The sequence below is a fragment of the Stegodyphus dumicola genome, chromosome 5 (genome assembly GCF_044657685.1).
Source record: "Stegodyphus dumicola isolate Sdum_Otavi_A_Nest chromosome 5, ASM4465768v1".
Classification (NCBI taxonomy): domain Eukaryota; kingdom Metazoa; phylum Arthropoda; class Arachnida; order Araneae; family Eresidae; genus Stegodyphus; species Stegodyphus dumicola.
Genome location: NC_140772.1, coordinates 28,379,129 through 28,496,433, shown reverse-complemented (window position 1 = coordinate 28,496,433; position 117,305 = coordinate 28,379,129). Strand labels below are relative to the sequence as shown.

The window sequence follows — 117,305 nt, the reverse complement described above, 5'->3', positions numbered from 1 at the left end:
TGTGGAAATTTAATTAAAGGTTGCTTGTTCGCATAGTGCAAAGCCGTCCTATTTTTTATATTTTATATCTGTAAGTGGAGATCATGAAATGTTAAGTGGAGATTATGAAATGTTAAACTTGTAAAAATATGAAAACTGTAGTTAATTTATATCAAGCCTGTAAATATTATCATTCGAATTGTAAAACTTGTGACTTTATAATTATATACGTAAAACCTGAATGTGAATAAAGGAAAAATATTTCTTATATACACAAAGACATTTTAGAAGCAGTTGCCAGTTAAGGAATTTACGCTCTGAAAAATATATAAATGGAGTTCAAAAATAAGATAGTGAAACAACTCCCCCATGTTTATTGTACAGCTAAAGATATCCATAATTATTCAAAGCTTAAAAAAGCTAATTTTATTTATCATATAATTAAAATGAAAAGATCTTTTGAAGACACATTAAAATCAAAAACGGTAATACGTAATTATTGTATAGAGCATTCTGTAGATGATTATGTAAGGCTTATAGGAGTTGATTTGATTAATCATATAACTGATCAAATTCAAAAACGAGAGTTAAATGAAATGTTTCCTTTTCACAAAAAAATTATTAAAACACAAATTAAATGTGATCAATATGGTAAATATTATAAAAAATCACATGAAAGTTATCATCAGCGAAGTCTAAGTCACAGATATAGCATTCATACTGATGAAAAAATTGAACTAATTGAAACCGCTTATAAATCAAAATTAGAAACATGGGAATTAAAAAGAAAAATAACATTATGACCCCTCTTTAATATTTAGAAAGTAAAAGAAGTATTGTGATTGGAAAAATTTCAGATAGTGTAAAAGATAAAGAAGTAAATGTAAACTAACAACGGTTTTGTATGTATAAAATATTAGAGATGAATTTTAAGAACATTCGTTTAAAACAACCAATGAAATAATGCTGAAATCAAAAGATGTTAACGCCTTTTTATGACTACGCTATTGATAAACTGATTGATGAATCAGATGAATTTATTTCAAAAGGATCAGAATGGACACTTACAGAAATTGAATACTTAGACTTAAGAATTAAAAAATAGATCCCCTTTATCGATTATCTTATATTGATTTACCAGAAATAATTAAGAGCAAATAATAATGAAATGAGCAAATAATAAATGAAAGATTTCAGATTTTATATTACACTCAAAGAAGCTTTTATTTAACGTTTTGTGTGTTACATTTATTTATTAAATATCAAGTTCTTCGCATTTAAACCATAAAACTGAATTCAACAGCAATATCACAAAATTTTAAAAAATAAAAAGCATATCTTTAGAATTTCCGATACACAGTCTCGCGCGCTGGAGATAACTTTTTTTTTCCGTACAGTGTTGACATTGTTCACTTTGAAATTGTTAGCTATTTATTTCCATTATTTGTTACCTATTTATGGATTGACATTTACCGAATCAAATTTTTTAGTTTATTACATATAGGCCCATCTACCTACACTCAATATTCAACACACAGCTGTATTTCAGAAGAGAAGGAGAGTTCATCTAAATTCTCATCCGAATTTAGTATTTAATTTGATGTCATCTGTTTACGTAGCGTTTTCCGAACAAAATGTTGCAGAATATTTTTTTTTGCTTGAAAAAGCGGCTAAATTCATATCCTCATATAATAAAAACATAGAGCTCTCCAACAAAATCACTGCCAATATGTTAAATTTTATCCAATTTTAAAAGCAGGAAAGAATAAATTAATTGTGAGAATATTATTCTCGACAGAGCGGGAAGCGCCTTCTTGTTCTATTCGAACGCATGCGTGATTTTAAATATTACGGATTAACTTTTATCGTTCGTAGATCAAAATGATAAAACTCGTAAAATAAGAAGAAGTTAATCTTCCGTAAACTTAGAACAAATTTACGCATCACAACAATGTGACATAGAGAGAAAGTATTTATAAGGGCACTAGGAAGAGAAATATTTTATGCTAGCTTTGTTCCTCACTTGTTTTTTCTGTAGTCGTCAACTTAGACCCTGTATTTCACAGTTACGGATTAAATGTTCGCAAACGCAGATTGCCAGAATTATAAAACATCTGTTGAACTCTTATCTGATGCACCAGTTGTATTTGCGAATAGATTAAAAAGTCAAAGCCTTAGGGCAAACCGATTTGGCTTCATATCCCTTTTCTCCCATCTCATCAGATAACTTTGTTCACACCCTTTCTTAACCCTTTAAGCGTGTAGCGTTTGCTCCTGCGCGTGCACTGCAGTGGGGACGATGACGAGGTGAGATCGTCAAGCACGCTTAAAGGGTTAACCGAAAAGGTTTAAATGAGCATTACTTCTTTCTTACAGATGTCAAGAAATAATGGATATTTATATTCATGATAAGTCTATGGCTTATTACGAAATCTATACGGGACTTAAATTCAGCCAAAGCTTACCGCAACCTAGACCATCAGATTGCCACAGTGCGAACTTCGAGCATCTGATGTAACATTCAAGCTTTCGTACACCATTTGCATTCATGTCCAATAAATGTTTCAAATTAACCACTCTTGCTTCTTTTCCATTGTTCTACCTCTGCTACCAGCTACCCCGGACATTTCCGGGTATACGTTCCTATGCAATTCTTAATCCTTATGATGTGCTCTACCTCTCCTAGAAGTTTGTCGCAACATTTATGGTACACCCTGTATATTTATTTATTTCATCTTCTGCAAGTATAACGTTATTTCAATGTGATAAATATATGCTTACTATGATAAATAAATATATGGATATGATATGAATAATATGTGATAAATATATGCATTACATAAATGAGCTATTACATTTTGAGCAATTATACCATTGAATAAATTATTAGCGGGAACGGTGAGTATATTTTTTATTACACTGTCTTCCGAAAGCTTGGACTCAAATTGAATATAACAGTCTCATTTTCTGTTCCATTCTGATTTTTCTCAGTATAATTGATTTTAACACATTAAACGCCAAAAGCCCCACTTTGACAGTCATGATCTCAGGCATCCACTAAGAAGCAATAATGGTTCGACAGTCGAATAAGATTTCCTTCTACAAAGAAGAAATTCAGAGCCTTGAATACACACTATCTTGAATATATGGGAATTTACCAACAGTGCAGTCCTGAAAATAATTTTAAACACTTAACCATCTGGATGCCTGATCTTTAGAAATAATGATTTTTACAGTGTCTATTACAGTATTACAAGTACATCGATGACCCTATTTTAGAAGTACTTAAAAAGAACATGAAATAACTATATATTTCTTAAAAAATATCGTAAAATTTCCAGGTAATTCTAACAAGTAACTGAAGACGCATACTTCTAGAAGCATTGATTTAACACAACATACATTTTACAATAATATCAGGGTTTAGAGTGACTCCCATTTGTCTTCGGACGCTTGTATTTTTGAAATTATTTTACATAGATTCTGTATGTTGGGGTTTAACAAAATTATCGTCTGCATTAATAATTATTACTTGATTTCCAAAATATATTAAAAATAATTTTGAAAACAGCTCATTTGATGAACATGCATTTCATGCCCCCCAAAAAATCTGAAAGCTTTCAGATTTTATATTACTCTCAAACGGGCGTTTTTTTTTTTCGGGCTTCCAGATGCACATGTTCGGGTGGAGGACTATGTTATTCAAATTTTGATGACGCTAGGTACAGTTGTTTTTTTTTACAATGCGAGAAATATTCATACATTCATGCAAATTCTTCATTATTTAGTTTCTTTAAGTATAATACAGGGCCAAAATATTTGGTGGCAATAATTTGAATAGTGATTCGGACATTTAAAGCGATTCGGCGGAAACTGGGCTAACAATTCTAGTTTTGAATATAGACTGATATGGGCTAACACCAATTTGGGCTAACAGTTCTATATTTGAAACAAAGATGGCAGGATGCTACAAATCAATGGCAATTTTTCTTAGAAATTTAACCTTTTATCATTAAGACAATAAAATTATTTGAAATATCCCCAAAAATAATCTTTGATTTACAGCATTAGAATATTTTTTATTTTATTTTTTTAATGGGGGGATAGCTATTTTAGGCTTTCGCCACTACTAAGACCAGAAGCGGTTATTATGGAGGCGCCTAATAGGTGACCATCGTTACCTGCTATGAAGAGACAAACAATTTACATCCATGCCTTCTCTGGGATTCAAACTGGGGCCTTTCAGGAAAGCAGTCAGAGTCATTAACCACTTTCCCATCTGGGTGACTCTTTGAATTTATAAAACTATGGAAATTGCGTTGTTGAAAAACTGTTGAAAATGCACTTAAATCTGGACCATAGTCCAAGATAACACCAAAGAATCGAGAAAAGATTTATTCTATGAAAAATCAAACAAGGCCCGAAAATTATCGCCGTAAAACTTACGGCAAATTAAAAAGAATGGTTTACGATAAAATTTAATACAGGAACTATTGAACAACCTAGCACGTGAATACACTGGGTAATCAGCAGAAAGAAAAATCCTTCGTAGGCAAGGAAAAAAAAAAAAAAAATGTTTGAAGTTCGCAAAATCTATCGTAAGCATATATTTATCACATTAAAATAATGTTATATTTGTAGAAGAGAAAACATTTAATATATTTAGGCACGACCGACGAATTGCTGTATGGCGAAACTCACATGAAGTTTTGAATTCGAAAAGCCAATTGTCTATTGTTCAGCACGGTGGGGCGGGGGAATAAGCATAATGATTTGAGGATGCTTCGCTATAGTTTATGTATGTATATTTAAGGCATTTTATGTAATTATTCCTGAATTTGGAATTCGCATTTTATTTATTAGTCCAAAGGCGCTTTGTCCCTGAAGGACTATTGTTTTCGTTTTGCGATTTTGCGTCGAATCACTATAAATGTCCGTTTCACTTTTCAAACTGTTGCCACCAAATGTTAGAGTCCTGCATTATATTTGAAGAAATTAAATAATGAAAAATCTGCATAAATGTATGTATATTTCTCGCATTGTAATAAAGCAACGGAACATAGAGCCATCGAATTATGAATGACGTAATCCTCCAACGAATATAGGCATGTGGAAGACGGAATTTGTTTTTATTATCGATTTCATATTTTGTAAAACTTTAACGAATTTTTAATTAACAAACTCAAGCATTTCAAAGCGAGCAATAGCAACACTCTACGGGAAAAAAAAAAAAAAAAAAAAAAAAAACACCTTTTTTTAATTTCCAGCGGGCGCGGAACTGTGTATCGGAAATTCTAAAGATTTTTTTAAATTATTTTTTAAAATTATTAAAGCTCATTTTAAAATTATTTTGCGACATTTATGTCTATCGACTGAAATTTATGATTTAAGTGCAAATAACATGATATTTAATAAATAAAGGTAACACACAAAACGTTAAAAAAATACCCCTTTCAGATTTAAATTTTTTTTTTTTTTTTTTTTTTTTATTACTTTTTTTTTTTTTTTTTTAATTAACCAGTTTAACCGCATCAGCTGTGCTAAGTAAGCTATGACTTCGAGACCAGAGAAAAAGTTCTCATAAACTAAGAGTGCTGCGAACAGAAAATATTTGAGAACCATTGTATTAAAAGATGATGTGTAACTGCAGACTAATGACAGATTACCTGAGCGTATTAAAAGAAGCTAGACTAGAGACTAAATGCATATTTAAGATAAGCTAGACTAGAAATTAAATATGTAGCTCGTCGATCCCTTCTTAAAAGTCTAAAATCCTTGAGTCATGATAAATGGAAAACTACAGTGCACCCTCTCTAAGACGACCACTCATGGTTCCAGATCCTTTTGAATCTTTTATGAAGATGATCATTTTAGAGAAGTGATGTTCAAGACCGGTGTTTGCTTATAAATACTGGTCACTTTCAGAAGTAATCCACATGAATGGGTTTGTGTGTCATTTGCGAAGAGCATTACAAACATCAACGAAATCAAATCTCCGATGGTAAATTTTTTCTGGTGTGTTTCTGATAAGAACTGAGATATGAAAACTTACTAACTTTCTTCGCACGGTAACATAACTGAACATTCTGGGAGCAGAAGCTGTTAATGATTTTATCACTTCATGCTTCGTGAACTGGGTAATTGGTTAAAAAGAAAGGTTTGGAAGAATTACTTTGTTAACATAAATATCATTGAAAAAAAAAAAAAAAAAAGAAAGAAAAGAAAGAAAGAAAGAAAGGAAATAAACCCTATTTATCTTTCTTTTTTACAGCTTCAGAATATTAAAACCTCATTCCCGATTCACTTCTCGAGCTGATAATATTTCAGTTTTGTGGGAATGAGGATTATTCTCATTATTTATTCCCGAGATATTCTTTGCAGTGATTGTTTTTATGACAAGTGTTAGTTCCGATTTGTAGTAAAAAAAAGCTCCATACGCATATTAAAATATCCGCGATTTATTCTCCATTTCTAGAAATCGAAAGATAAATGAAAATATTTTTATTGCAGAAAAACTCTTCGCTATAAAAAACCCAGTTTATAACGAATAATTAGATATAAAAAAGGAACTCTCTTGTACCGCTAATTTCCCATACATTCAGTGTTATTTAAATGGCTATAATGAGCAACCAATTATATAAAAATCGGATGTAGAGATTTTTATGGATACTTTTGTTTGAAATTCTTCGTATTTTTAAATTCCTACTATTAGCTCACATTCTCCCTATATCGTGTTCAAATTTTCAGTCGTTAATAAAATACTTTTTACTCATTTTTAAACTTGTAGTGGATGACACTTGATGTCAATACAGTTTTTTCACATATTAAAATTTTTTGAAATTTTTTAATTTTTTTTATTATTTTAAAAAATTTTCTTTTTTGACCTAATTAGATATTTACTTTTAATTTTTTTATTTAATTAATTATTAATTAATTAATTTTCAATCGTTAATAAAAGACTTTTTGTTCAGCCAATACAGTTCAAATACATTTTTTAAACTTGTAGTGGATGACACTTGATGCTAATACAGTCTTTTCACATATGAAATTTTTTTAAAATTTTTAATTTTTTAATTTTTTTTTTTTTTTTTTTTTTTTTTTTTTTTTTACTTAAGTAGGAATTGACTTTTTTTATATATATTACTTGTTCATGATTTTTTTCAGGAATTTCTACAAGTTTTAACTGGAAAATAACTAACTTTGAAATTCTATATTAATATAATTATAATATAATTAGTTAATATTTAGGCTATTTAGGTAGTGGAAAACATCTTAACATTACTTTTCTTTTGCATAACGCCACTCCTCAAACCATTCTCTCTTCTCTAACAAAAGGCTGTTTAAGGTAGTTGTAGCACTCATTTCTTCAAAAGTGAAGACTCGCAACAAGCATATCTTGAAATTATATTATACTATGAAAAATATTATTAGTAGTAATAAATGTGCATTCTAGGAGGACATATGTACAGGGTGACTAAAAAGCCCGTTAACATTTGAAAATAAATAAATAAATAAATAAACTGAAAGCTTTTAGATTTTACATTACGCCCAAAGGGGCGTTTCCTTTTAACGTTTTGTGTGTTACCTTTATTTATTGAATATCATGTTCTCACTTAAACATTAAAATTCAATTCAACAGCAATATCACAAAATATTTATAAATTGCATATCTTTAGAATTTTCTGATATGCAGTCTCGCGCGCTGTAGATAATGTTTTTCCCCGTACAGTGTTCCCACTGCTCACTTTGAAATTGTTCTGTTAACCAAAAATTCCTTAAAATTTTATAAAATATGAAATAGATAATAAAACAAATATATTATAAATGTGGGTTTTCAGATGCACATATTCGAGTGGAGGACAACGTTATTCAAAATTTGATGTCTCTAGGTACCTCTGTTTTTTCATAATGCGAGAAACATGCATACATTCATGCAAACTTTTCATTATTTAATATTTATAAAGAGCATGGGCATTCATTATTTAATATTTATAAAGAGCATTTAATATTTACAAAGAGCATGAGCATAATGCAGGGCTCTTATATTTGGTGGCAACAATTTGAAAAGTGAAATGCTGTTTTATAGTGGGCGATGCAAAGTGCCAAAACGAAATTAACAGCCCTTCTGAGCAGATTGCCTCTGTGGGCTAATAATTCATTAAATAGTAGTGTAGGTAGAGAGGTAAAAACTGACACACATGCTTGAAATGCCATGGGGTATTATTGAAAGCAAAAAAGAAAAAGTGCTTAAAACGGCCGACAGATGGGGCTTCATATGATAACAAAAGCAATAATTAGCATAACAATTGATTTTTAGGAAGGACTGAAAGTGTTCAACACGCCGGCCGTTATTCATCAACAATACGTATAGTCGAGGGACAATGCTGCATACATACGTATAGTCGAAGGACAGCATGGTTCAGCATATCTGTAGGTATGGTGAAAAACTGCAGTCGGATGTTGTCTTTTAGCATTCCTAATAAGGTCGGACGATGGCGGTAGACTTGCGATTTCAGGTAACCCACAACCAATAATCACACGGATTTAAATCTGGGGACCTGACAGGCCAAGCATAACGGATGTGGAAACTCAGCACGCGATCCAAACCAAACGATGTGTGAAAGAGATCTTTCACACGTTAGTAATTTCAAGGGAAGAGTCCGATTATAACTTTTCTACTAAATAATTTACTGAGAGAAATTGTTAACGTATGATGAAAAAGAAAAGGAACGAAAACAGATTTAGTAGCTGTCTGTATATTGTTTTTTAAATTATTGCTCATTTCCTTTCGTAAATGTAACCTTTTTCTTATAGCCCAAAAGGAGTTAGCCCAGATGGGCTATTAATTTCGTTTTCGCATTTTGCGTCGAAAACTTTAAATGTCCGTTTCACGTCTCAAAATGTTGCCACCAAATATTATTGCCCTGTGTTATATTTAAAGAGATTAAATAAGGAAGAATCTGCATAAACGTATGCATATTTAATTCAGAAGTCAAACAACAAAAATCAGCGTTATATTTTCAAATTTTCACAGGACTAGTTTCGAATGGTTTTACCGAACCATCATCCTCAGCTGCAAAAGCGAAAATGGAATGGTATGCATATTCCTCGCTTTGTGATAAAGTAAAGGTACTTAGAGCCATCAAATTTTGAATAACGTAATTCTCCACCGAATATGGGCATGTGAAAGTCATAATTTGGAATTTGTTTTATTATCGATTTCATATTTTATAAAACTTAAATTTAATGAATTTTTTATTAAAAAAACTCAACAATTTCAAAGCGAACAAGGGCAACACTGTACGGGGGGGGGAATTATCTCCAGCGCGGGAGACTGTGTAACGGAAATTCTAAAGATATGCTATTTTTAAAACTATTTTGCGATATTGCTGTTGAATTGAATTTTATGGTGAAGTGCGAAAAACATGATTTGTAATAAATAAAGGTAACATACAAAATGTTTAATAAAAACCATTTGAGGCTAATGTAAAATCTGAAAGCTTTCGGATTCTTTTTTTAGCCCAAAGGGCGTTAACCCAGAAGGCTATTAATCTCGTTCTGGCATTTTGCGTTGATTCTCTATAAATGTCGGTTCACTTTTCGTTGCCGCCAAATATTAGAGTCCTGTGATATATTTAAAGAAATTAAGTAATGAAGAATCCGCATAAATGTATGTATTTTTCTCGCACTATGATAAAACAACGGTACCTAGAGCCATCCAATTTTGAATGATGTAATCTTCCACTGAATATGAGCGTTTGGAAGCCCGAATTTGGAATTTGAAATTTATTTCATTATCGATTTCATATTGTGTAACACTAACGAATTTTTTATTAATAAACTGAACGATTTCTAAGCGAGCAATGTTAATACTGTACGGGAAAAAAAAAAAAAAAATTATCTCTAGCCGTGCTAGACTGTGTATGGGAAATTCTAAAGATATGCTCATGCGCTATTGCTGTTGAATTTATGGTTTAAGTGCGAAGAACGTGATATTTAATAAATAAAGGTAGCACACAAAACGTTAAAAAAAGCGCACCTTTGAGCGTAATCTAAAATCAGATTTTATTTTTCTTATTTTATTTATTTATTTATTTTGATTCATCAGTCAGTTTTTACACTTTTTTTGTGAAATAATGCATTTTTCTGATTTGATCGGATATAACCAACCAACCTTTGGGTTCCTTAAATTTGCTATAGCGAGGTTTACCTCTATTTCGGTTTGAGAAGGATATGAAAACAATCGCCAAATTCTTACAAATTAATAACTTTTTAAATTATAAAACCAGTGCTAAAAGTAAATTAATGATATTACTGCATTCTCAGGGAATCCTCTAGATGTGGATGAAACATCCAGCAGCAGCAAAATCATGACTTGTATTACATCTACAAACAAACACCTGATGCAATCAGTGCATAACTACACAAAAAAATATCTGAATATATTTCGTTTCAAATACAGCTCTTTTTGATATAGTACGACATAGTAGTACAGTCAAAAGTCGTTAATTCGGACACCCATAATCCGAAATAATCTATAATCCAGACCTCAAAGCTACAAACTTTCTGCGCATGCGTCGCATTGACGCATGCGCGTAAGACCTTTACGGCTGCGAATTTGTGTGTGCGCGTGCGCAAAATACGTTTACGAATGCGCGTTTATTTTATAACGGGGGGTATAAGCTAAGCTAAAATTATCTAATCTATTTCAGTTAATGTTGCAGATTGCGTTGTACCTTAATCTTCGAATTGGATCCGGCTTATTATTTTTTGCAGACTGTTAGAGCAATTTTATAAAAGTAAGCTTGAACTTTCGATTATGTCAAATAGAACTTCCGATTTATATTTACTAATATGTAACGGATCTACAAAGCGAAAGTATGTTTCAGAGTCCATTAAACAAAAAGTGGAATTGCTGCAAAAAATGGATAAAGGCATATCCTTTGTTTATCTAAACTTGAACGTTTGTTTATCTAAACTTTGTTTATGTTTAATGCTGCGGCGCGCAATGAATTGGAAGTTGATCTGTCAGCACTATCCTTATCTTCAGGGCAGATGTTTTTATTTGGCTTATAATTGCTTACTAAATGTAGTATTTCATTTCGATGTACTCCGTCTTCGATATGATTTAAATCAAATGCCTCGTCATTATAATTCGCTTCTGATAGCGAAGAAAGTGACAGAGGTTATTGAAAACGAAAAATAAAGAGAATGTATTATCACATAAAAAAACGAAGCAACTTAAACAACTTACATTGAAAGAAATGTTTAATAAAGTAAACAAATAAATATTAAGCTTTTTTTTTTTTGTAAATTTTGATACACTTTAGATCATAATTGTTCTTTATTTCGTAAATTACGGTTTCATATTTTTAATTTTAGAATTTCTGCATGCCATGTTACCAGATTTAAACTGATGATCTATAATCCGGAAAAATCGATAATCCGGAATCGCCGAAGTCCCGACGAGTCCGGATTAACGACTTTTGACCGTATTGATATATTTTAATACTTGAGGCAAACTGAAAAGTGCCCCTCTTAAGCATTTTCATATAAATATTTAATTATATTACTATTTAGTTTTTATACCCTGCTCGTTTTTACTTCCTTGTAGGAAGTAAAGGAAATACGGTAAATGCAAAAAATTTCGGGTATCTTATTTCAAAGGATATACACATTTTGACCGCTTCCCCAACCCATTTTGAGTATTTTCTTGCGTCACGTCTGTACAACGGACAAAATAAAGGACGGATTGTAAAAGGGATTAGAAAGAGATTTTTTTTCGTGACGTCTGTATGTAGTACATGCGCTCGCATGTATCTAGCGTAATTCCAAAACATTTAGCCGCAGAATGTTGAAATTTTGTACATGGGACTGATGTAGCATCTAGTTGTGCACCTTCCTTTTTTATTGAATTTGGCAGGACCAAAGTGTGTATATTTATATATATACTATATATATATGTCCGTGTGTGTGTGTATGTCAGCGCTGGATTTCCAGGTTCGGAGTGCCTCTTCAGTTACATTCCGATCAGGGAAGTAATTTTACCTCGTCTGTAATCAAAGAATTCTACAAGCACTAACTACTTTAATCACTAACTACTCGTCATTAACAAAACCCAAACGACGCCTTTACATCCCCAGTCAGACGGCATGGTAGAGAGGTTCAATCGAACCATCCTTAATAACCTCTCGTTAGTGGTTTCCAGAAATCAACAGGACTGGTGCAGGCAGTTACCTCTCTTTTTATTGGTCTGTCGCAGTGCTGTCCACGAGACTACCGGCTAATCCCCATCTCATATGCTTTACGGTCGTGACATTCGTCTGCAGGGCTGGATTTACGTATAACTTACAAAAGGTATAGCTTAGGCCCACCACTTTCTTGGCCCTTCCCCCCAAAAAATATATTAAAATATAATATAAATTGTATTAGAATATATTATAACAGCCTTATATAGGACCCAGATGCGTAGCTAGAACTTCCAGCGCCCGGGGACAACTGAAGAATTAGCGCCCCTTTCTGTGTGCCAAGAATGGAAAACATTTCATTAAAAAATTTCGTAGCATCAGTTTGGCGCCCCTTGGATGATGCGCCCGGGGACAGATGTCCCCTCTTGCCCCACCCTAGATACGCCACTGATAGGGCCCATTATTTCAAATAGCTTAGGGCCTTATCAAGTCAAAATCTGGCTCTGTTCGTCTGCCTTGTGATCTCTTGTTTGGTCGCCCTCCGGATGCGCCTTCATCACCTGAGGAGTACATCCAAGATGTCCAGGCCCGGTTTGATAATGCGCAATTTCACATTAGAGCGAGTCAACTTGGCGACGGAGAAGATGAAGACCTAATACGACACAAGAGCTACAGGACATCGATTTAACGAAGGAAGCAAGGTGTGGTTGTGGAATCTAACTCGACGGAAAAGACTCTGTCCTAAATTACAGTCACCTTGGGATGGTCCGTACACAATCCTAAACAGGCTGAACGACGTCGTAGTTCAGATCCGTAAGTCATCGAATTCTAAGAACAAGTCGTTCGTTACGACAGGCTAGCTCCTTACTATGGCCATAGTACGTAGTGTATATAATGTAAATAGTGCAAGATCATGGTCTTTTTTTTTTTTTTTTTTTTTTTTTTTTCTAAATTTGTAAATTTGTGCACTCATTTATTGATTTAGTATTTGATTTGTTTTATGTTGCTTATTGCAATTATTTTTTATGTTGTTTGTTTTTGTAAAGTAATGTGCATTATTGCATTGATGCTTTAGTAGTAAGTACGGCTTCCTGTCTAGGGATTGTACTGCGCGGGACTTGCAGTTCTTTGGAAGGGGGAAGGGTTACAAATTTTGGTATTTAGATGACTAATTTTAGTAGAATTATAATTAAAATTGTTTTATTTCTCCGTGGAATGCAGCACAAGACATATTTTAAGAGAAAGCTACGCCGGAAAATTAAAAATACAGGAACAAGTGCATTTAATATCTAATACATATAGATCTCGTAATTTATATTTAAATTGAATAAATGGAATTGACTACCGTGTTAGCTATAATCGTCATTTCATCGTCTTGTTGGTTTCCAGAAATCTCGAGAAGAAAAGAAATTACTAGAACGCTCTCGCGACTGATTGAACGCTTTAAAATGCCGGAGAGAGACATCTCAACTCAGTTGTTTAGTTAACTGCTGTTGTTATTGTTGATCGGATTAGCTTTCTCTGTTCTTTACGTTCAATTTAACGGTTTTAGTAGTTTGAAGAATAACTATACTGATTATTACTACGTGTTATTTTGAAAACTTGTACGAATATCTCTGAGGAAAACACCATTTTGTTTCATTTCTTTTGATAAGAATAAATCAAATAATTTATTTTTATTATTTGATAAGAATAAATTTTATCGGACTTGTGCATTAAATTTTTTACAAACCCGTACGCACGCAACAATATCTTATATGCTTCCCCTTATAAAGGGCAACTGAGGATGAGGGTACCCATTCACCAAATCCTGTTGGTGACGAATTATCGTCCACCGCCTTTTAGTTCGGGAGCCACTGTAGAGTAATTAGGATTTTCAATGCTGACGACGTGAAAAATATGCAGTGCCCTCGCCGGGATTCGAATTCCGGATCTCCCGAATACGCGCCGAGTGTGCTTCCAGTTACACACGAAGGCATGATGAAAGGAGGAAGAAAATACCTTATAAGCTGTCCAAAATGCGCCTCCTTAGAAGAAAAGTCACCAAACATCTTTTGTAATGAATACCAATCAGGACTTTACCACCTTCCTTTCGATAGTTTCAAGATTTTCCCAGAATCTGACAACCCATCCTTTCTCCTGCTTTTAAGCTTCAGATCTTTTTATCCATTTTTTACACTATCACACAAATCGCAAACGTAGGTACTTTAAATTCTTTTTCCTGTTCATAATTTCGGTATCTTCATTATTCCAGGAAAAACAGGAAAATCTCCGACATTTAAGCTTCAGATCTTTTTATCCATTTTTTACACTATCACACAAATCGCAAACGTAGGTACTTTAAATTCTTTTTCCTGTTCATAATTTCAGTATCTTCATTATTCCAGGAAAAATAGGTTTTTTTAGTGTCCAAACACCAGCAGGAATGGCAATTTTATTTTAGTTATCTTTTTTTTCCGAATTTGCTTACTTTTTAACAAGTTAAAATTCAGTAGTCTTTATAATTAAGCTTCATTTTTAGTATTTTTTTTTAATTTGTTTTTTTTAGACTAATTCGTACGTTTTCATAATTTAGTAAATAAAATAATGTTTCCGAATATTTTGTGTACAGTTTTTCTAGGTTTACATCTTTCGATGAAATTTGCTTTTGTATAATGCATTTCAGTTTAGTTTATTTATGAAATGACTTCTATTTTTTCTTATAACTAGTAGGATGCCAAAGACACATCAGAGTGATCTTTGTCATTATAAGCTTATTAAAAATACTATTTAGTATTTTTGAGATTTGGATAGCGGCGAATTGAGTCTTATAATGGTAGGAAGAACGGAACGTGTGTTCAGCCACTCATAAAATCATCCTGGTTTAATGTTTTGAATACTAACACCTTGAAAGTTCTATTTGAAGCATTAAGCAAAGGGTGGTTAATAGTTTTTATTTGTTTCTCTCATATATATATTTGTAATAATAAATTTCCATAGTCAAGAATACACTTAAAATTCTAACTGTATGTTCTTTTCATTTTTAATGGCGACGTTCTCTTATTTGAAAGTACGTGGAATTAAATCCGCAGCCCCGTAGTCAAGTTGTTTTTCCCGCCTTTTCTACACGTGCAGTTATAGAATATTCTGGAAATATTTAAAGCGAACTGGATTGGCTGACGAGGCTGACGTCATTTCTTGGAAACTCCGCCTTTCCAGAGGCTATAAAAGACTCGCAAAAGAATATCGGGGGCTTTTCTTTAATGCAACGATGCAGTAAACTTCATACAAAAAGTTATTAGTAATTCTTTTTATTTACTCCGGATATCTCATTTTGTAACTGCTATTTCTCCTGAATAATAATAAATGGATCCTGTTTTTTAAACTTATCGTCTGATAATTTAAGCTACGACTACATCTATATTTCTTCAACGATCTATTTATTCTGGACAGAAGCTGATACATCACACACACACACACACATATATATATACTAAAGTAATATTGATTATATTATCTCCTAATATAAAGTTAGTAGAATATATCTGAATGAAGTAACCCAAAAGCACTGGAATTTAATCCCGAAAATAATATTTTTAAAGGAACTTGATTTTAAATCATATAAATATAGAAATGGAAGCGTTTTAAATGAGAATTAATAAACCAAGTAATTATCGTCATTGATCGGAAATTGGTTGACTTTTCAAGGGGAACAAACCAACACCTGTTCAATTAACAATAATTAAGAAATGGGAAGGTGTTTCGTCTTTTATTCAAGTAAGAAGTAAAGTGCTATAAAGAATCCAGCACTTTCGTTAAGTTAAATGAAATTTTTAGAAATCTCGAGATATTATTGTCAAATTGAGTAGGAGTAAATAAATTTTTACTGCTGGATAAAGTAGTAGTAAAATTTTTTATCATTTACACTAGTGTAAAGTGTCCGCACTAATATTTTAGGTGCTGCAGGTAAGCATGTAAATACACTTATAAACTGTTGTTTGGTGTTGCCTATAGTAGACATGGCATTAAATTTACATGTCTGTCATCTAGGGGAATGACATTTAATAAATTCATTTAATAAATACGAGCAATAATTAAAAGTAAGCAGGCTGCTAACCTTCAGTACAGTAATGTTCCTTTAAAAATATTATTTTCGGGATTAAATTTCAATGCTTCTGAGTTACTTCCTTCAGATACATTCCACTATATATTAGGAGATAATATAATCAATATTACTTTAGTAAATAAATTATTATTATCTTACTTCGCAGCTTTTGCTCAAGTATTAGGAAATTTATTTCGATATCAATTAATTTCGATTAATTAATTCAATCTTTGATATCAATTAAATAGCAGCTATTAGCGCTATTTATCTAATTTTATGAATTCCACCAATATATTATCTTCACTTCTTATTTTTAAGTTAAAAAAGTTTTTCTACTAAAACTTTACTGTATTGAAGGTTAGCAGCCTCCTTACTTTTAACTATTGCTCGTATCTCTCAAGCTGAATTTATTAAATGTCATTCTACTAGATGACAGATTTGTAAATTTAACGCCATGCCTACTACAGGCAGCACCAAACAACAGTTTTTATAAAAAATATATAACTGTATTTACATGCTTACCTTCAACACTTGAAATATTAAAGGGGAACACTTTACTCAAGTAAATGATAAAAAAATTTTACTACTATTTTTATCCAGCAGAGAAATTTATTTACTCCTACTCAATTTGAAAATAATATCTCGAGATTTCTAAAAAATTCATTGACTTAACGAAACTGCCCCATTCAAAATGAATTCTTTATAGTACTTTAATTCATCTCACTTTAATCTCACTAACTAGATTAAAACTCGACTTAGAAGTTTGGCTTTAACTCAGACTGCCAGTTTGGCATCATACTTCTTACTTGAGTAAAAAACGAAACACCTTCGCATTTCTTAATTATTGTTAATTGAACGGGGGTTTGTTTGTTCCCCTTGAAAAGTCAACCACTTTCCGATCAATGACGATAATTACTTAGTTTATTAATTTTCATTTTAAAAGATTCCATTCCTATTCTTCATGATTCGAGTTTAAAGATCATTCAGACGGATCATTCTAACTTAAACGGGAGAATTCGTCATTTAAACTACTTTTCATGAACCATCGCACTGTTAATTAGCTCTGTTCAACAGAAGTTGGATTAGATTATTCGTTTATAGCAATGTTTCCCAACTTTTCAGCCTCATGACCAACATGTACATACTGCTCAGGCAAAAAAAAAAAAAAAAAAAAAAATCCTAGACGAAGATAATGTAATAATGAAATTTTAATAAACAAGTTGATATAATCAATAAAATCATCTAATAATTATAATTTAATTCTCAATTATAATTATATATATGTTATTAATAATCCAAAAAAGTAATAATATTATTAGACTGTTTAGCAAACAAAACTTTTCTCTGCCTTTATATTTTGTCTCCATTTTGGTACTACGTACATCTATGCACTCATTTTGGTAACTACTGACTTACAATACAGAAAAGATGGGAATCCCTCTCTACCCCATTCTGGTTTTTATTGAAAGCACCTCTGGTGCTAAAACCTCTGTGAAATTAAGAAGAAAAGGTGTCAGGCAAGATTTTTTTTTTTTTTTTTCATTTCTTTCTTTATATGTTGCCATCCAACGAGACCTAAAAACAACTTTATCTTAAAAAAAATATCTTCCCTTACGATTTCTAGCACACCCTTTTACTTTTCCTTTCGTAATTAACGTCATTCTCCTCTTCTTAACCGCCACAAGACACCACTGGCATGCATGGAACTTATTTGGCGAGATATTACTTCCATTTAGCTTGCATATCATAATAGCCGAGGTTTATTTTTGGTTCTTACGTAATATCCCGTTGACCGTTGGAAGGAATTTCGGCAAAGGTGGCCAGTCGTCAGTCATTACTGTGTAATACTAAACGACACGGTCGTCTAAATTGACGCTAAATCGCACTATTTGGCTGGTCGACGAGATAATACGTAAGTATGTTATATTTCACTAGGTAATAAAGAAGTGCAATCTCGAAACTTTAGCTTACAATCTAATACCTCTAAAAAGAATTCATCATTAAAGTTTCATTCAGAGTTCATTTCAAAAATTAGCCATGCTATTTACATAACATAAGATATATTAAGAGTTATTTTATTAATTGTAACAAAACTGCAAATTTTCATAAAAATTTTTATTTCTTAAATTTAAATTATGTATAATAAATTAAATGTATTTTAATATATAACAATTAGGCGTTTTATTAAAAAATAAAATAAATATTTAAATCATTATCACGCGCATTTATTAATTTTAAATTGGTCAGTTTGTCAATCAGCAACAGAATGATTAAATTTTAAAGGTGAATTAAATATTTTATGGCTAAGATTCTTAGAATCATCTATACGCGTAGGTGTGCGGAACAAAAATTAAAGGTCTAATGGTCTAATTAAAAGTTTAGTGGTGAGCTATGAAAAATTTTAAAAATCGCTCGTACTTTTTATCTTAATAGGATATTAAATTAAATGTATTACTTTTTACAAAAACAAAAACTACAAATAATTGTGGATGACCAAGAAAACATTTTAAATTAAAATATTTTCCAATGTTTTCTAAAACAAAATTAAAATGTAATTTTTAAACTAATATTAAAAACTGAAATGTTTTAGATTTACATAAGTTTAATTTTTGATTATTTTATTTTTAAATTTCTATTTAAATGGATAAATTTTAATTAAATAAGTTAACAAAGAACTTGTGAGAGCCAACTTTAGCTCATCACTGGTTTTATGTTTTCTGTTGTTTTCATCTACCTGCTTTCGAAGCATAACCATGTCTATGAATTTCAATTTGCTAGGGCAGAATTTTATACATAAAATAGAAACAATTCACCTCCTTTGAGAAGTAAAAAAAAATAGGGCGTGAAAAAAATCCGTTTAAATAGTAAAGAGGGCAAAGCAATATTATTTTTAACACGAAATATCATTCCCCCCAAAAAACACAAATTTAACAATGAGAGAAGCGATTTTTATTAAATAATACATTTTGAAGCAATATTTATTAAATAAATAATTCAAATAAATTTAAAGATTTTTTATTTTTTTATAATTTAGTAAATAATTATCGCCGTGTTAATTATTATTCTGTGTTAACCCGTGTCATAACCCTTGATATCATGACAAAATTTGACAGTACGGAGTGAAAAAATGAACATTATTACAGAATATTATATGTATTACAGAATATATTATATATATTATAGAATATAAAACGTATTACAGAATATTTTCCAGCAATTTGAGTATAAATTAGTATATTAAAATTTTTGGGTGGTAGAAGCTAGAAAAATAATTCAATTTAACAGATGTTATTCGTTACCACGCTTTTATACGCGATTTCAAACGCCGCGGTTCCGTGCGCCAAAATCAAAACAGACTTTCCTACCACGTGAGAAAGACGATTACTTCCGGTAGAAGGTCGTAGGATGTACACTGAATTTCACAATCAGGCGCCATATTGATCGTTGTGTTACGTGAAAATTGGTACAATTTGTTGCTGAATTGGTTTCCGTTTACTTATATTTGTCCTCTCTGTTCTCCCATTTATGTTGTTAATGAATCAACATGGAGAATATAACTGAGGCAGATTAGGTAATGGTGGATTCGATGGAGATCGGGTTGACCGACGAAGAGCTCCCGAATGAGCGTTCGGACGATGTCGAGAACGCCATATCCGGGATTTCCGACGAAGCCGACCGACAGCAAATAGTGACAGTTAGCGGAATGCCACCGAATGTGTTAGTGACCACTACCTCAGCAAATTTATTCAATGATCAAGAAACCTTAAAAGCAACTCGCATAATCATCCATGATCCGTCCTCTTTAGATGTTCTGAAGAGTGCTCAGCAGACTATAACTTTTAACCCTCTTAATCGTAGTTTGTCTGTACCAGAAAAGAATTTCAATTGGGATCCATCCGTTTATGATCCCGTCCTCCCTGTTCGCTGTAGAAATATTCGAGGAGAATTGCATAAAAACAGATTTGGTTCAGGTATGGATAATATATGGTCTGTATTTGATTCAAAATCAAAGGTTTTTAAATCCCATGATATAGTATATTTGCAGCATAATTATATGTGTGTATTAAAGATTCATTTAGAATTGTTTGCATGCTTTTAAGAATCATTTAGAAAATTATTAAAAATGTGCAGAAAATCGTAGATTCTATAGCTTATTCATAATGGACATTTTGTTATTATTAACGTCAATTTTTGAATTTAACTGAGACTGACTGAGAACTCCTGGATTAGATTCAAAAGTCCCAGACTTTCTTTCATGTGTTGTTTAAGAATGAGAAAGAAAAAAAAAAAAAAGGATGTAGAATACTATTTTCCTTATGCATTGGACGTCAGATTAAGACTGTTCATGATTTTCAATAACATATATTTGGGCAAAGTATCTTGCATAACATTAACATAATTTCTGGCTTGTGTTAATTTTTGTGTCCAAATTTTACATCTTGATTTATTTCTTCTTCTTTAACTGAATACTCATGCACTGCAACAACATAAATATTCATTGTGATTAACTGAATTAAATGTGCCCACCAGCGGATGAGTGGTAAAGTTGCTGAACTCTGGTAGTTTGTTTTAGTTTGAATACCGACAAATGGGCTGGCTGCATGTCTATTTCCATGGTTTTCCCCATGTGTAACATGTATCCGAGCCAGGTTCTCGTAGAAAGTTCTTCAGGGAGGCATCCCTCCCCTTAAGCAGATAGCCTGTGAGTGCTTTGCTGTATTCAAATAAATGAGACCGAAACCAACATAATTAGATAAAATATATCTCATATTATTACAACATGAAAAATTTGCATATATAAGTTGAATACATATGTTTTTAATGATGTGATCGATCAGAGTTTTACTATCATTGCATACAGCATGCCAAGTTTCAATAAAATATGTCAACCAGAATGGGCTATACACGGATGTGAGTAGAATTATAACCATATATACCATAGTACCATTTTATAATTATGTTATGTATTGCTATCTTATTGTGAATAATTAATGAATTAAACTTTATTGTATTTATGTATGCAGCAGACCCTCTCGCAAATAGTTACTCAAGCTTACAAATTCCCCTCTCTCTTAGAGGTGATCTTTTGCACTGGTAGACCTAAGAATTTATTCTTCCTAAGCAACTAAAATGTCTGATTGAAGAAAATTCTATTTGAAAGAGATCCCTTCTCCTTCTAAGTAATTTATCAGAAAATTAATAAGTGTTTCCGTAAGTCAAATGATTGCTTTACATTAGTTCCTTTGTTTTGTGTTATGAAATTCATTCGTGGTTGGACTGCAGTGTTGGATGTTAGTAGCAATAAGATTGTGATGCAGAATTACAAGAATAATAGAAGTCCTAATACTAAACAAAACACAATCAGTCAGTCAGTCAACCCACAGAGGAGATCATACTCGGGTCATTCCCTTACATACCATTTGCTATTTAATACTCCTCGGCGGAGCCAACCCAATGGTCCCCTATTGGATAAGCCAAGTCAATGGGTAGGCTCAGTAATTCGGATTCCACATCCTGATCCATGGAGGAAACGAAGAAGAATCTGCCATTAACGGAGGCCTCAACTCCAGACACAGAACAAAATACGTAGAAGATCACAGGTCAGACAAACTGGCTGCCAAGACTAAGTCAATGTAACATCCAGATACTCCCAGGGGGCATCAAGGAAGGGAATGAACAATACAGTATCGATGCACCAGGCACCCGCTGCCCCTCCCGCAAGCAATCTTCAAGGCCTGTCAGATTTACCAACTCCATAAATGAGGTGTTTCCCCGTGGACAGCTGTAAAAATCAAACCATAAACTATAGCTCCACCACAACCTAAGAACAGACAAGATAGTACCATATGCTCCCTACCGAGCCAGAACCAACCTATGAATAATCGGGCTCTAGTCCTGTGAAGACTGATTTTATGTCCCTATGATAGAGACTGGCGAAGTACAACTCCTATATAGTAACTTCACAGGTTTATGTACCCCTGGGGGCCATAAACAAAATACAGTCAAAAGTCGTTAATCCGGACTCGTCGGGACTTCGGCGATTCCGGATTATCGATTTTTCCGGATTATAGATCATCACTTTAAATCTCGTAAGATGGCATGCAGAAATTCTAAAATTAAAAATATGAAACCGTAATGTATCAAATAAAGAACAATTATGATCTAAAGGGTATCAAAATTTACAAAAAAAAAAAAAAAAAAAAGCATAATATATATTTGCTTACTTTATTAAGCATTTCTTTCAATGTAAGTTGTTTAAGTTGCTTCATTTTATGTGATAATACTTTCTCTTTAATTCTATAAACAGACATAATTTCTTGTTCAGTTACAAAGTCCCGCTGTTCAAGTCCCGTTAATTGCTGTGCCGAGAATACCGACTAACTTGTCAATCGAAAATTTTTCGTTTTTACTAACCTCTCTGTCACATTCTTCATGTCTTTATCCATTTTTGCAGCAATTCCACTTTTTGTTTGTTGGACATCGAAACATACTTTCGTTTTGTAGATCCTTTGGAAGTTCCAGCATCGGAAATTCTATTTGACATAATCGAAAGTTCAAGTTTACTTTTATAAAATTGCTCTTACAGTCTGCAAAAAATAATAAGCGGGATCCAATTCGAAGATTAAGGAACAACGCAATCATTGACATTAACTGAAATAGATAATTAGATAATTTTAGCTTACGCCGTCCGTTATACATTAAAAGCGCAGGCGAAAACGTACTCTGCACTTGCGCACACGCATATACGCAGTAGTCAAGGTCTTACGCGCACGCGTAAAACGCCTGTGCGCATGTGCCAACGAGGCACGTTTTTAGCTTTGAGGTCCGGATTATGGGTGTCCGAATTAACAAGAAAATATCTACTAAGGTAAAGAAAATACTCAAGGCACAAAAGAGTGATAACTCTTTCAGCAAGTCTAGGAAATCAATGAGCCACACTTTGGTGGTTGTGTGATTAAGCAGTTCTTTCTTCCTAAATACCTGTTCATATCTTGTGATTTACTGGTCACATTTAGGTGGTTTCCTTCTCCAACACTTTTAATGCTGTAGATAATCAGTATAATTGGCATCTCATGTAAATTTAATGTATTAACAACTCCAAGTAAAATATATCTTTATTTAATTACAGTCAAAAGTCGTTAATCCGGACTCGTCGGGACTTCAGCGATTCCGGATTATCGATTTTTCTGGATTATAGATCATCAGTTTAAATCGCGTAAGATGGCATGCAGAAATTCAAAAATTAAAAATATGAAACCGTAATTTATGAAATAAAGGACAATTATGATCTAAAGGGTATCAAAATTTACAAAAAAAAAACTTAATATTTATTTGTTTACTTTATTAAACATTTCTTTCAATGTAAGTTGTTTAAGTTGCTTCGTTTTATGTGATACAGTCAAAAGTCGTTAATCCGGACTCGTCGGGACTTCAGCGATTCCGGATTATAGATCATCATTTCAAATCTCGTAAGATGGCATGCAGAAATTCTAAAATTAAAAATATGAAACCTTAATTTATGAAATAAAGAACAATTATAATCTAAAAAGTATCAAAATTTACAAAAAAAAAAAAAAAAAAAAAAAAAAAAAGCTTAATATTTATTTGTTTATTTTATTAAACATTTCTTTCAATGTAAGTTGTTTTAAGTTGCTTCGTTTTATGTGATAATACTTTCTCTTTAATTATATAAACAGACACAATTTCTTCTTCAGTTACAAAGTTCCGCTGTTCAAGTCCCGTTAATTGTTGTGCCGAGAATACCGACTAACTTGTCAATCGAAATTTTTTCGTTTTCACTAACCTCTCTGTAACATTCTTTATGTCTTTATCCATTTTTTGCAGCAATTCCACTTTTTGTTTGATGGACATCGAAACATACTTTCGTTTTGTACGATCCTTTGGGAGCTCCAGAATCGGAAATTCTATTTGACATAATCGAAAGTTCAAGTTTACTTTTATAAAATTGCTTTTACAGTCTGCAAAAAATAATAAGCCGGATCCAATTCGAAGATTAAGGAACAACGCAATCATCAACATTAACTGAAATAGATAATTTTATAATTTGAAATAGATAATTAATTAATTTTAGATTATACCGTCCGTTATACATAAAACGCGCACGCGAAAACGTATTCTGTGCTTGCGCACACGCATATGCGCAGTGGTAAATGGTCTTACGCGCACGCGTAAACGCCTATGCGCATGTGTCAACGCGGCACATGCGCAGAAAGTTTTTGGCTTTGAAGTCCGTATTATAGATCATTCCGGATTATGGGTGTCCGAATTAACGACTTTTGACTGTAATACTTTCTCTTTAATTCTATAAACAGACATAATTTTTTGTTCAGTTACAAAGTTCCGCCGTTCAAGTCCCGTTAATTGCTGTGCCGAGAATACCGACTAACTTGTCAATCGAAATTTTTTCGTTTTCACTAACCTCTCTGTCACATTCTTCATGTCTTTATCCATTTCTTGCAGCAGTTCCACTTTTTGTTTGATGGACATCGAAACATACTTTCGTTTTGTACGATACTTTGGGAGCTCCAGATTCGGAAATTCTATTTGACATAATCGAAAGTTCAAGTTTACTTTTATAAAATTGCTCTTACAGTCTGCAAAAAATAATAAGCCGGATCCATTTCGAAGATTAAGGAACAACGCAATCATCAACATTAACTGAAATAGATAATTAGATAATTTTAGATTATACTGTCCGTTATACATAAAACGCGGACGTGAAAACGTATTCTGCGCTTGCGCACACGCAAATGCGCAGTCGTAAGAGGTCCTACGCGCACGCGTAAATGCCTATGCGCATGTGTCAATGCGGCGCATGCGCAGAAAGTTTTTAACTTTGGGGTCCGGATTATAGATCATTCCGGATTATGGGTGTCTGAATTAACGACTTTTGAGTGTATTGCTTTTGAGGACAACTTATCTGGGAACATCTAAAAATTATTTCCCTAGGTGACTATCTATGTTATTTATACTTGGAGTCTCTCTTAGTTACCACAAGATTGTTCATTGTCTAATTCATGGTTTCCTGCACATATTGCATAAGAATGAGGAGGCATTACCTACCCAGATGGTATAGTGGTTAGGGGAACTGACTGCAATATCAAAAGTTCCGGGTTTGAATTCTGGAGAAGGCATAATTGTAACTGTCTGTCCTTTCATAGGAGGGAAAGGTGGCCCACCTATTAGGTTCCTACATAATAAATTGACCACCTCTTCTGGCCTTAGTAGTGGCCAAGCCAAAATCGGCTGAGGGCCAGCCATCGAAAAAAAAATACTTATATATATTTCATTTCCAGTTTTATTCCTGGAGATAAACTGAGCTGTGTGAAGTTACAACCATTTCATGAAAGGGTTCTTTATAAATATACTAAGTTTATGTTAATTTGGCCATATGTAGGAAAATGAACTTTTATAACAGTTCCTCATCATTAAGTTACCCATATCCTTATGAAAATTAATTTTTAAGTTATAAAAAAGCAATCTTCATGAAGGTATGTGCACCTTTATGCCTCCACACCCTTGTGAAGATTCATTTCTATCTTCTAAAAAAGCAATCTTCATAAAGATGTATACATCCTTATGCCATAGCATCATTGTGAAGGAATCTGTCTTTTTGAAAAATAAACAAAAATGTGCTGGTATATTTTATGATAGAGTAATTTATAAAGTCATCCCATGATGTTACTCTGATTTTCCTGAAGTGTGACATGGATACCTGTCAGTTGTTTACAGAAAATCTGCAAAGACACTCTTCCATATTGATGGATTGTCCTAGTGTGCTATTCCATAATCAAATGAATGATTTAAATATATGACAATAATTTCTTGTATATTATTTTTTGGTAAATTTGCTCCTCATATGGCAGTTTAATTTTGAAACATCATTTGAGATATGTGATGCAGGGTACTGTTCTGTTATCAGGACCAAATTCAGAAATGTATGTATGTATGTGTTCATGTATGCATGTATACATGTACTAAGTACAAATGTGTATGTGTGTATACACATACATACACATGTGTGTATACACATACATGCATATACATACACATATGCATACATTCATACACTTCTGAATCTGGTCCCGATAACAAAATAGTACTGAAATTTTACCTATGTAAACTATACTAAAATTTCCATATGAACATAAATTTTTTTTGTTGCCATTAAAAAATTGTGATGCAGATATTGTCTTTTATCTCTGAAATATGTGTATAGCTCAACTAGTAACAAAGAGAAAATGCTATTTTTAACACTTGCTCTTCTGTTACTAGATTTGTCAGGTCAAACATTCTACAGTCAAAAGTCGTTAATTCGGACACCCATAATTCGGAATAATCTATAATCCGGACCTCAAAACTAAAAACTTTCTGCGCATGCGCCGCGTTCACACATGCGCATAGGCGTTTAAGCGTGCGCGTAAGACCTTTTACGACTGCACATATGAGTGTGCGCAAGTGCAGAATACGTTTTCGCGTGCGCGTTTTATGTATAATGGACGTATAAGCTAAAATTATCTAATTATCTATTTCAGTTAATGTTGATGATTGCGTTGTTCCTTAATTTTCGAATTGGATCCGGCTTATTATTTTTTGCAGACTGTAAGAGCAATTTTATAAAAGTAAGCTTAAACTTTCGATTATATCAAATAGAATTTCCGATATATATTTGTTAATATGTAAAGGATCTAAAGCGAAAGTATGTTTTGAAATTCGAAATCTGTTTATCAATTTCACGCTGCTCGGCGGGGGGAACGCGCCGGCGGGCACGTAATGAATTGGAAGTTGATCTGTCAACACTATCCTTATCTTCAGCGCAGATGTTTTTATTTTATTTGGCTTATAATTGAAGATCAGATGTTTTTATTTTTTTTGGCTTATAATTCCTTACCAAATGTAGTATTTCATCTCGATATGCTCTGAATTTTGATATGATTTAAAACAAGTTCCTCCTCATTATAATTCGCTTCCGATAGCGAAGAAAAGTGTCAGAGGTTATTGAAAACGAAAAAATTCCGAAGTCGGTGTTCTTGACACAGCAATTATAGGACTTGAACAGCGGAACTTTGTAACTGAACAAGAAATTATGTCTGTTTAATAGAATTAAAGAGAAAGTATTATCACATGAAACGAAGCAAAACTTAAACAACTTACATTGAAAGAAATGTTTATTTAAGTAAACAAATAAATATTAAGCTTCTTCTTTTTGCAAATTTTGATACCCTTTAGATCATAACTGTTCTTTATTTCATAAATTAGGGTTTCATATTTTTAATTTTAGAATTTCTGCATGCCATCTTACGAGATTTAAACTGATGATCTATAATCCGTAAAAATCGATAATCCGGAATCGCCGAAGTCCCGACGAGTCCGGAATAACGACTTTTGACTGTATAAATATTCTAAGGTAGTATTTATTGTATCATTTATATCAATAATTTGAAAAGTGAAAAATTATGTGAATTTCTTGTATTTAGACATATACTATTTGGGAACGTTAGTATTATGACTAATTGTTATAACGATTAAAATGCCCAGCATATAACTGTCTGGTACCATTTATTTAGGTAGTCGAGGTCGCAGCATCCTCGTTGATGGTATGTGGTATACCCCATCAGAATTTGAAGCATTGTGTGGTCGTGGAAACAGCAAAGATTGGAAACGGAGTATACGATATGCCGGTCGTACATTAATGTGCCTTATTGAGGAAGGCATTCTTCGGCCTCATGCTACATCTTGTACTTGTGGAGCTTGTTGTGAAGATAATGTTGCTGATGGAGATGGTACTCCCGATGCCACGGTTTGTTATTGTTTTATATCAATCTTTAAGATCTATAATATAAGAAAATGTTGTTACGTTCTAATTATCCATACTATCACCTCATGAAAAGCTATCATTTTATTGGCTGCAGTATGTTGCTTCTTGACAGCTTTGAGGATTTTGCTGTAATTCCTTCGCCCGAGAATAAAGAAAGAAATATCTGTCATGAAAGAGTCATAAAAAAAAATGGAACTACTCTGATATGCGCCCTCACGTCGGCAAATTTCTTGCCAAACATTTTTGGCGAGAAACTCCACGCTGTCATATTGCTATTTAAATTTTTTGTCTACATTTTGAACTTTAAGCCTAAAATGTCTCCAAAAACACAGTTTTCGCGAATGCAAAAACCAGGTTTTGAACACACAATTTAAGCTAAAAATCCAAAACAAAAATTTAGATAGCAAAATCGTTAAGTTTCTAACCAAAATTATTTGACAAGAGTCCATGTGCACAGCGATAACTTAAAAAAACATCTACGAATGGCACAATCTAGGCAATGAACGAATCTATAAACTACGCACACCTCGCTTTAATAAATTAATATAACAACAATAAATTTCAAAGAATACCTTGTAAAAAGCATCCTGTTTAAACTTAAAAAAAACATCTACGAATTGCACAATTTAGGCAACAAATGAATGTACAAACTACGCACACCTCACTTTAATAAATTAACATAACAACAATGAATTTCAAAGAATACCATGTATACAGCATTCTGTTTCAACTTTAAAAAACATCTACGAATTGTACAATTTAGACAGTACACACTAATCAACAAAATAACTCAAATAAATTTCAAACAATTCAGGAAAAAAAAAAAAAAAAAACAATAACGACAGAAATTGATACTAAAAAACAAGGAACATAACATTCTACAGAAAATTCATACTATGGTTCACAAATAAATAAAATAACAAATAATTACAAATCCCTACTTCTATCATGCACTGTCACAAAAAATAATCTTCCACACCTCCAAATACCCACTGCTTCTCAACAGGATGGCCACGACGATATTTCCTTTTGCCGAACTTCAATTCAACAACTTCCACCATTTTATCTTTCTCCCCTAGCTTCTCAGATACAAAGCATGATGCGAACCAACGGACTCCAGCGAAAGATTTTTCAACGTCAACAGGGTTGCCGTACAACACGCAGTTGCACCAAAAACCAGCGCAGAACACATATCACCACATTTGGTGAAATTAGGGCGTATATCAGAGTTGTACCAAAAAAATCTGTCTTCAAATCATTTTCTGACCTGCATTTTGTCACTTTGTTTTCAATTTTTTATATTACATTTCTACAAAATTCAGTAGTTTAGAAAGTACAGCTTCATAGAATGCAAATTTTTAAAATTATCAGTCATCAAAATCACAGTTAAATATAAATCATGGTTGATCTTTACATTATGGTAACTTGGCGATTTTTTGGCGAAAATTTGGCGACCAACTCTCCTACAGCAACCCTCTATTTTTTTTTCCCCGCCGCCATTTTGTCTTCACGAAGTAAAGACATGTTTCTTTTCTTTTTATCTCCTGAACACTTCTTCCAACAATCTACTAGCCGAATTACACTTATGCTAGAAATTTTATCAAACAAAACTGCTTAATCATGACAAATATTCACTGCAAAATTAGGAAAAACTGCACAATACCATTCTCCTTACGCATTTTTCAAAATAACACATACACATAAACCATGTACACGCCGACTTATTTTTACTTAAAAAAACATCCCAGAATTGCACAAAAATGGCATTGCGCACACTCTTCACTATATCCATGTACACTGCTTTTTTCTCATAAATTAAAAAAATTTCACGAAAATACATGACAATTTTCTCAATCTTTAAACCCGGTAAAAAGAACATATATGAAATTACATGATCGCGAAAAAGTATTTACCCTTTACAAATATCAACATTTCCACATATAAAATAAATAGAATATCCAAAAACTTTTATCTCTAAATCATCTATTACATTATACACGTCACCAACGAATTCGTACCACAAGCATTACAAATACTTAATATCAAATATTTAAATTATTTCCATGCACGTTTATTTCAACTTAAATGTATACCAAATTCCTACAAACATAAAATTCACAAAATAACTATCATTTCATTAAAATATAATTAAATTCAAAAACACTACTTAAAATATAAATGAGCACATACATTAAATTAATAAAAATTACCTTACAATCCTAATTACTTTAAACTAAATCATTGCTAATAACAATTTTCCCAATAATACCAAATTCCTTTCCACCTTACATTTACAACAATGCATAAAAATAATATCCTCAAATAATTAAAAATACTAACTTACCTAATCTTCTTCAGAATCTTGATTACGTGGCGGATACACTTTTCTTACTTCTGTTTCAGAATCTTTAAAATCATACTTATCTTTCAAAGCAAGATACCAGGTAAAATAAATAACATAATAAAACATCTTTATTTCTCTCTCGCACAACCTTAAAAAATATTTATTACTATCCTTTTCAATACCACTAAATACCCATTTCGAATTCACTTTAGTTACGGCCATGGGATCCAAAAATTCACAAACACTATTTCACACAACACAGAATAAAGCCAAATACAAAATTGCCAGATTTTTTCCTGATTAAAGAACAGTAATTCGTCCATTAATATCACATAACATATCCCATGATCTCTCATTTCCCTCACACAAAATAATGTGTAATCAGAACTGAATACTACTCACATTCTTAACAAAGTCTAACTAACCTAATCTTTTTCCGAATCTTCCTTACATGGTGGATACACTTTTATTATGGATTCAATAAAATTACTGAACGATTTTTTTTTCCGAATTTGATAGAATTTGATAAAAAAAAATTTTTCTTTATCACATCTACAATTCACTTTAGACAGCGCCATACAATCCCAAAATTATTCAACCCTACTTCACACAACACACAATGAAGCTTAATACAAAATAATATACACCCACAGATACTTGTCCAAATTCCCCCCTTTTCCGATTAAAGAACCGTAATTCGTCCATTAATATCACATGACATATCCCATGATCTCTCATTTCCCCCACACAAAATAATGTGTAATCGGAACTGAGTACTGCTCACATTATTACCAAAGTCCCAGGTAGTAACCTTTATCGCCTCCAAAATGTCGCCAAACTACCAGTTACCATATTGTAAAGATCAACCTAAATCATATATTGTAGTTTCATGTGTGTAAGCTATATCCTTAGTTTTCACCTCTAATTTTGAAAAAAAAAAAAAAAAAAGAAAGAAAAAGAAAAAAAATTTCTTGAGTATAAGCTGCAAAAAGCCTGTCTACCATCTGCAATATATTTTTGTTTGTCATGAAAGCAGCTAAAATGAAAATAGTACTTAGTACATACTGAGATGAAATTTTTATTATTGGTCAAAAGGAACATGTGTGTGTGTTTAGCACCTTTTAGTCACTGTCATTATTAGTCTACTAAAGTAGTTGCTTGCACTATCAGTGTCGTTACCGCTGGTACTGATATCCCATCGCATGTCACTAAGACCTTCAACCACTTGCCACTTGTTTGTATGCACCTATTTCTAATCATTCTTGTGTATAAGTAGCACCACTGATTTTTTTTTTTTTTAATGAAAATTCGTTTTACAATCGAGACAATACATTATTTGGTACTGATCAAAATACATTTCTGTTTTTTCAACATACCTGAAACTTTAATAATTTCTTTTTTCTGTCATAAGGACTTTGCAAAATAAACTGAGTTATATTACCTTTTATTCTTGTTACAGTTTCCAAGATCAGCAGTATATTTTATATTTTTTGCTATCTTTTAAACTTTTTTATCCATTTAAATAAGCATTATGTTTATGTTTATGATGCTATGTCACTGCTCATTTGGCATATTGTTCATTATTTCTTAAGAATTGTATTTATTGTTCCTGTTATTTTGTTTATTTATTTGCAAATTCGTTATTTTTATATTAGAGATGCATGTCAGTTTAAAACTGACCTTTTTGTTTGATTTATAGAAAAAGAAGTTTGGTGCATTTCAAGAGATGCTAGAATGAGTTTTCTTAAATCAGATAATTTTTGTAATGGTTAATTAAGCATTATGATAAATAGAGACTTGAACCAGTTTCTCTTAAAATTTTATTCTGCTTAATGCCAAAAATTAAATTTTGCCAGTTATTAACTCTGTTCATTAATTTTTTAATTTTTATTTTTGTAATCTCTATATATTTACTTAGTTTTTTTTTTTTTTTTTTTTTAAATTTTTTTTTAACCCTTTCTCATTCAGAGTGGTCCAGTAAGGCTTTTTACACCCTATAAAAGGAGGAAACGACAGAATCATCCCAAACTCAAAGTAACTACAAATGTAAATATCTCTACAAATGACAGTAAGTTCAGATTTCCTTTAATACTTTTAAAATTTTATCTGAGCATTTTTATTTATTTAAATACAAGCACATAAATGATTTTTGCAGTATTACAATCTGCATTTATTTAAGAATTAGGTCAATGTAAATTAACTGCATATAGCACATTTACTTATCAAATACTTTGCACTCCATGTAATATCAAATATTGGGCACATTAGAAATATTTATTCCTTAAATTTTTGGCTTGCCATAGACGATTTCAGCATTTGCTCTATTTTATTGCATAGGAGATTGGAACTTCCAAATTATTTGGAAATTTCAAATTTCCAATCATTTTATTGTACAGCAGATCTTGGAAATTCATCCAATATCTGCTGAATATGGATTTATGGCTAACTGTGACGGCCTTTGCGATTGGTGGTGTTCTTTGTGAACCTGTTTTTAGAAAGAAAACTGTTTATGCCTATTTATAACCCCCCCCAAAAAAGACAATATCCTTTGAAACTGTTCATTAGTGCTGGGCAAAACAGTGTCTTCTCATTATGATTAGTGTGTATTCACAGTTAGTTGGCTGACATTTGTAGGATTGACACTGCACAATATCAACAGTGTGGGTGATCAATAATGTATAGCATTTACGTAGGGTAGAATTGAGACTGACATCAACATGTGAACATTAGGGTAGAATTGAGACTGTCAGTGTTTTATTGTCATTTAATCCACATGATAAAATAGAAATTTTGATAACAGTAATAATAATGAGCAAGAGATTAAACCACATTTGTCCTGTCTCTCACTGTTATTACAGGTATCAGATCTCTGTTTCATAGGGTCGAATCCAGCATAAACCTAGCACTCCATAGAGTTGTTATTGGCATAGAATCAGTACTGACATACATTTGACATCAGTATCGCTTAGACAAAGCTTATAATAGTCAAGAGAGTCAAGAAATACATAGTCAAGAGAGAAAGAATTTGGATTCAATTGTAAATTTTGTTTAAGATGCCTGAATGGGAACAGTTTACTTTTCTGTGAAAGCTATATACTGCATGGCACTTTTTTTATTTTTCTAAATTACCTCAATGCCAGGCAGGCCATTTAGGTTTCTTTCCTGGAAATAATTGCCATCCTAAAAAAAAAAAAAAAAAAAAAAAAAAAAAAAAAAAACGCAATGGGGTTTTATGACTTGGGATTTGCCAAGAGATTAACAAGCACTGTTTCTGTGATAAAGAGTTAGTCATCATCATCATCATCATCTAAAAAAAAAAAAAAAAAAAAAAAAAAAAAAAAAAAAAGATTTTGTTTAAATAACCTCAAGAAATTTCAGTGTGATACAAGCTGAAATGGCTGTTCAGCCTTGTTTATGCCAGGATAAAAAAAGATGTCCAAATACAAATCATTGTTGAATGATGCATTCATTTCAATGATGATATTTGAGTAGTCACTTCCTCAAGTTATAAAGTGATGCAAAAGTAAAATGGCCATGCAGGGAAGGAAAAGGTGTTCAAACACAAAATGGTTTGTGGATTAGTGGATTATGCATCCTTTCGTTACTGCGAATGAATTTATTTATGGTATCAAATGTTAATGTCTGTTGAATTTTCGCAAACTAAATCCTTCTTCAGATTAATCTAAACACAACTGTTGACTGGAATAGTTACATGTAAAAGATATCTGTCAGTATATCCTAAAAATTTATAAAAATGCATAAGTGAATAATTGTTGAGCAGGCAGGAGACATACTCATCAAGGGGAAGTTGCCTCCAAACCTAACTCTTCAATTATTCATTTTGTGTTTCATCATCCATGTAGGCAAGGGTAAAAGGAAAATTCAAAACCAAAAGTAAAACCAAATGTTGTGAACTGCTAAAAAGAAATTTAAACATGTGGGATTTAGAGAAATTAGCAAGTAAAGACTAGAATAATTAAAGTCAGTTAAGAGTAGAAAACCAAAGTAATTTAGAAACTTTTGCCTACAAAAAACTTCCCTGACACGAATTATGCAAATAAATCAAAAAGAAACTAGATACTATTTATAAAAATACATAAATAATACTAAAAAGGCAAGTAAAAACTAAGTTTTAATTTAACTTACCAACTATATATGTATTTGGACAGGAGAGCAGCATGCCAAACTAAGTGATGTTAAGTAGTGTGTTTCTTCTAACGATATAAATAGAGGCCACTAATGTAAGGTAAATTTGAGTGTTAAGCTGGTATCTGTTAGATCTATTTTAAAAACCTATTCTGTAAACTTTTAGTAATGTAAAAGGTGTGTACTGTTGCAAAAATGTTTTTGCTAACTGTGAAGTATTGTAAAAATGTGTAAAAAATTGTAGAAATGCTAATTGAAAATGTTAACTGTAACATAATGTGAAAAAATGGTTGCAAATTATTAAGGATTGTACAAAATTGAAAATGTTTTGGAAAAAATTAATTTTAATTTTGAAAAATTGAAAAAAAATTGTTTTAATGTTTTTAATTAAAGTAAAAAATTTATTGCAATAGTCTTAATTTATTAAAACTGAATTTCAACATGTTTAATCAAAACTTACTCTAAATACTGACCAAAAAGTAAGGAAAATTAGAAAAAGTTAAAAATCTCCACTCAGTTCGGGCTACAATTGAGACTTTTGAAAAGTTATTATTAGTTATTAGTTAAAGGAAAGGAACCATTATTAGTTAAAGGAAAGAATCCAATATTAATTATATACATTTCTACAAATACAGTCAAAAGTCGTTAATCCGGACACCCATAATCCGGAATGATCTATAATCCGGACCTCAAAGCTACAAACTTTCTGCGCATGCGTCAAGGCATAATGCGTTGACGCATGCGCATTTAATGTATAACGGACGGTATAAGCTAAGCTAAAATTATCTAATTATCTATTTCAGTTAATGTTGCAGATTGCGTTGTTCCTTAATCTTCGAATTGGATCTGGCTTATTACTTTTTGCAGACTGTTAGAGCAATTTTATAAAAGTAAGTTGAAACTTTCGATTATGTCAAATAGAATTTCTGATGCTGGATCTACAAAGGGAAAGCATGTTTCGATGTCCATCAAACAAAAAGTGGAATTGCTGCAAAAAATGGATAAAGGCTCGTTTGTTTCTCTAACCATTCCGAAATCTGTTAATCAGTTTCATGCTGCTCTGCGAGGGGGGGGGGGAAGTTGCGGCTCGCAATGAACTGGAAGTTGATCTGTCAGCACTATCCTTATCTTCAGGGCAGATGTTTTTATTTTATTCAGCTTATAATTCCTTACTAAATGTAGTATTTCATCTTGATGTGCTCCGTCTTTGATATGATTTAAATCAAATTCCTCATCATTATAAATATCATGAATACAAATCAAATAGTTTTCTGGTTGCAATTTTCTAATTTCGACTATGCATAATATATGCTTTACGCATGCGCGCGTTGAAAGAAATTTTCAATAAAGTAAACAAATAAATATTAAGCTTTTTTTTTTGTAAATTTTGATATCCTTTAGATCATAATTGTTCTTTATTTCATAAATTATGGTTTCATATTTTTAATTTTATAATTTCTGCATGCCATCTTACCAGATTTAAACTGATGATCTATAATCCGGAAAAATCGATAATCCGGAATCGCCGAAGTCCCGACGAGTCCGGATTAAAGACTTTTGACTGTATTTACAATAAATATTTACAAGATAATCCCTTAACTCTTCAATATCCTCCACTACCCTTCAGTTAAGGTTTAAGGTAATGTTATCATACCATTAAGAGTAAAAAAATTATAAAGAAAAGTAAATGCCTGCCTTTTTAATATATAAATTAATAAGTTGTGCTGGGACTTGGTTATTACCTTGAACATTAATTAGCTTTATTATTTCTTCCTTTAAATCTTCTATTTCAGTACATATATTTTTTATTCTGATTATTTGGCTATAAAAAGTGTTACCTATTACTTTTCTAGAGATAGTATGACATTATGAGTAGGTCTAAGTATTCAATAGTATCTTGATTAGTATTAGTTTTATTAAGTGGTAAACTATTTGGGTAAATTTTGAATTGTTCAAAAGCAGAATTATTATTGAAAGTTGTTATATCATCAATGTATCTGGATGTATTTGCAAATAACTTTAATTCATTCTTATTCAAACTTAGTTGGAATTTATATTCATAAGCAAAAGGAAATAGGTTACATATTTGTGTAGAACTGTTTGCTCCCATTGGTATTCCTCTCACCTGCTGAAAGATCTTATTATTGAATTTAATGTAGTTATTAAATAATGCACAATTCAGGTTAAGTTTTCCATCTTTCAATTCAAAGGGTGTTAAGCATGTCAGGAAAAGGTTGTGGGAGTTGCATTAAACTTGTAAACATTTCTTTTAATGGTAGAGAAGTATAAAGGTTTTCAATGTCATAGCAGTTAATGTTCTTGATTTCGAAACTTTTAAATTTGTTGAGAACTGGAGCATTATTACAAATAATCAAACTATAGTTGTGTTGTTTGTTAATTAGTTGATGAATTAAAATACAGATTTTTTTCAGTTTAATTCCAAATATGTAATCTATATTCTTTTTGTAATTATTTGTACCATTTGTTGTAAATCTAAATTTGAGTGATGATTAATGGAATTTAGGAAGAGCATATAGATTTGCTAATCTATTGTAGTTAGATGGTTGTGAAATTTGTAGTTTCTTATGAATTGCTTTAGCTTTTTCGCAATGACATTTTCTTGTGAATTGGTAAGTTTGTAAGTAATTGCATTATTCAGTTCAGTAATAATTAGAGAGACATAAAAAATTTCAAATCATCAGATCTAGATCATTGTGGTTAATTAGCAATTTGCTAAGATGTTTTTGATACTTGAAAGCTGGTGAGATTTGTACTTTAGTAGCTGGAAATCGTTGACATTTTCTGAAAATCTTGCTGAAAGGAATATTGTCATAGTTTGGATGTAGGAAGTTTTGCAGTAATATTTATTGTACTTGTTATTGGTAGAGAATTAAAAATTTCAAAAATCTATAACAAGGTCTTTGATAATATTGTGTCCAGTAAAATGCTGTTTAATAAATTTTATAAGTATCATTAAGAATTTGTGCTTACAAGTATGCAAACAAGTAATTATATTTTTGGTAAAATTTTCAATAAGAAAGTAGTTATTAATATTATTGTTCAACTTTACTGTATCTATTGTAGAAAAAAAATTATTTTTACCTGCTCTGGTTTCTCGTAATAATTTTTTACTGAATAATTTAAAATGTCTCTAAGTTGGAATTTCAGAAGTTAATTTAATGTATTGGTTGAATGTATTTACTAGTCCATATGGGTAAAGTGTTTTGAATTTAAGCATGTAGAGTGACTCTTGAAATAATCTTTCTTTGTATTCAGGTACAATGTCCAAAATTTGAATACTAATTTTGCTGAAATATGTATTTGAAAATGTTCTAATTCTGCTGTATTAAGCGAGTTAAAATTAGTAGTAGCGAATTTTTTAATATGTGCTCTGTGGTTGTTAATTCTAATATTAAGACTATATTTGGTTTGTCCTACATATTTAAGGTTACAGGTGTTACAAGAGATAAGATAAATGTAATTATATGTTTTTCAAAGGGGGAGTTTTTTTGTGGCTGTAATATTAAAAGGCATAATGCTAACTTTACAAGTAAGTCATTTGCTAGAATGACATTTATAGAAATTTATGTGATTGAGACGAGCCATTATAAAAGTAAAGAGGGAGCTAACCTACAATACACTGAATTTTTAAAGTAAAAATTCTTAATTTTGGACAAGAAAATTTTAAAAAACTGGGAATTTAAATGGTATTGCTAATATTTACATATGCTGTCAGAATTTAAATTATATTGTACATTACTTCGCAGCAATAATTAATCATTTATTTGTAATTCAATTTCATTTAAAATTTAATTAACTTTAAATTTACTTTTTACGAATAGAGAATGTTTGTTAAATTTAAAGTAAAACATATTTAGTATTCTCGCTACAAGTGGCCTGCTGGACGACATCTGTAACAACAGGTGACCTACCCTGCGTTTGCCTTTGTTTATGGGTATGAATCACATGATATGACAACCTGATGGTAAATACAGATGAATTTTGATGATCTTGCTGTGATGCCAACACTCAGGTGATAGAACGTGTATGAGGGCATCTTAAACAAATAATTTTATGAAACATTAACTTGCTGTTGAATGTAATAAAAATATGAAAACAAAATTTGCTCCTGAAATTTTCTCAAACCATAAAAATGATGATTTTTTTGAATGAACAATTTCAGAGCTGTGACTCATAAAATAAAAGTTTTGTCAATGCATAACCTTTTTTAGATGTTGTATCTGCTCCTGTTGAATTAAGATCTGAAGACATTTCTACAAATGGTGCTTCATCAGACTCTATTAGTGGCTTAACAGGTATATTGATAAATACTCAATTTTAAAAATAGAAAATTTATTGTTTTGAAATAAAAACTAATATGAAATGTATGAAATTTTACCCTCAAACCTAAAATTTGTATTTTATTTAGTCCCCTTGGTTACAAGAGACAGTGGGAATACAATTTGCCCAGGTAAGTGAATACACATTTGTGTTGTGCTGGTATTCATTGTGTATTTTTGGACTCATTTTTATATTTAGTGTATATATAATTGTCTTAGATTTTAGTATCTTTTATAAATTTCAGAATCTGTGATTGTTACACCAGCTGCAACTCCTCAAACACCGCGGTGTGCTCCTACTGCACTAGATTTCAGTGAACAAAAGCAGTGGTGGCAACTAGAAGAGGTAAACTCTGAATACTGATTTTCCAAACATGTATAAATTGATTGTATATGAGTTTTTTTGTTTCGGGTATTTGTTTCATTTCAGCATGAAGTCATTTTTAGTCAGAATTTTGTAACTTTCTCCAGTCGTTTTGTAAAGTGAATTTTTTCATTATATAATATAAAATAATATGTAAATCAACTTTATAATTGAATTTAATAATAGCCTCTTAATTCCTCATTTTTAATCTGAGTATTTTCTCTTCATTCTAAATAAATTATAATAGTTCTGGACTGTGTCATTTCTAGATAAATCTGTGTCAGAGCTTGCATAATGCTGATAACGTAGTTATTACGGAACCTAAATCCTGAGAACTGAAACCTTTCTAATGTAAACCAAAACCTTCTTCTTTGGTGAACTGCCATATTGGATAAATGCATACTTCGCTTGTATCTCTGTTGCTCTTGGATGGCATTTCATTTCGCTGTGTTCTCTTCCTATCTCAATGGTTTTAAAAAATTTAAATTTTCTGGAAATAGACACGATTAAAGTGCCAAGTGAATTGTTACCACAAAAGTTGATTTATATAAAAATGGAATGTAATCTGCCTTGGCTGTTAAGTTTCTTTTTTGAACTCAACATATTAGCATACTACACAATCAGAATTGTTCCTCTTCAGTATGGATCCTCTTCAATATGCCATCTACATGCTTCAGCAGTTCTACGTCTCAGTGTACCTACATCAGTGCTTCTAAATTTGTTAAGTGCTTTGCTGTATTCAAGTAAAACAAACCAAACCATTAGAAAAAAAAATTAAGATAAATTTATGGATTAAATGATGGATATAGTTGAGCATGCTAATACATAATACCATTATTTCATTGTATTTTGTAATAAATGTCTAAGAGTATTTAGTTACTCATGATTAACTAGGTAGCTAAAGAAAGAACATTATGGTTGGCCAAATAATTTTTTTTGTTTGATCATGAAAAGTAAGGCAAGCTAATAGTTGAATTTCAGTGTGAACCCTATTATGATTACATTAGGAAGAATGATAAGCAAAGAGATCACAAATTTTGCAGCGACTGATTCTGCACTGTATATGTTTTTTTGGCAGTCATTCTGAAAAAGAACTTTCTGTTTTAATAATTTCCCATGATTTAAAATTCTTCTTGTATAGGGGACAATCAGTGGCCGAGTGGTAAAATCGCTGAACACTGGTAATTCTAACCTGGGTTCAATTCCAGGCAAATGGGCTGACTGCAGTGGGCATTTTCGTGGCTTTCCCTATGTGTTATATGAGCAAATTTTCTTTAGAAGATCCTCCATTAGAGGCATTAGAGGTACTTTGCCGTAATCTACTAAACCAAAACTTCCTGTAATGAAGAAAATTAATCATAGTGCCAGAAATGTGTCAGTAAGATGCTTTTCTGATATGAAAACACATTTCTGTATTCTGTTTAAATATTTATGTTTCAGGATTTGACGTGTAAGATTTTGTAAGAAGTTATTGAGCAGGCATAGTCAAGCTACAGCTCTTTGGCCTCTTATACATGACTTGTATTCTATAAACAGCAGGTTTGTTTCTGAAACAGAACTTGTGCTAAATATATATTTTTTTTAATCAGAAATTTAATTTTTTAAATGCAACATACTGCATGGATGATATACCTAAAATCTTACTGAAGGGCATAAAAGCTATTTATAGCTTTCACTTGCTCTGAACAAAAGTGTACCTAATAAATTAATTATTTAAAGCTGGTTTTGGATCTCTGTATATACTAGTCCTAATATTAGTTACTATTTATTTAATGCTAAGTTTCAAATTCAGATACCTAAGTTACAAGGTACATCCTGAAGAGATGGGGACTTGTTTAATCAAGATTAAGGTTTCAAGTAGTCACGTAGCACTGAGGAATTGATTTTCAAGGTAGAGGCAGTCAATAGCTACAACCTATTTTTCAAACTCTGAATACATCTCAGCCATCTTTTATGTTAATTTGTATACTTTGTAGAATGAAAGTTGTAAATGCAGAAAAGACATGAATTACATGAAATTTTAGTTACAGAATTAATCTAATATGTAAGCGTTACAAAATTATTTTATATATGAATGCATTATTTATTTCTGGACAGAGTATGGGATTTTTGTTAAATATTTAAAGTGTGGAATAAACATTGTAACTGATGCATAAATTTGTAAACTTTATTATTATGCCTCAAAAAATTTACCTAAATAATAATGTATATGTGATTATAATTTGTTTCTAATATAGATGGTAAAGAATGCAGTACGGCAAGTACTGGAACTTCAGAAACAAGTTGAAGCTGTAAAGAATGAAAGTGCTGCAGCTAGAGAAGCAGCTTTGCAACAACTCAGGATTCAAATGGAAATTGAGAAAAAAGAAGTTAGTATATTAATATGTACATGTAATGGAGTCATTATTGACTCTATAATGAAATAATTTATTGATGTGTATGTTAACAATGAAAACTTATACATGACAAGATAGCTGCAATCATGACTAATTGAATATGTATTATTTCTCGACATACCATATTTTCTGAACCATAAGATGCACTTTTTTCCCTCCAGAATGTGCCCTAAAATCAGCGTGCACTTTACAGGCTGAAGAAGCAACTTCATCCTCTAAGACTCAAGCTGATTCACCAGGAAAAATACTATTAAATATTCTTTCCCACATCAGGCATAGAAAATTGTCTTCAAGTCAAATTGGTCCAAGTCACACTGTGGACAAATGGTAGACAGTGCATATGTATTTATAGTTAATGTTATGTAAGAATCCTCCTTTGAGGCTTGTCATATAAGACACTGGCTTTGTCTTATATTCTGGCAGTTTCAACTCTGGAGGACATGCATGGACCTGGTTCCTACTATCTGAAAGGGTTGGGTATGTGTCCCCAGAGGGTAGTGATGCGAGCCATCTAAATGAGTAGTGAGCAGTTTTGAATGATTTCAATATATGCTATGTGTGGTCTCCATGCTCCTTGGAGTGGTGACCATGGGAAGGATGGAGTATTTTAAGGCCTGTTTACGTGAGGAGATAAAGTTGCTCAACGACACAGCAGTCTCCATGGCAGACATGTTGCCTAACAGCATTTCAACTACACAAAGAGATTTTGTAATTAAGTTGCTGTGAGCTACTAAGCTAGTCAAAGCAGATGATGTAATTAGTTCCAATAGGAGATCTCCATTGGTCTTGCAACAAGTCTAATAGTTTCCAAAGTTTCAATACCTTTATTTTTCAGGGCTTAATTTTTAAAATAAGTTGTGATAATAATAATTATGATGATAAATAATAGCAGGCAGAAAGTAACACTTATAAACATGCACAATGAAATAATAATAATAATGAAATGGGAAAGGAAAGCAATTAATTGTGAAATATAATGCATATGTATATATTTTCATTCATATGTAAAAAGAAAATAAATCAATTACTTCATATATAACATACATTGCTGATAATTAGATTCTTAGTGAAGCATTATTTTAATGTACATGAAAGAAGAAAAAAAAGAATTATCACTTTATAAATATTGTAAAAATTTAATAATTAATTTTGAATTATCATATAGATAATTGAAATAAAATTTTATGTACGCTGCGTGAAAAAAAGAAGGGACAATTCTATATATCCCGTTCTACTGGGCCGACTGACAAAATTCAAATTGTGTTTCTCATGTCTCGAAAGTGAGACTTAGGATATATATTAGATTTATGTATAGCATTGTTCTAATATAGGTATTTTAACACAAAATTGGACTTTTTCTGAAATGACATGCCAAATTTTTTCCTTATTTCGATTCTACAACTCAAATTATGCCTAAATATTAAATTTCGTAATTTTTGGTGAGAAATTTAAAATTTATCTTTAATTTACTTGATGGGCTTCTTAATTTATAGCAACCTATTTTCCTTTCCTTTTTTTCATTGTACATGAGAGGGAAAAAAGTCATCGTTCATTACTTTCACATAATTTTAATAATAATCATTCAATAATAGTGTAAACCTTATTTGCCGTTTTTATTGCTTATAATAAATATGCCAAATTCCAGAATGCACCAATATGTAAATTCATGTATAGCTTACAATATTTTGAATACAAAAAAGTCTAATTTTTTATAGATGTGCCTAGAAATACATCTACTTTGAGATGATGTTAAAAATTTTGTAGGTTACAATATAAAAATATTTTCAAAAAATGTATAAAATTATTTAAAAATAAATTTTAAAAAATGTGCGAATTATATTTGGATTAAGCCTAAATTTCAAATTCTGGAAGGAAGAATCAAGTAAGTTTAATAAAAAAAGAGATATTAATAAATATTTATCAAATTCAATTAACATTGAAAAGCTAAAATTTTAAGAGCTAATTTTTTAAAAACTTCTCATGTGATTTTTACAAAACTTTGCAGTTTGGCATAATTTGAGTCATAGAATTGAAATATGGAAAAAAATTGGCATGTCATGTCATAAAGGACTCTGGTTTTGTGTCAAAATACCTATATTAGAACAATGCTATATATAAATCTAATACATATTCCAAGTCGCGTTTTCGAGACATGAAAAACGCAAGTTGAATTTCGTCAATCTGCCTGGTAGAACGGGAGCTACAGAACTGTTCCCCCCTTTTTTTGTGCAGTGTACAGTGATAAGATAATGAAATAATAACACTTTCTCTATAATAATAAAAAAGGTAAAATTATTATATGTTACATGTAAAAATTTGAACAATTTTTTACTAATTTTATCTGTTAATTACACAATAACAAAAACAATAAAAACATTTATTCAGTGGAAAGAATCAGAAAATAGCTCAGCTGATTTGAAACTCGCCATCTGCTAGTTCATAAAAAATTTAAATGTTTCAGTAAATACACCAAGTGATCCAGCTAGCTAGATCTAGTTCAAAAGTTGAAATATCATTAGCAATAGAAAAATTGGAAGTACAATCAAATACCTAAAATCCTCTTACCTGAAATCCGCCAACTCCTGAAATCCGTACTGCCTCTCAAAATATAAATATTCAGTTTATAGGTTCCAGAAACTGCAACGTTGAGTACAAAAAATCAAAAAAAAAAAAAAAAAAAAAAAACTTACCAAATAATGATGTCATAATTACCGAATAATAATGAGTCATAACGGAAATACCAAATTATTGACATCATGATAAAAGTTTTTTGCCCCTCTAATCTGCATCGAGGTAAGAAAGCGGATATTTTGTTGATAAATAAAGAATATTTTAAATTTCAGCCCTTTTTAATACAATTACAGATAAGAAACACACTCATGATTTTAGTGCTTGCAACATTGAAAAATGTAAACAATGTTATATTGACGGTAATGCAAAAAGTGCAAATTCTGCAAAAGATGGAGACAGGTGCATTTTACAGCAGAAATGTATCGAATTACGATATGATTGTGTATACAGCAACAGTGATTCTAACACTGGAATCCGAAACCGGAAATCTTTGCATGAGGCAAAATCGGCAAATCTCGATGCTGTGTATATATAATACAATTAATAATATAATCAATTTACATATGTAATAATAACTTAATGCATATACAGTCAAAAGTCGTTAATTCGGACACCCATAATCCGGAATGATCTATAATCCGGACCTCAGAGCTACAAACTTTCCGCACATGCGTCGCATTGACGCATGCGCGTAAGACCTTCACCGCTACGAATTTGCGTGTGCGCATGCGCAAAATACGTTTACGAATGCGCGTTTAATGTATAACGGACGTGATAAGCTAAGCTAAAATTATCTAATTATCTATTTCAGTTAATGTTGCAGATTGCGTTGTTCCTTAATCTTTGAATTGGATCCGGATTATTATTTTTTGCAGACTGTTAGAGCAATTTTATAAAAGTAAGCTTGAACTTTCGATTATGTCAAATAGAATTTCCGATATATATTTACTAATATGTAAAGGATATACAAAGCGAAAGTATGTTTCAGAGTCCATTAAACAAAAAGTGGAATTGCTGCAAAAAATGGATAAAGGCATATCCTTTGCTTATCTAAACTTTAACGTTTGTTTATCTAAACTTTAACGTTTGTTTATCTTTAACGCGGCAGTGGCGTGCAATGAATTGGAAGTTGATCTATCAGCACTAACCTTGTCTTATGGGCAGATGTTTTTATTTTATTTGACTTATAATTGCTTACTCAATGTAGTATTTCATCTCGATGTACTCCGTCTTTGATATGATTTAAATCAAATGCCTCGTCATTATAATTCGCTTCTCCGATAGCGAAGAAAGTGACAGAGGTTATTGAAAACGAAAAAATTTCGATTGACAAATTAGTCGGTATTCTCGACACAGCAATTATAAACAGCGGAACTTTGTAACTGAACAAGAAATTATGTCTGTTTATAGAATTAAAGAGAATGTATTATCACATAAAAAACGAAGCAACTTTAGTGGTCATCTTGTTTCATTGAAAGAAATGTTTAATAAAGTAAACAAATAAATATTAAGCTTTTTTTTTGTAAATTTTGATACCCTTTAGATCATAATTGTTCTTTATTTCATAAATTACGGTTTCATATTTTTAATTTTATAATTTCTGCATGCCATTTTACCAGATTTAAACTGATGATCTATAATCCGGAAAAATCGATAATCCGGAATTGCCGAAGTCCCGACGAGTCCAGATTAACGACTTTTGACTGTAATAAGTTATTGCAATAACGTATATAATAATTTGATTAAATGTATCTAATACGCCTTACTTATTTTGCACTTTTAGTCTGAATATTATGATTTATCTTTTCTGTCTTGAAATCTGCACAACGTCTGGTCCCAAGCTTTGTGGATTTCTGGACTTCTACTGTGTAATCAAATATAAACATAGGATAAATTAAGTTTTTCTTGTTTGTCAGACATCTGTGAACAGAAGAATATAGTATTCCCTTAAACAGGAAAAATATTCTTGCAGATTTAGTTAATGCTAACAAGCGAGATAAAAATACACAAGTCTATAGCTTACTGTGACAAGGTGTATCAAGATGAAAAATATATTCTGTTCATAAAGAGATCAATCAATTATAATCCAAAATAAATATCACATCATAAATTTAAGTTTGTTAAAATAATAACAGCTTCAGATCCAAACAATTCATGGCATATGTTACTCCATAAGCTAAATGCTATTTCAGTAGTTGCCATTGCTATAATTTCCATATATAATTTTTACTGGCTGTCACGAAATGTATCTCCAACGATAGTATATCCTGTCATGCGCAGTGATTACGACTCCCAGTTTGAGTGCTGCAGATATGTATCTGCTGTGCCGGAGATATGTTTTTATGGATAGACAGACTGGCACAGGCATCCAGATACCTGTTCAGAAATATGTTCCCTCTCATGGTAATAAGCCTTTAGAAAGAATTCATTTTGAAAGTTTGCTGTTCTATGGATTGGGGACCCCAAGACTATAAGACGTTCTGATACTTCTTTTGAGAAAGCTTATGAGATGAGCCGTACACCTACCTAATATGGAGGTAAAGGATTAAGCATGTGTAGTGCCTAAAATTGTGCCAGAACATATATGATACTATTATTATTATGTAATGATAATGATGCAGGTACTTAACATAGGGCTGCAATATTACTTCATACATGCACATACACATACATTTCAACTATTATCTGTTTTAGGCATTAACTGCATGTCGAACTGAGGCACAAATGGCACTTTCTCGAGCCATTTTGGAAGCAAAAGCAGAAAAAGAAGCAGCAGTTGAGCAAGCATTGCAACAAGCACGATTAGAAATGCAAGAGAAACTTCATGCAATTGTAACTGATAAGTCTGATTCTCTGAAGGTAAGGAGGTATTCTTTTGAATAGATTTGAATGATTTTTTCCTTATGAAGATTTCAGCGAGTGTAATATTACTTTTGGGAAAATTAGAGTTTATTTATATTAAAATAAGATTTTTTTTCACCTTCTTTTCTTTTCTTCTTCTTTTTTTTTTTTTTTTTTTTTAAATATTTTAAATGCACTGTGTAGTCTCAACCCTTCAAGCCAGATTTGAAGCTCCACACTGAGTAACTCTGCAAGCATACTCCCATCCCATTTATTGAAGAACTCTGAAAGGGACTAGCAATATTGGGATTTTATTTATTTATTTATTTATTTATTTTTATTTTTAAGGCTGTGGGGGTTGTAAAAAGTAATACTTCATTTTTTTTTTAAATATAAGAATTCATTAAAAGTTTTGTTTGAATGTGAAGCATATGAAGAAATGGTACTTATTAGCTAAACCAACTCGCACTTTCTTGGCAACAAAACATCACCAGTGAGATTTTAGTTACTATTATCTGTTTATATCTAGTTATCATAGTTTCTGCAAACTGTGTAAACTGCACTTTTTTGTTAAAAAAATTGAGATAAGAAATGGATTTTTCTTTTATGAAAACGCATAGTTTTATGATCTTAAAATGAATTTTTTACAGTTTTTTATAAAAGAGCTAAAATTTGATCCAGTTTGGCAATTTGTTGCCAGATCTATATTTTAAAGGCATATTTTTGGCATCAGTTTGCATTACTGCATTTCAATTCATCATTCTCTTTATTATGTAAAAAACAAGTTCTTTGCTTTTGACAGAGGAATTCTTCTTGGGTCCCTTTCTCTATTGCTAAGTTAGGTGATTTATTAATATTTTGGCAATTTGAAGACCAGTTTCTGTAAAAAAAAAATTTAATGGTTTTGGGAATTTTCTGATGAATTTTTAAACAAATATTGCACATTTTACATTATTAAAATGACAATGTATTAAATTAACAGTTTTTTTTAATAAACATAACATTGAAATGAAACATTCTGTTGTGTTTAAAAATATCTTTACCTTTCACTTTTAGAGACTTTTGAATCATTAAAATGATCCTGAATTTTATCAAATAGATCTTAAAATTTTGAATCACTTTTTAGTGAAAATTGACTTTTTAAAACCACTTTTTAGTGAAAGCGAGGAAACTGCTGTAAATACTTTTAAATTAAATTGTCTAATTTCCAATTTTTTATGCTAAGCTTTGTTTCGATGTCTTTTTTCAAAATATTCTCATAATCTGTCGGTTTTCTCTATTTCACATTATGCTTTTTCTTGAGTAATTTTTTTTTCCTTTTATTTCAGCGATGTGCCAACTGTGATAGAGAAGCATTTTCAGAATGTACTGGCTGCCATCGTGTAAGTTACTGTAGTGCCTTTTGCCAACGCAAAGACTGGCAGACTCACAGGGATGACTGTGGAGAGAATATTCTTTCCGCAGAAGACTGTTCTGAACTCGTTGATTGTGAAGATCCTACCAGTTGAGATATTTGAGTTCCTAATTATTGATTGATTACCTGAAAAATTGAGATACTGTTTTGAGTAAAATTGTTATTGTGAATACTTTTAAAGCATCGTTGCAAGAAAAAGATTTTAGTATTTTTGAACTTGGATCTCAAATTTATATTTTGGCATAGGTGATGTTGAGGCCAGTCTGTGATTATAAATGAAATTTTGCTTTGCATGTTTTTAGATATTTGTGTTACATTTTCAGATTTTTCTGTGTAATTATAGGAACTTATGAAGACAAATCTATATCTGTAGAGTATATAACTTATTACCAGAGTTAATTATTTTTTCTTTTTAGCTTTAAATGAAATATATTTATTTTTGTTGCGTTTCTATATATTTTGCACATTTCTGTTTCAAAACAAAATTGTTTTCGATGTTGATAAATATAATTTGTTCAAACCAATTTTTTTTCTTTATTGTATTGTCATCAGCTCATTTCAGTAAATTCATTGTGTAAGAATCATCTAGCATTCTATTTTAATTGCACAGTAATTATAAATGATGGATGAATTATATGAGGTTATCTGATTTAGTACAAACAACATTAAATATGACTTAAAAAGGAAATTCTGTTCATTTTTCTGATTGTTAAGATTCATTCTGTTTAGCAAAAACTTATAGCATGTAAAAATAATTTTGAACTGAAAACAAATAAATTTCATGCAGTTTTTAACATGCTTTATATCAGATGACATTTGTTTCTTATATAATTATTTTATAGTGAACTGTTATTTGTTTTTCATTTAAATAAATTTTTAAGTTCAAGTCAGTTTATCAACAAATTTGTGTAATTTGCTCATTATGTCAGTCTTTTACTGCAATAAAAAAGCATGTTATCATATTTAATTACTCTCTGACATTTCATCTACAGCGTGTAAAATAAATTGACAAAAATTTGGTTTGGAAAACTTTTTTTTTTAACCTACATTAATTTAGTATTTTTGTGGCTATGTAGTAATTGCTTTCTCTAAATTTCAAGTCTCTGGAAAACAAATTATTTAATATTAAATTATCTTGATATTTTATTTCTGTTTTATTTCTTAAATAAATGTTGAGCATTATGTGTAAAATAATATTAATTTCATAATTTTGTAATCCATGCAGTTTTTTAATATTATTGTATAAAACCAAGTTGTATAAAATTTAATAATTATTTGTTTTTTTGTTTTATTATTAATTTTATAAAAATCATATTAATTGAAAAAGATACTTCATAATATTTATTTTGTAAAATGATAGCTATATAATAAGTGATATTGAAAATATCATTTATTCCTCCTTAATTAGAAGCCTTACATATGAAAAGAATTTCTTAAAAATCTGAATGTCAGTTTTGAAACTGCATGTATTTGTCTAATTTAAATTCCCTGTTTTCATTTAAATACAAATCATTTCATGCATAGGATGTTTCTTCTAGGAATTGAGCTGTACTTCACCTACTAGAAAATTTAAGCAATGCTATCAGTCAGAGATAAATATTGACATAGTTATGCTGCCCCTGCAATATTGTTTTGTCCGATTTAGTTGTTTGACTGATACAGGCACATTTTTGTACCACTGTTTTTGAAAAAATTTCAAAAAGTGTTCAACATCCTTGAGGAGTATTTTATTCCCACATTGGAAGAGAAAAAAAAAAAAAAAAAAAACCTTTATCTGGTGTTCAGTTTGAGAATTTAACCATACCAAAGGAGAGAGAGAGAAGACACGAAAAGCATTCTTGAAGAATAGCTTTAAAAAAAATTACTTTTTTTGGGATAACTAACTATTGGGTTGAACTAAATGGAGATTATATCAAAAAACTCCATTGATATATTATTGAAAATTGACGTACTAAAACAATTACACCCAAATTCCTAAAATTTTCGTAACATCCTACATATATTAGATAGCAAATTAACCTTCCTGAAATTTTATTGTTATTGAATTTTTTCATTAGTTCTGAGTATTGTCCAAAATAAATGTTCTCTAAGTTTTTTTCTATAGTGAAGTCTTGTAAGATATGTATATTATTAATGTTATATAAATGTTAATTTGTTACTCTGTAAAAATTTTTTAAAACTATCTTTTTGGTGCCACTTTGCATTCTGACTGAATGCCTTTAGTGCCTGTAATAATGAAATAAGTCTAGTTTTCTTACACTGCAGCACTTACCTGTGAAATACTTTTATCCTGCATATCAGCTGGAAATATTTGCATATTGAAATTTTTATTATAAAATAAAAATAATTTTTTATATAAATTGTCATTTTTTTTCCTATCTTTATCCTTGCACAAATAAAATTACAATTATTAGCCATCACGCTTAATTCTGACTATTTCACAAATAATTAATAATTTCATGTTATAAAAATATGGTACAAAATATTACTTTCAGTTAGTAATTTGCTTCCTGTTAATACTGATCACTACATAAATATATCAGCATGTAAAAGTGTACTAACTTGAAAAATATAACATTATTCTATATTTTGCAGCTTGGCTTTCGGATAATGTTTTAAAATCTTTTCAGTATGTAAACAATCAATATCTAAAATGATGTAACAGGAATAAATTTCACTAGAGGATTAAAGCAAGTTTTTCTTGCTTCCCCTGAAATTCTATATTAGTTTAGTAGTTAAAATGCAAAAGGCATTTACCTGATAATTACTGTATTGATTAGTTGTCACTTGTAATTAAAAGCACTGTTCAATTGATGATGTATCCTACCATTTATCAGTAACATGTGAACAGTAGCCATTTATCCTAACACAGGAAGAATAACGTGTTATCTGGGCTCATAAATTAACAGCTCTGATTGGAACATTGTATTTCTACTTTTTAAGCCTATGCCTAAAAAATTCTGGAAATCATAGCTGTACTTCACCTATTAGCCGTACCATCTGGTAATCAATTTACAACTTTTAGTTCATTATTTATTTCTTAGATGGCAGCACTAAAATGCTGGTTTGAAATTCGAACTTGTAATTAAAAGGGCGGGAAATAGAAATGATTAAAACAACAACCAGTTTTAGTGCCACCATCCAAAAAAATAACTAACCAAAAGCAGTAGATTGCATATTACTTGATTACCAAAATTTATATAAAATTAGTTTTCATCAAAATATCTTAATTCTGGCATATTTTATTTTACATATACGAATAATAAAATTGATTAATGTTTTTATTTCAATCAATAATTTTGAACTGAAAAATGCCTTACAGATACATAACTGAAAAGTACTGACTTAAATATATAACTTAGGTGAGCAAGTCACCTGTTACATAGGGAATTTATTTCATGGTGACTCAGATAAGCAGGACAAATGCAGAAAATAGACATAATAATTAACAAAGCTAATAACTTCCTCAGCATGTGATTGGAGCAAAACAAATTTTTGCGATCTGATGATACATCGCCAGTAGTGTATCATGCTAAGCATTATGACGATAGCCAGGAATTTGAAGATTTTCGGATATGGCAAACAAAAACTGGAATTTTTCAAATAATGGAATTTAGGGAGAAATGGCAATAAATTATGCTGATGTGATAGGTATTCCATTGCGATGGTAATGCCCCAAATATCAATCAATGAACATTTACTGCCATTGAAAATAATGTTTCCACCCTCAGAGATCGAATTATATAAAATAGTGTTTTAACGTTGTGGCAGTGAACGCGTTAATGAACTGCGAAATCTATAGTATGGTTTCAAATCCAGAAAATATTGCTACTGATAGTGAAGAAAGTGACAGTGATGTTGAGAAAAAACAAATTCTGATTGACAAATTAGTTGGAATTCTCGACACGGTAATTGCAAAATTTGGAACTCTGTAATTGAAGAAAAATTATATCTGTCTATAACATTAAAAAGAAAGTATTAGCAGTAAAGAAAACTTAAGCAACCTAAATTGGGAAAAAAAAAAAAAAAAAAATTATGCAAGCAAATAAATATTTAACCTTTCTTTTTAGTATTAGTATCTTTAATTGTATCCCAGTTCTATTATAAGGGGCAATTTGCCTTGAAGGACTATTAATTTTGTTTTGGCATTTTGCATCGAAAACTTTAAAAGACTGTATCACTTTTCAAATCGTTGCCATCATATATTATCGCCCTGTCTTATATTTAAAGAAATTATAAAATGAATCTGCATGCATGTATGTATGTTTCTTGCAGTGTGATAAAACAACGGTGCCTTAAGTGCAGAAATTCGGGAGCAAGATTAGGATCTCCACAATGAGATTAGTTCCAGAACTTAGCAAATAAATATCTGCAAGGTTTTCCTTTTGAGCCAAGATAAAATTATAAAACAAATAGTATCATATTTTTTCAATGTTTCCTAGAAAAAAATTAAATTTTAAATTGTTTAAATGTAAATTTTCAGAAACTGTAATATTGTATGTTTATTTTGAAATGAAGTTAGTCGTTGGGAATATGTACTCATTATCTGGAAGCAACAATCAGTGTTTTAAATGTAGAGAAAAAATTTGTTGTGTTTTTATACTGGCCTCAATTTAAACAGTTTAATTCATGGTACTTAACCCAGAATTATTTGTGAATATTTATGTTTTCCTGTTCGATGTCATCATGTGACTACAGGAGATGCAATTTTAGGGACTAATCTGACATTCTCCAAGAGAGCTTCCAGAAAGAGGGAAAGAGTTGTGCCATCACAGCAGTGTTTTATATTAAAGGGTTTTCCCCTATGGAAAAAAAAAAAAAAAAAAAAAAAAAAAACTTTTTCATTACCCAGTGGAAAATTTTTATGTGCCGCTAGAGAAAACACTTAGTGAAAAGATACTGGATTTCTTCCCTGAAGGATTTTTGTTACTCTTTAAAGAGGATAGAGAAGCTAAAATGAGAATGCTTTGAGATGCCTGAATGGTAAGACTCATTGTGCATCTACGAAGACTTCTCCCCCCTTCTGCAAAATTATGCTGCAATGCTGCTTTTGGATTTCAGCTCTGACCTTCTTTTAGCCCGGAATTTAATTGTTAGTTTTTAAAATAAATATTTAAAATACAAACTATCTTATGTCTTCCATCCTGGAAATACAACAACGTTACACTGTATTCTGTAGGTATTAGCTTACCTTTCACATATTCAACAGAATTATAATTGGTGATAGTATTGAAAACATACTGTGGCAGTGGAAAAAATTTTAACAGCCCAGCGAAATGTGAAAAGAGTAAAAGATTAAGATTTTGGTATTAAATTAAGAACAGCGAAATTATAGTTTACATGTCTTATCACCTGCGAAGGAATATCTTTTCCCCAGTTCTATTAATTGTCCTAGCTGTCAGATGCAGAAAATACATGTATCACCTAATTTTTATTCAATTAGTCAAAATAAATATAGCGAGTACAAACGGCTATAACTATTTAATGGAAAAGAATTTATCGATAAGAATAACATCGAATGTAGACAGAACTACAAAATTCCTTTACATAAGGCGAAGGTGCAATGAAGTGGAAGCCTACGCATGTGAGTTGAAACTTTGCAACAACAAGAAACCTGTTCATTGCGGGCGCCTCATTAGTAAAAATGGCGAGTCCCATGCAGAAAGCATTTTGCGTGTTAGAATTTGAAAAATATCATTCTTTTATAACAGTGCAGAGAAGATTTTGTCAGCATTACAAACAAGAACCTATAAGAGATCTACCACCAAGATCTCCGGACTTTTCTATGGGGTTATTTGAAAGACAGGATGTTTGTGCCTCCCATGCCCAAAACAACTGAACAACTCAAAGTACACATTTGTAATGCACTTGTGTCGGTGACTGAACAAATGCTTCAGAATGTATGGCGTGAAAATCACCTAGATGTCCGTGTGACCAAGGGAAGTTACATAGAACATTTATGACATATGTATACAAAATTTTGAAGTTACCTCTACATTATGTATTAATCTTAATGATAAATTTGTTTTCAATAAATAGTTATAGCCATTTGTAATCACTATATTCATTATACTCATTTTGACTTACCCAGTATTTCTCTCTCTTTCTACAGTAAGCACCAGAAAGATTGTACTATTAAGAATTTATTGATAGGTAACCGCAAATGGTTATTGTGTACCATGGTTATATAATATATATTATGCATTAGAAACTTCTCTCATTAATTATATTAACTAAAAATGGAACAAATACTCTATATGAAAAATTATTATAAATGAAATGTAATTTTATTTCTCAGTTTTTAAATATTTTCTGTTTCAGAAACATCTGGAATCACTTCTCGAAGGAGAGAACCAGAAATAAAAAATTATATTGAAAGGTGGCATTCCAAGTTAAATTAAATAAATAAATAAAATAAGCTGCCAGTTCCCATTTGAGTGAATATTTATTTACTCAACTTCTAAAACAAGATCAGTCATGCTGATGCTAAGTTCTAGCAATAAACTATGAAGATCCCAGTTAAAATTGACTCCCTTAAAGTCACAAATGCTTCACTATTTTACAACTAACTATTTCATAATTTCGAGATGCTATCTTACTACGTTTGAACTGATCTAAAATCCGGAATTGCCGAAGTCGTGACGATTTCAGATCTTGGGACTTTGTACTATGATGGCTCTACAGGTCTCTCATTTGCTTAATTTTTTGTTTAAGGAGTTTCTAAAATTTTAAAATATTCTGATTACTTGCAGTTTCCAGTTAAATGAATTCCAGACAATCAGGGTTTTACTGTATATGCTTTTTTTAAAAAAAATCTATTGTATAATAAAGTGATGAATATTTTTAGTATTGCAATTAGATATTTCCATATTTAGCATATTACATACACAAAATTTGAATACTCTGATTTTATTATACAACTACTTGACCAAGCCTAAGTTAAACTGTGCTTGTATCAGTTAAAATCTACTTAAAGATATTCTTATCATATTTCTACCTTTCAAGTAAATGTTGAGAGATTATATTGAATACCAAACAGAATTAGAAGAGTTCAGATTTTGCAATTTCTTTTATTATGTACTAAAAGAATATTGAGAGAATATGAACCTTTGTTTACATATCTAATTTTTTTCCTCAGATCCAATCAATATATATAAATACTGTAGCTGTATATAAATATATATATATATCAATTTATCAAGCAAAGCAGTAATAACAATTTTTAAAAAACCAATTTTGGTCTAGAAAACATCTTGCGCAATATGCTGCAAAATAAGTAAAATATAAAAATTGTAGTAAGCTCGCCTAAAAGTTACCAAGAGCTGCTGCTCCAAAAGGTTTCAGAACTTACTGACGCTTTTTTGCGCTAAAAGCTGCGAAAAAGAAATAATTTATCAACCTTTTGGAGCAGCAGCTCTTGGTAACTTTTAGGCGAGCTTACTACAATTTATATATATATATATATATAATAGTAGTAGGTAGAAACAATGCAGGACCAAATAGGTCTTACGTCTAATTACCAGTTAGCTTTACATTTTCTTTTTCAATTATATATATATATATATATACACACACACAATTTTTACAAGCTACTTATTTTATAAGTCTCTTTAACTGGGATCTAATTAGCAAAAATAGAAAATCTGATAAGACATTTCTCCAAATTGGCTTTACTTTCAGTGACAATGAACAACCTCTTTGTATAACTTGCAATAACATTTTAGCTATGAACAGTGTGACATCACCAAAATTAAAAAGGCACCTTGAATCCAAGTACTGCTTATATGTCAATAAATCAATTCTATTTCAAATGAGAGTTAAAATCTTCAAATAAAAAAAAAATTGAAAAAATTACAGCTGATATTATTATTATATTTACTTGCATTACAAGAAGTTTTATAGTTTTTATTGCCATGTACCAATGGAAATCGTGTATTACCTACTGCTATTAAAATGGTAAATAAAGCAATGAAATTTAGAAAATTCTTATGTTCAATGTGTAAAAGTTGCCAACAAAATTTCTGAAATTAACAGGAGAAAGAAAGAATAACTGTTGTTTTAACTTAAACTGATTAAAAAAATGATAACAATGTTCAAGTTGATGATTCAGATCCAAGCAATACACAAGATGACTCTGATTTTATATATCTTGAATTATCTGATTCAGTCTCATCTACCTCCATCTCTAAAATCCAACAACTCTGTTAAGAAAAAGGCTATGCCTGCCTGCAGTCATCTGCCCATGTTCCCAAGTAACGTGAAAGGTGATTAAGTCTTCCCTCGCTGAAAATGACATTAGCGATTATTTCGGCACCTGATGAGAGGAATTCACTTAAATTTTGTAGTCTACTGATGACAGAGAAAGAGCAATGGGAGTTCTTTTGAAAACTGAGACTCAGTTCTTCACCTTTTGGACAAAGGAACAATGACTCATCAAATTTATGGAATTGCAGTTGATGAAGATCCTGAATCCATACTCATGGAGTTTATTGACAAGGGTTAGGTGGTCACTAAGCTAAAACAATTTAAAAAAAAGGCCATGAGTAGACTTGCTAATTTCACAATACATTTCGCGGAACTCAAGCATGATGCAAAAAGCAGAAAAATCTTACATGAAAAATTCTTGCCCTCCCTTTCTATCAAAATAAAAAAAAAATATTGTTCAGCCAAAGCACCTAAGATCCGGTTTAGATGTCAGTGCTCTGAACACTACCAGACTGGATGTAACAATTTACTACACTATCTGTATTGCACCCAAGATCATCTTTCGTACACGTAGACTTCCGAGAGATGCTAAACCAACGTGCATCAGTTGCAGTTTAGATCACTTAATCATCTTGACTAAATGTGCTTTTCATCCTCTCAATGGAAACACGAAATTCATCTGACATTCAATCTCTGCTAATGGTGAAGATTTCTGACTCAGGATTTATTGATCAGTTTTTTTCACAAATTTGGACATTCTAAATTCTTATCAAAATTACTAGACTGTTAAATTCTGCAATGCTTTGAAATATTCCCTTCAAAAATTACAATATTTAAAACACTGTAAACTTAGTGAAATTACTTGAAATTGACTTGTAAATTCCCTTTCTTCTTACAATAATGACTGCATTTTTCTTCCCAATTGACTTGTGTTTCATACAATAACAAGAAAGGTAATGACAGCTTAGTTCTTGTAGAAGAAATCAAGATCATGTGTTCGGGCCTCGACTGTGCAAAAATTTTTTCTCTGGATTTTGATTATTTTTCCAGCCTTTTCCATACTCATTATGGCTATTACTTATTTTTAGGACTCTCTAAAATGAGAAAATTTGAATTTTTATATATTTTAGCTTCCTCCAATGGCCAGACTTCTGCACAAGATCTGCAATCTCCTTTCCCATTATGGACTTTGATTTATGTCCAGATTTTTCACCACTCCTCAGGACATCAGATATTGCCACTTATGCTACCAGCTACCAGATTGCTTCTGCTGTTTTTTGATTTACGGAGGAAAATGTGGCTTATTCTTCTATTCTCAACATCATGTCCTCCTGCAAGAATTCCTTCATGCCTTTTTTTAACACCTGGATTCTGGATTTCCTTTAGGGAACAGAAAGGTACTGCTCAGGCAGTAGAATGCCTACCCACTACGGTATCAAGGTATGCTGAACTATCGACTGACACATCAAACTTGAGTTTTCATAAAAATCTGGCCTTAATTCTGGATGAGGCAGAACTGAATTTCCAACAATTTCTGAAATGGTTTTAAATGTTCTTCTGTTACTCAGCATCACATAGTTATGTGAAACGATTTTTTTCAGCTTTAATAATTATTAAAGACAAATATAAAAAATGCTGAATATGCTTTACATCCAGCAGGTCAAATATTACATAAGATTTAATTTATTACCAGAATAAAATGTGCACATTCATCTCAAAATGAGGTGTTTTTTTTTTCCCCTATACATTTTTGCATATATGAAGCACATTCTAAAACTGTTTCTTTTCATGTATATATTGTTTACCAAAGAAATAATTAGTTATGAGAAAATATCTATAACTTTATTTTATATTTAATACCTGGAAAAAAATTCGATAATAAAAAGTGGTCATGAATGAAAAAGTTTAAGAATCTCCGATATAATTTAATATGTATACATAATTTTTTTTTCAAATCTCTCTCTCTTTTTTTTTTTAAGTGAGAACAAATCACTATATACATGGGAAGAATCTTTAAAGTTTTAGCTTAAGAAAAATCACAGAATTGCACAAATTTGGCATCATGCATAGTTATTTATGAAGCAATATAAATGGACTACCACATCTGATGGCTTGCATCTTGTACAAAGAAAAGTACCTACAATTATTTTTTATTAGATTAATTTAATATATTTATCTTAAATTTCATATAATAATTATACTTTAGCTGCCTTTACTGGCATTTTATTGAAAGTATTAAAACTATGATTGATTGAGAGAGAAAAACATTTTCAAAATGCAAAGAAAATAAAAATAGATATATATGTTTTGCACAGACATTTAGACTGCCATTACAAAGCAACAAGTATTTAATTTACATGATATATTTATTCCCGCAATCGGCTGGATCCTAGCAGAGTCCACACCCTTGGCGCACCCACTTATATGACGCATATCGCTGTGTACATGGACAAAGTCAAGGGAGTTTGCAATGCTAAGTTTGTGCAATTCTGGGATGTTTTTTTAAGTGAAAATAGGTCGATATGTACATGAATACCGAGTTTGTGCAATTTTTTTGACTTGTTATTTTCAAGTTGGTGATTTTGAGAAACGCACGAAGCAGTGGGTGATTCTGCACTTTCCCAGTTTTTTGTCAAAGGTGTGGGCTCTCCTAGGATTTTACCCCCACAATCAAATGTTATTTATTAAAATTACCATTAAAAAATAACCCTCTTACTAAACTATAGACCATATCTTTATTTCCACTAATTTGAAATTGAATTCTATTAATTACGATAAAATGATGAATGCGATTTCAGGAAGTTCGCCAAGTGCCGGTTATCTGAGTATCCTCCTTGGCAGTGATGACATAATTTGAAAATTTCATTTTTTAAAATTTTATTATTATTTACTATAATATGTGAGAGCTTTTCCACTTTTTGATAGATAAAATGTGAAACTTTACGGTATTTGTTTTTATTGACTTGGACAACAGAAGTAAAAATAAAATGCAGATTTATATCTTGTTAATAAATATTTTTACACGCAAATTATGACTTGAAGAAATATAACACTTAATAAAATATGCATCTATTTACTGACTCTACATCTTTTTGTATTTATTGACGTATAACAGTAGTTATATGCTAATTTTAATAACGTTAACTCATTTTAACAGAAAACGAAGTTCCGCACGAACACCGACTATCTGCTTGTGGATTGTTTATAATTCTAAAAGCTGAGCGAATAAGCTCTTCATGGTAATCAACAGTAGAACCATTGATAAATGGTAAAGATATCACGTCAACCACAACTTTTGCTCCGTCTTTTTCGAAACATTTATCACCGTCTTTAACCTGGGAATCAAGATCAAATCGGTATTGGAACCCTGAGCAGCCTCCACCATCTATAGTAATACGTAAAAAAACACCGTCTGTAGCGATTTGTTTCAATCTGTCAATACAAGTTTGGGAAAGTTTAATTGAAAAGTTATCCTTATATTCTGATTCAGCAACTGAAGCATAGCTACACTCGACAAACGCCAGGTTTGATTTTTTAAACCCATTTCTACAGACAGAATATAAGTGATTAATATTACGAAACATTGCAATTTATTCTTTCCACCATTCACAACTTCGACACGAATATAGAGTTTTCAAACCGTAAACAACGAGTTGAGTTGTGCGATTTTGTGTGATTAGAGTGCATTTTGATATTTATAATTTATCGTAAGATATTTTGAGATCCTGAACGATTAGAAGTTTTAAGAATTACATTTAGCATTACGAACTTTTTTGTGTAATTTAAAAAATATATATGGATATCATATGTTATATTATACATACTTGTAAAATAACGAATGTTTCTCATTGTAAATCGCATATCCTTATTAAGTCTTAAAATACCAAATAAGAAAAATAAGATCTTTTTATTATCTAAGATAATGTTCCATGAAGCAAGGGCAAATCCGTTTGTTTGTAAAAGTGTTTACTGAATAAGCATCTGTCGTTTATGTTTACCTCACGTCATCAATTATATTACAACGAGGCATCATGGCGGAGGAGAAACCATGTAAAAACGATATAGGATCTGTTTTTAAACGTTTGCGAAGCCTCCAGTCGAATAAGGTATGGAGTGTACAAGACTTTTTGTTCACTTTTCCGGAACTTTATTCCGTATCAAATTTATTAATAGTTGGACTTGTTAATAATGAGTATACGATTGCATATGAAGTATACGATTGCAGATTCAAATTTTTTATACGCGGGTATTTAATTTTCGTTGATAATTTTGCTCTATCAGTTGTGTAGTTCATTATATTTAAATACTTGACTTAATTTTGAAATTTTTATGTAATTAAGTTATATTGTGACGAAACTTCAAATTTTGCTAAGTTTTCCTTGACTTAATTTCCTGTGTTTCCTTGAATTGGCAGTTGAACTCTGAATTTTGGTATAGAAATGTAATTTTATGGTTGAAACATTTCATTATGGTGAATTAAATGTAGTTTTGATAATGATTTAGGTTTGTTTTGATTGCGGAGCTAAGAATCCAACATGGGCAAGTGTGACTTATGGAGTATTTATTTGCATGGACTGTTCAGCTGTCCACCGTTCCTTAGGAGTTCATCTGTCTTTTGTGAGATCAACTCAGTTAGATACCAACTGGACCTGGCTTCAACTACGTGCCATGCAAGTGGGAGGAAACAGTAATGCGGTATGTTGAAAGTTCCAAACAATATAAAAATATATGAATATTGTTGTATCTTTTGCCCACTCACTGTAATGTTTGATGAAACTTAAAATAAGAAAACAGAGGAATTATCCAAAAAAGCTGAGTGTAGCAAGACCTGTTATGGTACTAAGAACAGTTTATGATAAAAAATAAACTCTGTTGTTAAAATTGTTGTTCGATAGGTATATTGGTAAAAGTTTACAATTGGGTGCCCCTTGTTTTTTGACGCCAAGATCGGCGCCAGGAGGACACAATTTCAAGATGGCCGCTACACAAAACGAAAATAAAAAGTCAAAGAATTGCATAAACTCTGTGTCCATGTACACATTGATCTGTTTTCACTTAAAAAAACATCCGAGAATTGCACAAACTAAGCATTGTGCACTGTTTAAATTTGTCCATGTACACATCAATCTATTTTTATTTTTAAAAAAATCAGGAGGCTAAAGCAAAGTTACACTATCATGGTAACCAGAAATAAGATTTCATCGCCAAAATTTTACAAAAAATTGTCGCTAATCGAAGGGGCACCGAATTCTACACTAGAGTCGGTATATTTATTTTAGCTTTAATATACATTTATATGATTAGTAAAAAATAAAATCAGAACTGGAAGTAATCTAAATATGAAGTGCATATCTGTATAAACATTGCATGTATTCAATAGTTTTTATTCAGTTTGAATAATGTAAATTTGGATTTGTATCTGAGATAACTTTGTAAGCAATAGCTACTAAGTCTGCAACTCTTCTTCTTCTTCTTTTTTTTTTTTTTTTTTTTTTTTTTTTTTACTATATCCCACTCTTTCGATAAATCAAGGAATGCCCAGTTTTTCGTTTTTAGTCATTACTCAGAAAAACTACTGAAAAAAAATGTTTCTCACATGGAGGTAGAAAATAGAGGAGAGGCCCAAATTGATTTTTCCCTTACACTCCCTTGAAGCCATAACACTCCTCTTGTTCTCCAAAACATTCAGTAACTTGCGATTCAGATCAGTAGGTTTTGACATGTTAGGAGGTGAATATTTTTATTAACATTATAAATATAAATGTATGTATTTTGTTGTTCAACAATATTTCAGAGTCCTAAGTATGTGAAAGAATAAATTTTTAGCTAGCATTTCATTCTGAACGGAATCAAATGCTATACTTTTCCATGCTCAGAACAGTTTCAGTTTGAATGAAATGTTTTCACAAATTTTTTCTAATTACATTAGAATGAAATTTTAGGTAATTTGATTTTATTAAGTTAATAATTACAGAAATTGAAATTGAAGCTTATTCTATTATTAAAATTGCTATTTTAATTATTAATTAATTTTAATATTAAATTATCTATTTAGAGTCTCTTTCTGAAATACTTTCTCTATGAGATGATTTTCAGCTTCTGAGGCCTCTTTAAAATAAGCACTCTGTAATTAAGGCTTTATTTGGTTCATTTCAAATTAGAGCATCTGCTATTTTAATAGTTAAATACATTTAATATTGCTGCTGAGCTTTCTATAAATTTCTGAAAAGGATAAAATGAGGGGGTTGGGGAGAAGATGTTAATATTATTTAAAACTTGTAACTGAATTATTTGAAAAAAGTAAAAAAATAATTCTTTTAATACTTATCAGAATTTGTTTGCCCCTTTATTTCAACAATGCACATGCTAAACATTTTAATTCACTACTTCCTTGAGTATGCTTATACTGTGCTGTAATTTTAATAGATTGTTTTCCAGTATAAAGAATTCATCTTTAAATACTTTTATATATCTGTCAATAGAATTTCATTTTATGTTTACAATTGAATGTTAAGGTCATTATATATTTAGATCATATATTATAATATATATTAAGGTCATCAAGATTTATGATCATTATAACTTTAGGTATGTTTAATAACTAGATTTCTTCACATTAATATTTACAGGAGTTTATGAATGAATAAATCCTTCACTTCCAGATACACTTATTAATAATTTAATAAATATATACATATTTAGTTAAAGGCAAATGCATGATTTTTACAAGGATTTGCATAAATACTCATATATATTTAATATTTTGGTAAAAGTATAGTTTAGGGTACCCCTTGGCGATTTTTGGTGGTACATGGATACCGATCTTGTGCAGTTCTTTGACTCGTTATTTTGGCTTGCGAAGCGACGATTTTTGTGCCAAAAATCGCTGCTACACAAAGCCAAAATAACAAAACAAACAATTGCACAAACTCGGTATCCATGTACACATCGACTTTTTCACTTAAAACTTTCACTTAAAAATTTTCACTTAAAAAAAATCCCCGAATTGCACCATAATGGCATTGTGCACTCCTTTGACTTTATCCATGTACACGTCGACCTATTTTCACATAAAAAAATCCCCAAATTGCACAAAAATGGCATTGCACACTCTTTTAACTTTATCCATGTACACGTCGACCTAATTTCACTTAAAAAATATCCCCGAATTGCACAAACTTGCATTGCGCCCTCCCTTTACTTTGTCCTTAAAAAGTCAAAGGAGCACCAAATTCTACAATATAGGCAAACAAAAAATACATAATCTCAATAAAATACATTTTAAACCAAACAATAAAATAACATAAAAAAGGAAAAACATGTTACACATTTAAGCATTACCAAAAGCAAATATTCACTTACCATGATTTTCGAGTTCGCTTCGTACACCCAGAGCCACTTAAAAATTAAAATATCAATCATACTCAAATTACTTTTTTTCAAACCAGGTACTCTTTCTGATCGAACGCTTTACATAGTGACCATCTGAACTGTTATATCTATAATCCATAGTTCTGTTTGGGAGAGCTTTCGATTTGTATATTCGATTCATATCACTACTTCAATTAAGTCTTAATGACTTTTATTTACACACATCTTTTATATTACAATATATACATAATTCGAGATTAATTTCAAATCAAAAGATGGAGATTATCCCCCCTTCGTATCAAATTCTATCGAGAGAAACCGAGTGAGCGACCGCTCTCCTCCAAGTTCGTTTTTCGACTCCTCGTCGCCGCTGGCAGAAGAGAAACTTTTGCTCATTTCGCGTTCGAGTTGTAACATTTCTCCCACCTTTTGATTTTTGACAAAGTATGGAAAAATCAAAACAATTGTGGACTAATCTTTGGAATATGGTAACAGGTAGTTTGGCGACATTTTGGTAAGGCGATAAAGGTTACTAGCTAGGACTTTAGCAGTGTACATGGATAAAGTCAAGAGTGTGCGCAATGCCATTTTTGTGCAATTCTGGGATTTTTTTTAAGTAAAAATAGGTCGACGTGTGCATGGATACCGTGTATGTGCAATTCTTAAAAACGCGGCAAGCAGTGGGCGATTCTGCACTTTCTCCCAATTTCGAACCTAATCTTCGTCATGATTAAGCACTTTTGTTCCATAAAAGTTCTAGCATAAGCGTAATTTGGCTATCAGATTGTTGGAAAAAAAATTTTGAGTTAAAAAAAAAAAATGCCTTTACTTTGTAAAAACAAAATGGGGGGGGGGGAAGAAGAAAAAAAAAAAACTAGCAGGGTTGGCCGCCAAATCTTCACCAAGTTGCCATAATCCAAAGATTAACCCAATTTTGAAATGAAAATTGAAATACGAATATAAGATGAGTAATTTAAATCTTACCAAAATCACCAATTTTATTTAGGCGTAACAAATATCTTGAATATTTTAAACTTACTTAATATTCAGGCAAAAACAACATCCAAAAAATTCTTTTCTGAAAAATACTAGTAAAGAGATTCACTAAACTGGAAAATCAAATTGTATACAAAATTAAATTCAAAGAAAGGAATAAAGAAAACAAATAATAGTGGTACTGAAAACAAAATTAAACTAATTAAAGTTCTTTGGTTTTACAATTTTTCTGCCATATCTACTAAACTGAATGTTTTTATCAGAATTTATTTTTGGTATCAGTTACTAAATCATTCATTTTACCAGTATTTCTCGGAGATGTGGATGATTCAGTTGTTTTAAGCTCGAAGATAGATTCTTTATTGTCTATCTCCATTGGAAATATTCTTTGAACTGGTCTTAACAGTTCACCACTAGATGTTTTTACTTTTACGACTCTGATGTTGTTGTCTTTTCCTGGGTATGTTTCGATCACACGACCCATAGGCCAGTCTGTTCTTTTCCTTTTATCGTCCTCTACAAACACTAAATCACCTTTCTTGATGGGTCGCAAAGGTACAGTCTTTGGTCGATGTACTAACAGACCAAGATATTCACCTCTAAATCTTTTACGAAATTCCACACGTTTTTTGTGATATCGCCATCTTTTCGATAAGTTGATTTTATCCAAACTGTCCAGATCCGGAACACCTTCAGTTTGCACATCCTGAATAAACATAGATGGAGTGAGTGCACATAAATCGGTGGAATTTTCTGACACGTATGTTAATGGTCTGGAGTTGATATTTGCTTCTTTGTTAGTAATCACTTCACTAGTTGGCCACTCTTCATCGTTCTTCATAAGCCGTTCTGGCCCTTGACGCCAGCGAGATTTTACAAAACTCTTAATCGAATACCCTCGTGATGGTATATCTGTTGGATTCGAATTTCCTGGACAGATTGTCATCGGAATCTGAATGTGATGCCATTCGGATTCCGATGACAATTTTTGTATCTCTTTTACTCTATTTGCGACAAATGGCGCCCAATGGTCATCTCTTTGGATCCAAGAAAGAGCAGTACTCGAATCTGTCCAATAGTTCCTTGGAACGTTGTCTAATTTGAGTGTTTGTAATCACTTCACTAGTAAGTGTTGTAATCACTTCACTAGTAAAGCAAGAGCTGCGAGTCTGACTCCTATACAGCAGACTAATAATTCTAGATGATTTATGGTCATTTTTCTTAATGGACTCGCTCTACTTTTGGCTAGAAGAAAATGCACTGAAACCAAGTTTGTGCAATTGTTTGTAGGCTTCGCAAGCCAAAATAACAAGTCAAAGAATTGCACAAAATCGGTATCCATGTACCGCCAAAAATCGCCATGGGGTACCCTAAACTATACTTTTACCCAAATTCTTAATGAAAATCTGTGTTGCAAGTTATCAAAGATGTGATTTGTGTAGAAATGCCACTAAGCGATACAGATTGCTGTTACACATTCAGCCATGAAAGTTTCTTTTGTGCGGAAGCGTCCTTACTTTTTGATTTGTGCAGTATGTTGAAGTACTATGAAACTGCTGCCACACCCCTTTAAATGACCAAATGTTGGCAATACTGTGTCAGCTGTAGTGGGAGGAGGTGTCTCCTTCTGTTATTGTCTCTATGGTTTCTTAGCAGTGAATGGAATTTATTGAATTTATAAAACTTTAATTTTGCAAATTCCATTTTCTCTCATCCCTTGTGATTTTCAGCACAATTTTTCTTCTTCAATTTTATTTAATCTGAATTATCTTAATCTACTGTAAACACTTGTAGAACTTTTTATGAAGATTCAACCAATATTTAGTCGATATATATTTAATTTTGTTTTGCTTCAATAAATGGTACATCACTAAGTTACTCTGCACAATTGTAAGTGCATAAATTGTTAATATTTTCCACATATTTAAAAGTATTTTGATAAATAATATCTTTTTCTTCCTTACTCAGGATTTTCTCAACACAAAAGAGTAAAAAATCTGTATGGTAAAATACGGTACTTTTCTTTTATAGAGGCCCAGCCTTGTCAGCGCATTTTGCTTTTGATGCATTTTTATCGCTACACCATGTCCACAGCTAATTCTTATAGTAATGTAATAATAAAATAATAAGTACATGTATGTAATACAATAATATAATAAGTTATATGACAGAATAATATAATAGTAATTTCCTAATGGAATGGATAATGAAATGTTTATTAGTTTTATGTAATCATTTCATTAAAAAAAATAAACATTATATATAAATTGCACAAACATGACATTGAACTAAATAAGCATAAAGTATTCATTTTTGGCAAATACCATCCAGTGATCAAAGTTCAGAAAATGCTGTTAATAATGCATCAAGCACATTATAATGACCGATATGATGGCAGCATATGAATTCAGCTAGGAATGATTATAGATGATAACGGGTTGTACCTCTGTTGCTTTTTGTCCTCCTTTTGACAAATCTTCATATTTGCTCGATATTCTGGGTATGAACTCCAGTTGTTGCATCAGCATTCTATCCATCCATGATTAACCATAATATGGCTAAAACTGGATTCCTTCAGTTCCTTAGTTCGATAGCCTTTCCAGCAGTCTGTGTATATTGTTGAACTCATCCCCACGTGTTCGTGGATTTCTTTTATCAGGGTTCTCACATTTTTGTTGTGTACTTGAAGTAAGAAGCAATTATTGTCTTCATGGCAGGTGCAGTTTAAAATCCACTGTTGTGGAAAGAACTGTACCTGCGTGGTTTTTCCCTTTCACAAAAAGGGATTCATTAATTTCGACAATCATAAGATCCTATTTTTCCAGTTGAATGCTTACTCTTGAAATCAGAGTACACTCCTCTCATGTAGTTGTTCCAGTCAACAACTGCAGTATGTCCCATGTTTATTTGCTAGTCACACCATCAGACAGTTCTTCACTCTATACATAAATTGCCACACTGTGAGAAATGATATTCTTGATGCGTTGAACCAATATTCAACGTGAAGGCCTTTAATCTCCAAATAGTCTCTTCTCCAACATACAAATGCATCTTATGACCATTTTCACAAATTCTTTTGCAGGGCAAGATGCATTTCTGTTGGAAAACAGCTATAAGGCTATTTCTCTATAAGGCAGATTGAAAATTGTAAGCATATTTAGAAAGAGAAATTTCATGAATGAATGCAGCGTAAACCACATGTATATGAATGGTTGAGGTAAAAGTATATTTACGGGTACCCCTTGGCGAAAATTGGCGATTTTCGGCGGTACAAGGATACAGAGTTTATGCGATTCTTTGATTTGTTCTTTTGGCTTTGTGTAGCGGTTATTTTAATGCCAAAAAGTCAAAATAACAAGTCCAAAAATTGCACAAACTCGGTATCCATGTGCACATTGACCAATTTTCACATATGAAAAAAATCGCAGAATTGCACAAACTAAGCATTGCACATTCCCTTGACTTTATCCGTGTACACGTCAACCTATTTTCACTTTAGAAAACATCAGCACTTTGCATCATTAGTCATTGTACACTACCTTGACTTTGTCCATGTACACATCGATATATTTTCACTTAAAAAGTCAAAGGAGCACCCATATTTACAGCAGAGGCAAAAAAAAAAAAAAAAAAAAAAAAAAAAAAAAAAAAAAAAAACTCAATAAACTACATTTTAAACCAAACAATAAAATAACATAAAAAAGGAAAAACCTCTTATGCATTTAAGCACTATACAAAGCAAATATCCATTTAAACTCGAATCTGTATATCAGCATAGCCACATAAATTAACAAAAATAAGAGTACAAAATGTCCTCTGTAGTTCCAGATTGTACTGGAAATGGCTACTAAGTAGATTTTCATTTATACACCAGTCAATTAATGCTCTTTTCCCCTTTCGTTCCAAATTGTACAGAAACTTCAAATTACTCTTACTACATTCAGCCATTCTACCATCTAAACAACAAAACAAGCAATGTACTTCCTAACCAACACACTTTACAAGCCCTTACAAAACATCACATAATTCAAAATTTACTGCAATCATGCAAACGATTATGTCAGCATAGGTTTTCCATAACATTCAACTACTCATGTTACCATAAATGAAACAACAACTTGGCAATAAATGAAACAACAACTTGGTGATAAATGAAACTGTGATAATACAAGAGGTACCCTTTAGCCTACTCTAACCAACGGTTGAATATGCACACAATCTGCGCAATTCTTGGCAAGAGTGCAAATTCATACCCCATTCGACATTAATTCACATGAAGGCTATGATGCTGCTATAAAAGAATAAACTTAGCTTATGAAATATTTAGAATAATTATTTTACATTTAAGTCATATAAATAGTTCACTAATTTGAATTATGCATTACAAAATTAATTCAAGTCAGTTTGGAAGTCTTTTGAACTAGCATTGTGGTGCAATGACTTCTGAAAATTGTTGGTTTTCATGGTAGAATATCTTGGTTTCCTGCTTAAGCTGTATTCAGATATGTCAATTTTATAGTACAGTACAAAGTCCAGGATCTAGAATTGTTGGGATTTCAGTGTTTCCAGATTTTACATGATCAGTTTAAATCTAGTAATAGAAAAATGCTACCCTCCCCCAACCACTCAAGAACCAAAAGTGTTATCTTGGCCAATATGAGTAGTCAATCAGTTCATTGTCATTGCCACTGGGCCACTACCTAATGAGCAGTTATTTGAAAGTAATATCTCGGGAGAAAAATCCCATTTGTGGAACACCTGCCTTCTTTAGATAAGCATTATGTTCTCTATTCCTAGACTTTGGAAGGGGAATATATTTTTTTTAAATTTTATTTATATATTCATTTACTTGGTTACCAAGTTGGTTGTGCTGATATTAGACCATTGTGGATTTCGGACTTCCGGATTTCAGATTTTATTCTGTATGAAATTATACTATCAAATATGATTGTTAATAAGGGAAAGAACTCCGGTAATCATTTTCCAGCGCCCACCAGCGGGCGAGCGGTAACGATGCTGAACACTGGTAGTTCGGTCCGAGGTTCAAATCCCGCGAACGGGCTGGCTGCATGGGCACTTTCGTGCTTTTCCCCATGTGTAACGTGTATACGAGCCAGTTTCCCTTAGAAAGTCCTCCCTCCTCAGGCAGATAGCCCTCGTGTGCTTTGCCATAATTGAATAATCGAATCAAATCAAATAATTTTACAGCATTTTACTTTTAATTAATTTTTTCTGTACTTGAATTTGACATAGAAGATTTCATCTTCTAAGTCTTTAGACGGTTATTAACATACTTTTAGACAAGTTAGTTTTAGACAATTTAGTTATTTAAACAAACTGTCAGACAGTTATTTAAACATACTGAAGATTTCAACATACATGAAGACTTCAATTTACAAATATTTTGACAAGTATGTACTTTGGCCACCATTATCAACTACCATTTGACTGCATTATCCATTTTGGATTTGAATCACATTTAAATTTCATCAAGTGATTGTTTGAACACAATTTTTCTTTGTTAATAATATCTCTTTCTCAAAGAAATAGGATAGCTAGATGTTCATCTCTTGGCATATACCATATCTCTTGCAGGAAAAAAAAAAAAAAAAAAATATATATACTGGAAATATTTATTTATTTTTTTTTTTTTTTGGCTAAATTTGGTTAATTAACTCTTAAGATTTCTATGTGTACCTAAATACTTAAAAATTTTCATTATTGGTTAATATGAAAAATTTGTCATACTTGTCTTCTGTTATATCTTGAGGCACATCATCAAGTTATGTTTCATCTTCACCATCACTATTCCGTAAATAAATAATCATCTTCTGTTCCATCTAGATAATAAATGACTTCTGACTGTCAGGTTTAATTTCATTACGTGTGTTTATTATCCACTGGCACACTGTTTCTAGACTGGCATGACACATTTGGCTTTCTTTTGTAAATGTTTTTCACCTTCTAAATTCCACGTATAATAACTCCTGGAATAACTGCCATGTCTGTATTATACTCTTTTAACAACCTCTTCATATTAGATTGATCTGGACATATCCCAAACTAAGACTTTTTGAATTAAGATAATAAGATGCTTTTGCCAAACATTTTTATCTGCAGTTTTACTCCGTTGCTGTCTGCTAAGCAGGAAAGCACTACCATGAGGTGAGAGCTTTCATTACTTATTGTTTATAGGTGAACCGTTTTTGTTCCTTTCACAATTATTGTTTTATTTCCTATCATATCAAAGATTACTGGAGTTTTATCCATATTTCCAATATGTGACAGTAGATAATTATTTTTCCTTCGTAGATCAATAACATGCTTCTGGAAGCGTAACAATTTGTTCAAATCTTTTGGAAGATTTTGTGAAACTTTTGTTTTCTTTTAGATCTAAATTATTCCATGACATAAATCGACTACACCAACTCAAAGTTGCTTTAACCGTCTTTGCATTATGACTGGGTTTATCTGGTCATCAGAAGTTTTGCTACTTGGTATATATTAACTTATAATTTAAGATATTTTGCTTTCTTACTTTCTTTAATTATGTAAATATCATCTTAATGAATGTAAGTTTATGAAAATGTAGACTGAAATAAGTAATTATACAAACTAAATTATTAAATGCTATTTAAATACTGGTCTTCATGATTGATCTAAAATCCTGCGCCACTCGGAGGCTGAAAGTTTTCATTTGCATTCTTTTTTGTCACTTTAAGGCAAATAACATTATGATATTTTGATGTGCCTGTCACATAGTCATTTGAACATTGCGAGTTCTTCGCTTAAGATCCACTTGTGATATGTGTTCTCCACACGAAGAAAAGAAACTGCTCACTCATTCCAAAATAACAAAGAAAATATATTTACATTTTTTACATAAAGATAATTTTTTCAAATTAACTTGAAACACTTTCCATATTTTTATAACATAGTGTCCTCATTCTGCTTAACAGAATACAGAGAAAACAGTTTAATATACGACTACATTTCAGTTACAAAAAGTTCCACCCATCAAAAACCATGTGCATGCTGCTACATGGTTCGTATGGTCCTTAAGAGTCGTTAAAAGTCCTTAAATTTTTTTGAATTGATTTTGGGTCCTTAAAAGTCCTTAATTTTGGCCAAAATCAGCAGAAGGTCCTTAATTTTAATCATCTGAAATTTCTGTCTGTTTTTACGACTGCCGTTTTGAGTGTGATTTAGCATGTTGAAGGAATATTTTTGGAGATTCTCTGCCGTATATATGATAAATCTTTTGATTGGGTTTATGAGTTATGTTTCTATTTCTAATGTAAATGATGGGATACTCGAGTTTCTAAGCAAGAAATGAAACATAAGCATTTCGAAATTAATTTTTTCTAATAAAGAGCTCTTAAACAACTTTTCGCTTTTGAGGATGTGAATTCTTTTATTAAAGGGTTCTAAATTTGACGACGTTTCAACAGTTTGGCGATTTTAAGATTAGTTTCTATAAAAATTTTTAATTCCGAGATATGAGAATTTTTCGACGACTTTTTTAAAACATCGTAACATTATAAATTTCATTAACATAACGGTAATATATTGAAATTATATTTAAAAAAGAACATTAAAATAAAACATTTTTATTTTTCACTGTCACATTACTTAATTATAAGTTTCATTTTGAATCTGAAAAATAAGCAAGGTATAATGCTATAAAGCACAATTTACGCAACAGCTCTTAGCAAAAGCAAAATTAGCTATGTAATTAATTAAAAATGTCTTGTTTTTAATTTTTTTCACAGTAAGAGTTTTTCCCATGTAATAATCTCAGATTATTCAAAATTCTCAGAATGGGCATCAGTTTTCTCTATAAAATTAATTTTATACTTTTCCCTCCTTTTTTTTTTTTCCAAAATATTTCTGTCTTTTTGCTGTTACAGAATTGGTAGGGATAATTTTTCTTTAGGATTTTAGACATTGCAGCTTGGAAAGTTTAGAAGAATTTGAAGGCAAGATTTATAGACCCGCGATTCTAGAAGATTCGAGAAATATGTGACAAAATGAAAAATGTCTCCATGATATCAACATGTAATGGATGCATTTTACAGAAAGTTTTCAATGAATTTCTTACTTTTTGGAGAATGTCTGGAGGAACAATGAAAATATAATATTTGAATGTTTTATTTCTGATACTAGAATCTTAACATGTTTGTCTTCCCTGTACTTTCTCTACTTTTCACTAGACACAAGCATTGAAAATATCAAAAATGCTTCTAATCTTATCAATGGGCAGGCATTATAGAAAGTTTTTTTTATTAATAAAGAAATTGAAAACTTACAATTTAAAAGATTCATCTAATATATCTTAATTCATCATACACATAGCTGGCACTAGGCATTTTCCCACCTGATCTCTGTGGATCCTAAATTCTGCTGCCTAGTGCTATAATGAGACAAATCTGTAATTGTTAGAAAAGATGCTGAAAGAGAAGGAAATCGATATAAACTAGCCAAAATGTTTGCAAAGGCTTGTAGAGACATTAGGTATTTTTGAAAGCAGGAAAGATAAAAAATTAACAACGCCGTCCCCGGGAATCAAACAGCGAACCTCTGGAATATCGGCCCAGTGTGCAAACCACTACACCACGAAGGCTCGCCAAGAAGGTGGAAGAAAAACCCTATAGGCTTCAAATTAAAATGACGGATAAATATTTTGTTTTGTTGTTACAAAACATAAATGTTTTGTAGCTTTTAATGTGTAATTATCCTAATATCGTTTAAGAATCAATGTCATAAATTACATGTATTTTAAACTGCGAAATTTTGTTAGATTTTGATTTTAATAAGGCTCTTTGTTAAAATTTAATAGTGGCCATGTAAATCCATTATAACTAAGGTTATCTACTTACCTAATTTAATTATTTATAACTAACTACTTAACCTTAAAAATTATTTCTACATATTAATGCGAGTTATTGCCTTTCATTAAAACTCACTGTGGTCACAAGATAAAACACAAAAATGTGAAAATTCAAGTAAAACTTATTCTTTGAATCTATTGAGACTTAGAATAATACAGGGTGTTTCGTAGATCATGGGACAAACTTGGGTAGTGGAGCGTACTAAAACATGCATTTTTTCATAGGAATGTCGAGTCTAAAGTGATGGGTTAAGGCAGGAACGCAAAAAAACGACACGAGAGAAAAATGTGTTTATTCACAAAATCAACACAAAGTGCTTCTTTGCAGCAATACAATATTCACAATAAATGTTCAAAATTGCGATCACCATCAGTAATACATGCTTGGTAACGTCACAGAAGGGATTGACAAACATTTTGAAAAACGATAGGCATTTCCTGCACGCTTGCAGCCGCAATGGATAGTAGTGCAACGAGGTCCTCCAGTGAGTCATATGTGTCGTGCAACGAAGTCCTCCGAGTCTCGTAGATGATACTCTTCAGATGGCCCCATAAAAAAAATCCAAGCTGGATAAATATGGCGAACGGGGTGGTCGTCGAACGGGTCCACCATGGCCGATCCATCGTCCCAGAAATGTCCCATCCAAGTAATTGCGGTCCCGCACATGGTTTTGGGCTGGAACCATATGCGATCATGAACGACAGCCGGAACATCCTGCAGCAATTTCAGTAGCATCTCTTGCAGAAAAATATGATAGCATAAGCCATTTGTACGCGCAGGTAAGAAGTATGGGCCTATGAGGTAGTTGTTAACAATATGCGCAACACATTCATGGAGAAGTGGGTTTGAAAACCGTGCGGATTATGAGTTGCCCACACGTGCATGTTGTGGCTATTAAAGATGCCATCCTGTGAGAAAGAGCCCTCGTCCGTGAATAACACATCCAATGGGAAATCTGCCTGCGCCGTACATTGCTGCAAGAACCAATGACAGAAATGAACTCGAAGAGGGTAATCTGCCTCTTGCAAGGCTTGGACTGTCTGCAAATGGTATGGGTGCAAACCATTTTCATGCAATACTCTCCAAGCGGTGGAATAACTCAGCTGCAGACGACATGCAATAGCTCTTGTACTTGTCTGAGGTGATTCACGCACAATGTTCAAGATGGATTCTTCAATGCGAGGTTGTCGCACACTTCTTCTTCCACTCCTAGTATCAGAGGTGGCTTCAAATGACCCGTTTTCACACAGACACCGATGCAACCTCTCGAACATTGTGTGCTTCGGCATACGCCTGTTTGGAAACCGTTCCTGGTACAACCGTAGCGCTGCTGTGCTGTTCCCATTAGCAGCACCATACATGAGATGCATGTCAGCTTTTTCTCTGTAAGTGAACTCACCCATCACTCTTGACAGCAGAGTTGCGAATGATCCTCTGATGCATCAGATCGTGGTCTGTCCGGCTCACTACCGCTGCATTACCAACCAATCACAGCTGTAGTTCCTATTACTGTTAGTGTTCCCTGTTGTGAACATTTATTGTGAATACTGTATTGCTGCAAAGAAGCACTTTGCGTTGATTTTGTACATAAACACATTTTCCTCTCGTGTCGTTTTTTTGCATTCCTGCCTTAACCCGTCACTTTAGACCCTACATTCCTATACAAAAAATGAATGTTTTAGTATGCTCCACCACCCCTCCAAGTTTGTTCCATGATCTATGAAACACCATGTATATATAAAACAACTTATCACCTCTAGTGCTTTTGGAACTTATCACCTCTAGCTTATTGGAACCTTAAAGTATATTAACTGTGTTACAATCCCTAGAACAAAGCTATGACATTGACTGCATTAAGGAGAGCCTGACTGACTTTCAACAATTGCCAACCATGCCTACATCAAGCTTTTCAGGTTTGTTCTAATTAACAGGTCTCTCTCTAGACAAGCAGCACCAGTGACAAACATTCAGTCTTTTGTTATGAATCATACTCATTATGATCTTACTTCTCGTTTTAATCTATGCCGTTTGACATAAAATCTACCTGCTATTTACTAAACCTCTATGCTGACTCAGTGTGTGACAAAATGAGACAAAAAAAAAAAAAAAAAAAAAAAAAAAAATCAACATAAAGCTAACTGTTAGTGAAACGTAAATGTTACTTATCTTCTTTCAAATATGACCAACTATTATAAGTGTAAAATATTTAATGCTACTTGATAAGTTGCATAAAGTTTATTTTATTCTCAAACTTATTAATAATTATGTTAGTTAATTCATGTTTAGTAATGCATACTACTTAGGGATCTATTTTACTTTTAGGATGGTATTACAGAAGTAAAATTCAGGCATAGAATAATATTTTTAATTGAATTTATTCAGTTTCCATTTGCTCATAGGTCCTTAATTTTTTTTCACTAATGATCCATAAATGTCCTTTTCCGTGTGCAGAAATGCATACGAACCCTGTGCTACTGTGTCACCCATGTTTCTAATCCATTCTGGTGATTTTTGAGGACTGAGTTTGCAACACTTTCTTCTAGGATGTTATTACGACTTTACTCAAAGCACGTTTATTCTTTGGCATATTAATTATTGCAATTTCTTTTTCTGCCACTCATGTATGGAACTTTCACCAACACCAAACACCCTTTGCTGCAGTACGATTTCCATTTTCTTTTACAGACTGAATGACTTTGCATTTGAAACCACCACTATTTTTTTGTTTGGCAGGAGCCATATTTACAATTAAAAGGAGCACTAGATCAACTGTATTTCAACTAAAGGTACTAAAGCCTTTGATATTTATTTTAAAATCATGACTTCAAATGATCCATAAATTCATTCGAGTCAGAAGTGCATTCTTACACCAAATTATGCCCCCTTTTTCTCAAAACCCTAAAAGAACATTCTTGTGAATATCTGCATTGAATACAACTCAGTTTGTCGAATTATTTACTCCCTCAAGCATTTCACCTCCCACACATATTGTTCTCCTTATTGCTTGTCAATTCGGTATACCATTCTTTGAAAGCCTGAGAAAAATCTTCGAATGAATGACTTCAAAAGATAAGATGAAATTATGGGTATGTGTTATATGCCGGAATATATAATAAGTAGCATTATAATGTAAAACTAATCTGAGGTTATGATATTGCTAAAGTAGGAGCTTTGGAATTTATATGTTAACTTGGTTAAGAATTGAACATAAACAATCTAACCTTACTTTTTTTTGGGGGGAGGGTCTTTGCTTCAAACTTTATTCTTATATAAATTCATATCGAAGTTACCATTCTTGCACCAAGATATGCATTTACTTTGTCTAAATACTGATTATTGTGGTCTGAATTTTTTTTTTTTTTTTTTTTTTTTTCAGTTTAAGTTATTTGTAAAACATTAAGATTTCAGAAGATATATCATTGTTTTTTCATAAGGAGGGAAAAAAATTATATATTCCCACATGTAAAGGGCGACTGGGGATTAGGGGCCCTATTGCCAAGTAATGGTGGTGATGAATTATCATCTAGCACCTTTTAGTTCAGGTGCTCTGTTTTTATAAGATTCATAAGTGTTTTTTATTTTCTATTTTTATTTATTTATTTTTGAAGCAGGTGATGTGAAAAATATGGAGTTCCCTCTCTGAAACTTGAACTCTGGACCTCTTGAATATGCATTGAGTATGTTTCTAATTATGCAATTAAAGCATGCAAAAAATGAGGGAGAAAATACCTTATATACTGTACCATGATGAACGCACTAAATTGGAATTCATTTGTGTAATAACTTTTCAAATGTGATGCCAGATGATATTTTAACTTAGTTTGATTTTAAAAGAACTTTGCTTGCTATTATTTCAAAACAAAAATACACAGCAAATAACTCTTGTAAATCTTAATTTGTCTAAAAGAAGATAGCATTCCAAGATTTTATGGATATTTTTTCCATTGCTGATTAATTTTTATTTTTTTAAACTGTTAAATTTATTATATAGATACATTTCACATATAAATTTGTGAGGAAAAGAATAAAGGTATAATTAAAAGATACAAATGAAAATTCTGCATAAAGACACTAGAGTGGAGCGATTAAAAAAAATTTTTCCCCCCTTAATATTTAGTTGCCTAAATGTAGAAAAGTTGAATTTCTTTGAACAAGTTTAAAGTGCTAAATTTCTCTCCAATTAAGTTTGACCATTGGCAACCAAAATTTTCTTAAAAATGTCACCATTAAACCTATTAATTCAAAACTAGCATTAATTACTATTAATATTCTACATATCTTCTGCTCAGAGTATCAGATTTTTCAGTTTTAAGTGAAGTTATGTAAGCCATTTGGGTGCATGGATCCAGATGAATACCTCAGCCATATTATACTTGACCCTGATCTCCAGTGACCTTTTTTATGGGATTTTTCTAAAATTCTGTTAATTGAACTTTAATACGATTCCTAGAACTTGCATGTAATGGTATTGGTGCGAGACTAGTCTTAACATGTTTATGCATCTATCCCACACAGTACTGGTTAGTCTGATTCAGTTGCTTGATTGATACAGGTGTATGTTTGCAGCATTGCTTTTGCATGAAAGATATGAAGAGCAATCATTTTCTTTTTGTGGAGAGAGGATGTAAAAATTTCAGAAATTGTTCAACATCTATGAGGAGTTTTTTGCACTTATATTTGAAAGAAAACCTTTACAGGTTGTTCAATTTGAGAATTTAACAATGCCATAAATACGTGGATGAAGAGACATCGAAAAAGTTCTGGGGATGGTTTAAAAAGTTAGTTTTTCATTGGGATAAGTGTATTCAATAATAGGGGTTATATTAAAGAATTACATTGTAGAAAATTGATGAAATAAAATTATACCTAAATTCCTAGAACTCCCTCGTAGATATATCCCTTGTATTTCATTTGTTGTACAGTGTGAAAGCGCTGTATCTGGTACTTTTAGTAATATTTTTAAATGAAAAATATTTTGATTTGTAATATATGCAAATTTTTAATATATATAAGAAGTTTTTGAGTTTTTTAATGTGCAATATGCAAATGAACTTTGTTTTGAAAGTTCTGCTCAAAAACTTCCTCCTTAAGGGCAGATAGCCCTTGTGAAATATGTTATAATATCCAGCCAATTAAAAATTGGTAGTTATGTAGTATGTGTTGGTTTTAGTTGTTTATTTTTAGTTGGTGGCACTAAAATCAGTTGTTGTTTCAATCATTTCTTTTTCCCACCATTTTATGGATTGTTCAAATTTAAGTGACATTTTAATGCACCATATAAGAAATATATAATTGACTTAAAGTGACAAATCATGTACTGCATGATTATCTAAAATATTTTGGAATATTTATACACTTTTCTTTTAGATGTCATTCTTCCAGCAACATGGATGTGCCTCTCAAGATGCCCAACAGAAGTACAATAGTCGTGCTGCCCAGTTATACAGAGAAAAGCTTCATCATCAAGCTGCTGCTGCAATGAGGCTTCATGGCACAAAAGTATGAAAATTTACTTTTAAAATTTGTTAGTATAATGCATTTTGAATCTTTGTTTATTTTAAAAAAAGTATATTTATTTTACTTGCCATCATTCATGTATTGTTGACATATTAAATTTTACATTTAAATCCAGTTTTGTAATAAAATAGTAATAAATAATTTTTCTGGCCCTGAGGAATTTCAGATGTGTGCAGTTTGAAAATATTTTTTATTTTTCGTTAGTGAAATATTTGAATGAATAACTTGCATTTGAAATTCCTTTAGGTATTGATTGGCCATTCAAATAGGCAGACATTAAAAATATAGTACCTCTTTATTTTTAGGCAGTAAAGTATCGTATATTGCAGCTAGATCTTTCATAAAGTACACTGCTGGCCACTGTAAATGCAACACCCTGAAGGAAGCATGCAAATAACATAAAATTTACAACATGCATTAGTGGAGCTGAGATAGCAAATGATTAGAATTTCAGCATAGGCGCACATCACGTGCACCTGTGGCGCCACTTCAAAGCGCTATTTAAGGCTTGGAGTTTTCGACGATTTCAAGTTTGGCAATTGTGTTTTTCTTGTGGTTTTTTCAAAAAAAGATCAATTATGCCTCGTAGTAAACAGCGATCGTCGTTTGATCAAGTGTCCGGGTTCGACAGAGGAAGGATAGTGGCCTACCGAGAGTGTGGATTATCTTTTAGGGAAATCAGTAGTAGTGTTGGACAAAACCAAACAACTGTAATGTGGATATGTGACCGTTGGATGCAGGAGGGTACGACGGACTGACATGTTCGATCGCATCTACTTAAATGCACCACTTCATGTGATGACAGGAACATTGCGCGCATGGCAGTGACGGATCGCTCAGTCACATCACGAACCATAGCACAGCACATTCAATCTGTAATGCATCATCCAGTGTCTGCACATACCATTCGGTGCCGTTTACAGCAGAGTGGTCTGTCCGCAAGACGTCCATTGCTTCATCTACCCTTGATGTAGAACCACAGACGTCTCTGCCACCAATGGTGCGATGAAAGGAGGATGTGGATGGCAGAATAAAATGAAATTGTTTTTACTGACGAGTCACGCTTCTATCTGCAATACTATGATGGTCAGATTCGAGTCTGGAGACACCATGGCGAGAGGATGCTAAACAGCTGCGTTATGCACTGCCACACTGGTCCTGCACTGGGTATTATGGTATGGGATGGTATTGGACATCACTCTTGCACTCCTCTGATATGCATTGTTGGTACTTTAAACAACCAGCGCTACATCTCCGAGGTGTTGGAGCCAGTTGTCCTTCCTTACCTTCAGGGCTTGCCCACAGCCATATTTCAACATGATAATGCATGACCACACGTGGCACGTATTGTCCAAGGGTTCATCGTCAATCGCCAGATTGAATTGCTTCCCTGGCCGGCTCTATCTCCGGATTTTTCACCGATAGAAAACATGTTGGCCCATGGTTACGATTGACCCAGATTACATCCCAAGCTGCCACATAAGATCAACTTTGGCAACGTGTGGAAGCTGCTTTGTCTGCTGTACCTCAAGAACACATCTAAAGCTCTTTGAATCAATGCTGAGGCATGTGGCACCGGTGATCTCCAACAATGGTGGCTAATCTGGCTACTGATTCTGGAAGGAACCACACTTCACAGAAGTCTATAAATATAATCATTTGATACTTGGTCAACATGTTATCTACTAAATAAATTTTGTTATGTCTCTTGTCTTTCTTGGTATTGCAATTTGGGTGGCCAGCAGTGTATTTTTTCATGAATCCTTCTAACAACATTTTTTTTTTTTTTAGTCTTCAGCATAGACACTTCTGTAGTTCTCTATCATGAAAAATCACTTTTCATTTGATACTTTATTTATAATTTTTTTTTATCTGCAAGATATACAATACATGAAAGATTTTATGAAATGAATATTGTTTGTACATTTCAGCTTCATATTGACATTCCACACACTGAAACACCAGCATCTCCTGAGAAAGGAGAACAAGACTTTTTCAAAGATATTGCAGAAGCCCATCTTTACCATAAAGATACTGAAAACTCTAGGAAAGAAGAATTGCAGAATGGGTCCTGCATTAAAAATTCAAATTCACAATCCAACTTTCAAGACACTAGTAAGTAATATATATTGAATTTGATAGCATGAATTACATTACGTAAAAGGTAAAAAAAAACTCCCTTGAATATACCCAGGATTGAAAAAAATTTTAAGTACAGCATATTTAAAAAAAATATATTGTTTTTGAATGACAGATTTATGGACCCTAATTATGAAGTGCTCCAAATAAAGTAAGCTTTCAGAATACAACACATTTGAAGTTTTTTAATAAAAATATACAGAAATATACTTAATTATGTACAAGGAATATACTTACATTTTTATTAGAATGCTTAGGAAAGGGGCTAATCAGAGTTGGACCCATGAGATTACAGTATTTCGTTAAAATCAGTGCATATTTTTCTCTTTTATAACAACTATTTTAGGTGGGTGGCCGTGCAAACAGCTAGTTGAATAAAATGGAAAATTGTGAGGAATTTGAATATGACTGTCACTAACTCATATATGTATGAAAGCAGTGAAATTAATTGTACCTAGCACTGCCCACGCCATTAATACTGCTCAAATCCTTACTCATCATATGTAACCACCCCCTTTCCTGCTCTATCATAGTAAGCTATGTCAAATGACTGGCAGCCAAGAATATTTCTAAAACTGAGTGATGCATCAGAGAAGTTCACCAGCTGTGTTTCTTTACAGTTATATTAGAATCAAACTTGTTTGAGTACAGATTTTTGTTTTACATTGGTTTTTGTCTTCTCAGATTTGTTAAATGTAAGGTTTGTTTAAATAAATATAGACAAGTGATTAAAAAGTAGATTTTCACTCAGAACTAAAACTGCCATGTATAATAAATAACTTTGATTTGGTGTCTGAGCTAAGCCTTTCCAAAAAACCAGCTGATGGCTTGGATGAAGCTAGTACTCTATTAGGAACTAAGTTAAGTGGTAGTAAGAAGACTTCAAACAGTGAACCTACTTAAAAGAAAATAAAATATTCTGATGTATATTTAGTTTTTTCACAAGTAACTACAACTGCCCTAATCCTCTTTTTGTAATACGTAGGGATGTTTTATTGAATGCAGATATGAAACCTTTATTACTGTAGTACCATTTAGAAACCAAGCACTACAGTTACAAACAAAAATTGATAAATGTTTTTTAGTAACTGTCTGAAAGCTCTTATATAAAATCCTATCTATTTTCAGCTAACACAAACAGTGAAAATATGATTTAAGCATCCGACAGGATAAGTTATCATACTGTTAAAAGTTATGAAAACTATACAATTGCTGAAAATTTGATAGTGTTCAATGCATCTTTAGAGAAGAACATATTTAAAATATTTGCAATAGTCTTTTTTCAAACAATATACATTCTTAGATAAACAATGACATGTCTGATGATTTTTGGAGTTGCTTAATTACTGTTGGTTCAGATAAATAGTCTGTTTCTTTTCCTGTGCATGTTGATGAGAGCACAAGTGTATTGAACATTTCAAGATCAAGTCTTAATTTTTGTTTTAAATTTAATATGAATGCAGTTATATATTAACTCATAATCTTTAGTGTTTTAATATAAGCCTAGATCTAATCAATAGTCAACAAATTCATCAATTCACTCATTATTTCATTTCGATTATAGAAGAACTAATATTAAAAATAATTATGGTGCATTATTATGCTTTAGTTTAAATTATGTTTTATCTGTTTATTTATTTGGAATAAGCAATGGAATAATCAGTTTTTGTTTCACTATATTTTTCTGATCTTATGCATCACTATATTTTTCTGATCTTATGCATTTTGGTGGTACTAACATAATACAGTCATAAGATACATAGGAGGAATACTATGAGAAAGGAGTTTAGGGTACTCTGTATTAGAAAGCCTATTAAGGTGTATGCAAGCAAGAAAAGGTTTTGAACTGCTGCTATAGGGTAACTTGGATGTTTATTTCAGTGTGAAATGACGTTTATATTTGATCCTTATTGTAGAGGTGACTTATTGAACGTTTAAAATTGCATGCAACCCATACCTACATGAATAAAATCTGTTGTTGACCATAAGCATATTAATATATCTACATTTTCATATTCTTTTACTGATAATATGAGGTAAATAGATATAGGTTCAATGATGTGCGGATTTCTAATGAAAATTGATTTAATTGGACATGTTCCTTTGCTTGATCACTGAGAGTGTTCTTGTACTTGTACCATATTAAGCCTTTAAACATAAAAAAAATAATGAATTATTTATAAAATGTTTTCATGCTTGCATTTGTTTCATGTACGTAATCTTACATTTGGCCTTAACATTGTGTGTCTGCAAAGCTCAATTTAAATCATTATTAAAAAAAATTATATTTTGCAACCCATGGTGCCAATTCACTTCTGAAATTCACTTTTTTATATGCAGAAATTGGCTCTGGATGTTTTATAGTATTAATTTACTATATTTATGTTTATTTCTATTTTTATTACACATTTGTGTGCAAAATTAAGAGAATTTACTTATTATGTTTATTTTTACAAGAAGAACTGAACCAAAGGTACTAATTAGTTGCAGAAGAATTAAGCAAATATTCAGATTTGAATACATAAGCGTATACATGCGTGTCTGTAGAACTGGAAGGGGATATTAAGTGCACAAGGGATTTTCTATAATTTGAGTGCCTGTTCTCCTTTACAATATATGCTGTGTTTCTTGCAGGAGAAGGATAAATTTTATAAGGTATCAGTTAAAAGGAGTAGCTACAAATGCATTGTTGGTGGAAGGAAATTGAGAATTGTCAGTAGATTGGAGGCAGGCTATTCGCTAGTACAGATGATTATAGTGCTCAATGTAATACCCAGTGTCATCTGCAGTGTGAGCAAGTTTCAGTACCCTGGACCCATGTTGAGAAGAAAGGGAAGAAGGCCAACCAAGATCTACAATGATCGTTATTTGGCACTACAGCATGGCGACACAGGACTGCTACAGCTCTCACATGAGCTGCATGCTGCCACTGGAAGCCAAGTTTAAAGTTCTACAATTGCCTGAAGCCTTCATGAAACAAGGCTGTTTCCCAGAGAATCCGCTGTTTGCATCCCGCTCTTTGCAGCACACAAGAGAGTGTATTTAGCATGTTGAACATGTGCCTTGGACCAGACTTCATTGGAGCACCTTTGCTTTTTACAGATGAGTAGAGATTCAGCCTGGACACTAATTCTCTATATACCTGACTTTTGAATGACTTCTGAGAAATGACCTTTGAAATAGTACATATCTTTTTCTGTTATGAATGTATATTCGTACCAAATATGAGTAAAATCTGTCTGTTAGTTTTTCAGAAATTTGACATAATGAGCAAATTCTCCATATTTTGCACACAAGTGTATTCATTTTATATATTTATGTTTTTTTTTGCATATTTTTTATATTTATTTGTTTTAGAGTTTTATATTTTGGTATATATGATTATGATTGTTTTATCAAATAATCACCAGTTCTTAACTTAGATGTTTCTTTCAGATCCCAGTTTAGAAATTTCTTTAGAAGCATTACCTTCCCCTGCAAAACCGAGTGAACCTCGAAAATCTACAATAGCTGGACGGAAACCTGCTGCTGCCAAAAAAGGGGTAACTGTTTAATTTTGAATAATATACCTGAATATATTGGAAAATAATGTATTGAATTTTGAAATAAAAGAATGTAAGCTGATTGTTTTAATTTACTTAGTTTTGTGATTTTAGTGTTTTTTTTTTTTTTTTTTTTAATTAGCTGTTTAAAATTTAGGTACTTTATCATTAGTTGGCTGCAAGTGATGAATTGTCAAATTTCAGTGGCATTGCAAGCATTTCTCATCATTTTCTGCAAGGATTTGTAACATGTGTTACTTGATTATGTCACCATAATCCCAATATGCTTAGTTATGATAAAAATTGCCCGCAACAGAAGAACAAATCATGTTATTTTTTTCAAATAAATAAAATAATATATGAAGTAAAATTTAAAAAAAAAAAAAAAATGTCTGGTAATGAATGCAATTTACATAAAAAATCATGAACTGGTAATCTATTTTAACAGAAAGAATATTGTTGAACGGACATAGTTCAAATTTCTGAGATAAAATTCTTTGATATTTTTGAGTTCATTTTTGGGTTGGTGGGAAAAAAATGATTTCAATGAAAGTTTGTGAGAAGCATTTGTTTGTATTTTTTCTGCTTTTGTAGGCATTTCCATTCTTTAATAAAGGATGGCATGGTGCATCATAACCAAAAGGAATAAAATCTGCTATTGGTTTTGCACCCAGCTAAGGAAAATTACCAATGTTTATTCCAATGTTAATGATTGTAATGTTTTCTTTTTATTAGCAGTCATGGAATGTGGGTTTTAAATTTGATCTAAATTACAATTTAAATTACAAATTAACATTAAAATAAAATCATTCTTTTACAGCTTACTATCTAATTGCTTTTAATAGTTTGTCTTATTTCACATTTGTTAAAATCCTGTTGCTATAATCCTCTGGCTGCTCATCCCGCGATTTCCACGGGCAACTCAAATGTAGCAAAATCTGCTTATACTGCGATTTTTGCGGGCATGTGTTTTTCTTCCTTTATACAGGAGAGCATCTGTTTTTTCTTCCATTTAACCACTGAAATAAATTATATACAGTATTAGACGTTTAGTTTACGCTTTGGCCAACAAATATCGTTAATTGTCCATTAAATTGCGGCGTTTGAAGGCACGTGGTATTACCGCTCAAACTCCATTCTTTGCCGCTTTTTTCTTATAGAAATGACTGCTAGAAAACATTCAGCGATTTTTCTTAATTATTTAATTAAATTCTTAATTAGATTTATTGAATCTGGTGCAAAGACTGAGAAGTTGGTCTTTGCCTTGAACCCTGTTTTGAACTCTGTCTTACAAAACTGCATTTCTAAGAAATTAATTGTAATTCGACTGAAATTGATTAAAAAAAATTTTTTTGGGGGTGATAACATCTGAAATTAGTTTTTCTAACAATTTAGTTTCTCATGATATAAATCTATATAAAATATTTTCTAGAAAGGAAAAATGCATTTTTCAATTCTCCAATATGTATAGATTTAAAATATGAAAAAAAAATTACACAATTTTAGAAGTGATTTTGGTCCACAAATTGAGCAGTCAGAGGGTTAAAGCAGGGATTGTCAACTTTTTTTTTTTTTTTACTTTGACTTTCAAAAGAATGGTTTTCTTCTTTGATCCCTTACATTTTTCTCTACAGTACACAGCATGCAACATAATCATAATACAAATAATTCCACATAAATAACTTAAAAAATTTTTGAAAAAATGGTTTATTGGATTTGTTTTATTTATTTTTTAACTTTATGAACATAAACAAGTTTTCAGAAACAAAATCACAAATTCAGATTGAAAAAAAAAATAAACTTTAATTAATGCAATAGCTACATCTGATGTATTGATGCAATTCTTGTAATACTTGGCATAGCATTGTTTTAATTAATTCTTAAATCACTCCTTTCAAAAGTGTTCAACTTGTTTCTTGTTTTTCGTAATAAATTACCGACTTGACTAAAACCTGCTTCTATTAGGTAAGAAAGGAGGAAAAATCATGGTTCAGTAGCAAATTTTATTTGGGGATACTTCTCTCAGATGACTTTTCAAATATATTAAATAATTTTAATGTATTTTCCTCATTTGTTTATTGTATGATTTCTTCCATATCAGATGATATAACTTTGTATCAATAGCTAATATTTTCTTGCAATCAGTAGGATCTTGATTATGCTAATCGGTTGCCTGTGCATATTTGGCTGTTGACCCCTTGATTATAGCTGATATCTTTAAAATTTCATCGACCCTGAAAGGGTTGAAACCAGCCCCATTGGAAATCACTGCTTTAAAAACACATATAGCATAGACATGAATGGAGTCAGAAAAGGTTTCCAGGTTAAGTAGTTCTGTATAAATTGTAAAAATGATTACTACTATTGTTTCTTTTTCTCTTTTCTTCTTTCTTTTCTTTTTAATCTCTGTTTCTTCCTTGTTTTTGTAATTTAAAATTTAATAATACTGGCATCTTTAAATTGTACTTTTAGCATCAAGCAAGCATGTTCATAGTACATTTATTCAAATATGTAATGAGCTATTGAGTACATATAATTATGTTATACTGAAGATGAGATAAATTTTATAAGTTATTTACCATTTCATATTAAAAGATAATTTAAAATGAGTAATGGAGGTGGAACTTAGATCATTTATCAGTCTTGTCATGGATAAGAGAATAAATGAACAATAATAAAAATTTCTCCTCTCATATGCTTCTCCATTTATATTTCTCCTTACTTTATTTCTCCTCACATAACATCCTGGTTTAAAAGTGCCTGCATTTTTATGAGGGTTTCTTTTTTTCTGCATTAGGCAGAAAAGAGCCTTTGTAGTATGGCTTTCTGAAGGTTTCTTTAGAATATGGCCAACTTGTTTGAAAGTTCTGACACCATTCTAGAGATAGCTTTTTTATGGTGTTGAAAAAACAGAGATCAGGACTCAAAGTGCTATTATATACGGTATAGCTTCTCAGCTGTTATGTACAATAAAAGTTTATATTTCTCCCCATGATATGATAAATGTCAGATATCTTCAGTACAATTAATTGCACAGCTTTATATCTTCTTGTGGTACATAGAATTTTTTATGGAAGTTTTATTATTGATATGTGGAAGTTTACATGCTGCATAATAAGTTTATTTATAAATTTAGATTACTGAACTATTCTGGTAATTTTTAACAGGAAAGTATTGTACCAAATTGGCTGTTTTAAATTATAATATTGAAAAAAAAATTAGTCTTAATTTTTTTAATGGATTAATTAAAAAAATAATTTGTCTGCCTTTGTAGACTAAGAGATAATAGAAACTGATAGTTAAAAGTATGATGGGTGATTGAGTTTGAACTGTATTTTTATAATTTAGCAACTATTTTAAGATGTTTAATAACATGGATGAATTATGACTGTATTATAATAATTATAATAATATGATTCTTCTGGCACATTTTAAAATTGTACTCAACATATACTAGCAAGACAGATTTGCAAATAGTACAGTTATGAATTTATAATTATTTATAGAAATTGTTAGGACAATTATAGGAACTTGTTATTGGTATGTATTGGTTATCCCAGCTTATATATCTCTTGGCAACAGTTTTTTTGGATCAAGAAAGAAAACATCAAACATAACCAGTAATGAAAATAAACAACAAAATAATTCAGAAAACATATTTACTTCAGAAGAATTGCATGTTGTGTAAAAGATAAAACACAAAATAAAAATAAATAAATTTCCAATAAAATTTACACTTTTACTCTTTTGTATTTCTACAAAATAGAGAAACCATGCCAAGGTTAATTATGGACAATGTGGCCGAGAGCTGAATGATATTTACAGAATGTTGAATATTCATTCTCTTAATAGATAATGGTTAGAATGTCATGGGAGATGTTTTGTTGCCAAATTTACATGAAAACATGAGCTTATTGCGTATTAGGATCATACTTTTTATGTTTTAATGTGTATAGTAGTTGTTATTTGCTTGATTTTTCTGTAATGAGGGGGGAAAAAAAAGATTTGCAAGATAATAAAGGTTGGCAAAAGAATAATTTATCATGTCAAGAATTATATTTTAAATATTCTAATTTTTTCTTTCAGATGGGGGGCAAAAAAGGCTTGGGGGCCCAGCGTGTGACAGCAAATTTTGAGGACATAGAAAAAGAAGCTGAACAACTAGATCGTTTAAGGGAACAAGCAGAATCAGAAGCAGCAACTCCAGTTCCTGTTGAAGAGCAAGAAAAGCAGATGTAAGTAATTAGGAAATTATGAAAGAGGAATAAAAATTAGGAACTTTTTAAAATTATTTTTTGGCTTTGCATACTGTATAAGATTGTTGTTACACAGCCACTGATAAAATTAAAGAATCCGAATACGCTTTTAAAAATTAAATCATGCAGTAAAATCTCTGTTGTTTGAGACTGGAACTGTAATCACTTTGGATAAATAGAAAAGTTGTTTAATAGAGACTAGATCTTAAATTATATTTTGACAAGGTTTTTGTAATTGTTTATTTGAAATTCTAAAAATAAGTGCATGAATGCAATAATAAATGTTTTATATGAGCCAGTTTACTTTAAGGAGTCTTCTGTGAAGCCATGCCTTCCTTTAGAGCCCTCTTGTGTTTTGCTATAATAAAAAGAAACTAAAACCAAGTCTTCAGCATGTCTAATTTTCACTTTTTTCATTTTCATTGTCCTCAGCAAGATTCTAGTTTTTCTTATTGTTCTGATCTGTGTTGAGAACGATTTCTTCGTTCACTCAAAATTTGAAAACTTAGCTCTTTATTTTCTGAATTTGTCCATTCTGAAACATCATCCTTTTATTACCATTTGAAACATATGTTCAGCTTAATTGGTGGTCAGTGTTGATTTCATTTTTAAATGTAATGACATGTAATGTCATGTAAATGACATTTTTTTGTGTGCTAATGCTGAATAGAAAGTCTGTTACTGATAAAATTCAGGAATGTTACTGATCTTTGCTATACTCTTTCTAATGCTGTTATATATTCTCAACTATTTCATTAACCCTCTAACTGGCAATACCATATATAAATATTTGGCCTAGAATATTTTTTGATGTCTCTAAGAACATATATATATACGTGCATATTAAAATATGTCAAAGGAACTAAGGCAATATATTAAAAGTACCTAAATCCAGGTATAAAATATCAGGAGAACATTTACATTAAAAATCAAAAAAATAATTTTTTCTCATGGTAGTTTTGAGAAATTTGCGCTTTCATAGCGAAAACCCTGTTCTATCAGAGGGATAATTGATTACCATCTTGGTTAGTAGAGACCTTGGTTGAAAGAGGCCCATTGAATAGAGATTCTGCAGTACTTCCAACAGCATTATTTTATCATTCTGAAATTACTTTTGTGTTAAAATGAAATATTTTGTGTTATGCCAGTATATATTCATTGAGTATGTCAATATTTTTATTTTGTAAAAATATAATTTCATGAAACTTCTTAAGAATAGAAATTTTGTTACATTAAAAATGGAATATTGTGTATATTTCCAGAATATAGAAATTTTTTCTCTAAGCATTATTGTTTGGCATGGCTTTATTGAGAAAACGTAATCATTTTTTCCCAAAGACATTTTTAGGAAAATTGAAGTAATTTCTCTTTTTTTAAAAAAAATTTCATTTTCGGCAAGTAATATTATTAACACTTTGATTAACTTATAAACTCTTCCCGCTTATTGGAAACAATCAGGTCAGCTGAATATTGGCATAGTGCTATCTTATTTTCCTCCTCAGATGATGAAAATTTGAAGCTCTTCATTAATAGAGATAAGTTTGATCTTTTTCCTATTTGTACCATAGTCTATTTGTGGAGGTACCCATCTCCAAGCAAAATGCATACGTGTTGAAGAGTTTTAAATCAGACAGCGATATTAAATCGGATACACTATACTTAAAAGCTGAAGATAATGGCTGTAGAAGTATGTAAGATTTATTTTAACATGCTGTTTTATTACATACAGAAAAATTGAATTGAAAAGGCTTTATAGGTTAGTATAGGTTACCTTTAACTTTCTTTATTAATACGAGATTAGCAGCATAGCACAAACCAGTCCATATATTTCAACCATGTTTAGTTTTTAAAGACCCTCATTTTTCAAAGAAATCTTCTAGATTTTTCTAGAAAAATAATAGGTAAAGAAATAAATAAAAATGTAAATAAAATATTTTTGTAAAATAAGCTTTTATTTTAATTTCATAATAATTAATGAACTAATACTTTAATGGTAAGATGAAAATAAATAATTTTCAATAAAAAATTTCATCTGCAGTGTTATATTACGAATAGAAAAGTGTTTTTGCTAAAATAACAAAATTTATTAATTGCTAAAAGTATAAGCCATTGTGTTATAAATGTATTGATTATTTGATATGTGTCTATTGAAAGATAATTTCCTTTTAGATTTTAAAAGTGTATCATTTATTTACAGAGCATCAGTTCGGTTAGCGTACAAGGACTTGAGTTTACAACAGAAAAAAACAGAAGAAAAACTTCGTCAAACGAATCCCCAGAAAGCAGAGCAGTTGGAACGTCTTGGTATGGGTTTTGGAGGCAGAAATGTGGGTTCTGTGGCTCATTCTGCAGCTTCTGAAATGACATTGATTACTCAAGAAACGCCATCAAATGCTCAGAAAAATCGAGATGTTGATTTAGATGATGATTTTGAATTCATGAGTTTCACTAGTGGACCTCCTAAGTATGTTTAGGTTGGGAATTTGGTTCCTATCTTTCATTTGATGCTTTTATTACATATCAGTAATAAGTGAATCAGTATTGTATAAAACATAAATAAGTAGTTCTGTTAATTGAGTAATTGGGTATTTTCATATTTCTCTAGAGACGATTTTTGACAAATAAAAATTGTTGCCAAACAGCGAGATTTAATACCTGTGATGGACAAGTGTTATATATCATAATAAACTCATAAGATCTTTACTGTAGTTTTATGTAAACCCTGATCCTCAATAAACAGTTGCCTTCTATAGAACAACAAGCAGTGGAGTATTATTGAAGTTACAGAACCATTAATGCTGATGCACATTTCAGAACTTTCTAAGACTTGGGGTTTGGCAAAATAGCATAGTAAAAGACTATGGAGCCATGCAACACCTCTTAGATTTTCATTTAAGAGAATGTATGTGGAAGCTATGCAAAGAAGGTGTCAGTTTTGTTGCTTTTTAAATGGCATTAATGATTTTTGGCCTCCAAAATGATTGCGATTAGTTACAGAGAACTTTTATTTGGTAATCTTAAGAATTTTAGCTCATAAGTTTTTATGCTGTATCAGTAACTTAGATATGTTCATTATCTAAATAAAGACAGGGTATGAAACCTGTCCTTCCTTAATTTTAATCATCTGAAATTGCTGTCTGTTTTTATGACTGCCATTTTGAGTGTGAATTAGCATTTTGGAGGAATATTTTTGGCCATCCACTGATGTATATATGGTTCTCTTTTGAATGGGTTCATGACTTATAATTTGTTTCTATTTCTAATATAATGATGGGATACTCGAGTTTCTAAGCAAGAAGTGAAACATAAACATTTTGAAATTCATTTTCTGTAATAAAGAGCTCTCAAACAACTTTTCACTTTTGGGGATATGAATTCTTTTATTAAACTGTTCTAAATTTGGCGACTTTTGAACATTTTGGCGATTTTAAGATAAGTTTCTATAGAAACGTTTTAATTCCAAGATCTGAGAATTTTTCGACGATTTTTTTTTAAACATTGTAACATTGATTAATTTCATTAAAATAATGGTAATGTATTGAAATTATATTTAAAAAATAACATTAAAATAAAACATTTTTATTTTTCACCGTCATATTATATTCATTTTGGCAACTTATTATACAATATTTTGAATTTGAAAAACAAACAAGGTATAATGCTATAAAGCACAATTTAAGAAACAGCTCATAGCAAAAGCAAAATTAGCTATGTAATTAAGCTATGTAATAATGTTTTTTAAATTTTTTCATAGTAAGAGTTTTTCCCATGTAATTATCTCAGAATATTCAAAATTCTCAGAATATGCATCAGTTTTCTCTATAAAATTAATTTTACACTTTTTCCCTCCTTTTTTTCTTTACAAAATATTTCAGGCTTTTTGTTGTTACAGAATTGGTAGGGATGATTTTTCTTTAGAATTTTAGACGTTGCAGCTTGGAAAGTTTAGAAGGATTTGAAGGCAAGATTTATAGATCTATAGAATGTATATTGTAGAAGATTCGAGAAATATGTGACAAAATGAAAAATGTCTCCATGGTAACAACATTTGTATGTATTTTACAGATTTATTTGGATGTATTTTACAGAGAGTTTGCAGTGAATTTCTTACTTTTTGGAGAAAGTCTGGAAGAACAATGAAAACATAATATTTGAATGTTTTACTTCTAATACTAGAATCTTAACATGTTTATCTTCCCTTTATTTTCTCTACTTTTTACTAGACACAAGCATGGAAAATATCAAAAATGCTTCTAATCTTATCACATGGGCAGGCATTATAGAAAGGGATTTTTTTATTAACCCCTTCGAGCCGGGTAGCGAAAGCGCGTGCATATCGTGGAGGCCGGCAGTGTCTTCCGCGAGCGTCTCTCCAGGGCCAGGGGCTTTTTTGCTACTAAGCCTAAATCCATGAAATTTCAGAAGTATCAACGCATTGTTTAATAATGCTGTATAGAGTATTTAAATGGCTTATTGCTTTATAGATATTTTTATATATATACTTTAATTACCTTATTTCTTGTCTAAATGCATATTTTACATATTTTATTTTAATTGCTCACCATTTTATGACTTTTAACATTATACATCTGAAAATTAAATATATTACTTAAAATTCTCTTTTCGTATGAAAAATTTGAAAACAGGGATCTACACACAGTCCTATGTTACATTCCTTGAACTCATAATAACTCATTTGCCGTTTTGGAGGATTTTTCCGGGAATGTGAACAAACGAAGCATCGTCGTCTCATTTTCTTATCAGTCTCTTCTGAACAAAGTTTTGGAAAATGTCTTTCAGAATCAATATCTGAAATATTTTGCATCATTTCTGCTATTTCATGCTCTGTTAAACATTTTCGACGCTTCGGCATTGAAACGGTAAAAACAGAAAGAATTCACATCTAACAAGATCTAATTATTTTCTAAAAACTGAACTGTAAACCGAAATACTCAACGCTTTAGTGCATATAAAACTTCTACTTACAATAAACAACTACCACGTGCGAATAAAGTGCGATTTAGAGACGTCATAAATCACACCATTTGGAAACATTTAGTTCCCCGTTTGTTTATATAATCAAAAACACGTGTATGTGAGTCATGCTTCTCTCATTTCGAGTAGAAAGTCTAATGTACATGTATCTGAAACCATATGGGCATACAGTGCCATCTTGTGGCAGAAATTATAGTTTGAAAAACGTTCCAAGATACTGGCACAAATATGTGACATTCGGTAGAAAACGCAACAATGCTCTGGCACGCCTGCGTGTCGGCCGGTAGATAAGTGCAAATCGTTGATGGCACGTATACGTGACAGTCGGCGCGAAGGGGTTAATAAAGAAATTGAAAACCTACAATTTAAAAGATTCATCTAATATGTCTTAATGCATCATACATATAGTCGGCACTAGGCATTTCCCACCTGATGCAATCTCTCTGGATCCTAAATTCTGCTTCCAATGCCTGCTCTAAATTCTAAAAGATTTTCCATTTCTAGAATTTGTTGTTCGGTGTGTCACTAAATTCTAAAAATTCTGCCACATCAGCTCTGTAACCGGCCTTTACCATATATATTTCATATTTCTTCCGAGTGTTCATATTACTAAAATAAAATTAGCCACTTTTTCTGAACATTCTAAATGCATTTAGTGTTTTTTAGAATAACAGAAATCCTTAATTAAATCCAAAAATTCTAAAATGAAAAGGAAACATTTTGGAGAAAGAAACTGAGTAAGAATAACTGAATACATAAAGAAAATTATTCTTCAAAGATATGTGCAGTTATTATTATGTAAATTACCCAATTGTTTATGATTTCAGCCTTTACTATAATTTCCCATTTCTATTTCCTCATATGATAGAGTTACTGAGCCAGATTAAATTAAAATTAAACTGTATAATCTTTGACCACTAGTCCACATTATTAGTTTGAATTTGACTGTTCTTGTTTAATTACGTCACCGTGAGCTGTAGTTGATTTTGTTAGCATCAGAACATGCCTTTATGTTCTAAGCTCTTTTTAAATAAGTGGCTTATTTAAACCTTTGTCTTTTCAGACATAGCAATAATATGCTTCATGCCTGTTGGGGATTTTGGACTATATAACTTTTACCAGATCAAATAAACCCTCATAGGTATATTGTGTAGAGGTTGACAAGTTAGAAGATAAAGCACGCAGAGACTAGTGAGAGCATAGGTTTGCATATTGAAACAAATCTCTAATTGTTAGAAAAGATGCTTAAAGAGAAGGAAATCAATATAAACTAGCCAAAATGCCTGGGAAAGCTTCCAATTAAAATTACGGATAAATATTTTGTTGAGTGCTGTTGTTACAGAACATAACTGTTTTGTAGCTTTAAATGTGTAGTTATCCTAATATTGTTTAAGAATTAATGTCATAAATTACATGTATTTTAAACTGTGAAATTTTATTAGATTTTGATTTTAATAGGGCTTTTTTAACAAATATTGTTAAAAAATAAAATTTAATAGTGGTCATGTAAATGCATAATGACTAAGGTTATCAAACTACCTAATTTAATTATAACTAACTGCATACTCTTAAAAATTATCTCTAAATATTAAAGCGAGTTATTGCCTTTTATAATACTCACTGTGGTCACAAGATAAAATATAAAAATGTAAAAATTCAAGTGAAACTTATTCTTTGCAACTACTGAGACTTAAAATAATACAAAACAACTTATCACCTCTGGTGCTTTAATGCCTTACTGGAACCTTAAAGTATATTAACTGGGTTATTACGAACCTTAAAGTATATTAACTGGGTTACGAAGCTATGACACTAACTGCATCAGAGTCTGACTAACTTTCAGCACTTTCCAACCGTGTCTACATCAGGCCTTTCAGGTTTGTTCTAATCAGCAGGTCTCTCTGTAGGCAAGCAGCAGGAGTGACAACATTCAGTCTTTTGTTATGAATCATGCTGATTATGATCTTACTTCTCATTTTAACCTATGCCGTTTGACATAAAATCTACCTGCTACTAAACCTCTAGACCGACCAAGTATGTGACAAAATGAGACGAAAAAAATCAACACAAAGCTAGCTTTAGTTAAACGTAAATGCCACTTATCTTCTTTTAAATATAACCAACTATTATAAGTGTAAAATGTTTAATGCTACTTGATAAATTGCATAAAGTTAATTTTATTCTCAAACTTGTTAATAATTATGTTCATTAATTCATGTTTAGTAATAATACATACTACTTAGGGATCTATTTTATTTTTAGGATGGTGTTACAAAAGTGAAATTCAGGCATAGATAATATTTTTAATTGAATATATTCAGTTCCCATTTGCTCATAGGTCCTTAATTTTTTTTCATTAATGGTCCTTAAAAGTACTTAATTTCCATATGCAGAAATGTGTATGAACCCTGTAAAAAGTAATCTGTGATTATTTATTGAATAAAAAGTGATGTGTTTCGTATAACTTATGTCAGAATGGTCACTGCTATTTTAGCAGGATCTCCACGAACTTTTGTGTGCTTTAGTAGCATGACAAATATCCAGACATTATTTATGTTATGAATACTTATTACATTCCACATTGTTTAAAGCATGCTTTTGTATCTGCAATCACAGAATGTATAATTGGCTTTTAGGTGCCAAAGATTATTAATTATTATTTAGCTGTACAATGCACTTCATTAACACTTATTATTATTTAAACACTAATTATTATTTAGCTGTACAGTGCACTTCATTAACTCTTTGCATTGTCAGATAGGCTTTTGAAAAAAAAATCTTTTGAATGAAATTTTTATCTTTCTAACATTTGTTGAATTTTTAAAAATATCTAAATTTTCTCAATTTTTTGACATTTATTTTAAAATTTCAACATTAAAAAATGTATTATAACAGTAAGTTTTGAATTATTATTTTCTTTTAGATATAAATAATTCTAATACTGCAATAAAAGACTTTATGCAGCTTACTAGTTCATGAAAAATAAAAATTGCTTCTTCTGGACCTGTCAGTTTGAATCTACTTTATATTTGTCCCACAACTATAATTATTTCCATGTCAAAAATTAACTCTGCATTAATAAAATAATGTCTGTGATATTAATTTATTTCAAACACTTGTAAGTATATGGTAATATCGATTTGTAAGTGTACGGTAATATTGATTTAGTACAATGTTTATGGTCTGTAGCAGTGTGTCCTTGCTATGCACACATTGTGCCAATTTTCTGCCAATGCACACACTCTGCCAATTTTACAAATTTTTCATAATTTTTATGAAAACTTTTAAGCTTATGACTTAATTGTGAAATTTATTTTTGTGAATTAGCAGTATTATCAGAAAATCACTAAATCAAATTTATTAGCAACAAAATTAATTTACTCTCACATTCGTAGAAGATTATGTCAAATTGTACCTAATTTCATTTTTAAATATGTTGACTGGGAATTAATTTTGCTGGTATTAAGTCAGTGCTTCTCATTTAATATCATATAACTTACCACTGTGTTATTTCTACAGATATGGTGATAGCCCTTTTCTGTCTCGATCTTCATCTGACCGGTTAAATGATGTAACTGCCAAAGGGTCATGGATCAATGAAAAACTAGAAAAGAGATCTCCTATAGATACCATGATTTCATCATCAAAAGATGCCAGGTGAGTTTAATTCTTTTATATTTCTTTTTCATATCTGTACGAGAGCTGTCTGAAAAGTTTCCGACCTCGATATGTAAATGGCAATACTAACCAATGAAAGTGTGGGGACTTGTTTGGGTGTTTTTTGGAAAACCCCGATCCACAATTTCAGCCATTTTGACTGCAAGGTTTTTGTTTAACAGTAATTTCTGTGAGTTGATGTGACTGTTTTTGTAAAAATGGAAAAAAATCGAGTATCGAGCTGTCATTAGGTACTTGTTTTTAAAAGGTAAAATGTGTACACAGAGATTAAAGAGGAGATGGGCACTGTGTCTGGGGACTCTGCATCATCATTTACTACTGTGAAATTTTGGGCAGCTGAATTTAAACGAGGCCTACCAGCTTGGGGGACGATAAACGTTCAGGACGGCCAAAAACTGCAACCACTGATGAAAACATCGCTAAAATTCACCAAATTGTGCTGAATGACCGTTGAGTCAAGATTAGAGAGATAGCAAATGCTATGAGCATGTCAAATGACGTTTGCCACATATTGAACCAAGAATTTGGTATATGCAAGCTGGCTGTATGTTGGGTGCTGCATTTGCTTACTTTGGACCAAAAACATGTTCGAATGAACATTTGCACTGCTCTGTTGGCGCAATTCAGGTATAATAAATTGGAGTTTCTTCGACTGTAGATGAAACCTGGATTCATCATTACAGCCCAGAAACAAAAACACAGTCAAAACAGTGGATGACAAAGGGAGAATCTGCTCCAAAAAAAAAGGCAAAAACTATTTCTTTTGCTGGGAAAATGATGGCAACGGTTTTCTAGAATAGCCATGGAAATTTCTTAATGGATTATCTTGAAAAGGGGAAAAACCCTTACCGGAACATACTATGCAACACTACGTGACAAGCTAAAGGCAGAAATTGTGGAAAAAAGGCCACATTCGCAAAAGAAAAAAATTTTGTTTCACCAAGACAATACTCCACATCTCAGCAGTTGCGATGCCGAAAATCTTCGAATTATGGTTTGAACTGCTTCACCATCTGTCCTACTCACCAGACCTGGCCCCAAGTAACTTTTTTTTTTTTTCCCCCTAAGCTAAAAGAAGCACTTGGAGGACAAAGATTTTCGTCAAATGAGGAGGTTGTGAACTTCGTTAATAATTATTTTGCAGAGAAAGCTTCCACATATTATTTGGATGGATTAAAAGGATGGGAGCATCACTGAGAGAAATGTATAGACTTATAAGGAGACTATGTCGAAAAGTAAAAGTAATTTTAGAGAAAAAAAAAATTTTTTTTCTTTGTTAGGTTGGAAACTTTTCAGACAGCTCTTGTACTAAACCACGTATAATTTTCTTGCTGAAAATATATATTCAAAATCGTGATAAACATTTTGACTTACAATTATATTAAATCTTGAGTAATTAAAAGACTCAGTTTTATTTTTTGTGATTTACTCTTAGTCTATTTTGAAATTTTCTCCACAGTAACAGACCAAGAAAATCTGCTTCAGCATCTAACATTGGCAATTCTGATGAAGCTCAAAAAAAATTTGGAAATGCTAAAGGAATATCTTCAGAACAGTTTTTTGGAAACTCTAAAGACACTGAGGTATCAGCATGTTTATAAATTTTGAATTGACTGCTCCATTAAAAAAGAGAGATTAGCAGGGAAATTTTTATTAGCATGATTCTTTATAAAAAGCAATTCTTAAAAATCTGCAAGAAATTTTATTATTTTTTATAATATTATATGTATATATACACATTTGGGATTTTTTCAGTTATTAGATTATCAATATAAATATACTAAGATGACCTAGAGGAATTATAAAATTAAAAAGATGAAAAAGTGATTTATGAAATAATAAACCCTTCATGACCTTTAGGGAATCAAATATTATTTGGGGGGGGGTAAATTCCTCCCCCCCCAAAAAAAGCTAAAAAATTATTTATTTCCTTTTTTAATGTAAGCTGTTTAATATACTTTTTTTTTAGCCCAAAGGGGCAATTTGCCCAGAAGGGCTATTAATTTCATTTTGGCATTTTGTGTTGGTTCACTATAAACGTTGTTTCACTTTTCAAATTGTCGCCACCTAATATTATCGCCCTGTATTGTATTAAAAAATTAAATAATGAAGAAACTGCATGAATGTATGTGTACTTCTTGCACTGTAAAAAACTAGTGGTGCCAAGAGACATCAAATTTTGAATAAGGTAGTCCTTCACTCGAATATGGACATCCGGAAGCCCAAATTTGGATTCAGGATTTGTTTTATTATCCATTTCATATTTTGTAAAGTTTTGATGAATTTTTGATAACACTCAATGATTTCAAAATGAGAATTGACAACTCTGTACCGGAGGGGGAGGATTATCTCCACATGACGACTGTGTATCAGAAATTCTGAAGATATGCTCTTTTAAAATTTTTTTGTCATAATGCTGTTGAATTCAATTTTATAGTTTAAGTGTGAAGAACATGATATTTAATAAAAAAGGTAACACGCAAAATGTGAAGTTAAAAAAATGCCACTGTGGGCATAATGTAAATAATCACACTTTGCGTGATTGTTCATGTTAAAAAAATGCCACTGTGGGCATAATGTAAAATCTGAAATCTTTCAGATTTTATACATATATATATATATATATCCCCCTCCTCTATTGCTAATACATTCTCTTTAATTCTACAGATAGACGTAATTTGTTAAGTTACAAACTTCTCATCATTCAAGTCTTGTAATTGTTGCATAGAAAATTCACGCTTAGCTGTCAGTCAAAACTTTTTTATTCTCTCCAGTCTCTTGGTCACTTTCTTCAAAATTGATAGTGATATTTGATTTAGAACCATATTACAGATTTTGCCATCCATTAGTTAATTGCTGATTGGGTCACTGTCATCGCGGTGAAACACTTCTGTTATATCATCTTCATTTAATACGCCTTCTTCGCAAATTCCAGTAATTGGAAATTTTTCCTTTTTGTTTGCGATATTTGAAACCTTCAAATTTATGGCTATCATCATAAAACTTAGCTAGCATCTGCTATGCGCTATTGTCAGTGTGTCATGAGATTGCTAAGTAGAAGCATGTTTTTCACTAAATTTTCTTTCGTTTCAATCTCATGCTGAGGAAGTTAGGCCAGAATTTTATTAGTTATTTATGATACTTGCATCTGTTTTCTGCATATGCGTAAGGCTTATCCAAGACAAATGCTAGTCATTTTGTTATCTCTGTGGGTCCAAAAATCTGCTGCTTAATGCCTCTCTAAATTCTAGAAATTTTGTATCCCCTAAATTCTAAAGATTTTCTCATCCCTTAATATTGTTCAGTGTTTCTCCAAGTTCTAAAAATTTTGCTTCCCATAAATTCTGCTGCCCGTCATGGCCTCATCAACTCAGGCATCAATCTGGGGCTTAAATGAATAACAATCAGTTATTCTCAATTCAAACAGCACTAAATGTAATCATTTGGCCTATGAGTACTATTTACAAAATCAATTTTTTGGATATGGTAAGAAATTTCTGTTAAATTTCTCCTCGTCAACATACTTAACACTTTACAGCAGAATTAGCTGAAATCTGTAACCCTAGCCAAGCATAATAGGTTATCATGCTGTTTGGTATTCAATTACTGATATTAAAAAAATAAATAAATAAATAAAATAGATATCATGAGTCATTTCTCAAGTTTCACTGTGTTGATAGTCGTGTTATGTGGAAATCAAAAAGTAATAAATAATGATTCACCAGGTTGGTGTCAGTGTCAAAGGGAAATTAAGAATCATTACATTTCATATGTAATTTTATGAAAAAAATGTCAAATGCCTAAGCATTAAAAAAAAAAAAAAAAAAAAAAAGCTAAAAGAAAAGAGTTACTGGTGATCTGGTGGTTTGGATTTTAGATCATTCCACATATTGGACTTTATATATATATATATATATATTTTATTTATTTATTTTGTCTATTAATATATACGTACATTCACACAAAGTCTAAAATCCAGATACTCGATATCAAGAGTGATGTAATATACAGATATCCAAATCACCAGCTGATGATGATAATAATAATAATAATAATAATAATAATAATAAAGAGTTCTAAAAATAGTATCCTTTATGGTTTTCACTGAATTAGGCTGAGTGGTAAAATCTTCCCTTGTTTCAGAAGGAAATCATTTGTGATCTTCTGCATCCTTTTATATTTCATAACCAAAAATCTTTTGTTATCCACAAACAGTTAAAATGGTTTAACTCTGTTATCAAAGTTTGTGCTTCCCTTTTATCCTAATTTTTAAAAATATAATTTTATTGATGTGCATGTTCTTTCTGTCAGTATGTTCTTTTTTAATCTTTAATCTCACTTTTTCCCAATTCTACCTAACATCTTTTTTTCTCAAGTTTGAAAGGAAAGCAAATTTAACGAGGTTTGAAGGCTCCAGCAGTATAAGCAGTGAAGACTATTTTGGGGGTGACTCTAGGAGAAGTGCAAGTGCCTCTTCATATGCTTCACCCAATCTATATGATATAAAAGAAGGTGTTAAAGATGGAGTGACCAAAGTAGCTGGACGTTTATCTAGTATAGCCAATGGAGTTATGAGTTCTTTACAGGTGAAAGTCTTACCATACTTTCATGATGGGGTTTCTGAATTCTAAATAACATACTTGCTTCATTTTATTCTTGCATGTGTTTCAAGTAACTTACTTCTAACACTGCATGCAGTACTAACATAATGTAATATCCTTTTTTCAGCGTAAATGAAATGCCTGTGAGGGCTCTTGCTTGTTGAAAATCTCCTGGTAAGGAGCTCTTTGCTCTAAATTAAGCTGTTGTGTTGTGTTTTCCCATGCCTTAGCTTCTAGATCAGATTTCTTATTCTGCTATGTCACTAAATTGATTGAATATGATAATTTAATCATATAGATAGGTTTTAAAATCTAATTTCATCTCTCAAAGAAATGCAGTGATTCTTTTACAAAGCAAGATAGTTATTAACCACATTTTCCAACTATAATATTATAGACATAAGTACAATAACTGTATCATAGCTATAACTAACATTAATAAAAATGAATAAATAAATGTAAATGCTGTTACTGTGCACATTGATTAGCTGCTACGTTATTAGAGCTATTTTATCCCAAGGGAAAAACATTATTTTATTAAAAAATATTTATGTTTAATATTAGTTTAGGGAAATGTATTAAACTGTGTTAACTATTATCTTTTGCCTAATCAATCAATCATTTACATCCCATTAAAAAACTTGCATAAAAATTATCACTTTTTATATTTTCTTATAAATATAGTAATAATATAAATTATAGTAAGGAATAATTGCTATTTTGAAGATGGAAATGAGTTAAATACTTCAAAAGTATTATATCTTTGTAGAACTGCCGATATGATAGTTGTCAAAGAAAATGTGTAGTGTACTGTGAAAGCAAAAACAAAAATAAAATTGATAAATTTCTGAACTCTAAATTTCCAAAAAAATCGAATTTTGTCCTCTCCAGTGAAACATGATTTTGATCATATAGCCATAGTCTGTTTAGTTCTTTCATAAAATTAAATTTTTAAAACAGTTTAAATGCCTTTATAGCATCAATTTAATATTCTGTGTATTCTGGTGTAATTTTTTTTTTTAAGCTAACTGAGCATAATCTTATCCATATTGTTCTCATCGATTAAGAGTCCAACTGAGTAAAAGAAATTTGATAATTTTATATGAAATTGAAGTCCCTATGTCAGGGCCCGTCCATATGGAAGCTTTTGTGTTTTATCCTTTGTAATTTAACCCTCTGAGTTCCACGAGATTTTGAACCTCCTCGTGAAGACCTGTATTAAAACAGCATTTACTAGTTAAATTTGTATAATTACTTATTTTAGTCTCTCTTTTCATAAACTTCCATTTATTAAGGTGATATTTACATCAGTAAAGAAAGCAAAATATTCTAAATTATAAACTAATATATAGCAGAAGACAAAAAAAAAAAATCTCATGACTGGATAAAGGCATTCATGCTACTCAGGGGGTTAAAATGATTATTTTCCTGTTCCTAACATAAGTACTATTGCTTTGAAAGTCTTCCTTTCATACCTTCCTATCCAAAGCAAGTAGTGTGATAACTTTTGCTTAATTAATTTAATTGGTTTCTCACATAGCAAATGTAATCTTTTCTATGATGGTGTCCATCATGTGGGGTGCTGTTTCTTGTAAGTTACAGTCAAAAGTCGTTAATCCGGCCTCGTCGGGACTTCGGCGATTCCGGATTATAGATCATCAGTTTAAATCTGGTAAAATGGCATGCAGAAATTATAAAATTAAAAATATGAAACCGTAATTTACAAAATAAAGAACAATTATGATCTAAAGGGTATCAAAATTTACAAAAAAAAAAAAAAAAAAAAAAAAGAGCTTAATATTTATTTGTTTACTTTTTTAAACATTTCTTTCAATGTAAGTTGTTTAAGTTGCTTTGTTTCTTATGTGATAATACATTCTCTTTAATTCTATAAACAGACATGATTTCTTGTTCAGTTACAAGTTCCGCTGTTCAAGTCCTATAATTGCTTTGTCGAGAATACCGACTAATTTGAAAATCGAAATTTTTTCGTTTTCAATACTTTCTGTCACTTTCTTCGCTATCGGAAGCGAATTATAATGACTAGGCATTTGATTTAAATCATATCAAAGACGGAGTACATTGAGATAAAATACTACATTTAGTAAGCAATTATAAGCCAAATAAAATAAAAATATCTGCCTTGAAGATAAGGATAGTGCTGACAGATCAACTTCCAATTCATTACGCACCACCACAGCGTTAAAGATAAACAAAGTTTAGATAAACAAAGGTTATGCCTTTATCCATTTTTTGCAGCAATTCCACTTTTTGTTTAATGGACTCCGAAACATACTTTCGCTTTGTAGATCTTTTACATATTAGTAAATATATATCGGAAATTCTATTTGACATAATTGAAAGTTCAAGCTTACTTTTATAAAATTGCTCTAACAGGCTGCAAAAAATAATAAGCCGGATCCAATTCGAAGATTAAGGAACAACGCAATCTGCAACATTAACTGAAATAGATAATTAGATAATTTTAGCTTAGCTTATACCGTCCGTTATACATTAAACGCGCATTTGTAAACGTATTTTGTGCACGCGCACATGCAAATTCGCAGCCGTAAAGGTCTTACGCGATGCATGTGCAGAAAGTTTGTAGCTTTGAGGTCCGGATTATGGGTGTCTTTTGACTGTATTATGGATATATCTTTAAAATGTTCCTGTGCTAATTGAAAAATAACATAAAATAAATGAGGACAGAGGCACTTAAAAAGTCATCAAAGTTGAAAATGCTAGGAATTTACTATTTTATTTATTATTAAAATAGGTACTTCTCCATTAAAGTCATATAATGTATTTTCATTTCTATGTTGGTGCAGTATGGACTTCACTATATATTGGTTTCATACCAGACAAAATGCAATGATTGTAAATAGCAAGAATGAAAAATTCTCAAATTTTTCAACATAATACTCAAAACTAACTTCTTTTTTTTGAATGACTAAGTTTTCATAAACCATTAATTTTAATGTTAGGATGAGGTAATAAAAAAGTCTAATGTGAACACCACAAGACTTCTTTGTACGGCCTGTTAAATTATATACATTATTTGCTGTATTCCATTTAAACTTATTTCCTTGAATTTCATTACAGATATATTTCTCATTCAATTAATTCAGTTCTCATTCCATGGCAAGGCAAAAATACTTAAAACATTAAAAAAATCTTCATTGAAAATTGAAAAGTATAGAAAAACATAAAACACCATTGAAAAATAGTGTTTAAAATTAAAATTAGAGTTTCTGTGTAAAAACAAGCAACTGAGCCAGTGGGTAAGAAGGCAGATTTTTCAGTGCACAAAAGCTGAAAATTTACTTTTGTCCCCTCTTGACAAAAAGACATCGAAGGTGCAGAAACTGACATAATTCACTATTCTGCAAACTTTCAAATATAAACAAATATGGCTGCTTCGTTAGGCATAGCTGCATTTAAACAACTTTTAAATTGTTGATAATTCTACAACTATTGCATGCAGATTAAGTAAAGGCATAAAAACCTTAACCAGAGTGTAAGAACAACATAATTCAATAATTTTTAGAGCAAAAAGTGCACAGTTTATCAACATATATAAGAAGAGTAAAAAGAACTAAGCTCACCACGCGGAGTAACAGAGTAGATATATATATCTATATATACGAGGCACGTTCAGAAAGTAAGTTCCGTTTCAATTTATCTCCGCTGCAGCTCTGCGATCGCAGTTCCGCACATGCGCAGTAGATACTCTGTATCAAGGAGAAGAAACGCGCGCCATTTGGAGATCACTGTCAGTCACGTATGCTTTGTTGTGCTTGTTTATAATGTCGGTGTTTATTGAAAATCCCGCCGCTTGTGAAATCAGATCTGTGATTCGTTTTCTGAATGCGAGGAAAGTGAAACCTAGTTAAATTTATCGGCAAATTTGCGATGTTTACAGGCCAAAAGTGATGAGTGATTCGAAAGTTCAATGACGGACGTAGTGATGTGCACGATGAAGAACAAAGTGGGCGTCCATCTTTGGTTACAGAAGAACTGGTTCACGCGATTGATGACAAGATCCATGAAAACTGAAGGTTTACAATTAGTGCTCTCGCTATGGAATTTCCCCAAATTTCACGATCATTAATGCATGAAATTGTTACCGAAAAACTGAAATTTCGTAAACTTTGCTCACGTTGGGTATCAAAGATTCTTACTGAGCAACACAAAACAAAACGGATGGGTACCAAAGATTCTTACTGAGCAACAAAAAACAAAACGGATGGGTAGTGCACTTCAGTTTTTGACCCATTATGCTGAAAGCGGCGAAGAATTTCTGACACAGATAGTCACAGGAGATGAAACTTGGGTTTCTTACGACACCCCTGAAAGTAAGCGGCAATCAATGGAATGGAGGCACACTTCATCCCCAGCAAAGGTTAAGCCAAAGCAAATCTTGACACCTCGAAAAATGATGTGCCCAGTGTTCTGGGACTGGAAAGGCATCTTACTCATTGATTTCTTACCGCGTGGTCAAACAATCAGAGCAGATGCTTATTCCGAGACACTTCGGAAATTGCGCTGCGCAATACAGAATAAGCGCCGAGGATTGCTGTCAAGAGGTGTTGTTTTTCTTCACGACAACGCACGACCACACACTGCAAATGTGACGAAAAACCTCCTACAGGGATTTGGCTGGGACATGTTTGACCATCCTCCGTACAGCCCTGACCTCGCTCCTAGCGACTTTCATCTGTTCTTACATCTTAAGTCTTTCCTTGGCGGTCAACACTTGAACAATGACGACGAGCTGAAAGAAACTGTATCCAACTGGTTGAAGATGCAGGTGGCAAATTTCTAGGAAGAAGGTATACAAAAACTTGTGCCACGCTATGACAAATGCCTGCAATATTTCGGCAGTTATGTGGAAAAGTAGTTTAAGAGTTGTTGAATTTTGTGCAATAAATAACTTTTCTGTAGCTGTACACAATTTACTTTTATTACCAAACGGAACTTACTTTCTGGACGTACATTGTATTTATATACTTTTGGTGCGACCGTTGCAACCAAAAAGGGAGGTGCACAATTGTATGTTATAGCAGCCCTATGTACAAAATATCAATGTTCTATGGCTAATTGTTTTTGAGTTATGCAAGATATGTACAAATAAATGTATTGAAAAAATCTCTTCTTAATCCATTTAAAATTGGTTTTGGGAAAAAGAAACCTTTATTCTGTCCTGCGTACATATGTCATACAAAAACATCGTTCAATTTCATTCGATGCAGTCAAAATGGATATTTCCTTTGAAATATCATAACTGAAATTTTTCCTAGTTGCAATAGTTTCTTTACTTCATACAAGGAAGTAAAAATTGGCATATGTCTCTCTTATATAATTATTTCAATCTGCCAATTCTTGTGTTTCATTCAAAGCAAGCTTTGGTTCTCAAAATTCAATAGATGTTAACTCCTGACCAGTAGCATAGCTAGGGTGGAGTGACGTCTGTCCCCAGGCACTACATCCAGGAGCACCAAACTGATGTTACAAAATTTCAGAATGAAATGTTTTCCATTCTTGGCAAACAGGAGGAGGGGCAAAATCTTCCTTTGTCCTCAGCCACTGAAAATCCCAATTACGTGTATTCCCCTGACACAAAAAATAAACAAACCATATGATAGTAGCAAAAGAAATATGCAATCAAAAAAAAAAAAAATCTTTTTTTCCCTAGCATAAACAAAGATTGCTTAGCCATTTCAGTTTCAAGATTCATTTTAATTAAGTGGTTATTGAAAAACAGTCTTCTTTTCTTTTTTTTGGGGGGGTCAAGATCTCCCCCCCCCCCAAAAAAAAAAAAAAAACTTTGTCTTTTGGTTACTTTCAAGCCAAAGAAACCACTGCAGAGGGTTTTTTTTTTTTAAAGTTATATGGTTTTATTGGAAAAATACCTAAAGATATTTATGTACATTATATATGCACACAGTTCAATTTTTAAATTAAACATAGACTTCTTATGCATCTGTTTTTGGTTTTATGGAAAGTGTCAGTTTAAAAAAAGTTATTAAAAGTCAAAGAGGTCTTCCTTAAGATCATCTTGAAGGTGTGCTTGGCATTTCCACTGAGCTGATCAGCTTCTGTGTTTATTTCAGCTTATTGTTATGTCAGTGCTTGACTGTAACCTGGACCTCTTCCCACTTCTAATTAAGTAAAACAGAATCAGTCTAACTTTTGCTTATCTGAAAGTTCTTGAGAGCTGTATTGGCATGGACTATTTGTGTATTCATCTTAGAAGAAACTTTCTTATATTCCTGGTTTAGGAGGGCTTGCAGTTCCTCAGTGATTATAAAATATTGAAAAATGTGTTTATTTCCTTAATTCTCTGGTTTTTGCTTTTGCATATGCACAGACAATTTCTTTTTGTTGAGGTTTTATCTGATAGGAAGTAAAACAAATTTAGTTCTTTACATGATGTGTAACAAATTCACATATGGCTCATAATGCACGGTAGTTTTTGGACCATACATGTGTTCATTTATGTGATACATACATTATGCAAGGCATGTACTTTGTGAGGTACTCTATGCTTTAATGTATGTATGTTAAAACTGAACAAAAATCAATTTTGAATAGACAGATTTTATAGAACATTTGATTTTGAGGAGGTTACTTAAGAATATCCTGCTATTTAAGGAGCAAAATGGTGAAGGTGATAGTTTTAAGCATGGTGAATCTTCTAGTGGTTATCAGTTTTAAAAATGACTTAAGTATTCTTAATGTAAATAAATGTAATATGTAAATAATATTTGCATTCTTTAAAATCATCTTGCACTGTAGATGATTATCATAAAATTACTTCTCTGGTTCTATGGTAGTAATATTAAGGACTTTCATGATGATTGGAAATGTTTGCACTTTTCTTTTACTTATTTTAAGACTTTTTTTTTTTTTTTTTTTTTTTTTGAAAAGTTAAAAATTACATAGCTTGTTTGAAAAGTTTTAAGTCTTCTTCTTCTTCTTTTTTTTTTTTTTTTTTTTAAATTCATAGCTAGATAAATACAAACCCTTTATTTTTTCTTCTCAGTTTGAGTCCTTTGTGTTGAATTGCAGTTTTCACTGCATTTTGTAAACAATTCAGTTTTTGACATCCTCTTTCTGCAGGGATTGTCTTTTTCTCCGTAGTTACCTTTTAAGTGTTGAAAAATCACATCACTAATTCTATGTTATGCGCAGGATATTCTAGTGTTTGCAGAGAGATTTCAGACACTGCTGCCAACACCACAGCAGCAACATGCAGCTGGGCATTCTGCTAGAACAAGAACTGCTGTTTCTTGAGCAAATACATTTTCATAATAGACGGGCTTTTTGAAAAATTTCCAGTAATATTGATTTTAATTCCTCTTCCATCACTTTCCAGGGTCCATCGTCATGGTGGGTTTGTGCTTAGAAAGAGCTCTTTTCAATAGGCCAAAGGCACAATTGTCCATATGTGAAATGTCAGGAATACATTGCGAAGGTGTATGTGCAGTATCTGTATCAGTCTTAATTTGTATCTGTATCAGTCATTGGCAAATTTTCTCGTTACCAACTTGTCGTTCTTTTTTAATAAGAACCATTAAAAAAGGTATCTACCATTTTCTGTTTGGTAAATGCAAAAACATACCCTTCAATCGATAGTTTGTTTGGTAGCAAAATTTTTAAGGAATGAATTTATAAAAAGCAGATGATATTTCTCATTTTAAATAAGTTCATGCCAGAAATTTTTTATTCCAAAATTTTTTTTTTATCGAATTCATTCTAAAAATGTTCAAATACCCTCTGTAGTCTTGGAGGCATCTTCCCTATTAACCATGACAAAATGTGCTAGTAGCTTCCATTCCCTGTGACCATATATTAACAGTTAGAGCTTTCCAACTGTAAGTTCAAACATGTTGATGTCTGCGATTCACAAAATTCTGAACAGGGTTACCACATCTTATATCAGGAAAAAGAAATAGAAGCAATTTAAAAACTTTTCAACCAGTCCTTCTGTATCTTGTGTAGTAATTTTCTTAAATTCAGGTATCTTTTGTTTCTGTTATGTAGATATTTTGGATTTAAGTAACCTTTTATTTATTTCTGCTTTAAAAGTTTTCATTTATATTTATTTTCACTTTTCCTACGTTGCTGTGTATCATTTTATAATTTGGTTCCTGCTTGGTATTTTATACTTCGAATTTTCAATCTATGAAAACTATTACATTTATATATTTATATTTAAATAGCATGCTTTGTATTTATACTTAGATATCATTGGAATTTGAAATTCTTTATGTGTGTGGTTAAATTTTCTTAATTTGATGTTAACCCCCTTCACTTTATACTAAACAATTTTTTTCTTTCTTGGTGTTTTATGAGCTGAATTTCAAGCTGTTAAAGAGAACATATTTATCAGCATAGAAATGTTTTTTAGAGAATTTTTAGGTTTTTATAATTCAATTTAAGCTATGAAGAATGTCTCATTAAAGAGAAAATGTTAGTTGAATAGTTGAAACATTTTTATTCAAAAAATGCTGCTCTTTAGGAGTGTTTCCATATTTATACTGTAATTTATATATGCAGTATGTAAGTAGTATATTAATGAGTTACTGAAGATAATCTTTCAACTGTTGTAAAGTAATAAATTTCCTGTATTTTGTCTGTTATTAAGGCTGTTTAAAAATAGATATAAAATTCCTATATGATCATTATGTAAGATATTTTCTCCGTGTGTTTAATTTTAGGTTAATCTTTTTTAACCTGAGTGTGATTATTCAGACTTGTATTAGTAATTGTGAAGCATCGTTTTATTATAGTATTCAAATCTCCTTTGATCGCCAAAATCCAACAGAGTTTCAACAGAAGTCTTTGCTATCTTGTGACTGTTGTAATAGTCAGCACCTTCTTCACTTGCAGTTTTAGTATAACTCTATGCCTCTTCCTTTTTTTGTGACATTTGAAATTACATCCGCCATCACCTAAATATTGAAAGCCTGGCTCAGTCAAATTGTACCTCAATGTTTTCCCAATTGATCTTTTTGGAGAATTTTACACTTTCAGTTTTTTGGCATACCACTTAAATTATTGCCTGGACTTCTTTATATTATTTAAATTATTGCCTGGACTTCTTTATATTATTTAAATTATTGCCTGGACTTCTTTATATTATTTAAATTATTGCCTGGACTTCTTTCTTGATGCACAGACATTCAGGTGTTTATTTTGTATACACTCTTGCACATAACATTGGGTGTGTCTACGTTGGTTCCGCAATGCGCTTACTATCTGCAAACCATTTAATCTGTACCTGGATAACTGAGAGTACACTGCACACCTTTTGTGACCTGCAAAAATGTACTTTCCAAAATATGTCATAGTGTCCTTTCCCCCCTCTTTTTTTCCCCAAATTTTTACTTAATTGGTGCTTGAGGGGTTGCACTGAAGCAAAAGCTCAATTGCCATAAAAGTAAGAAAAAGAAATGTGATAGATATTTGTAACTTCTTAGAAATATCTATATAAATTCTAAATGGAATTTTCAAAAAAATTTTTTGAGTTTCGGTCAATTTTTTTCAGTGGAAATAAAAAATTCTTCCAAGTGTGATGTTTCTTCTCTGTGATATTTCAAATCAGATACTTTATAAATGTAATCATTTTGTTTTCTAATTAATGTCTGGATTTTTTACAGGATCGTTATGGTTACTAAGGTGATGGTTTCTCATATCTGTTGATGGTGCCCTGCAAACAAAGTTGTACATTCTAGAAAAAGATTTTCCTGCATATGAAAATGGAAAATTGTATTTCGAAAATAGGATCTGTTTGTAATTAAATTTCTGTTGTAAACAAGCTGGAGAGTTTTCTATTAAAGTTCTTCTCTAAAGATATGCATTTTTTTTTTTAAAGATGTATTTTTAATTGTATTTTCCTAGTATTTATCGTAGTAGTTTATTTCTGTACCATTATTAAACAAGATGTGCTTTCATTCAGCCAATGGCCATGCATAGGATCTGTGTTTAATATGAGCAATAAAATCTCTGTATTAAAGCATTAATTTATTAACATAGACATTATTCTGATGATCATGTGTAAAAGTTATTCAATTTTGAATCCTTAAAGTGTTTACGTGTTTTTAAATTAGGATGTGAATAGTAAATTAATCGATTTAATTAAATTATCTGATATTTCAAAATTCAGATTAAAGACAAAGGAATTTTGTTTCAGGAATTTTTGAAAGTTTCAGGAATTTTGAATAATACCAATCCGTAGTGTAGTATAACACCAGTAACCAGTAGGAGGTCAGAAAGAAGAATGTGCTTGTTTCTCCTGTAGGGAGCATTACTGTTTCATGGCATGTATTTATCAGAGATTAATGGCCAACTGATGCTTATAAGTAAAAAAAATCCTAATTATTTTAATGGATTTTGTTTGGTGTTCAATAAGTAACCAAATTAAAATGTTGTGGCATCACTGCATGAGTTGATAGTTATAAGGTGATGAATGCCAAAGTAATAAATGATTCATCAGGTTTTGGGCCTTGTTATATAGGTTTCTGTCATTGTAGAAGTGCTCAAGTGATATTAGATAAAGTTTTTCAATGTCTGATATGTCGTGCAATGGCAGCTGTGGTCAACATATTAATTGTAAGAATTTGTAAAATAAAGGAATATATTTCTTTAACATGGAGGAGTTTTATTTAGTGCCGAAATGAAAGTTAACAAGCTAAACACTCCATGGTTTTTGGTGCTGAAACCCAGGATTAGCTAGGCCTTTAGATGGGATTTAAAATTACAAATCAAAAGTCTGTAAAGAAAATGGCATTAAGGTAAGTGTCAAACTTATTCCTGAATTCTTAGCCTGGTCTTTAGAGGGATTTAAAATTACAAATCAAAAGTCTGTGAGGAAAGTGACATTAAGATAAGTGCTAAACTTATTTCTGAATTCCTTTTCAGAGTGTATCAGTCTCTGAAACAGAATTCTTACTTTAATTATTTTCTTAAACTTGTATGTGAATCATGGAATCCATAATGAAACTTCAGAAAAAATATGCCGTTATTAGAAAAAATTTAACTTGTATTTGTACACGAGCTATTGGAATTGCAGATCGGCAGAAATGAAATTATGCTGTTGAAAATTAACGATGAGAGATAATTGGAAAAAAGAAAATTCTCGATAAATAGGACTTGAAGATCGATGCTCTAATTACTGATAAAGAGTCTTACAAGGATAAAATAAATTACTGTGAAGAATATAATAAAAAATTTATTTATTATAAAGTAAAATTAGCTAATTATTTTTAAATTGTGCAAACATGAGCAAAATATAGTTCAAATATTTGGAATTCAGATAATGTTTCTGAAACTACTGGAACAAGTTACCGAAATTTATAATTGAAAAATTTTCCAGTGATGTCAGTTTATGGTTGGAGTTTTACAGTGCATTTCAAAATGCAATTAAATTAAACCCAATATTATCAAAAACAGAAAAATTTGTCAATTTAAAGTCTCTAAGCTGTGTTGCTGAATTTGGTTTAACGGAATCAAATTATGATATATGTCTTCGGTTATTTAAAGATATGGCCATAACGATTTAACTTGTACAGCGATTTAGAAGTAACCAACAAACTTAGATTCATTAGAAGTAGTGAGTTGTTGTTATGGATATTTACTGGTACCCATTACTTTAAAATTGTTACCTAAAGAATTAATTTTAACCATTCACAGGAATCGTAGGTCAAATGACATTATTGATGTATCGGAATTCATAAAATTTATTAAGTACGAGCACGAGTAACACAAAGCAATATTTCTCATAAATAGCTCCAAATCCACGATGAATGTGGAAATTTTTAATATAGGCCTTTGACATGCCTATGGTTATTAGACCGATGTATTCTTAAACTTTGGAAACATTTGTATTTATAACACCTTATTCCATTGATTTTATTTTTACCATTAGCAGATTTATAATCAGTTTCGTTATATTTAAAACAGTTAAAATTTTCATTCTTTATTAAACATAATAGAGAAGTTTGATGGAATTTTATTTCTAGCTGAAGTGATTAATTCTGTGGTAAAAATTTTTTATCTATTTCTTTTCTCAAGTTATTATGCACTGCTTTATTTAATATGCATTGTTTGTCTTTTCAACATCGGGTAGAGTGTCTATAAAATGTTCACACATCTTATTTGCCAATTTTCATTTTAATTGATTGGTAATTAAATTTTTTATTGTCATTGGATATTTTTTTTTAGTATTGACTCCTCAAGGGCTTTTCAGTACATGCCAAGATGCAGAAATTCTTTCTTATGAGAAATAAAATTTTGTTTGAACTACTTGTCAGCTTGAACCACTTAAGTACTTTTATAATGCAATTGTAATTTTTTGCCAATCAGATCAACTCATGCAGCAATAAATTGACAATATATAGTGGGAGGAACTATGACCGAAACGTAAACCAATATTCTTCAATGTGTTCATTCTGCTCATTTGACTTTATGATAATTTGAAATAAATGCTGATATCATCCTTTCTTTCATACTGTGTTATTAATTATAGTATCATCATCCTTGTTATTTTCGAGAGTTTCGGAATTGGCATTTTGCTTCAGCTTATTGTCTAATCCGAGTTTTCTCAATTCAAACTCGCTCTTTGTTTTTTCTAAATTAATTTTCTCTTCCTATTTCTTCTCAATAAGTTTGATAAATTTTTTACTTCAGTAATTACACTACATAACTGTGCAATTCTTGGATTTGGTGGGATAACTAAACTCATCTGCCAGTGAAATTAAAAATAAATAAAAATTGTACTCATGATTTCAAGCTTGTTTAATAGCTGTTGTTCTTTTTGCCAGGTACAAAATATCAAAGAAATTCATAAAGGCCTTTTTTTTTTTTTTTTTTTTTTCCGTCTATTTTTATCTCATTCTCTTCAACATTTGATGTGGGTTTGATATCCGTTTAAACTAATACAATGAATGAATATTTTTATGTAATAAATGTAAACAAATTAACACAAAAGCTTTATTTTTCATCAGTGTATTAAAATGTGTGCACAACAACCATTACATCCAAAATTCTGAACGCTCGTCATGCTCAGTATCATAAAGGCATTCTTCAAAAAATCTGTTATTGATTGCAGTTTACGATAACTATAAAAGTAAGAAATTTTACTTTAAAAACTGCATATTTAAATAGATACTTGGATAAACCAATTTGCATGGAACGGCCACCTGAATTTATCTCAATCTCAGCAAAGTAAACAAAAGTATATGGAATACTGTAACCAAGAACATGCTGGTATGAAGAATAATGTGAAGTTCTTAAGAAAGAGAGATTAACGAAATTAAAATGAAACCCGTGCACTCATATTTATAAATATAAGGTCAACTATCTTGTTTCAGCAGTATACATAGATGACTTAATGGTTATTGGTAGTTCAAATTCTGAAAAAGATGACTTTTGAACAAAGTCATCATTTTTTTTTTTGATGAAACATTTCTCAACTTTTGAAATCATTTATGTTACAAGAAGTCATTAAAACACATATTTTTTGAGGAATTGACATCAGACAAGGAAAACTTCTTCTCAGTCAAGAAAACTACGTAATTAAAATTCTAGAAAGCTTAGAAATCAACGAGAGTAAATCTGTTAAGACTCCAGGAGTGCTGAGGGGAAATATTGATGTAGCATCACCTTCACCAGTGTCAAAAACAAAATATCAGGAGGCATTAGTTTGATTGATGAACTCAGCAATAGTGAAATATTAAGATACATTTTAATGGCATAAAAAATGCATCACATAATGGTAAACTAGATGCTACTTTAGATGCAAGCTCATGTTACTGAAAATGGAAAATCATTTGGAGGTTATTTTATTGGACTAGTTAAAAATTTCATTTTCATAAATTGGAAATTCAATAAACAAAGAATATTTGCTTTGTGTACAGTGGAAGCTGAAGCATTTTGCGAATTTGTATGTGAAATTAAATAATACATTTTTTTTTTTTTTTTTTTTTTTTTTTTTTTTTTGAAGAATTAGGACTAGATCTAATTGACAAACTCAGAGAAATTAAAACTGACTGCCAAGCATTATTAGATTGGATAGAAAAATCCAAAACAAAGTAGTGATTCAAGGCACACTAATCAAAAATATTTCTTTGTAAAAGATGAACATAAAATGAAGCAGATCATTCCTAAGTTTGTATGGTCTCAAAATCAAGCAGCAGTGATGTTTTAACTAAGTATCTACCTACTGTAAAAGTGAAAGATGAATTTTCAAAGTACGGATGTAACTTGATTAAAATACAAAATACTTTTAACACAAATAAGTAGGGGGAATTTATGCTATTTGTTTATAAAAGAAAATTTTAAATCTTAGTATGTAGCAACATTGAAGATTTTCTTGATTGTAAAAGACTGACTTAATGTATCTGGCGTCAGTAGAGAATGTTATGAATTTGAAGAATGTTGGAGCTCTTACTATGGTAACTGTTCTTTAATATATTTTTATGCATTAATTTTTAATGTTTATGTTTGAAGTAGATGTTGCTTAGAAAATATAACATTTAGAAATCATTAAACAAAATATGAGTAAATCTCTAATAAATCAGACTGGATCGCAGTTAAAGTAATA

At 31.4% G+C, this 117,305-nt stretch overlaps 3 protein-coding genes across 5 annotated transcripts; 2 read left to right on the top strand and 1 right to left on the bottom strand.

The window, feature by feature from the left end:
* The first annotated feature begins 19,644 nt into the window (after positions 1-19,644).
* On the top strand, positions 19,645-50,866 carry LOC118197719 (deformed epidermal autoregulatory factor 1 homolog). The gene is made up of 9 exons (XM_035369252.2): positions 19,645-20,222; positions 27,840-28,072; positions 32,403-32,502; positions 38,813-38,896; positions 39,010-39,051; positions 39,166-39,266; positions 41,522-41,653; positions 46,946-47,110; positions 48,421-50,866. Exons 1-9 carry the CDS (start codon positions 19,826-19,828, stop codon positions 48,598-48,600), a joined length of 1,434 nt encoding a protein of 477 aa, XP_035225143.1. The 5' UTR covers positions 19,645-19,825; the 3' UTR covers positions 48,601-50,866.
* Positions 50,867-59,650: 8,784 nt separating this feature from the next.
* LOC146997072 (iron-sulfur cluster assembly 2 homolog, mitochondrial) lies at positions 59,651-60,366 on the bottom strand. Its single transcript, XM_085816520.1, has one exon. The coding sequence runs from the start codon at positions 60,293-60,295 to the stop codon at positions 59,852-59,854; it is 444 nt and encodes a 147-aa protein (XP_085672646.1). The 5' UTR covers positions 60,296-60,366; the 3' UTR covers positions 59,651-59,851.
* Positions 60,367-60,662: 296 nt separating this feature from the next.
* Positions 60,663-112,556, top strand: ArfGAP3 (ADP-ribosylation factor GTPase activating protein 3). Of its 3 annotated transcripts, XM_085816518.1 has the most exons (12): positions 60,663-60,817; positions 61,215-61,406; positions 79,337-79,468; positions 81,418-81,601; positions 85,061-85,167; positions 89,254-89,402; positions 91,621-91,887; positions 97,938-98,075; positions 99,556-99,679; positions 102,473-102,682; positions 102,825-102,871; positions 112,363-112,556. In XM_085816518.1, the coding sequence occupies exons 1-11, from the start codon at positions 60,743-60,745 to the stop codon at positions 102,831-102,833; spliced, it is 1,587 nt and encodes a 528-aa protein (XP_085672644.1). In that variant the 5' UTR covers positions 60,663-60,742; the 3' UTR covers positions 102,834-102,871; positions 112,363-112,556. The 3 variants fall into 3 exon arrangements, with proteins under 3 accessions (XP_085672644.1, XP_085672643.1, XP_085672645.1); XM_085816517.1 differs by lacking the exon at positions 102,825-102,871; XM_085816519.1 differs by lacking the exons at positions 102,473-102,682; positions 102,825-102,871.
* Positions 112,557-117,305: the final 4,749 nt, after the last annotated feature.

Coding starts and splice junctions, on each gene's coding strand:
- ArfGAP3 (XM_085816517.1), top strand. CDS start 60,743: ATGGCGGAGGAGAAACCATGTAAAAACGATATAGGATCTGTTTTTAAA. Junction 79,469..81,417: donor TGAGGCTTCATGGCACAAAA/GTATGAAAATTT, acceptor TGTACATTTCAG/CTTCATATTGACATTCCACA. Junction 98,076..99,555: donor TCATCATCAAAAGATGCCAG/GTGAGTTTAATT, acceptor TTTTCTCCACAG/TAACAGACCAAGAAAATCTG.
- LOC146997072 (XM_085816520.1), bottom strand. CDS start 60,295: ATGTTTCGTAATATTAATCACTTATATTCTGTCTGTAGAAATGGGTTT.
- LOC118197719 (XM_035369252.2), top strand. CDS start 19,826: ATGGTGGATTCGATGGAGATCGGGTTGACCGACGAAGAGCTCCCGAAT. Junction 20,223..27,839: donor TAAAAACAGATTTGGTTCAG/GTATGGATAATA, acceptor CCATTTATTTAG/GTAGTCGAGGTCGCAGCATC. Junction 38,897..39,009: donor CTCTATTAGTGGCTTAACAG/GTATATTGATAA, acceptor TATTTTATTTAG/TCCCCTTGGTTACAAGAGAC.